Source organism: Mesocricetus auratus, unplaced genomic scaffold, assembly GCF_017639785.1.
Source record: "Mesocricetus auratus isolate SY011 unplaced genomic scaffold, BCM_Maur_2.0 Super-Scaffold_100027, whole genome shotgun sequence".
Taxonomy (NCBI): Eukaryota; Metazoa; Chordata; class Mammalia; order Rodentia; family Cricetidae; genus Mesocricetus; species Mesocricetus auratus.
In genome coordinates, this window is record NW_024429208.1 from 21,318,768 (window position 1) to 21,462,946 (window position 144,179).

General features: G+C 40.4%; 3 protein-coding genes across 12 annotated transcripts in view; 2 read left to right on the forward strand and 1 right to left on the reverse strand.

Annotated features, from left to right (window-relative positions):
- Positions 1–15,086: 15,086 nt before the first annotated feature.
- Positions 15,087–36,035, forward strand: Sirt1 (sirtuin 1). The gene is made up of 9 exons (XM_040732495.1): positions 15,087–15,560; positions 17,040–17,156; positions 18,510–18,751; positions 22,232–22,384; positions 28,147–28,294; positions 28,541–28,620; positions 30,018–30,204; positions 32,449–33,000; positions 34,116–36,035. Exons 1-9 carry the CDS (start codon positions 15,146–15,148, stop codon positions 34,442–34,444), a joined length of 2,223 nt encoding a protein of 740 aa, XP_040588429.1. The 5' UTR covers positions 15,087–15,145; the 3' UTR covers positions 34,445–36,035.
- Positions 36,036–37,194: 1,159 nt separating this feature from the next.
- Positions 37,195–107,043, reverse strand: Herc4 (HECT and RLD domain containing E3 ubiquitin protein ligase 4). Of its 8 annotated transcripts, XM_040732487.1 has the most exons (26): positions 106,904–107,043; positions 105,485–105,515; positions 104,773–105,076; positions 86,950–87,109; positions 83,954–84,030; positions 82,127–82,348; positions 80,775–80,866; positions 77,897–78,027; positions 76,194–76,354; positions 71,717–71,793; positions 71,311–71,435; positions 69,221–69,280; positions 68,691–68,802; positions 67,986–68,175; positions 66,589–66,761; positions 56,526–56,645; positions 51,023–51,046; positions 48,669–48,767; positions 47,151–47,318; positions 46,035–46,178; positions 43,161–43,327; positions 42,891–42,957; positions 40,722–40,804; positions 39,252–39,435; positions 38,511–38,613; positions 37,195–37,811 (listed from the first exon to the last, which is right to left on the reverse strand). In XM_040732487.1, the coding sequence occupies exons 3-26, from the start codon at positions 104,996–104,998 to the stop codon at positions 37,603–37,605; spliced, it is 3,174 nt and encodes a 1,057-aa protein (XP_040588421.1). In that variant the 5' UTR covers positions 104,999–105,076; positions 105,485–105,515; positions 106,904–107,043; the 3' UTR covers positions 37,195–37,602. The 8 variants fall into 8 exon arrangements, 7 of the variants coding, with proteins under 7 accessions (XP_040588421.1, XP_040588422.1, XP_040588424.1 ...); XM_040732488.1 differs by lacking the exon at positions 51,023–51,046; XM_040732490.1 differs by lacking the exons at positions 105,485–105,515; positions 106,904–107,043 and adding an exon at positions 100,739–100,870 and having other exon boundaries at positions 104,773–104,909.
- A 30,807-nt stretch (positions 107,044–137,850) lies between these two features.
- Positions 137,851–144,179, forward strand: part of Mypn (myopalladin) — an 83,831-nt gene continuing 77,502 nt past the window's right edge. The window contains exon 1 of one of the 3 annotated variants that reach the window (XM_040732377.1): positions 137,851–138,074. The gene's annotated coding sequence lies outside the window, so the exon portion shown is untranslated. The remainder of the gene's footprint in view (positions 138,075–144,179) is intronic. The other 2 variants (XM_021227604.2, XM_005070812.4) reach the window with 2 other exon arrangements.

The window sequence follows — 144,179 nt, forward strand, 5'->3', positions numbered from 1 at the left end:
ATACTGCTGTTATGGCCATGGAGGAAGTCTAATGTCTAATGTATTGGGTGAAAGCCTGGAGATTTAAATGAAAGACAAGATGTCCGGCCATTTTGTGCTAAGAGAATGCACATGTGTGCATGTCTTTCTTGCAAGGAGGGAGCAGCCTTATATACAGATTTACAGCACAGTGGAGAAACCCCGGGTGTAAGGGTTCGTGTTTTCATAATTAGAGGTTGATGCCAGTGGGGCAAGGCTGGGGCTGTAAGCCAGGACTAGAAAACAGGATGCTCCTGTGGTTATTGGCTGACAAGCAACTCACAGAGACCCCGTGGGGGCTAGAGCCCAACAATTCTGGAACCAGTGTGAATGGTAACGGTGCTACCATTACTTCTTTTATCCATAGATATCTTAATGTATTTGCTGTCTGTGAAGCATAGTCTGGAAAAAGCTAAGAAAGATTTAACAAGAAATACTGAATAATAGTGTGGTGGTGTATGCTGCAACCCCAGCTCTCAGGAGGTTGAGACCAAGCACTGACACAGGTTGGAGCCAGTCCAGTTACATGGAAATGCTCTATTTAAATAAACCAACTCACCAAACAAGGAGTATTCAAAAGAAGTGTTGCTTTGCATTCAATACAGTGGCTGTACCTTAAGCAATTGCTGTCCCAACCACAGTGGCAATTCTGCAGCTACCAGCTGAGAGAGTTGGCAAAGTCTTCCTCCTAGTCAGAGTGGGAATGTTGATAATTTGTGCAGGTAATGACCACTATAGTTCTCCTCAAACGTTTACCACCCGAAGACTGTTCTCTTACAACTTCTGCTCCTACTGAGAAGAGCTAAACCTGCCTCCTTCTTCAGCTGTATGCAATAACTCCACCCACATATAATAACATACTGAGTGCCTTGAGGTTTCTACTGAGGTAGAGAGAAACCAGAGCCAGGACAACTTTTTTTTTTTTTTTTTTTTTTTGGTTTTTCAAAACAGGGTTGTGTAGCCCTGGCTGTCCTGGAACTTGATTTGTAGACCAGGTTGACCTTGAACTCACATATATCCACCTGCATGGCAACTCTTACAAAGAAAAACATTTAATTGGGGCTGGCTTACAGCTTCTCAGTTTTAGTCCATCCTCACCATGGTGCTGGAGAAGAAGCTGAGAGTTCTACATCTTGAGTGGTAGGCAACAGGAAGTGAACTGTGTGCCACACTGAGCATAGTTTGAGCAAAGGAGACCTCAAAGCCCACCCCAAACAGTGACACACACTTCCTCTAAGAAGGGCACACCTACTCCAACAAGGTCACACTCCTAACAGTACTATACTCTTTGGGGGCATTTTCTTTCAAACAGCTACACTGAGCTCCACAGTTCTGAGGCTTCTCTACCTCAGAGCCTAGGCAACTTGATCTCAGCTTTTCTGTGTTTGTCTTTTCTTCATTCCCTTGTCATTCGTTGTTAGGGTCCTGGAACTCAAGCTACATAAAGACTTGGCACAGCTGTCCTAGCAACACTGGGGAGATGGAAACAGGATTCAGGCTTGGTGTCCAGCTAGTCGAGGTAATTGGCTATTTCTGGGTTCAGTGAGAGATCTGTCTCAGAAAATAAGTGAAAATTGAGGAATGTATCAACTTCTGGCCTCCATGTGTACTGGTGTCTGTGTATATATACATCCCCCTCCACACACACACACACAACACAAAAATCTCGTAAGTGACAATACTAAATCTACAAAGTGTGTCATGTGTCCTTCGCTGAAAGAACCTAACTGAGTGTCGGAAGCGGTAAACATATATAAAGCTCATTTCTGTTTTTCTTTTTGGTTTTTTCGAGACAGGGTTTCTCTGTATTGTTTTTGGAGACTGTCCTGGAACTCACTTTGTAGACCAGGCTGGCCTCGAACTCACAGAGATCCGCCTGCCTCTGCCTCCCCAGTGCTGGGATTAAAGGCGTGCGCCACCACCACCTGGCCATCCGGCTCATTTCTTTAAATGTAACTGGAGGGGCTGGAAAGATGGCTCATCGGGTAAGGGCATTTGCTACTCTTGCAGAGGACCAGAGTTTGGTTCCCAGCACCCATATCAGGCAGCTCACAGCCACCTGGAACTCCAGCTCCAGGTAATTGTCTGGCTTCTTTGCAACCTGCACAAATATGCATGCGCGCGCGCGCGCGCGCGCACACACACACACACACACACTTGCAGACTCACACACTACACATTGATTTTGATTTTTTTTTTTAACTTTAACTAGAAATGTGTAACTGAAAAATATCACCTGGAAACGAAGATTAAAAAAAAACCGACACGCCGGGCGGTGGTGGCGCACGCCTTTAATCCCAGCACTCCAGAGGCAGAGGCAGGGGATCTCTGTGAGTTCGAGACCAAGCCTGGTCTACCGAGCGAGTTCCAGGACAGGCTCCAAAACAATACAGAGAAACCCTGTCTTGAAAAAAGCAAAAAAAAAAAAAAAAAAAAAAAAAAAAAGTGACACTTTATCAGGTTTGATGGCACAAGGCTTTAATTCCAGCAGTTGGGAGGCCAGCCTGGTCTACATAGTGAGTTCCAAGGCAGTCAAAACTACATAATGAGACCCTTTCTCAAAAAACAAATTGAAGCTGGTTTTGAAAAAAAAAGTAGGCAAACATTGAGTCTAATTTCTTTTAAAGCCTGTGTGGGTTCAATATAGCAGTTGGAACATGTTTTATTAAGTCATATCGAAAACATTTATTCCCTTACTACAAGCCATCTGTATTAGTTTTCTATTTTGCTTAGCAAACTACTAGGAACACAATTGCAAAAAAAAAAAAAGAACTGGCCTGAAGGTGGTGGCACATGCCTTTAATCTCACTATTCAGGAGGCAGAGATGTATCTGTGAGTTCAAGTCCAGACTGGTTACAGCAAGTTCTAGGACAGCCAGGGCTACAGGGAGAAACTTTGTCTCACACCCTCCACCCCAAATAGACATCAAACTGCCAAGGCTGTCTCTGGAGAAAGCAAGGAAAGATTTCCAGGGTTAAATGGGAATTGGAAAAAACGGACTTGTGAGCTGGGGTTGAGGGAATCTAGAGGCTGGCGTTGACCTTGACAATAGGCAACATTCATATGTTAATGAGAGCCACAAGAACCACAAGGGAGAATGACTCCCTTTTATAAGTAGGGACATTTCTTCAAGCCCTGAGGAAATGCTGGCTTTTGTCTAAATGCCAGACTTTGGAAAAGGAATTTGTTGGGGGAAACAGCAATATTCACTGTGGTGAAATCCCCCCCCCACTCCCCATAGGGTTTCTCTGTGTAGCTATGCAGCCTGTCCTAGAATTCCACTCTGTAGACCAAGCTGGCTTCAAACTCACAGAGATCCACCTGCTTCTGCCTTCGGAGTGCTGAGATTAAAGGCATGCTCAGCCCGCCGCCACCCAGTCAGTGAAATTGTTTTAATCTCATTTATGGCCTGAGGTTTTATTTTTAGTTTACATGTTCTTGCCAGGATTCTTGCTGTGGTTGGAAACCTAAGGTTCCAGATACCCATTCTCGGCTGCCATAGAGTCCCCTGTGGTTCTTTACAAATCGGGCCTCTTAGAAGTACGGTAACATTACATCAAAATCATCCTAGTTGACTAGGTGTTAGGATACTGTGCAAGAGGGACCCTGGCAGGTTGGAGTCAAGAGGCCCCATGTTGGGTGAGAGACAGAAACACCTTGCAGACAGTGCTCACGTGGACAGTTTTACTGGGGGAAGAGAGAGAGAGAGAGGAGAAAGAAATAAAGGGCACAGAGTAGCCTCTTGGAAAGGGGTAAAAGAGTAAGTGAATGAGAGAGAGAGAGAGAGAGAGAGAGAGAGAGAGAGAGAGAGAGAGAGAGAGAGAGAGAGAGAGAGAGAGGGAAGAGGAAGAGGAAGAGGAAGAGGAAGGGAAAGTAGATGGGGTTTTGCATTTGCGCCGAGACCACACAGCAGGCCAGACCAGGGTACTGCCTGTGTACTGGGCATGCGTGCAGGGGTAAGACACACTGCCAAGTCTCCAAGGGATGGGCCAAGTGTGCTTGAATCTAACACTAGACATGTACCTAGCATGACCTGGGTTCATCCCCAGCACTGCATACAACTTGGGTTGTTGGCCCATGCTTATAATCCCAGACTGGAAGGTAAAGACAAGAGCATTGCCGGGCGTTGGTGGCACACGCCTTTAATCCCAGCACTCGGGAGGCAGAGGCAGGCGGATCTCTGTGAGTTCAAGGCCAGCCTGGTCTACAAAGCGAGTTCCAGGACAGCCTCCAAAACAATACAGAGAAACCCTGTCTCGAATAGCCAAAAAAAAAAAAAAAGACAAGAGCATCAGGAGTTCAAAGTTATCCTTGATTACACAGTGAGTTTGAGGCTAACCTGAGAAAAACAAGGCCATGTCACTAAACAAGAAAAATCGAAAGTAAACACCGCTCCAGTCTATGGGAAAAAACCCTACATAATTCAGTCATCCCCTGATGCCCACGGGATTGGTTCTGAGACCCAGAGACACCAAAATCTTCTCATGCCCCTCAAGCCCCTTGTCTAAGGCTTCAGCCAGCAAACCCTAGCCATCCCCCTGTCCTCACCCCTCTCCCCAGAGTTGGACTTGCAGGCACGCCTGGGATGACTAGCTTAGTCTGTGGGTACTAGGATCTGAACTCTGGTCCTCATGATTCTGCACTAAGTGCTCTCACCCTTCCTCCTTACCCCCATGCTTTTGGTTTTCAGGACTTTCAGATGCAAGTGGCTCACCGGGATAACCTGACAAAGAAGCAGCCATCCATCCCATCATAGTCACAGGTCACAACTGCACTCACGAGAAGGGTTCTTTTAGTCACTTTTCTTGTCACTGACAAAACGTCTGACAGAAGCAACTTCAAGGAGGAAGGGTTTATTGTGATTTGAGTTTCTGGAAAGTTCAGGGCATCCCAGGTGGAGAAGGTGGCGTGGGGTGACTCCATGGCCCAGGCAGCATCAGCCTCTTGCTGCTTACAGAGTGGTCAGGTCAGGGAGCCAGCAGCAAATGAAACTGGGAATAAGACCAGCCAACAACCTTCAACAGTTCTGTTCCTGGGGGAGCGGAGGTTCCCACTTAGGTGTGTGTGTGTGTTTTGTTGATTTTTCTAGACAGGGTTTCTCTGTGTAGCCTTGTCTGTCCTGGGACTCTCTCCGTAAACCAGCTTGCCCTTGAACTCAGAGATCCTCCTGCTTGCCTCCTGAGTCTAGGATTAAAGGCATGCATCACCACTGCTAGGCTCTTAGTCTAATTATTAAAAGAATTTAAGAACAGATTTTGGAGGGAAACTTGAGAACAGTTTTATTAGGTTAAAAAAAAAAAAAGATAACCCGGGTGGTGGTGGTGCATACCTTTTGTCCTAGCACTTGGGAGGCAGAGGCAGGAGGATCTCTGTGAGTTTGAGGCCAGCCTGGTCTGCAGAGCAAGTTCCAGGACAGGCTTCATAGCTGCAGAGAAACCCTGTCTCAAAAAAACAACAAAGACAGAGAGAGAGAGAGAGAGAGAGAGAGAGAGAGAGAGAGAGAGAGAGAGAGAGAGAGAGAGAGAGAGAGAGAGAGAGAGAGAAGCTGGTCAGTGGTGGTGCACACAGGGAAAAGCTGTCTCGAAAGAAAAATAAAATCAAACAAATAAAAGAAAAATCACAGGGAAGACAAACTATACATCTCAGCTGCCTGGAGGAGCAAGAAAGCCATTCCGTTCTGGGTTACACATGGCAAAGGGGACGTAGCCTCACAGAAAGAATGGAAAACAAAAAAATCTCAAATTACCCAGCACACTTACCCCTTGGCCAGCATCTGAAAGAGACAGACTTGAAAGACCGGAAAGAAAAGGAGCTCCTGGGAGAGAGGGCTCAGTGATTGCAGGCACTCATACTCTGTAGAGGAGAGGCCAGTTCCCAGGGCCCACCTAAAGTAGCTTACCTTGGCCTAGAGTGTCAGGTGTGGGTGATCCCCTCTTCTGACCTCCATGGGCACCCAGACACACATACATACACACAAAGAAAAGGAAAAGATAAAGTTATGCCTTCCCGAGGCTGGATCTAACGGAGCCTCATAGCCACTTACAGAGACAATATAATGACTAGCGATTCTGGAAAAGAAAAGTACATTACTCCATTAAAAAGATAATTACTCCTCCCATTTCTTTAGCATGACACAAGGTGACTCAGCCTTCTTGAGCTGTGGTCCCAAAGCCAGGTGACTGACAGGCCCTACTGAATGAACACCTTTGTTTGAGTAGCTTGGAATGTTAAGTCTCTCCCCAAGACCAGAGGTAGCTCCATCTGTTTGACCATGAGGAAACAGCTATCCGTAGTGGGACTCAACAATGCCCTGATCAAAGCAACCTGAAAATCATTTAGGAGATGGGTTGAAACTGGGGAATAGATGCAAGCCCATTTCCACCATTAAAACCCAAAGATTCAACTCTAAAGCTGTTCACCAGAAGAAATCTGTGTGAACTGGAGTTTCAGTCGATAGGTTTCAGCCTCCAGGCAGATGCTCTGCCTTGGCCTGAGCATCAAGGAAAATCCTTCAACTGTGCTGCCTCTGTTAGTTACTTTTTTATTGCTGTGATGAAACACCATGACCAACCAGGTATGGTGACGTGCGTCTTTAATCTTAGCCCTTGGAAGGCAGAGGCAGATGGATCTCTATGAGCTGAAGACCAGCCTGGTCTACATATTCCAGGCTGACCAGTGACAGTAAGACCATGTCTTAAGAAAACAAAACAAAAACCAAAACAGCCAAACAAACAAAAAAACCACACCATGACCAATGCAATTTTTGTTTGTTTGAGACAGGGTTTCTCTGTGTAGCCCTGGCTGTCCCGGAACTCACTCTGTAGACGAAGCTAGCCTCAAATTCAGAGATCCTCCTGCCTCTGCCTCTCATGTTCTGGCATTAAAGGTGTGTGCCATCACTGCTTGGCTGACCAATGCAATTTACAGAAGGAAGGGTTTATTTCTGGGCTTACAGTTCCACAGGGATAAAGTCCATTACCGTCACAGCAAGGATTTGTGGCAGCAAACACCAGGTGTGCTAGGCGGGAAAACTCGCACCTCAAACCTCAGGCAGGAAAGAGATGCTTGAACTAGCAGTCTTTTAAAACCCAAAGCCCGCCTCCAGGACGTACTTCCTCCAGCAAGGCCAGGCCTCCTAAGCCTCCCCTAATTCAGGATCAAGTTTACAGATGCGAGCGCCTACGTGGGACGTCTCATTTAAAACATCACACTGCCTGCGCAGTTTCTATGTCCTGTTCCCATCAGTTCTATTTCAAAGACCCACTTTTGCCTGCCAGGTCCCACGACTTCCCAAAATAGTGGTGTTTAACACATAAGATGCAGGGACATTTCATGTACCAGGAACCAGAGGCAAGAGTTTTCCCAGGCATAGCTGGATTCTGATTAACTCTACTTCATGTTGTGTCCTTTTTGAGAGAGGTGCTGGGCATTGAACCCTGGGGCCTCCTCCATGTTTGGCAAGCCTGCCATGGAGCTGTACCTCAAGTCAATTCCAGTATATATATTTAATTATTTAGAGATCTATTTCTTTTCTATTTACCTGTATGTGTGTATCTGTGTGAATTTATATGCACCATTGTGTGCAAGTGACATTGGAGGCCAGGGGGCATTGGATTCCCTGGAACTGGACTTACAGGCAGGTGTGGGCCACCTGACTTAGGTGCTGGGAACAGAAATCAAAACTCTGGAAGAGGGGCTGGAGAGATGGCTCAGGGGTAAGAGCACTGGCTGGTCTTCCAGAGGTCCTGAGTTCAATTCCCAGCAACCACATGGTGGCTCACAACCATCTGCAATTCAATCTGGTGCCCTCTTCTGGCGTGTAGACAGAACACTGTATATGTAATAAATACATAAATCTTAAAAAATAAAAATAAAAAAGAGAACCAAAAAAAAAAAACTCTGGAAGAACAGCAATAGCTCTTAACCACAAAGCCCCTTTGTGCAGCTCTTTTTTTCCTTTTTTTTTCTTTTTTTTGGTTTTTTGAGACAGGGTTTCTCTGTGGCTTTGGAGGCTGTCCTGGAACTTGCTCTGTAGACCAGGCTGGCCTCGAACTCACAGAGATCCTCCTGCCTCTGCCTCCCGAGTGCTGGGATTAAAGGCGTGCGCCACCAAAGCCTGGCTGTGCAGCTCTAAAAAAATAAAAGGACGGGAGACAGAGGCAGGCGGATCTCTGTGAGTTCGAGACCAGCCTGGACTACCAAGCGAGTTCTAGGACAGCCTCCAAAGCCACAGAGAAACCCTGTCTCGAAAAACCAAAAATAAATAAATAAATAAATAAATAAATAAAATAAAAGGAAATAAATAAAGGAAAATGGGCCAGACATGATGGCCCACGCCTTTAAGCCCTGCACTCAAGAAACAGAGGCAGGTGGATCTCTGTGAATTCCAGATCTCTGTGAGTTCTGGACCCACTAGCAGTACATAGTGAAACCTTGTCTCAAAATAGAAAAGGAGGAGGAGGAGGAAGAAAAAAAATGAAAATTATATATCTATATCTCTATCTATCTATCTATCTATCTATCTATCTATCTATATATATATATATCCACATCCACACACACACACACACACACACACACACACACACACGACACACGGAGGGGGCACTCACGGACAATCCCAACACTTAGAAGGCTGAGAGGAGAGAATGATGAGCTAGTGTGGCTTGTTTCTAGAAACCTCAACTCAAAGCAGACAATGCATTGAATTTCGTGATTGTATACACTGAGTGTACTAAATCTGGAACTTCCCAATTCTTGAGAAAATCATACTCAAGGTACTCCACATGATATACTCTGAGATACTCAGTATTCCCCAAACTTTTCTAACCAGGTGCCTCTAGCAGAAGAAAATAGAATACCATTTGTAATTAGTAGGTTGTAAGTCTAAGTGAATGTCTCATAAAATTAGACTCAGAGTGACTTTGAGGACAAACCTTTCTGAAAGTCAGGTAGTTTCCAGTCTTTTGCCTTCTGTAAAACACAGGAGAAGCCGGGCGTTGGTGGCGCACGCCTTTAATCCCAGCACTCGGGAGGCAGAGGCAGGCGGATCTCTGTGAGTTCGAGGCCAGCCTGGTCTACAGAGCAGAGTTCCAGGACAGCCTCCAAAGCCACAGAGAAACCCTGTCTCGAAAAACCAAAAAAAAAAAAAAAAAAAAAAAAAAAAAACACAGGAGAAACGAATCAATTTCTCAGCTATTAGGTCATTGCATGATGTTTGTGCTGGGTACGGATATGAACCTGAAAGCCCAGCTCTCAGATTTGAGCCTGGACTACACAACAAATTCCATGCCACCTTGGACTATGAAGTGAGATGGGAGGCACTTTTGAAAACAGAAAATTAGGTGATATTTTTTCAGCATAAAATAAGACAGAACTTGAATTTGGTATGATAACAAAACACCTTAAATGTATGTCTATTTATATATTATATGTGTATATATGTCTAATTGATATGCAAAGCATCCAAACAAAATTCATTTACAGATATTTAAACTATTTGTATAAAGATGCTTCTTGCTTTTTTTCTTTTTCTTTTTTGTAGTCCTACTGGCTGGCACATGCTAGGCAAGTTCTTTGCTACGGAGCTGCATCTTCAACAGTGAAGTGTGGGGTGGTGTGTCCACTCAGGAAGCTGAGGCAGAAGGATTTCTTGAACCCACAAGTAGAAGACCCTGCCTAAAAACTTGGGTGGGCCGGGCGGTGGTGGCACGCACCTTTAATTCCAGCACTCGGGAGGCCGAGGCAGGCGATCTCTGTGAGTTCGAGGCCAGGCTGGACCGACCAACAGCCTCCAAACCAATACAAAGAAACCCTGTCTCGTAAAACAAACAAAACAAAACAAAACAAAACAAACAAACAAACAAAAAAACCAAAAAACAAAAAACTTGGGTGGAAGCTGGAGAGGAGAGATGGCTCAGCAGTTAAGAGCACTTGCTGTTTTTCTTGACCACCAGGTTCTGGCCCCGTGGTCACCTGCACTCCAACAAAACAAAAACAAATGCCCCATTCATCTCAGCTCGGCTGTTATATGACAAATTACCATCAAGTGGGCACTTTATCAGAGTCCATTTCTCAGATTCTGGAGGTTGGACATCTGAGACCACTCCCAATGTAGACCAGGCTGGTCTTGCTCTCACAGAGATCTGCCTGTCTCTGCTTCCTAAATGGTTAAAGGAGGGCATCACCATTCTGGAATCGCTCTCTCTCTGCTAATGTAATTTTATTTTATTTTTTTTAAGGGAGTATGGAACTTTTTTTTTTTTTTTTTTTTTTTTGGTTTTTCGAGACAGGATTTCTCTGTGGCTTTGGAGGCTGTCCCAGAACTAGCTTTTGTAGACCAGGCTGGTCTCGAACTTACAGAGATCCGCCTGCCTCTGCCTCCGGAGTGCAGGGATTAAAGGCGTGCAGGGCATATGGAACATACTTATTATGCATGTGTGATGCCTGCGCTGCCAGAAAAGAGCACCATATTTCATTACAGATGGTTGTGAGCCACCATGTGGTTGCTGGGAATTGAACTAAGGTCCTCTGGAAGAACAGCCAGTGCTTTTAAACTCTGAGCCATCTCCCAGCCTCTGGAATCTCTTTTTTTTTTTTTTTTTTTTTTTTTTTTTTTTCCGAGACAGGGTTTCTCTGTGGCTTTGGAGGCTGTCCTGGAACTCGCTCTGTAGACCAGGCTGGCCTCGAACTCACAGAGATCTGCCTGCCTCTGCCTCCCAAGTGCTGGGTGGAATCTCTTTATAGAGGCACTGATTCGCTCCTGAAGATGCCACCTTCATGACCTAACCACTTTCATAACCATTTCTTGTATTTTTGGTTGTGAGCTATTTCTCCAGCCCCATAAACATTTCTTTTAAATTTTATTTTATTTTGTGGGGGAGGTTGCAAGGGCAGGGTGGATTCAAAGGGATGGGGAAAAGAATTGGATCAGGGTGCATAATGTGAAATACAAAAAGAATCAATAAAAAGTTAAAAGAAAAATAAAGTTGTGTTCTGGCAGTACTTAGTCCTTGAAGAAATCACTGTAGGGACTGGAGAGATGGCTCTGTGGTTAAGAGCACTGTCTGCTCTTCCAGAGGACCTGGGTTCAATTCCCAGCACTCACATGTCAGCTCACAACTGTCTGTAGTTCCAGCTCCAGGGGACCTGCCACTCTCACAAATACATGCAGGCAAAACACCAGTGCATACAGAATAAAAATAAATCATTAAAAAATTTTAAAAAGATATCATTCAGCCGGGCGTTGATGGCGCACGCCTTTAATCCCAGCACTCGGGAGGCAGAGGCAGGCGGATCTCTGTGAGTTCGAGGCCAGCCTGGTCTACAGAGTGAGTTCCAGGGCAGCCTCCTAAACAATACAGAGAAACCCTGTCTCGAAAAACCAAAAAAACAAAATATCATTCTAGAAAACAATGATTGTTTTCTGTGGTTTATAGATTTGTTTCTGAAGGAACTTTATAGCCTTTGCATGACTGTAGTCACAAGGCAGTCCTGGGAAACCTAGAATGTCTTGCATTATTGAGTACTGCAAACAGTGCACAATAAGGACTAAAATTGCAGGGGTGTGACGTTTTCCTTCATGAAACATAGATCAGGGGCTTTGGCGTGAGGAACTTGTTTTACCCCCCCATTTTTGTGTCACAAACAATAAGGTTCTACAAGGTTGTTTGGAGTTCAGTCCATCACAAACTGTTCCTCCCTGCTGCCTCAGAGCCTGATTCAATCCTGGAGCAACCCAATGTAATCGCTCAGTTTGACCTTGAATTTGCTTCTTAGACAAGTGTCTTTGCTGTGCCCGATGCGCAGCCTGTGCCTGAGAATGTGTGGAGGGTGTCAGAGATTGACGACACAGAGACTCATTCAACGATGTAAAGAAAACTTTAAGCAGGCCCCAAAAAGGCTCAAGAAAACTTCCCAAGAAAGGCCCCCCTCCAGAAAAGCTTCTGCTCTCTCCTTAGCCCTGGCTGGTTCTGCCCTGACCCCAGAAAACTGACTTGGGTGTGTCAGAAGAGGCGCTTAGTCTTTGGAAAAGGTCGAGGTCAGGGCAGTTCCTGTGGGTCAGCCCCAGGCATTGTATTGTTTTTAGTAAACATGTTTTTAGTAAACATTGTCTTATAGCTGCCTACTCCCAGGCTGATGGGGAAGTGGGTCTCTGCTCAAGGTCTGGTGTCCCCACATTACTTAGAGTTTCTATAGCTGTGATTATAAACAGCTTGAGGAGGAAAGGGGTTGTTTCAGCTTCCAACTCGATGGCCCCATTTTTGTTATTTTAATACAGGGTCTCATTAAGTAGTCCTGGATGGCACAGAGCTATGTAAACCAGGCTGATTTCAAACTCACAGAGGTTCACCTGCTTCTGCTTCCCTAGTGCCGGGATTAAAGGCATGTGCCACCATGCTGGGCCTCAAGATTATTATTACTATTTATTTGTGTTTTTCAGACATGGTCTTACTATATAGCTCTGGCTGGCCTGGAACTCGATATGTAGACTGGGCTGTCCTCAAACTCCCTTTTGCCTCTGCCTGCTGAGTGCTAGGGTTGAAAGCCGGTGCCACCACAACCATCTTGGGCCTAAAGATTTTGAGTTTTTAATTATGTTTGCGTGTGTCTGTATGTGTGGGGCAGTGTCCGTGGAGGTCAGCATCACCTGGAGCTGGAGTTACAAGTGTTTGCCAGCGGCTGGAAAGGGTAACTGGGGACTGAACTGGGATCCTCACAAAGAGCGATGCTTGTGCCTAACCGCTAAGCTACGACTCCAGCCCTCAGGCTTAATTTTTACTTTTAAAGAGTTTTTCCTTGCATTGGTGTTTTTATTATGTCCATGTGAGGCTGCTAGCTCCCTGGAACTGGCATTACAGACAGTTGTGAGCTGCACTGTGGATGCTGGGAATTGAACCCAGGTCCTCTGGAGGAGCAGCCAGAGCTCTTAACTGCTGAGCCATCTCTCCAGCCCCATGGGCCCTTAATTTTTAATTATTTCTCGTAGTCTTTTTTTTTTTTTCTGAGACAGGGTTTCTCTGTATTGTTTTGGAGCATATCCTGGAACTCGCTGGGTAGACCAGGCTTGGTCTTGAACTCACAAAGATCCACCTGCCTCTGCCTCCCGAGTGCTGGGATTAAAGGCGTGCACCACCACGCCCCGCTATTTTAGTCTTTAAGACAGGGTCTATATAGCCCTGCCTAGCCTGAACTCCATGTAGACCAGGCTGGCAAGATTTCTCCTCCCTCTGGCTCCAGAGTGCTGGGATTAAAGGTATGAGCCGCCACAACTATTGTTACAGTTATTGAGACAGGGTGGGCTCAAATTTACTACAGAGTGAAAATACCTTGAATTTCTGATCCTCTTACCTCTAACTTCCAAATTTTCAGATTAGGGGATTACATGCCAATCTCACTGTAATTGAGCCATGTGTAATTGAGTTCTAATGACCCAAATGGATAGAAGGGTTCAGAATTTCAGGGTTAACTGTAAAGTGAAGGAGCTTTAGAGTGGAGAAGTAACTAAGGATTAAAAACAATATTTAAAGATGGTTATATGGTGGCACATGCTTTTAAATCCAACATTCGAGGGGAGGCAGAGGCAGGTGGATCTCTGAGTTCAAGGCCAGCTTGGCCAACCGGAGCTAGTTTCAGGACAGCCAGGGTTACAAAGAGAAAACCTGTCTCGAAAACAAAAACAAAAACCTGTTTTTTATGTGTCTGGGAGTCTTGCCTGCTTGCATGTCTGTGCCTACCAAAAAAGGGTGTCAGATCCACAGGTGTAAGTCACAGGTGTGTGTCAGTCCACAGTGAGAGTCACTCTGCGGATGGTGGGAGTCAAACACAGGGCCTTTGCAAAAGCGAGATGTGCTCTTAACCACTGAGTCACTTCTCCAATTGTAGAACTAAGATTCTGAAATTTAGTATGGGTCATTTACACTTGGCTAGCTGGTTTCTCATCACAACGCTGCAAAAGACATGGCCCATCGTTTTCAAATTTCATCTTTGGAGACAAGGCTTTAGGTATTCCAGGCCTTTTGTGAACTTCCTATGTGGCTGAAGACAGCCTCCTGCCCTCCTCTTCCTAGAGCTTCATGCGTGTGAGACAAGCGTGACTTTACAACTGAGCTACACTCAGTCCTGGTCTTGTCATTTTAGAGATGACTGGGTTTAGAAGCCGGGCGTTGGTGGCGCACACCTTTAAATCCAGCACTCAGGAGGCAGAGGCAGGTGGATCTCTAAGTTGCAGGTCAGCCTGGTCTACAGAGAGAATTCTTGGACAGCCAGGGCTACACAGAGAAACCCTGTCTTGAAAAAAAAAAAAGAACCCAAGACAAAAACAAAAAATTGGGTCTGGAATAGACGAAGCCAACTGGTGAAGTCAAAAGAGCCGGGCCCAGAATTTGACTCCCACACAGAAGAACCAAGTGCTCTCTCTGTCCCATCCTTTCTAGCTGCCCTACCTACCTGAGCCAAGGGGTCCCTTTTACAAATGACAAAAGCGAGGTCCAGAGGACCGAGACTGAACAGGTGGGGGCCAGAGAGCAGATGGGCCCTGGTCCTCCGGGTTCTGGGGTTTGACATTCCATTGCACATGATAAGAAGGGAGGGCGAGAGGAAGCGCAGTCTCCTGAGGAGGCTGGCTACCGGGGGTAAACTGAGGAAGAGCTGTCACAGAGCGCGAGGCAGGTGGGGGAAACTCCTCTCAGGGAGGCCGGCCTCGGCCAGCTCCTCTCGGCTTCTCGGGCTTTTCAAGCGCCCCTGAGGTAAAAGCCGACCGAGGCGGAGGCGGGCAAGGTGCACGCGTGAGGCCCAGGTGGGAAGTCGCGGCGCAATCGCAAACTTGAGCCGCCGAGGCGATCCCAGGCGAGCGTGAGGGAGGCGAGGAGAGGCCGCCGAGGGGAGCCGGGCCGCCTTGGGTGGGGCCGGGGAGGGCCGAGGCCGCGGGCGGCGCCCGGACACGTGACCCGGCGTGTTGTGGTCCGGCCCGCGTGGGTGGCGGGAGCGGCGCGGGGGCGGGGGCGGCGAGGGCCGGGTCACGTGACGGGGTTTAAATCTCCCGCAGCCGAGCCGCGGGGGCGCCAGTGCCGCGCGTCGAGCGGAGCAGAGGAGGCGAGGGCGGAGGGCCAGAGAGGCAGTTGGAAGATGGCGGACGAGGCGGCGCTCGCCCTTCAGGCCGGCGGCTCCCCTTCCGCGGCGGCCGCCATGGAGGCCGCGTCGCAGCCCGCCGACGAGCCGCTCCGCAAGAGGCCGCGCAGAGACGGGCCTGGCCTCGGGCGCAGCCCGGGCGAGCCGAGCGTAGCGGCGGCGGTGGCGGCGGCGGCGGGGTGTGAGGCGGCGAGCGCCGCGGCCCCAGCGGCGCTGTGGCGGGAGGCGGTAGGGGCGGCGGCGGGCGCAGAGCAGGAGGCCCCGGCGACCGCCGCGGCCGGGGACGGAAACAATGGGTCGGGCCTGCGGCGGGAGCCGAGGGCTGAGGACGACTTCGACGACGAGGAGGGCGAGGACGACGACGAGGCGGTAGCGGCGGCGGCGGCGGCAGCGGCAGCGATCGGCTACCGAGGTGAGGCGCGCGCGCCCGCGCGCGGGGCCGGCGCCGCGCAGCCGTGTCCCTCCGCGTCCCCGCCTGTGACCCGGTCCCAGGCTGCCCGGGGCCCCCGAGGGCTCCTCGGGCTCGGCGGCGGCGCAGCTCGGCCCTGGCTCGGCCGCGCGCCGCCGAGCTCGCCGGCCCTGCAGCGGAGCCGCGCGCAGACTCGCCGTTCGCCTGGGCCGCTTTGCGCTGCGCGCAGTCGTCACCCGGGCGGCAGGCTCTCGCAGTTGTCGTCGGAATAAGTTTTCCCTCCTCCGGCTGCTTTTTGCAAGGCGCTTTTATTAAAGTTGTGTTTTCCTCGCAGCACAATTTGGGCTGTCCCGTGGATCGGCCTTCTGCGATTGCATTTGCAAGCTGACACCTGTGTGGTGTTATTTTCTTTTTCTTTTTTCGGACCGATGCCTTTTTTGAAGTTAGGAATTTTTAATAGAAGCTGTTTCGCAAAGCATAGACTTAAAAATGTCAGGAAATGATTGTTCCTAAAAACATTGCTGTTTTGATATTGCATTTAGGACCTAGGTATAGAAGAGTGGTAATTTTACAGTACTTTTTTTTCCTTCTAAAATCATGTGCTCGTAGTATTTTTTTTAGTTACTTACATATCTGTAATTCTTAAACCCACTTGTTTTTGCCATATTTACACCAAAGGTGTAATAGTGTCATCTGAGCTGTTTTTGTCCAGAATTTATCGGAGTCTATCTGAATTTGATGGGGCATTGACCATATATTTTTTAAAAAGGCGTGTTAGGGACTGGAATAGTAAATAGGCCTTGATTTCAGCTATTAAAGAGGAAACATAGTGTGGTGTAAAGTTATGTTTTATGTCTTTAAGGTATAAATTTGCTAGCACCCAGGAGGTTGAGGCAGGAAGATTGCTACTTTAAGGGCTACAGAAAGACTTTGCCTGGAGCAGGGAGGACTAAGGATTTTATTTCAGTGAGATTTTGAAGTGTTGTTGTTTTCTTTCTGGTTTTTCGAGACAGGGTTTCTCTATGTAACCCCTGGCTGTCCTGGAACTCATTCTAGACCAGACTGGCCCCAAACTCAGATCCTCCTGCCTCTGCCTCCTGAGTGCTGTGATTAATGGCAAGCCCCACCACTGCCCAGTTTGAGGTAATTTTTATTTGATACATTTCATGAAGGTGTCGTGGAGCCCATATCCTATTTGAAGATGTGCTTCCTCTGAGCTACACAAATTTTTTTTTTAACTTTATTTTCTGTTTTTGAGGTAGGATCCCACTATAGCCCACTATTTCACTATTTTTATGTAGTTCAGGTTGGTCTCAACTTCTGTGCCTCCCATGTGCTGGAATGGAATCATAGATATAAGTTCTGTGCCTTTCTGGTTTTTGAGGAACCTGAGTCTGGCCTCAAAACACCAGTGATTGCAGGTGTGTATTCCCATGCCCAGATGAAAATTGTTTTAGCAGCAGCCTTTGTTTTCCTTCACAGACAACCTCCTGTTCACTGATGAAATCATCACTAATGGCTTTCATTCCTGTGAAAGTGATGAAGACGATAGAACTTCCCATGCAAGCTCTAGTGACTGGACCCCACGGCCGCGGATAGGTATGCTTCAGACCTGTGTATCCTTGAAGTAAATGCCCCTTTTCCTTCTTTCTTTTTGAGACAAGGTATTTTGTAGCTGAGCCTGGCTGACTTGCTTTGCAGCGTTTTGAACCAGCCTGTCATGTACCATAGCAGATGCTGTCTTTTTCTTCTTCTTCTTTTTTTTTTTTTTTTTTACAAGACAGGGTTTCTCTGTATTGTTTTTGAGGCTGTCTGTCCAGCCTGGCCTCAAACTCAGAGATCCGCCTGCCTCTGCCTCCCGAGTGCTGGAATTAAAGGCGTGCGACACCAACGCCCGGCTTTTTCTTCTCTTTCTTACACCTTGTCTTCTTTCTCCTTCCTTCCTTCCTTTCTTTTTTCTTGATTTCTTTGACAGTTCCATGAATCCAAAGCTGGCTTTAAACTCACGGAGTCTAGGATGTAAGGACGATGTTGAATTTTTCATCTTCCTACCTTTGAGTGCTGGAGTTATAGCTGTGCTACACCATGTCCTTTGTCTGGGTCTGAGGATGGTTCTCATTGCTGTCTTTTTTCTTTTATACCATTGTTTTCTCTTTTGCTCTGTATGTGCCATTATTTTTTAAAACTTTGTCTGCTTGCTTGTTAGACCAGGATCACTTGTAGCCTAGACTGGCATGAACTCACTGTGTAGCCCCCATTGGCCTGGAATTCCTGAGTGTCCTAAGTGTAAATACTGGGGATATAATAGTATATGCCACCACTACCCAAAGCTATTTTGTACCAACTTTAAATTCTCTGTCATGTATGTTTACTATTTAGATTTAGTTTCTCCGGTATTGGTAAGATTTTTTTTCTTGGCCTCTTGCATGCTAATTCCTGAGTTGCTTCCTTCATCTTCCACCCATTTGACCCTTAAAACACAATCAAAACACTATAGATCTGCCAGGCAGCAGTGGCATGTACCTGAGGCAGAGGCATGCGAATCTGAGTTCAAGGCCAGCCTGGTCTACAAAGCCGGTCCATGACAACCAGGGCTACACAGAGAAACTCTGTCTTGAAAAACAAAGCCAAAACCTTAGACCTAAGCATGCCACCCCCTCCTCCCCCAGATCTTTACCTTTAAGTTGTACTTTTTTTCCTTTTTTCTTTTGGAGATTTGGAGATAGAGTTTCTCTGTAGCCCTGACTGACCTGGAACTTACTCAAGACAAGGCTGGCCTTCTAACACAGAGATCCACCTCCATCTGCCTCTGCCTCTACACCCTGACTCTGGCTTTAAATTGTATTTTCTTTGCATAAAAATTTTATATATTGCTAACTCATTTACTTGACAAAATTAATGAGGTTTTGATTAGAGGTGGAATTGACCTAAGTCTTTCTTCCCTTAATATAGGTCCATATACTTTTGTTCAGCAGCATCTTATGATTGGCACCGATCCTCGAACAATTCTTAAAGATTTACTACCCGAAACAATTCCTCCACCTGAGTTGGATGATATGACACTGTGGCAGATTGTTATTAATATCCTTTCAGAACCACCAAAACGGAAAAAAAGAAAAGATATTAATACGATTGAAGATGCTGTGAAGTTACTACAAGAATGCAAAAAGATAATAGTTTTAACTGGAGCTGGGGTATGTAAGAGAGAGCTAATACATGTTTTATTCTTTTTCCAGTTAATTTTTTTGTCCTCTCCTTGTAGACTTTGATCATAATATAGGTGTCTAGAACTGCCAAACTGCAAGGGCAGCAGCAGTTGCTAAGATCAGTGTTTTGAAAAGTCTGACAACCAGCTTTTAATAGTTGTCAATTTGTAGCACAATTGGTAAGTGGAATTACAGCCTTTTTTTCCTTTTTTAGAAAAAGGTCTGTGTGTGTGTGTGTGTGTGTGTGTGGTTGGTTTTGCCTGCATGCCTTATGTGTACCATGTGTGTACTTGGTGCTAGCAGAGGCCAGAGGTGAGCATTGGGTTCCCAGGAACTGGAGTTACAGTCAGTTGTAGACCCCCATGTGGTTGCTAGCAGCCACACCTAGCTTCTCTTCATGGAGCAGCAAGTTGTCTTTAATGGCTAGGCCATCTCTCCAGTTTCTGTAGTTAAGTTTGTTTTTAGTATTATGTATATGGATGTTTTAGCGGCATGAATGTTTTTGTTCTATTGTGTGACTGCGCCTGCCCAAGGAATCCATAAGGCATCAGATCCCCTGATGTGACAAATGGTTGAGTTTCCAGGTCCTCTACAAGAGCATCAGGCTCTCTCCAGCTCCTGGAGTTTTAACACATTACATCCTGGCTCCTAAAGGAGATTTAGATAAATTGGATTCTTTTGTAGTGTTATGGTAGCAAGGCTCTATTAGAGATAATCAGTTTTCATGGAGAAAGCAGAAACTAAATGGTTACAAGAGGTAGTATTGGGAAGGAAACATTCTTACCTTTTTTTTCCATTTTAACTTGATAAGATTATAGAGACTTGGGCATTGGTAGGGCACTCCTTTAATCCCAGCACTCTGGGAGGCAGAGGCAGGCAGATCTTTGAGTTCAAGGCCAGTCTGGTCTACAGAGCGAGTGCCAGGATAGGTTCCAAATCTACACAGAGAAACCCTGTCTCGAAAAACCAAAAAAAAGGCATTATAAAGACTTGGTCTTTTTCATTTGTTTTGGTCTGAGATCGAGTCATATTCTTTGTTGTGTAGTATGTTAGACATTGTGTTAGCAAGAAGCACTTTGAGCAAAGTGGAAAAAGGTATTATTTGACCATTAATAATACTAGTTCTGGAAGACGGCAGAGGGAGGTCAGCACAGCCTTGGCTATCTTGGAACAACTCTGTAGACCAGGGCAACCTCAGATCTGTCTGCCTCTGCCTCCTGATTGCTGGGGTTACAGAACTGCACCACTCACCACCTGTTCTGCTTTTCAAAACAAAACATAATTTGGCTTATGTTTAGTTGTGTGTGGCAGTTTGTATGCTGTGGCACCTGTGGAAGTCAGTACAGCTTTAGTTGTCTCTTTGCTCTGTGTGAGTCTTGGCTTCAGGCTTGGTCAGAAGTACTGTAACTGACTAAGCCTTTTTTCAGGCTCCCAGTTTTTGTTTTTTCTCTATAGCTTGAAGTGAAAAGTTTTAGCTTTTTTTTTTTTCTTTTCTTTTTCGAGACAGGGTTTCTCTGTGGCTTTGGAGGCTGTCCTGGAACTCCCTTGGTAGTCCAGGCTGGTCTTGAATTTACAGAGATCCGCCTGCCTCTGCCTCCCGAGTGCTGGGATTAAAGGCGTGCGCCACAAACGCCCGGCATGGGTTCTATTTTTAATATTAAAAAATGTAGCAGGTTTTCTTTTGGGCCACCAACCAGCTCCCAAATCATGACACAGGAATTCTTTTTTTTTTTTTTTGAGACAGGGTTTTCTGTGTAGTTTTGGAGGCTGTCCTGGAACTCACTCTGTAGACCAGGGTGGCCTCGAACTCACAGAGATCCGCCTGCCTCTGCCTCCCAAGTGCTGGGGACACAGGAACTTATTAGTTCTAAATACTTGGCCTTAGCTTAGGCTTGTCCCACCAGCTCTTACAACTTACTTTGACCTGTTTCTATTAGTCTCCATTCTTGTCTTGGCTTTCTACCTTTCTTTCCTTCTGTATGCTCTGCTTTCACTGCTCCCTCAGCTTCAGCTTGCTGTTGGCTGCCTGGCTGGGCCTTGGGGGGGGGGGGTCTTCCTCTTTCTCCTTGTTCTCTATATACTCCTCTGAAGCCTAGATTCCTCCTCTTATTTATTCTCTGCTCACCAGCCACACCTATCCCTTCTGCCTAGCGATTAACTGTTCAGGTTTTTATTAGCCCAATCCAGGTACCTTAGGCAGGCAAGATAAAACAGCAAGTCATCTGGAGATCCCTCATGGAGGGGCCTCACCCCCCCTAGGGATGGTGTGTGGATTGGGTGGGTGGAAGGCTGGAGGAGGGTTGGGAGAAGGAGCTGGGATTGACATGTGAAGCAAACATGTTTCTAATTTAAATAAAAAAATATAATGGGGAAAAAAAACCTGTACTCCACCAAGATGGAAACCTAAAAAAAGAAAAAACAGCAACACATCTTTACATAATTAAACAAATGTGGAGCATAAACAAATGTAACACATCTTTGTGTGATTTGATTCCTTCTGACTTCAGTACATCAGGTGCTCATGTACAGCACATATATATGTCCATAGAAAACAAAAATAGTAAAGCCTAATAGTTTTTGAAGAAAAATGACTTTCTTTTCTTTTTTTTTGGTTTTTTACGAGACAGGGTTTCTCTGTATTGTTTTTGAGGCTGTCCAGCCTGGCCTCGAACTCACAGAGATCTGCCTGCCTCTGCCTCCCGAGTGCTGGAATTAAAGGCGTGCGCCACCACCGCCCGGCGAAAAATGACTTTCTTGTGGTATGTGTTAGGTAGTTGTACTACTGAATAACAACATACCAAGGACCCACCGTCCCTTTATTGAAAATGTTTTTTTGTTGTGATTGTCCCTAGATAGTCTTAGAAATCTGAGACTCCAGTCATGAACCCATGTGCCCAGTTTACAGTGTAGTAGTAGTAGTAAAGTGTCAGAACGCTAGGTCTTGGTAGTAAAAGCTGGCCATGTGAGAACGGTTCTTAGTGATTATCTGGTAGAAAGTCTTATCTACTTTTTGGTTAAAAGATGGAATTGAGGAGGCTGGAGAGATGGCTCAGAGGTTAAGAGCACTGACTGCTTTTCAGGGGTCCTGAGTTTAATTCCCAGCTACCACATGGTGGCTCATAACCATCTACAATTCAATCTGGTGCCCTCTTCTGGCATGTAGGCAGAACACTTTATATGTAATAAATAAAATCTTTAAAAAAAAGATGGAATTGATTTATTCCAACCATTTGTATTTGCTTCAGTTTTGATGCTTAAAGGTTTTTAAGATTAATCCATGTTACCACCACTAAAAAGTGTGTATCAGATTAGTTATTCTCATTAGTTTACCTTTCATCTGTATTTGAAATTAGAAGGGTTTGTTTCTCCAGACTCACTTTTTGAGTTCTTACCACCAAGTTGCATGTACTAGAGGTACTAATTATGAAGGTAGACAATTGAATGTTAGGAATGTCTTGTATGTTGCAGGTTTCTGTTTCCTGTGGGATACCTGACTTCAGATCAAGAGATGGTATTTATGCTCGCCTTGCGGTGGACTTCCCAGATCTCCCAGATCCTCAAGCTATGTTTGATATTGAGTATTTTAGGAAAGATCCAAGACCATTCTTCAAGTTTGCAAAGGTATCACAGGTTTTTGTTTGTCTTTCATGAAAGTGTTCTCATGTATGGCATCTTAAGTTGACATTCATTGCCCAGTGAGTTGGATGCTACACTGTGATAGGCAGAATTTCTGTTGTCTTAGGACTGATTGTAAATAATGTTTGGTTTTTGCCTGTGTGTGTTTTCTTCTCTCCTTAGGAGGTTTGTATATAGATCATATACAAATGACTTATTTTGATTTTTAATCTATTTTTTCTGAGTCATAAAAGGTGATAGGACCTACTATGTATGTTTTATAGTAGACAAGTTTTAATGTGTGCATCTGTCTGAAAAATGATTTTTAGTTACTACTGAAGATTAAGATTACATTTTTTGGTGAACAGATGACAGGACTCTTGTAGAGTCTGCTGGTCTTTCTAGTTCATAAGTCAAGTCACCAGCTACATGTGGCTGTTGAATATTTGAAGTGTGGTGACATAAGTGAAGGACAATACTTAACTGAATTTTAAAGACTTTGCTAAAGAAAAATGAAATTGTACTCATTGCTCTTATTAAATACCAACAAGCAAACAAATATTTGTAAATAATTTGATAATGTGTTCAGGAGCCTGGCATAGTGGCGTATTCCTGCAATCCTAGGATTCAAGAGGTATCGGGAGACTTGTGACTTCATGATCAGCCAGGGCTGCATTGTGAGACTAAGCTTCAAAAACAAAGCAGTAACAATTTTTTTTTTGAAATCTTCATTTTAATGTGAACTAGAAAATTGAAAATTGCGTATCTGGTTCCATATAGCTGTTGTGTAGTTGTGCTGGAGAGTATAGTGTATATATCATCCCAAGATTTTAGTCACTAGAAAATTAGCTATTTTTCTGCAATTCATTTCAGATTTTTATTTTTGCCCTTTTTTTGTTGTTTGTACAGTCTGATGTAGGCCAGGCTGGTCTTAAACTTTGCATAGTCCAGGATGACTTTTGAGCTTCTTGATTTCCTGTCTCCACCATGCCTCATGTTAATTCATTGTTATGGAACTTGTAAATAAATTGAGAGGCTCTTCTGGAGATGTTTTAGAGACTCCAGAAATTAAATGGGATCTTATTACACGTTTTATTTCAGGAGGGGTGGAGTGGTGAATGGTGATGCACATGCCAAAGTACACCTGTGGAGGTGTGACAGCTTTAGTTTACATATGTACCTGATGTTTTATGACTGTGTAGGTAGACACAGGTTTAGAAAGATCTTATACAAGTATAGTTGGTTAGTGTATCTATGTTAATATCCCCAATATTTTTCCTGTAAATTCTGTTAAGAGTGGGAGAAACTTGCCAGAAGTAGTCTTTTTTTTTTTTTTCATTATCTTACCAGGGTTGTTAAGTGCAGATACATATCTAAAATTAAGGGTTTCATAAATTTTTAAAATTACTTATTTTGTAATGTGGTTTTGTTAGTTTTTAATTGGGTTTATGGCACAGGTGGGGAGCATAAAAATTAGCCTTCATAGAAAGATATAAATGAGGGAATCAAAGAGCCCTCAGTTTACTGATGATAGTCTATATATAGACCTTAAAGGCCTCCACCAGAAAACGCTTTTTTTTTTTTTTTCCCTCCGAGACAGGGTTTCTCTGTGTGGCTTTGGAGGCTGTCCTGGAATTCCCTCTGTAGACCAGGCTGGCCTCGAACTCACAGAGATCCGCCTGCCTCTGCCTCCCGAGTGCTGGGATTAAAGGCATGCGCCACCACCGCCCGGCCAGAAAACTCCTTTCTATATCATTTAACAAACATGACTGGGAAGGAGATCTGCAGAAAAAGCCTTTACATCACCTCGGACAACAAAGCCTGGAGAGAGGAGCCAGTGCTCATGAGTGTGCATATTACTTGCAGAATTCAGAGGTTCGTTTCCAGCATCTATGTCTCTACAACTGCTGGCTATCACCAGTCCCAGTACAAGCCCATGCTGCTGGCCCCACAGGCCTCCACGTCCCTGGCACCAGACATACATATAATTAAAAGTTTAAAAATAGGGATTGGAGAGATGGTTCAGCAGCTCAGAGCGCTTGTTCTTGCACAGAGGACCTGGGTTTGGTTTCTACTGTTCATGTGGTGTCTCATAGCCATCCGTAACTCAAGTTCTGTAGAGGGTCTTAATCCCCTTTTCTGGCATCCTTGGGGACTAGGCAGGCATGTGGTACATACACATATTACTTTCAGGCAAAACACTCATACATATAAAATTTCTTTTTAATACCAAAAATAAAACAGGGTTAGGTCTTTAATCTCAGTACTCAGCAAGTGGATCTCTAGGTTCTAGACCAGCTAGGGTGATAGAATGAGACCCTGTCTTTAATTCAGCCTTATGTATGTGAAATATGTGTAACATGTAAAGTATGTGTAATGTTCTATCCCATTATGATGGGAAATACAAGTATGTGGGTTTTACATGTATATGTTCAAGTTCATTATGGCTTAGTTTTTAGTTTCACTAATTGGAATTCTTTCATTGGGTTACAAAGATTGGCATACTATTAGAAAAACTTGTTCCTTTTCTGATGTGATGATATAATGTGTAATTCCAAGGATAACTGACTAATGAGCTATGAATTTATTTAAATGGACATATAAGTGGATGTTTATATGATACACATGTTGCTGTATATAAATTAAAGGAATGGCTATAGCAAACTATTAACATTCATTACTTCACATACTTATTTGTACTTTTACATTCAAACATTTTAGGTGCATAGTGTTATTGTGATCTCTATGTTGTACAATAGATCATCTAAACACCATTCTCTGTCAGATTGTGTCTGCTCACCAGCTTCTTCCTGTCTTACCCTATCCCATTAGCTGAGAGGTTTTTTTTTTTTTTTTTTTTTTTTTGGTTTTTCGAGACAGGGTTTCTCTGTGGTTTTGGAGGCTGTCCTGGAACGCGCTTGGTAGTCCAGGCTGGTCTCGAACTCACAGAGATCCGCCTGCCTCTGCCTCCCAAGTGCTGGGATTAAAGGCATGCGCCACCAACGCCCGGCTTAGCTGAGAGTTTAAATTGTTTTTGTTTTTTTCGAGACAGATTTTTCTCTGTGGCTTTGGAGGTTGTCCTAGAACTAGCTCTTATAGACCAGGCTGGTCTCGAACTCACAGAGATCCGCCTTCCTCTGCCTCCTGAGTGCTGGGATTAAAGGTGTATGTCACCACGCCTGGCAGAGAGTTTAAATTGTTAATGACTGGGAGTTGTCAGGCTGTTTTCATAATTCATAGTTTCATAATTCCGCTGCACTGTTCCTAGTCAGTTCAGTGACAGGCAAGTCCACTTAATAGGTCATCTCTTACTATTTTTGCTATATGAGACCATATGGCAAAATGTGTAGCCCTTAAAGCCTAAATTACTCACCATGACCACCTTGTGTAGAATGTGTTTATGTGTTCTGTTAAAGTTAGATATCCTCTAAGAGGTAGCTGCCAACAGTTTTGATCAGTAAAAGTCTAATAGAGTTTTGCAAATGAAATGAGGAAGATTCTTACTGGAATTTTTGTTTCATATTTTTCCTTTTATGAGCGTGTGTGATGTTTGTGCACTATCCAGGTATACGTGTGCATGTCCCAAGTGATGTGGAGAAGTTGACTGTTCAGCCAGGCTCCCGTTTCTGCCTCCTTCTGGTCCTCAAGCTTGTGTAGTACAAATGCTTAGCCACTGACCCATCTCCAGCCCTTGACTTTTTTTGTGTGGTGCTAGGAATTGTGTTCTTTGCCTCCCGCATGCTAGGCAAGAGCTGCATCTGCAGTTGCCACCAGCCTTCAGATCTTTACAGAATGGAGAATCTAGGTGGTTTCCTACCAAACTCAACTATCTTTCTCTAGTCTACAAACTCAAAGATTAGGTGAATCTGTTAGTTTTTTTAGGGGCTATAATAATACCCTACTTTTGGGGATTTTTGTTTATACTGTAGAAACTTAGAAGAAGAAAGCAGGTAGTATCACTGGAGGGCAAGCTTTTCTGAGTGTTAGCCTTTTTGTTTCTCTCTGTCCTGGAAGATTTGTAGACCAGGCTAGCCTCAAATTGAGAGATCTTTCTGCCTTTGTCTCCTGAGTTCTGGGATTAAAGGTGTGCACCAATCAGGGCCCATTCTCAGTAGAATGGCCCATGAGTGTTGACTGGTTTTTATTTTTATTTTTTCCTCCTTGAAACTGGGTTTCTCTGTGCTAATAGCTTTGGCTGTCCTGGAATTTAATTTGTAGACTAGGCTGGTGCCTCCCTCTACTTCCCAAGTGCTGGGATCAAAGACATGTATGTTCAGACCTGAGGTGACCTGTCTTTTAAAGATTTGGAAGTTCTGATCAAAAGTTCTTTTTCAATTCTATAATTGACCTCTATGTGCTGGGATTACAGGATGTGGCACTCAGTCCAGCCTTGTGTTTTCTGTGTACATTGGAATGGAAAGCAAAAATCTTGGACTGTTTTTATAGAACTACTTTAACGTTGGGTGTGATGGTGCACACCTTTAATCCCAGCACTCAGGAAGTAAGAGGCAGGTCTCTGAGTTCAAGATCATTGTGGTCTACATAGTGAGTTCCAGGAGAACCAGGCTTATGTAGAGACAAACCCTGCGCACCCCCCCCCCAAAGAAAAACCAAAACCCTAGCTTATTAAGTTTTATGTAACATTGCTGAGTGGAAATTCTAAACAGGTTAAAAGTAAAGTCCTCTAGTCCTATAGCAGCCTCAGCCCTGATTATAGTTGCTGTGTGCTCTTCCCATGTGTATGCATAGAACCATCCATATGTGTACACCATTTCTGTTTTTTGCTTAATAAAACCAAAAAAATTACTCCCTGGTGACTAATTTGCTTTTTTCACATGTGTCATGGACTATTTTTCAGGTCAGTGTATGAGATCCCTCTCATTCTCTTGAGTGGCTTGAATATTCCACTGTATGAATGTACTATACAACCAGTTTCCCTGTTGATGGACATATGGTTGTATTTATTTTTTGCTAACATTTTGATGGGTTAGATAGAACCTATTATGTAAGGAAGTAGAAAGTAGAGCTACTTTAAAGAAAAAAGAAGAAACTTCCTTTGCCATAGTCACTTACTAAATGAAATAGAATAAAAACACTGTCAAAAGTTGGGAGGACCAAAATTGATACTTTTTCTCTGATCTTTTTGCCATGTGTATATCTGAATTCTTTGTTTTTAAAGAAGAAACAGCATTGAAGCATTATTTGGGGGGAAAAACACACACACAATATCCAGCAACTCAGCATTCATGAGCAGCTCTGTTCTATCCCAGTATGCCTGTGCAGTGGAAGGAAAGCAATTTTGGTAAGGAATTAAAACTTCAGCTTTAAACTCCCAGCAGGTTGATATTTATGAATGATGAATCAAAAAGAAAGTTTTTAGTTGTGAAGTCACCATACCTTTGATATCTGTAATTTCAGTGTAAAAGTTCCCCTTTTTTTCCTTAAAGAAAAAAATCTGAATTTACAGCCAACAAAATTTAGATGTACCTAAGGTATGTATTTCTTTTGACTTACATTAAATATCCATGTGTTTATAGGTCATCTTATCTTGTTCTTCGAGGGGCCAAGTTCACTAGTTGCTGAGTTTTCTTATAGTAACAAGCCTTTTTCTAGGTGTGCCATCCATGTAGATGCTTTAAAATGCTTGTATATTTTGTTAAAGTATGTACATGGGGTGTTGTTAGTATTTTTTTTATTAAACATAAACAGGATTTGTTATGCATATCACATTAATTAATGTAAACCTTTCTGCTTTTTGCATTATATAGGAAATATATCCTGGACAGTTCCAGCCATCTCTGTGTCACAAATTCATAGCTTTGTCAGATAAGGAAGGAAAACTACTTCGAAACTATACCCAAAATATAGATACCTTGGAACAGGTTGCAGGAATCCAAAGGATCATTCAGTGTCATGGTTAGTAAACATCAGCTTTGGTGGTTTTCTGTAGTGTGCTTAGTTTAATAGAAACATCAGGCTTGGAAAGAAGCTGTTGTCTAGTATATGCACGGGTTCTCTCTTCCCCCCCCACCCACCCCCCCCTCTATATATATATTATATCACATATTTTCCCTGTAAAACTTCAGAACTTGGGTTAAAGTCTTTATGGTGTATGTATTTCCTTATTAAAGCAGGTTGTGGTTATTTTTTGTTTTGTTTTAGGTTCATTTGCAACAGCATCTTGTCTGATTTGTAAATACAAAGTTGATTGTGAAACTGTTCGAGGAGACATTTTTAATCAGGTAATTTAATTCATCTGCTTATTTTAGGAATTGTGTAAACTTGACTTTTGTTGCTTCTGTCTTCCCTTTTTCCCCCCTTTCTGAGAAAGCTAGAAATTCTGATAAGTCAGTCCTTTTTTCTACCTTAAGTAGCAAATTTCTGTTAAGGTGAGGGTGTTAGAGCACACTAAGGAGGCATGGAGCAGGGTGCCTGTGTGTGCACACTCAAGTGCTTGCCAGGTTAACCTGAGCTGTATAGGAAGTCATTTTAAAAAAATGACAAAGTGGTGGTGGCACACACCTTTAATCCTAGATGTCCAGAGGCAAGTGGATCTTTGAGTTCAAGGCCAGCCTGGTCCACACAGTGAGTTCCAGGACAGTCAGAACTATTATATTACACACAGAAGAAACTCATGACTCAAAAACAAACTAAAGGAGGTTGGAATGTTGTTCGTTGGTAGAATGCCTGCTTACCATTCAGAGTCCTGGGTTTGCTCTCCAGCATCAATAAATCTGGTGTTTGGGCACATGGCTGTAATTCCAGTACTTTGGAGGCTGGAGAATAATAAGCTGAAGGCCATGCTCAGCTACAAACAAGATCCTTTCACAAACAAACCTAAAGTCCTCTACATCTCATCTAAGTACCTCTTTACTATCTAAGTGTAAAATAGGCCTGGTCACAAGTTGGAGGCAATGCGGCTATCTCAGCTTTTGTCAGACTTTGGAGCCTGTCTTACATTTGTTGTGTAAGATTTAAAACATTTTCGCCGGGCGTTGGTGGCGCACGCCTTTAATCCCAGCACTTGGGAGGCAGAGGCAGGCGGATCTCTTGTGAGTTCGAGGCCAGCCTGGTCTACAGAGCGAGTTCCAGGACAGCCTCCGAAACAATGCAGAGAAACCCTGTCTCGAAAAACCAAAAAAAAAAAAAAAAAAAAAAAAAAAATCAAAACGATAGTGATGTATTTACTACAGGAAAGTATAGCAACACACATCCAGAAACACATCCTCTATGTTTAGCTGCTCAATTATGTATTATCAGGAAAAATAGTATATTGAAAGTCATTTTCACATTTTTAAAAGATTAGGTTGTTTGCATGTTTTTCCCCTGTGCTTGTTGTTTGCATAGTTAGTGTTTGTTTGGCACAGGTGGGCATGGGAAAATGGCAGCACGTGTGTGGAGGCAGAGGCTCAGGGTGTTAGGGGTCAGAAGATGAATGGGAAGGGTTAGTCCTCAGTCTACCATGTGAACTCTGGGAGTTGAATTCTGGTGGTGAGACTTGGTGGGATTGTCTTCACCTGCTGAGCTGTCTGTCACCTGGCTGCACAATAGACACTGTCACATTCACTTCTGCACAGCGTTGTCTCCTAGGAATGTTGACTGCTAAGTTGGGCTCCCTTCACTTTCTCATTTTGTGCAGGTAGTTCCTCGGTGTCCTAGATGCCCAGCTGATGAGCCACTTGCTATCATGAAGCCAGAGATTGTCTTCTTTGGTGAAAATTTACCTGAACAGTTTCATAGAGCCATGAAATATGACAAAGATGAAGTTGACCTCCTCATTGTTATTGGGTCTTCTCTGAAAGTAAGACCAGTAGCACTAATTCCAAGTAAGTTGATGGTTTAGGGGGACAGTGCTGCATGCCATGGGATGTGATCTGTATGTTTCTATTTGGAAAATAGTTGAAGGTCTAAGGTTTACTTTTTATAAAAACTGCTTTGTGTATTTAAATGTTTTGTTTGAATCCATGTATATGTACCATGTGTACCTGTTGGATTCCCTGGAACTGGGGGGTTACAGATAGCCGTGAGCTATCATGTGGGTGCTGGGAATTGAACCCAGGTCCTTTGCAAGAACAGTGAGGGTTCTTAACCACTGAGCCTCTAAGTTTTACTTGTTCATTAAATGGCATTTTGATAACGGGAAGGGGGCTGTGAAGACAGAATATCACATTTTAAGTTATGTAAAATCAAAACTGCTTGACTCATACTTTTTAATATGTGTATTTAAAGTTGCAGAGGGTTTGCTTCAATTAATTCCATGTATAGTGTATTATATGTGGGGTGTTTTGCCTGCATGTATGTCTGTGTGCCTACTTTGGCCAGACAAGGGTGTGAGACTGCCTAGAACAGTGGTTCTTAACCTTCCTAATACTGCTACCCTTTAATACAGATCATGTTGACATCCTCAATCAGAAAATAATTTTTGTTGCCACTTTACAACTAATTTTGCTAGTTACATATTATAATGTAAATATCTGTTTTCTGAAGGTCTTAGGTGACCTCTGTGAAAGGGTCCTTATCTCCCAGAGGGGTCACAACCCACACAAATTGAGAACCACTGCCCTAGAATATGGAGTTGATTGTACAATATCCCTCCTGTATGATCAGATATATAGCTTATCTGTTTTCTGTTTGTGTATGATAGAAAAGTGTGTGTGTGCGTGTGCGCACATGCACCTGAGAGTGACTTAAGCAGTGAACCCTATGATGGCGGGGTGTGTGTGTGTGTGTTTAGTTTTCAAAACTTGGTTCCTCTGTGTAGCCCTGGCTGTCCTGGAACTCACTCTGTAGACCAGGCTGGCCTTGAACTCACAGATCCACCTGCCTCTGTGTCTCAGTTGCTGGGACTAAAAGGTGTATGCCACCACGAATAGCAATGGGTACCACTACTCTTCTTGTAGGGGACCCACATTGAGTTCCCTATCACCGGCATGACAACTCACAGGTTTGTAAGCCACCCCCCTTTGGACATAGTGGTCATAAGTACTCACATTGTACACTCCATGTAGGTAGGCATATAACAACCTCGTCCCCTTCTTTGAGATAAGATCTCACCATAGCCTGGGACTGGGATGTGGACCAGGCTGGCCTTAGACTCAGAGGTATGTCTGTCCCAGTCTCCTGAATGCTGGGATCAAAGGCATGTGCTACCACTCCCAGCTAGTAGTCAGGAATGGTGGCACACATTTCTAAACCATGTGGTGGTGGGGTGAAGGCAGGACGATCAAGGATGGCTTCTGCTACATAGCAAATTTCAGGCTAGCCTGGGATAGATTTTATTATTTATTTATTTTGCATACGTTTTAAAAAATCTGTGTACATGCTTATACCCCAGGAGAAGGCACCAGACTTCATTACAGATGGTTGGGAGCCACCATGTGGTTGCTGGGAATTGAACTCAAGAACCTCTGGAAGAACATGCAGCCAGCTCTCCAGCCCTGAGATAGATTTTTAAAAAGTTCAATTCCACAATGGCATTTGCTTATGTCCAGGAGCTGGGCATAGCAACTAACACCATTAATTCCAGCAGGCAGATCTGAGCTTAAGGATAACCTGGTCTAAAGGCATAGTATATTCTAGGACATCCAGAGCTACTTGGTTGATCCCCCTCCCCCCAAAAAAACCAAAACAACTTGTTTCATTTTCTCTTGCCACTTGAACTGTGTGAAGGAGCTAAAGAACAGACATTTCAGTTACATTGGATGTATGTAAGAGATACAGCCTTCCAAATACCTACAGCTACATGTTATTCTAGATTTTTATTTTTAAAGCTAATTCAGTGGAGTTTTGTAATTTAAGTTTAAATTTTCTGAGCTGGAGCTGAGGCTTGGACAGGATTGCCATGAGCTTGAGGCCAGACAGAAGGCACAGACTCAGTGGCAGATATGAAATCGGTTACTTATATAGATTTGTTTAGACAGGTCTCACTGGGGTTCTGGCTGCTGCCCTTGAGCTCTCAGAGATCCTGGTGCTGGGATCATAGGGGTGTGCTAACATGCCTACCCTATACATTTGTTGTGGTTATAATTGTTTTCTCTCCCTTCTAACTCACACACTCTCTCTCTTTTTAGGTTCCATACCCCATGAAGTGCCTCAAATATTAATAAATAGGGAACCTTTGCCTCATCTGCATTTTGATGTAGAGCTTCTTGGAGACTGTGATGTCATAATTAATGAGTTGTGTCATAGGTTAGGTGGTGAATATGCCAAACTTTGTTGTAACCCTGTAAAGCTTTCAGAAATCACTGAAAAACCACCACGAACACAAAAGGAATTGGTTCATATATCAGAGTTGCCACCAACACCTCTTCATATTTCGGAAGACTCAAGTTCACCTGAAAGAACTGTACCACAAGATTCTTCCATGGTTGCTACGTGTGTAGACCAAGCAACAAAGAACAAAGTTGATGATTTAGAAGTATCTGAATCAAAAGGTTGTGTGGTAGAAAAGTCACAAGCACAGACTTGTAGGAGTGTTGAGAGCATTAATGTGGAAAATCCAGATTTCAAGGCTGTTGGTTCCAGTACTGGAGAGAAAAATGAAAGAACTTCAGTTACAGAAGCAGTGCGAAAGTGTTGGCCCAATAGACTTGCAAAGGAGCAGATTAGTAAGCGACTTGATGGTAAGGAATTTTGTTTGTTGAACCATTTTCAAAGTATTGTGATCCAAGAAAGGTGACTCCCAGTGTCAGATTTGGGCTTACACATACATACCATAAAAATTTCATAACTGTTTAGAGGGTAGTGTTATGTGTTTGTGTGTAGTTAAAGGTAATGGTTTACACACATGTTTTCACAAGGTGAGAACCATGTTCTAGGAGGGAAAAGAGAGGAATGAAGACATATGTATGACCCCTTGGAAGGTAATTAGGAAGTGGTACTGCCAGAAAAAAACTCTAGATATGCCTTGAGGCTGAGCCCTCTTCTAGGCTGCCTTGTTTCAGCTTGACATGTTTGTCTTTTCAACTTTTTGGAAAATCCAAGATACTATATATGGGTAAATCCTAACTTAAGCTTAAGTTATGGCACAATACTTTGTAGCAATTGACTTAGGCCCTTTTAAGATAGGGCCTCACATTTAGAGAGTAAGCTAGCTTTTAAATGTGTGCAGCCTTGATCCCTGGTAAGCATCATCCAAACCATAGCAATCTAGACAACAGCAGAGTACTGTTTATAACCCTTAACCCTGGCAGGGCTCTAGAGATCTGCTGCTTTTCTGCCCTGAATGCTGATGCCCAGCTTTGAAATTATAAATTTGTAAATTTCTCTGAAGTTATTTAGCATTGATCCTTTCCCTAAGTGCTAGAACTGTGGGTGTGAGCCATCACAGCCCAGCTAAGAAATTTTAGGTAATTATTAATGGTGAGCTTGTGCTTCCATCTTCCCAGTGTTAGGACTACAAATATGTACCACCATACCTGGCTCTCAAATTTTAGTTTTGCCTTTATAATTGCAGAAACAGGTCATAAAATGTTAATGCTTTTAAAGCATTGAAACTTAGTTTTGAACTAAACACCCCACAAAATACTCTGGTAACATAGCCCAACGTCTTAAGCAATAGTTTATCCTTTTTCCAGGCAAACATTAGGAACATTCTTGTGTGGACATACACAGTTGGAGACTTTGTTGGAAATTTGCAGTTCTGTGTCAAACAGATAGTAAGACAACAAAACCACAAACTAGGAAGTTTGTGAGCCTTTCTAGACACTTACAGAATAACTTTTTACTGTTATTTCAGGTAATCAATACCTTTTTGTACCACCAAACCGTTACATATTCCATGGCGCGGAGGTGTACTCAGACTCTGAAGACGACATCTTATCCTCTAGTTCCTGTGGCAGTAACAGTGACAGTGGCACATGCCAGAGTCCAAGTTTAGAAGAACCCATGGAGGATGAAAGTGAGATTGAAGAGTTCTACAATGGCTTGGAAGATGATACTGATAGACCTGAAGGTACTGGAGGATCTGGACTTGGAGTGGATGGAGGGGATCAGGAGGTAGTTAATGAAGCCACAGCCGTGAGACAGGAAGTGACAGATGTAAACTATCCACCAGACAAATCATAACATCATTACAGTTGTCCAGGTACAGGAATTGGCTCCACCAGCATTGGGAACTTCAGCATGTCAAAATGAATGTTTACTTGTGAACTTGAACAAGGAAATCAGAAAGATGTAATATAGACTGGAAAATAAGATTGTCTTCTAATTTTTAAAGTTCCATCATTTCTGTACTTGTATATTCAACACTAACTTTTTTTTAAAAGGTACTAGGTATCTTTAATCAGCTGTTAGTTGGCTTCAGTTTCCTTTAAAGATTCATTTGTATGATACATCCATGTGTATATATAATTTTGGTTTTGCTTAATGATTTTCAACATTTTAAAAGTTTTCAAAAAGCCATTGGAATGTTAATTAATGTAAAGGGAACAGCTTATCTAGACCAAAGAATGGTATTTCACACTTTTGTTTGTAACATTGAATAGTTTGAAATCCTTAATTTCTGTTCTGCTGCACTTTTATTTTTAGCAGTTACTTTTTTAAACACTGGCATTTTCAATACCTTGTGGCAGCTAACGTTTTAAAATCACAGATGACTTACAACATGAAGGAATTCAGTATGTGTGTGGAGCACTCAGGAGTGGGTGCTCAGAGTTTGAAGCGTGTTTACTGCATAAAACAGCTTTTGTATTTACTGCAGATGTGTGGTAATATCCAAACAAGCCCCTAGAAACAATAGTGCCTGTTTGTAGGCTTCCTTAGTTATTTGCCATTGTTTAACCTATCACTGTGGTAGAGCCTGCATAGATCTTCACCACAAGTATTAAACTGCCAAGATGTGAATATGCAAAGCCTTTTTGAATCTAATAATGGTACTTCTACTGGGGAGAGTGTAATATTTTGGGACTGCTGATTTTCCACTAGTGAGGAAAGCAACAGGTCTCTTAAAAGTTCCAAAGTGATATAAATTGTAACTCAGCCAGAAAAGTACTTTGTTTCCTGTTGAGAGAGAATTTGGTGTAGTATTATGGAGATGAATACAAATTGGATAGTTAATGAAACTAGTTCTTATTTATTTAAAAGCTTAGCTTGCCTTAAAACTAGTTATCAATTTTTTGAACTGTAGAAAGTTTTAGACTTTCAAACAGTTCAAACCTCAAAAAAATTGCAGTCAGTATTAATTTGACACACTTCTTTGGAACACTATCCCCAAATTTAAATATTCATATGTTGGTTTAGTATTTATTAAAAATGTTTTGAAATATAGCTGTTCTTTATGCATATAAAATACCCAGCTAGGACCGTTACTGCCAGAAGAGAAAACTGATTAAATGGCTCATTTCCCTACCTAAAAAAAAAAAAAAACTCAATCTGAATTTGGCTTTCACTAAAGAATGCAGTATATTTTAGTTTTCCTTTTGCATGATGTGTTTGTGCTATAGACAATATTTTAAATTGAAAGATTTGTTTTAAATTATTTTTACAGTGAAGACTGTTTTCAGCTCTTTTTATATTGTACATAGACTTTTATGTAATCTGGCATATGTTTTGTAGACTGTTTAATGACTGGATTATCTTCCTCCGACTTTTGAAATACAAAAGCAGTGTTTTATACTTGTATCTTGTTTTAAAGTCTTATATTAAAACTGTCATTTGACCTTTTTCTCCCTGTTAACTTACCAGCCCAATAAGGCTCACTCTTGCCAGGAACTTAAATAACCTAACTGTCAGTCAGTGTTACCTGTGTTAAGACAGGGTAGTGTTGGTGTGGGATCCTCTTTCTGGTGTCTTGACCTACTATTGAGAGTGAATCTCAAATTGACCTGCAACTTCTGAGTGTGTATGGACCAAATAATCGACAAGCTAAGTATCAAAGTAGAGAAATGGTTTAGTGGCTGGTTTGTGGTTTTTCCCTCTTGCCTCAATTTGGAAAGGATGTCAAATCTGATATGACTCTAGAGCCTCACCATGTAGTGACAGACTTGTGGCATAGAGCAAGAAATGAACTCTGCCTTGACAGTTAAGGATCACTCCATGTTTTGAGGTCCGGAGAAACCGGAGAAAACAATACAAAAAAAAATTTACAAGGAGGGGAGGGAGTTTGTGTACCACCATGCTGAGCTTCAATGGTACTTTTAGCAATAACTATGTTACTACACTCGTAAGATGTTCTTGTTACAGGAAAGAGTGAACTGGATTATCTTCAAGGGAAAAATGACACCCAGGGAGTCCCATAATTCAGAATGTAACAATAGAGAAACCCTGTCTAGTAAAAAAAAAAAAATTCAGAATGTTGCAGTGTTGGCTGCAAAATGAGATGGATTTGTAGACCTACAGGAAAGACTGACTAGCAGCAGTTGACTGCTTGTACACAGTCCAATGCCTGCTTCTGGCATCTATATGGTGCACGTAAAAGATGGAGACACAAACTCCCTAAGCACCACTGGAAGTTGAAATATTAAGCTACCAAAGTCTTTAGCTTTTCATGGCATTTTTTAATTAAAAAAATAAATAGTTGCTAAAAGATAGTTGCATTGTAGTTGCATCAACTTTCAGTTTATTAACATAACTAAGACGTTGTAAAGGAAACACTGCAGTATCAGTAGTTTTGCAGCTGTGGCTTGTGACTGATTCTCACAGTGGCCAAGAGGGAAGAGCAACAAGCTAATACTTATTTGTAGTTTAGGTCTGCATGGACATTTAATGTAGCAAGAAGATTTGTTTCCACCATGCTTTTATAGTCAGACCGAATCATAATTTTTTAACCCTTAAAATTCAGTTCGTTTCAATTATCACAACCATCGAAACTACTGGTATCTGAATGTCACTATTTTATTACAAAACTTTATTTACAAAATGGAAAAATAAATGACTAAAGGCAGGCCATAGTTAAAGGTTTTTACCCAGTGATTGAAGAAACATTAAGCAAGATTTCCATGCATTCACACATCAGGTCATTTTTGAAATATGCAAACTGTTAAAATTCCTGTTAGTAAAACTTTAATGTATTCACAATACTTGTATGTTTATGAGGGTGGGGACAATTAATAGTTATGTACAGTAAGTTTAGTATTAACAGTTGCTCAATTTTTTAATATTTGGCTTTCATCATTACAGCAGTGAACAGTTTGCAAGGAAGAATTACAAGTGTTTCTTACTTTGCTGCATTCACAAGAAAAACAAGTGGTTTGATGCCTTTGCACAGAACAGTCAGAACTCCAAGGCTATATTAAACTGAATCCTTCATTGTGATCTATAGCTTGGATCAGTTTACATCGTAGAGTTTCTTTTTCTGTATATTTTGGGAGATCTAAAAGATTAAAACAGGTATGGGAGACCGGGAGATAGCTCTCACCACCTCCTGTTGACTGGATGACTAGTTTCAGACTCTTCATACCAAGAATGGGAATTCGGTCACTACCTGTCAAAAATACTGCCAAAAAGAAAATGATTTAGACAAATAGTCTAGGCTTTGCATGAACATCCACCCACCCATTGTATGATCTTAATTATTTTTACAGGAAGTACTCACTAAATACTGGGTGAACAGTTGGTATTGACACGCATTTAGAAGTCCTTTTTAGAAGAGCCATTTAGGGAACTTAAATTTTTTTTTTGGTCAAAGTAACTTTTAGACATTATCTCCTGTCATGTGGGACCAGGTTCTGAATTCAGAGAGTCAAGTGTTAATGCTAAGCTGTGTCTACTGCTTCTTTTTACTTTGAAACAGGATCTTGATACCTGTCCAGACCTATTCCAACAGACCTTGAACTTAAGATCCTACCTCAGTATTCTGAGTAGCCAGGGGCCTTTGTAAAAGCAGTGTACACTCTTAACTGGATAAGTGAACAGTCCTGAGAGCAGGGAGAGCTTCAGAGAGGAATACACTACAGCACTTTTATAAAAGGTAACAAATAGGAAAGGAAATCAAGCCATGCCCTGTAGCATAGGATCCAAGTTAGGTAGATCTGACAGGTGATCTGACACCCTCTTTCTGGCCTCTGAGGACACTTGCGTGCATGTAAGTAAAAGTCTTTAACATCAAAAACTAATTTTAAGAATTGAGCTAATAGTTTACAATTTTAATGGTTAGATTCTTGTCTAGATTATGCAGCTGGTCAGAAATACTTACATAGAAATTGTTTCTTCTTTTCTAGTGGTAATTCATGAAATACTTCCCAGAAAATTTTTATCGTGGGATGTTCTGCCCAATACTCCCCTTTGTATTCTGTATTCTAAAAAGAATACAACCTTTTTTTAGCAATAAGGAATACTGACATAGTAAATTGGCTTCCATAATTGTGGTCGACGAGTAAGAACTACTGCAATCCTGCATTTTACAATTTGAAGCTACTGCAGTAGTTCCCAGGAAAAGGGAAGAACAGATCTAAAATCAACAGAAATGCCTGAGCAACACTATCAATAAGGATTTATTAAAATTGTGTAAAAGCGTTATTAAAATAATTGGAGTTAAGTTTCTTTTACTATTTTCAGGAAGAGAAACCAAATCACTACTTTTTTTCTTTTTTAAACAAAGAGCAATGTTCTCTGGTAGTCAGTCTCTAAGATGACCCTCAACAGCCTCCTAGAAGTCTTTCCTTTGTAATCCCCTCCGTAAAGGGATGGGCTTGACATTAGGGCACCAATTTAACATTAGGATATGCTAGAAAAACAGGGAAACAGCTGTTGAAGAGCCATTCGTTTGCACTTTGCAGAGCACCTCACCAGTACTATCAAACAAAACACTCAGTGCAGTGTTGAGTGGGAGGGGCACTGGTACCTATCCATAGCCATGACAATGAAGTGGTATGAAGGGCGACAGCATACAGACAGGCTAGATTTCTGCTGACAAGTAAAGGCTGGTTTTTCCTACCTTCTCCAGTTCTTTCCAGTCATAATTTGTATTCCCAATAACCATAGCTTGTAATTCATTTGGCTGGAAGAGCAGAAGGACTTTTCCTCCACAGACTTTATGAAAGCCTGCATGGAAAGCATCAAATAAAGATGCCACCGATTTATTGAATATGTAATCCACATAGGCATCAACGAACTCTTGCCTAGAAATGAAAGCAAGACATAGATACACAGGTCACACGCACCACCCAATTTTTGCCCCTTCACTTCTTCCTAGCAGAGTTCAAAGGGAAACAAAACCAAACCAAAATCACACCAAACCCAGGACAGCCAGGGATATGTAGAAACCCTGTCTATAAAGCTATTTCTGATGAAAAAAGTACTTTTCTATTCAGTGGCAGGCAACTGGCTATCAAATAATTTCAAAATACACCCAAATCATTGATTTATAAGGTGACTTGCTACAATTCTGGGTGATAAGGGAAAACACCCTGGGAGCAGCAGCTCTATGCTAACAACAGATTTCCATTCCTTTGGTTTCAAGGAATCTACATGTATTCATTCAAATTACAAATACAGTCTCTTTTTTGGATTTTCAAGACAGCATTTCTCTGCATAGCTCTGGCTGTCCTAGAACTGTCTGTAAACCAGGCTGGCCTTAATCCAGCTGCCTCTACCTCCAGAGTGGGATTTAAGGCGTTGTGCTACCACTGCCAGGCTAGTACAGTTTCTTTTCAAATGTTGTGTGTTCTCTCCTGCCTCTCATGATACAATGGAAACTGAGCAGAGATGGTCAGATGCTTACAGGCTAAATGCACTTGCTGCCTAGCTGCATGAAGGAGAGAATTCTCTTGGGTTGTCTTCTGACTACCATACAGGCACTATTGTACATATATTAGTTTTGGAGTTACAGGCAGCCTTACCCCCCCCCCCATGCTGGGTTACTAGACATGGTAAGGAAAGGTTTCTTTTTTTAAAATTATAGCACACGCAATTATTGTAGTGTTCTGCCTGCATATGTGCTTGGACACCAGAAGAGGGCACCAGATTTCATTACAGATGGGCTGTCAGCCACCATGTAGGTGCTGGGAATTGAACTCAGGAGCCAGTGCTCTTAACTCTGAGCCATTCAGCCCAAGGAAAAGTTTTTGTTTGATTCCAGCAACTCAATTCTTTAGCACCTTTGAAGAGTGAGTCTGACTCAGTGTCTGAGCTGCTGTTCTACAAACTGAACTGGTGGTTTCTCGGATTTGCTACTTAGCTGCCACCACTTTCAAAATTTCTCTTATATTCCTTTATTCATGATCTTTTCATTCCTTTACTTGTAGCTTAAAAATCAGAGATCCACCTGTCTTTTGCCTTCTAACGTGCTGGGAATAAAGGTGTTCACCACATATACACAACCTACAATACTGTTTTAAGTTGTGACGTGTTTAGAAAATGCCTATTTAACCCTTACACGTAACTGGGGTCACTGTAATCCACTCACCGATTTTGCTTGTTAACAGCTGTGTCTGCACCATTCACAATCAGCTCTTTCACTTCTGTTGCACCAAAGTTTTCAACTGTGATCTATTAAAAAAAAAAAGTCAGTGTTAAGCTCAGAACATACTTGTTTCTCATGAAATATACAAACATGGGCTGGAGAGATGGCTCAGAGGTTAAGAGCACTAACTGTTCTTCCAGAGGTCCTGAGTTCAATTCCCAGCAACCACATGGTGGCTCACAACCATCTATAATGAGATCTGGTGTCCTCTTCTGCAGACACACATGGAGGCAAGATGTTTCATTCATAATAAATAAATCTTTAAGAAATACAAATTTATGCTAAATAGAGCCTACTAACAAATACTTTAGAGCCACAGTACTTGGTTAGCTAAAAACAGGCAACTTGAGTATTTCTCATAAACAAACCTCTTTAGAATGTAACAATCACAGGAAGGCATCTTCCTCAGGTGACTAAGTAAACCTGACAGATCTCTGCTAACACCAGCACAGTGCACGCTTCCATATGACAACAACTTTCCCATATTCTGTCATGTTCACTTGACAGGTTTTAGTTACACATTAATTTGGTTTAGAAGGTGGTAAATTATTTTAAAACCTTTAATTTCTCCTAATGGTCTATTTTTTGTATCCACAAAGCATTATGGGAATACATTCTTGCTTTCAGTTCACTATCTTGTAAGGGAGAAATCAACACACTTTTTACATGTAATCATCTCAACAAAACTACACTACCACATACATCAACTCAACAAGGGATACATAAAAAAACCCTGTGGGGGCAAGTTATGAAAGTGCATGGCAGATGCTCTAAAAAAGGCAGAGAACTACATGAATAGAGGAATAAGCTGGAAAGGAAGGCAAATTAGCAGCTAAATAAAAGAAATGACTCCAGTGGATAAAGTGCCTGCTTTGCAAGAATGGGGAACTAGAGTTGGACCCTCAACACCAAGGTAGGAGATGTGGAGGAGACATGGGGAGATGAAGCCAGCCAGTCCAGCAAATGCAGTGAGCTAAGGACCCCATCTCAAAAAGCAAACAGCAAATGTCACTCTCCAGCCTTCACATGCACTACATGGAAAAGCAAGTCAGCGTACACACATCCCCCCCCCCATTTTAAAAATTCAGGAGGTGGCTCAGTCCCTACTGTCAAACCTGAAACAAGTACAACCTGCAGAGAACTTACTCCCCTAAGTTGGTCAATGTCAATGTGTATGACTGTGCATGCACACAAAGAATGTAATAATTTTTAAAAAGGAATGTCTTTTATTGTCCAAGCAATACAAGAATCTCTATGACAGGGCAGTTGGAAGAAATGTTTGATTTATCAATTTCCCTACATATATAGGAATATATATACTGTTAAGTACCTGCAGGAACATTTTTCTTGTGAATAAAAAAATATGTGATTTTTACTTCAGCTTAAACATGCATCAGATTTCCTTACAAATACTATTCATATTCCGATCTTATAACAATCTAAGATGTCTGGCAAGATGGCTCAGTGGGTAAAGGAGCTTGCTCTGCAAGCCTGACAGCATGAGTTCAATTCCTGGATCCATAGTGAAAGCACAGAACTGACAAGAGAGTCAAGGATGGACTTCAATGGGAAACAGACATACTGGAGGAATTCAAAGTAGTTTCAGTTCATTAGTAACTCTTTAGCAACAAGTTCAGAAATGAGCAAGTCTCCTGAATTTAACTTCCCTAAAAATTATGATTAGCAAAGTATGTAATTACTGAATCACAGAGCTGGTGAATAATGACTGACATGCAATTATTTCAGTTTTATCTGTATATTACGGATAAAAACAATCACACAGGACTGTTGAGAATAAAATGTAATAATCCATGTATTGTGGCTCAGTGAATGTTAGGTGCAGAGTTAAGAATTCCACTCATAGGCCCGGAGAGATGGCTCAGTGGTTAAAAGCACTGGCTGATCTTCCATAGGAGCTGGGTTCAATTCCCAGCATCTCCATGGCAGCTCATAACCATCTGTAACTCAGTCCCAGGGGACCTCCATGGTCAGTAGGCATTGATGCTGTGCACAGACATACAAGCAGATCTAACATCCATATACACACACTGGAAAAGAGAGATCCTAAAGTGTGGCTGTTAAATAAGGTCACCTGACTTCTGTTCATCTTACCGTGAAATTCAGACAAAACGTTTCCTCTATGTCATCTTCTGGATAGTCTAGCAACTGCTGCATGCTTCTGCAGAGGAAAAGTTTGTTAAAGTAAAACAGGTTATTTTGACAATTCCGTATATGTTAGATTCCCTTTATTGAAACTGTTTTTTTTTTTTACTTAAACAAATGTTAGCAGATCAACAAAACACAATTATTCTTAGAAGGAAGGTTGTCTGTATATCTCTGTTCTCTTAGCCCCAAACCCGCCCTAGTATTTCTAACACTAACCTCCCAACTTCTGGCATCAGCTCTTTGAGATCATCCAGGGAGGGCTTCCGTTTCAGTAGTTTCTTATATAAAGCCAAAGGAAAATGTAGGTCCACAATAGTAAAGTTATAAATTGCTAATCCGCAGATAACTCCAATTAAGTGGAACAAATCACTGTCTTCAAATGTCTAAAAACACAAAGGAAAAAAAGATGTCTATTCCAAGTTAAAAACCCTGATTTTTAGTAGAAAAATTGTGAAGTCACAACAGTAACTGGGCACATTTCCATTCAATACATTTTTTTTTAAAAACTTGCTTATTAGCCATGAGTATGAATGGTGATGCACATCTTTAATTCTAGCATTTGGAAGGCAGAGGCAGGTAAATTTCTAAGTTCAAGGGCATCCTGGTCTCCATAGGCAGACCCACAGACCCACAACAGTCAGGACTACAGACAGATACATGGCTCCACAATTGATGTTTCCTCCCAGAAACATAAGCATCTCCACATCATTAAACATAAAGCATGGGTAGTTAGGCTTGCCCACCCCGAGCATGGCCCTGAGTCCTGATAGACGGATTGGAAGGAACAAGAGGATGCTTGGCAGATAATAAAGGTGTCTGTGGATGCACATGTGTGGTGGCTAGATGACAACCCAATGTGTCACCCGCAAGAAAGCCACAAGCCACCTCCTCTGAGGTTAAGGTCTTTCACTGGGTACAGCTTAATGGCTAGTCTAGCCTGCTTGCCCATTGAGTCCCCAGACTCTCCTGCCTTCCTAGCACTGGGGTCACAGACCATGCCTAGGATTTTTTTTTTAGTTTGAAACATGCTTTTGAGACGGTTTGGCTTAGAACTGGAAGTCTACACAGAGTCTAAGCTGTCCTAAGATTCACATCTCAAGCACTGGATTACAGACAGACCCTGTTTCCTCCAAGCTTATTGATTTTTTTTTTAAAGATTTGCTTTATGTATATGGGTGTTTTGTCTGCATGTACACCTGTACATCAGAAGAGGGTTATAGTTAGATGGTTGTGAGTTGCCATGTGGGAACTGATCTTGGGACCTCTGGAAGAGCACTCACTGCTACTTTCCCACTGAGCCATTCACTCCCTGGCCCTTATGCCAAGCTTTTTAAATGGGTGGGTGTTAGTGATCAAACTCAAGTCTTTATGCTTTCAAGGCATGTGCTTTACCAACTGAGCCATAACCACAGCCCCTAAAACAGTAACTTTTTCTCCTTAAATTCAAGGCTGGTAGTGGTGGAGCATGCCATTACTTCCCGTTGGAGTCCAGTTTGGTCTACAAGGAAGCTTCAGGCTAGTCAGAGATACATAGTGAGACAAAAATAAAACAAATAACAACATGCATTTATAGTTATTGTGGTGCACCCCTGTGATCCTGGCAACTTGGGAGGCTAAACTAAATGTCAGGAACTCAGCTTGGGTGTTGGCACACACTGGCATAGGCAAGCAGATCTAGTTCAAGGCCAGTCTGGTCTACATACTGAGTTCCCAGGACAGCCAGGACTACACAGAGACCCCATTAAATATATAGCAAGAATTATCAGGGAAGGGAGAATGCATTACAAAGAATAGATAGGAAAGAACCCAAACGAGTTATTTACAAGAGGAGAGAGAAAATGACATAAAGCTTGGCTTCTTCCAATATATGTTACTGTTTAATTTGATTATATAATGATACAAACATAGACTTATAAACCCTCAAGATGAAATAAATCATACAATAACTTAATGTATTTTCATTTGCATATTGGTGCTATTGTTTGACTTTTTTAAAGTATAGGACATTTAGCCGAACTACTAGAGACCTAAGGGTGTGTGACAAGGTGCCAAGCCCTCAATAGACAAGACAATATGGGTGAGTATCAGTGAAGAAAACAATGGCAACAAACTTATAAACACAGTATCAAATACTACACTGTAACTACTGCTGGACTCTAGTAACTGAGCTCAGTGGTAGTGCCCCACGCCTTTAATCCCAGCACTTGGGAGGCAGAGGCAGGCGGATCTCTGTGAGTTCCAGGACAGTCTCCAAAACAATACAGAGAAACCCTGTCTCGAAAAACCAAAAAAAAAAAAAAAAAAAAAAAAAATCATCCAAGATAGTTTAATAATTATAGCAGCATTATTTTGTTACCCCAAGAATTATCCTAGGCATTGAATATCAGTAACTGCTACCTTCACACAAGACAGCCAGCCTCCTGCAACAAATAAAGACATACTATGACCAGCTGGTAAATATCTTAATCTTTGTTGCACATATGGTCCTTGTAACTAATGGACTCTGCCTCTAATGAATACACATCAAAAGCAGTTAAGAGCCAAGCTGCTTCCTATATGAAAATGTAGTATGATGTACTGGCCCTTAATTTCAATTGTAAGAGAAATCAATAATCTCTAATGCTAAATGAATTCATCATTACTATCAATTTTATAAACTGAAATACACAGAGGGAAAAGTCAGTTTGTTTCTTTTTCCCAGAGATTGGGTTTCTCTGTGAATCCCTGGCTATCCTGAAACTCAGAAAGATCCACCTACCTTTATCTCCCAAGTGCTGTGATTAAAGGCGTCAGGCACTACCATCCATCAAGATTGTTTTTAAGTTCATTGTTCTTCAACTTAGTTTCTTAATTTTAAATGTATAAAAATCAGGGTTGTGTAGTGGACATTGGTGGTGCACACCTTTAATTCCAGCACTTGGGAGGCAGAGGCAGGTGGATCTCTGAGTTCAAGGCCAGCCTGGTTTATAAAGTGAGCTCTAGGACAGGCTCCAAAACTACAGAGAAAACCTGCCTTGAAAAACCAAAACAAACAAAAACAAGTAACTATGGTACAAACAAACATTTAACTGTGGTAAATGGGCATTTTACCTTATCTGAAAACCAAATAAGCCTGGAATCTTCGTAATATTGAAACATGCCATATTTAGGATCCAATAACTCCCTCATGATGAGCAAGAAAAATTCTTTTCGTACACCTCCTGCATCAACAGCATCTTCTCCAACAAATATAACCTAAAACAGAGTAATATGAACGTTAAAAAGACTATAAAGAAATGGAAGTGCATTTCAGAGACCCTGTTACATGCTGTTCACTGCTAATAAATCTTAGCAATTTTGCTGGGAGGTGGTGGTGCACGCCTTTCATCCCAGCATGGGGGAGGCAAAGACAGGCAGATGTCTGTGAGTTTGAGGCCAGCTTGGTCTACAGAGCGAGTTCCAGGACAGATTCCAAAGCTACACTGAGAAACCCTGTCCAAACAAAAACAAAAAATTAAAAATCTTAGCAATTTATAGTTTCAAAAGTTTTAATTTTTAACTTCCCTGAGGCTAGAGAGCTGGCTCAGTGGTTAAGAGCATTTGTTGCTCTTGCAGAAGACCCAGTTTCGCTTCCCAGCATCCACTTGGTGGTTCACAACCAGTTCCACAGGATCTAACCCTCTCTTCTGACCGCTGCAGGCGTCAGGCCACACACAGTGCACATACAAGGAGGCAGAACATACAAATAAAATGAAATAAATCTATAATAATAAAAAACAATAGCCACAAAAACATTAAAAAACACACTTTGAAAAAGCCTAAAAAGACCTGAAACAGGCCAGATGGTGGTGTCGAACACCTTTAATTCCAGCACTTGAGAGGCAGAGGCAGGCAAATCTCTGTGATTTAAAGACTAGTACAGAGAAGTTCCAGGACAAGCTCCAAAGCTACACAGAGAAACACTGTCGAGAGAGAGAGAGAGGAGAGAGAGAGAGAGAGAGAGAGAGAGAGAGAGAGAGAGAGAGAGAGAGAGAGAGAGAGAGAGAGAGAGAGAGAGAGGAGAGGAGAGGAGAGAGAGAGAGGGGGGGAGGGAGGGAGAGAGAGAGAGAGAGAGAGGAGAGAGAGAGAGAAAGAAAGAAAGAAAGAAAGAAAGAAAGAAAGAAAGAAAAAGACCCGAAGCAGCTTTTAAATAGAAGTCCCAATTTACGTAAAAAGGCGCTTACTTACTTTGAGTGGCTTTTTGTAGTCTATGTTCTTGGTTTTCCTGAGGACCTCCATTGCATCTCCTACAATATTCTCTCTGCGAACCACAAGAATTAAGCAGGGATTCACAGACTCAATCACCGGGAGAAAAAGAGAGGAGACATTCTGCCTGTGGGCCTGGTCAATAGCCATCTAGAAAACAAAATCACGATTTTACTTTCAGACAGTCTCATTTAACCTACCTGGCCTTGAATTTGCTACGTAATTGATGTGGAGGCTTGAATGTGTTTGGCCCCACAGGTTCACATATATGAATATTTAGTTCCCAGCGGTGGACTATTAAGAAGGATTAGGAAGTCTCGCCTTGTTGGAGAATATGTGTCACTAGGGGTCGACTTCCTGCCCGCAGATTAAAAATATAAAACTCAGCTATTGCTTCAGTGTCATGCTTGTCTCTGGCCATAACGAATAACTCTCTAAAACTGTAAGCAAGCCCCTAATTAAAAGCTTTCTTTGGATTCCTTGGTCATGGTGTATTAACAAAGAACACTAGGGTAACCGCACCATGCCAACTATTTTAGTTAGCAAAAAGCAATGTTTCACTGTGATATCCTACACACACACACACACACACACACACACACACACACACACACACACACACACACACAGTTTTTTGAGGCAGGGTCTTACTGTGTGGCCTAGAACTTAGACACTGACCTGCTTCTGCCTCCTAAATGCTAGATTAAAGACATGTGCCACCTTGCCTAGACTCTTCCATTAACTGGATTTTAAAATCTTCATCATGAATGAAACTCATTGTAAAAAGGAAAGAGGAAGGAAAAGAGGCATTCTGGTGGCAGATCTCAGAGACTGAGGGTACCCTGGGCTAGCCAATCAGTGAGAACCTGTCCTCCACCCTCCCCCAAAAAGAGTCACCCCACCAACACCAATAAAAAAGAAAAGAAAAACACTAACAAAAAAAAATATCTATGCTGAAACTCAAGGGAATTTTTTTCTTTCTTCCTTTCTATGTAGTCCTGGCTGTTCTGGACCTGGCTATATAGACCAGGTTGGCCTCTGAATTCAGAAGTGGGTTAAAGGTATGTCACCATGCCAGGCTCCAGGAAATGTCAACCCCCCTTCCCATTTAAGTGATGAAGTGCTTCCAAGTTTGATTTTATCTCACATTTCGTTCCTTGCATCTTTTCTCAAGAAACATGAGTAAAGGCTACATTGCTCTAATTTTATTGTAGTTCCTTCTTGGGGGTGTGGGAAGTTTTATTTTATTCTACAGCTTATAGTCCTACATGAAGGGAAGCCAGGACAGGAGCTCCAGGCAGGGACCTGAAGGCAGAAACTGAACACAGCTCCGTTTTGAGAATAAGCAACTTTCACATCTGTGAGTTTTAGAGTACAATGCAAAGGATAGTCTACAATACTTTTCCCATACATTACTGGTTATGTGTGTTTCAAATATTCAAAAAAAATCACAATTTTTAAAAGCATTCACAAATCAAATTAGCATTGTACAGTATTTACCTGCATCTGTAAGACTGCATCTGTTTGTAATAGAGTAGTTTTTGCCTGGGCATCAAATACAAATGGATATGTACAAATTGTCACAGGGATATCTGCCAACTGAAAAGAAAAAAATTAACTCATTACTTCAAGCTGGTTGTGGTGTGTGGGTGCTGTCAATTTTGGTAAAGATGGTCATCAATCATACTCTTTGTTCCCTCACTGGCATGGTTAGAAATGAACAAAAATGTTTAGGGTTTCTCTGTGTGGCCCTGGTTATCCTGGAATTCACTCTGTAGACTAGGCTCCCTCAAATAGAGGTCAACCTGCCTCTGCCTCCCAAGTGCTGGGTTTAAAGGTGTGCACCGCCACCACCCAATGTCACTCACTTTTTACTATAGGAATTAAAAAAAATTTCTTTATATAGCATTAGAATAGACCAAGAAAGAATTACATACAGTATTAGAATAAACCAAGAGAAAATTGCATACTTTAGAATCCATGAGACTGCAAATAACAGGTGGTTAATAACTCAAGGTGTTGTGAGTGTTCGTAAGTGCACAACCACTGAACTACATCCTTGGCTCTTTGTTTAAGCCCAGGTGGCCTCAAACTCTTGAACTACCCAACTTCACCTCCAAGGTGCTGGGATGATGTTGTGTGCCACAAGTGAACTTAATGTAAACAAGGTACCAAAACAGTAACCCCCAGGGATTTTTGTTTTGGGCTCTTTGAGACAGGGTCTCTCCCTGGAACTCACTATGTAGACCAGGCTGGCCCGGAATTCAGAAATTAACCTGCTTATGCCTTCCAAGTGCTGGGTTAAAGGTGTGCGTACCACACTTGCCTAAAAATTCTTATACGAATATGTATTCGGGCATGCTGATGTCATACATGGCATGCACATGAAGGTTAGAGGTGAATTCTTTCCATTAGGTTGGTTCCATGGACTGATGCCAGGCTGTCAGGCTTGACAACAGGTGCCTTTACCTGCTGAGCCATACTGATGAAACTTTTACAAATATCACATTTTTAAAGTTGTATTTTGTGCTTGTCTATGTGTGCATGCCATAATGTGCATATGGAGGTCAGAGGACTACCTGCAATACTTAGTTCTCTCCTTCTACCATGTGGGCCCATTCATGTTCCCGAGTCTTCCATTTCCATACATCACTATGGTTCTGTTTAGCTCAGTGGTTCTCAACCTTTAATACAGTTCCTCATGTTGTGGTGACTCCCACCCATAAAATTATTTTTGTTGCTACTTCATAAATGTAATTTTGCTAAGCTTAGGAATGGTAATGTAAATACTTGATATTTCTGAAGGTCTTAGGAGAATAGGGTTTAGGTCCTACAGTCTGTGTGCTTGCAATATTTCAAATCCTAATCATGTTTTCAAAACTGTGTTTTCATCTCCCTGCTCCCAACACAAAATCTTATGGTGCTGGGGACTTCGCATGGAGCCTGGTGCATTGACAGGAACAATTCTAACACTGAGCCATACCTGATACCAGTCCTGTCTTTGCGTAATTTTATGTGATATTTGCCCAAGGAAGCAAAAAATCATTTATAATTTAAGCCAACACTTCCTTAGTTCAGAAAACCACACCAAGGAAAGCCTAAAGCAAAGCAAAACAAAACTTAACAACATTGACATAAAAGAAGTAATATATTATCCCCAGTTCTGCAAAGAGAGTTTAGGGTCACTCATTATTCAGCTCAAAGTACTGGAACTCTACATATCAAGGTAACACATGAGACAAGAACAATTTTTGATAGCAATTATTAGTTTAAAAAACCAGATAATTTACTTCTTTAATATTCTGCTCTATTAGGTAAGCATTCATAAAATTTTAAGATAAAACTCATACTGTGTAGACCAGGTTGGTCTCAAACTCAGATATCTATCTGCCTCTTCATCTCAAGTGCTGGGATTGAAAAAGCATGCCATCCACCGGACGGTGGTGGTGCACGCCTTTAATCCCAGCACTTGGGAGGCAGAGGCAGGCGGATCTCTGTGAGTTTGAGGCCAGGCTGGACCGACAGCCTCCAAAACAATACAGAGAAACCCTGTCTTGTAAAAAACCAAAAAAAAAAAAAAAAAAAAAAAAAAAAAAAATCATGCCATCATGCCAAGCAACAGCTTTTTTTTTCTTTTTCAAGCTGCCCTGGAACTTGATTTTTGACCAGGTTGGCTTCAAATTCTGAGATCTGCTGTTTCTGCCTCTTCGGAGATAAAGTGCGCCACCACGCCAGGGCCAGAATTTTATATGAACATTAAAATACAAAAATCACCCTCAACACAAATTTGACTCTTCACAGAGGGAAAAAACAGAAAGTACTTCATAAATGTGACTTTATTACACCAAACTTACCTCAGTTAATCCATGGCTGACATCCTATGACAGCAATGCAGAACACAATGAGGAAAGAGCAATGTTAGTGTGCTATTTCTATTCAAGAAGTAGTTCAAGAAGTAGAAAATAAATTAACAAAAAAGTTCACCGACCCACGTCTATATATATGTAAGATTTTTGGGTGTATCATGAAACTAATAGGTTTGAACATAATGAGATCTGGTTTCAGCAACTAAGTTTCCCCACTTGCAGAATTTACATAGACTAGTAAACTAATTCTTAGCCTGGTATGTCTTCATGGCTGTTTCTTTACCTGGAAAATGGAAGAATTCTCAGACTTGACTGATCTCAATGAAGTAAAAATGCTTTGTATATTAAAATGCTACATGGAAGCAAAAGGAGAGGAAAGCTGCCATGTAAACTGTTATGGGACAGATAACCAGAAAGATGTAAGGTATCTTACAGTGGTTGTGTTTTTCCCCTTAAAATTTCTTTTTGAAATTTTTGAAACGGGTTCGCTGTATGGTTATGGCTGGAATGAAACTTACTATGTAAGCCTAGAGCTCAGAGATCAGCCTGCCTCAATTTCCTGTATTTAAGTTAATTATCATCATACTCAGTGTGTGTCCTTATATTTTTTACTGTTGTTTTGTGAGAGAGAATGCAGGTGTGCCTATGGGGGTCAAGAAACAGTCTGTACAAGTTGGCTTTCTTCCTTGCACTGGGGGTTCTTAGGTTTTGAGAACATTAACTTAAAATAAAAAGTATAACACAGGACATACTGATTATTGAGTTGTAAAAACACAAGATTCTTTTTTTTGGTTTTTCAAGACAGGGTCTCTGTGGCTTTGGAGGTTTTGTTTTTTTAAAGGTTTTTTTGACACAGGGTTTCTTGTGTAGCTTTGGAGCCTCTCCTGGAACTCAATCTGTAGACTAGGCTGGCCTCGAACTACCTCTGCCTCCCAAGTGCTGGGATTAAAGGTGTGTGCCACCACTGCCCCGAATATAAAGGAAGACTTATGAAGGAAAAATAATGAAAGCTTACTTAAGAGGCTAGAAAAGAAATGTATACTTTTTTCCTTCCAAATCTAAGGATCAAATCCAGGGCCCTGTATATACTAAGCCAAGGTTACATACATTCCAGCCCACATATTTAAAACTTTTAGGCAGGGTCTCTTGTATCTCAGGCTGGCCCTGATCTCAGTATGCAATTTAGGATAACCTTTAACTCTAATCTTCCCACCTCTTACTACTGTAGACATGTGCCATCATGCCCAGTTTTGTTTGGTGTTGGGTATCAAATCCAGGGTTTCCAACACGTTAGACAAGCAGTCTACCAACTGAATTACATGCTTTCTTACTGAAAGTTCCCATACCACATATACTCAAGGTTTAGACTTTACTACTGTCTTCAAAAATATGCTCCTAAATTTGTAGCTAGTGACTACTATAGTGAAGAATAAACTTTATCCAAACATAAAGCATTTGTCTTAGGCTATTATGGGTCTTTGGAATGACAAGGATCTTTAGCTGCTGACAATATAAATAATATTTATGAAGCAGACTTCAGCCATTTGATATCAGCTCTGCCTTTAGGAGGTTCAGATATGGAACTAGAGAGAAGGCACTTACTACTCTTACAGAGGACTGGGGTTCAGTTCCCAACACCCACATGAAGCCTCAAAACTGTCTATAACTTAGATCCTGGGGATATGATGCCCCCCTAATCTGACCTCTACAGGCAAGCCCCCTCAACATAACACAGTGCACATACATACATGCAGGCGAAATCTGACCTCTACAGCGACCACATTCATGCGTATATGCGTGTGCACATTTGTGTACAGTGTGTATACATACATGTAGGCAAAACACACATACACAAAAGTACAAAGTTAGTGAGAAGTGATAAAAACACTGGGCACAAGTCAGCTTCAGTGCTTAGCAACCCTCTGAGCACTATCAATGCCAGATATCCACTTATGATGCCTCTCCTAGAGTCTTCATGATGTCTTCACTTGGTCAATTTTAACTTGTTCTCTTATTCTGTAACAAAATGCACTTGGTAGGTAAAGTAGTTCTTTGAGTTCTGTGAAACCTTACAACAAATGATAGAACCTGGGAACAGAGTAGGACATATTCCCTCCCAACTTGGCAAATGTTATCAGAAATAAGGATAGTTCCACATAATTTTTCTCCAATTTTGTAGGTGGCTAAATTTTAACATGCTTTGATAATTGAGTAGAAACTCCCTACCTGGGTAAGTTAAATATCAGTATTACCTCCCAATGCTGATCTATTCTGATGTTACACCGACCCATCTATCATACTAACGAGCATGCCAGGTTGCTATTTCAATCACCATCTAATCTAATTCCTTAGGACAAATTTAGGCACACAGCACAATACTAAATGAATGACATTTAGGACTTAGAAATATATAACATTAAAAAAACAAAACAGGGCTGGAGAGATGGCTCAGAGGTTAATAGCATTGGCTGCTGCTCTTCCAGAGGTTCTGAGTTCAATTCCCAGCAACCATACAGTGGCTCACAACCATCTGTAATGAGATCTGGTGCCCTCTTCTGGCCTGCAGGGATACATGCAGACAGAACACTGTATACATAATAAATAAATCTTAATAAAATTTAAAAAAATTAAAAAAAAAGAAAAACAAACAAACAAAAAATAAACAAAAAAACTAACCATAAACCTCACCCACCCAAAGTCACTTAACTCAAATCTCAATGTAATTCAAACACCACAGATCCAGCATGGATCTTTCTTTCTTTTCTTGTCTTTTTTTTTTTCTGAGACAGGGTTTCTCTGTATTGTTTTGAAGGCCTTCCTGGATCTCGCTCTGTAGACCAGGTTGGCCTTGAACTCACAGAGATCCACCTGCCTCTGCCTCCCCAGTGCTGGGATTAAAGTGCGCCACCAACACCCGGCACCAACATGGATCTTTCTAAGATTTCTTTTGAAATAGATTAGCAGAGTGAACTTCAGATCATTTTGTATTATGTTCTACCATACCCAGGTCATAACTTTAAGTTTTATTTCTAATGCATTCATTAGTGTATGTGGTGGGGTGGGGGTGGGGGAGATATATACATGCATGCCACAGCATGTGTGACGATCAGAGGACAACTTGTAGGAGTCAGTTTCTTCCACCACATGGGTCCCAGGGATTCAAAATCAGGTCATCAGGCTTGGTGGCAAGCCACCTGCTGGGCCAACTTGGTGGCACACATCATAACTTGAAAGAAAGAAAGAGGAGGGAGGAAGGGGGGAGAGAAGGAGGGGTAAGAAAAAGGGGAAGAGATGGTTCAACAGGTAAAAGAGTCCCTCCAGACTCCTGGGTTCAATTTCCAGCATCCACACGATGGCTCACAACCACTTATAACTAGTCCCTGAGGATCCAATGCCATCTTCTGACCTCAGTAGCAGCAGGTACCTAAGTGGAGCCTAGATATACATATAGGCAAAACACCCATGCATATAATAGAAGTATTTTAAAGTTGCATTTTATTATTTTTAAGCTGTGTGTACGAATGCAGAAAAGGCCACTGGATCCTCTGGAGCTGGAGTTATACATGGCTGTGAGTCATTATATGGGTGCTGGGAATTGAACCCAGGTCCTCTGAAAGAGCAGCCTGTGCTCTAACCTGTTAAGCCATCTCTCCATGCCCTCATCATAACTCTTGATTTACACAAGCTGCAATGGTGACACAGGTCTTATTGTCCCAGCACTGGAAAGCTGAAGCAGAAGTTTTCCAAGGTTGAATCTAGCCTGGATATAGCAAGGACTTATCTTCAGAAAAGCACTCCCGACCCCATAAACCAAACTGGCATTCATATGTTTGTGAGTATATAAATACATGTACACACATACATACATAATTGTACTTACACAAAATGCACACATTATCACAAAATAGCAAGAATATCTTTAGGACAGTCTTTAAAACTTTACTAATACTGTGTGAAGATGACACCCAACTCAGCCTTTAACACTAGCAGTGAAATGTGGATCTTATTTTTTGTAACTTCAGAGAGAAGTCTGTTAAAGTTCTATGTAAATGCAGGCTGGATCAGCAGTTAAGAACACTTGGCTACTCTTCCAGAGGACCCAGGTTCAATTCCCAGCACCCATATGATGGCTTGCCACAATTGTCTATAACTCTACTTCCATGGGATCCCAAAATAAAAAAAAGTTCTGTGTAAATATAAAAGTGTGATGAGCGAGAGAGAGAGAGAGAGAGAGAGAGAGAGAGAGAGAGAGAGAGAGAGAGAGAGAAGAGAAAGAGAAAGAGAGAGTGAGAGAGCGTGCTAAGTGTGTGGTGACATAAGCCTTTAATTCTAGAACTCTGGAGACAGAAGGAGGTGATCTCTGCTGAGTTCAAAGTAGCCTGGTCTCCCTGGTAGTAGATAGTCCAAGCAGGGCTATCTAAAAAAGGGTCATATGGTGGTGGTGATCACATTTAATTCCAGCCCTTTAATCCTAGCAGAAGCAGGCAGATCTCTGTGAGTTCAAGGTCTACAAAGCAAGTTCCAAGACAGCCAGAGCTATAGCACAGAGAAACCCTGTCTCGATATCACCCCCCACCCACCCCCCAAAAATGAATAGAAGTTAGCTTCCTGCAATAATATTACTCAATATCACGTTCACTTATAAATGGGAGGCAGGAACTGTATTATAGATCAGAGAGAATGAGAAGTAAAACAAAACAAACCAGAAAACCCCTAAAAAATTACAGTCCTCTATTACCTCATTTTTATAAGAAAACAGTGAACAGCAAAATAGCTCCTTAATGAGATTTAGTTTGATATCATCATGGCTTTGGGAGATGTGCTTGGATGACAAGACTACCAAATTTCATGCAAATATTGAAACAAAGGAAGAGTCGCTAGCTAAAAAGAAATCCTATGGAGATAAAGCGTTTATCCCAGCTTGGTTGGAACACAGGTTGTCTACAGATGGTTTTACTTTTCCATCAAACTGGCTCAGAACTCACTTCCTCCAGGGATAGAGTGCTGAGACAACATGTGCATGCTACCGTGTTTGGTTCTCATGGGACAGTAAGTGTCTGGTTACTAAAGATCTTCAGTTACATGCAAAGAAGCTCATCCATATGTGGACATATATTAATAATCTGAAATAAAATTAAAATACAGATTCAGTGGTCCCAGGGATTTCTCCAGCTTCTGAAGCAGACATGGCATTCCTAAGAGATCCAAATCTATTATTCTGAACATTAGAGAAGAAGTAACTTTATAGGAAATAAAGAATTCAAAGTCCAAGCCATACTTCCATCTTCTCTAAAACAAACACACAAAAAAACCCCAACAATCTGTACTGTTGATTTGGTGTTGGGAAAATATCTGCAGGTATGGAATATATTATTTTAAAATAATGTATTTGGAATATAACTCATAAATATACTTATTTACTTCCAAAATATGTTTCTTTTATATTGTAACAGATGGGATGTAAGTTCAATCTCCAAGAGCAGAGACATACCACTCCATAGGCTTGTTGCTGGACCCAGTTGATATAGTCATTCCTTATGTCTATCAATTCTTGTACTTCATGTATATAAAATTTGTCATATTGTATAAGCTGTCCCGTTTTCTCATTTACCTAAAAGAGAAAAAAAAAAGGAAGAGGTGTAATTAACATTAATTTCAGATAGTACTTAAAGCAGAGAGTCAATAGCTCTTAAATAGAAAAAAGAATTTGGAGAGTTCTTTAGCTAATATTCTATGGATAAAAACAATTACTGGGTGCCTCTATCTATGTAATATACTTATCAAGTGCTATGGGAGACACAAAATATTTATTGGATTCCATATCTACCTGTATTCTAAGTCTAGAAATAAGTAACTTTACAACCACAACATGAATATAAATGCATAAATCAGAAACTATATGGACCTCAAGTTGGCAAACAGGGCCTCAACAGTAATAGCTAATGCCCAATAAATGTTATGTTATTTAATATCTAATTAATCAAGCCTTTTAATTATTTGTTTACTTTCAGTTTTGTTTATGTGATTATACACCACATGTATGGGGTACCTTTGGAGGCTAGAAGAAGGGGTCAGATCCCCTGGAGCTAGAGTAACAGGTAATAGAGAGCAGCCTGACACAGGTGTTGGGAACTGAACTCAGGTCCTTTAGTAGAGCAGTAAATCTTCTTAGGCACTGAGCAATCTCCCCAGTTCCTGATTATGTAAGGTGGTATATGAATAGGATGGAAAAAATAAAAATAAAAAAACTAGGCTGCAGGTTCACTGGAGAGATAAGCAAGTACATAAGAAAAGGTAGTCCCTAATAAAGGGTAGCATCGAAACCAATACTGGGACAGTGACATATATTCTGCTGATGGAATGCAAGGAGTAGACACTATTTTAATCAAGCAAACTAACCTAAATCTAATCAAGTCTTAGAATCTAAATTATGGCTTGCAGAAAACACAAAAGATAGATAAGCACCATAGTAAGGACACAATCACAAAAATCCTCATTGTGGAACTTTTCACAACAGTCACTAAAGTTCTTCAAAAGGACAAGTAAATAGAAATTAAGGAGGCAGAGATTCTAAAGTAAAGAAAATAAAGAGGGGGCGGGGAAGGGACTGGGTCCTGTAAGATGGTTTGAAGGGTAAAGGAGTCTGCTGCTACACCAGACAACCTGGTTTGGGTTTCTGGAACCCATGTGGTGGAAGCAGAGAACCAATTCTTACAAGCTGTTTGCTGAGCATCCCATGATAGTGGAGGCACCTCCCACAAAAACAAGTTTGCTTTTTTAAAGAGACCAGACGTTCTAGAAGTAGGTATAAAAGATGTTTAACAAGTCATCCTCCTGATAGTAACAATGACAAATTCTTGACTATAGATAATAAAACAACTACTTAACAAACACTATAGCTCATTAAGGTGTATGTGTGAGGGGAGGAGCAGGGATGCAATATTAATAAAAAAGAAAGAAAGAAAATAGGTTTCTCCTCAGTGACAGTGACATGAGGAGAACTACAGTTCAAAAGAAGGCGGCGGCCTCAGCAGACAGAGTCCTAACCAGGATGACCAGAGGAAGAAAACCAATGGGTAAAGCCTCAGTCACAAAGACTCCCCTTAAAATAGGAATACACAGACCATCAAGACGGCTCAGTAGCTACAGGCCCTTGCTAATGAGCCTATAAACCTCATCAGCTCCCCAGAAGCACATACACATGGACACACAAATAAATGAATGGAATGTAAAAATCAAACATGTGTATGGATGGGAAGACTAGGGGAGGACGTAACAGCAAATGGCAATCCAAAGGGTAGAGCAATAGGTTTTCTTTCCAGAACAGAATTAAACTAAGTCAGCCACAGAGATGTACAAACACACTCCTAATGACTCCTATAAGAGTCATCAGAATCAATAATTTACCAAAGTCAGGTATAAAAAGTTCAATACATAAAATTTTCAACTCCATTTCTCTACCAAGAAAGTTTCGAAAATAGAGCATTTAAACTATATACCACTAAAAATATGAAAAATTGAGGAACATTTTCAAATTTTTATTTTATTTCTTTGAGTCTGAGTATTCTGCCTACATGTATGTCTGGACCATGTACATGCCTGGTACCCATGGAAATCTAGAAGAGGGTGTTGGGTCACAAATGACTGTGAGCCACCATGTTGGTGCTGGGAACTGAACCAGAGTAACAAGTGCTTTAAGCATTAAACCACCTCTCTAGCTGTACAAGAATCTATGAAAACTATAAAACATTCGAGAATAAAAAGAGAACTAGATAAATCAAGAGAAAGACTATGGCCACAGACTACAAAGAAAAACAGCAAGACTTGACAAACAAATGTAAACAGCACAATTTAACTGGACTCTGTATTTTAAAGAAGTGATTTAAAGAATATCCTGCTATAACTGAGGCAATGTAAATATGCCTGGACACGGTAGGACCATAATTTCCTTTAGACAAATAATGATAGTACTGTTATATAGAACATTAAAGAGTGATATATGCATGGGGTGACAGAGATGGCTCAGTGCTCCTATAGAGGACCTGGGTTCTCTCACTTGGTGGCTAACAATCATCTGTAACTCCAGTTCCAGGAGATCTAAATGCTATCTCTTGGTCTTCAGAGGGCAACAGGCATGCTTGCATGTCTATGTACATGGTACAGAGACATATATGCAGAGAATACACCCCTATACATAAAATTAAAAAGGAAAAGAAAGTAACATGTAGTACAGTCACAAATGTTTCATTGAAATAAACACATACTAACAGATAAAGAACATGACCAGTTAAAAACTGATAAATCTAAGATGGGGAATATAGGTAGCTTTTTTGTATTTGTGTTACAATGTTTCAGTATTGGTGAAAATCGTGAAAATAAAAACTGACGCCCGCTTAGCATGCAGGAGGTCCTGAGTTCAGTAATGTTATTGTCTCTGTCTTTGTCTCTCTGGCACACACACATGCACAAGGAAAACAAAATAAAATTCAGAAGTGGAAAGATTTTTAAAAGTAGGCTGGGTGATGGTGGTGCACACCTTTAGTCCCAACAGTTCGAGGCAGAGCATGTTCCAGGACAGCCAAGGCTAAACAGAGAAACCCTGTCTCAGAAAAAACAAAAAACAACAGGAAGTTTGAGAAAGTCAAGACTCGTAGGCAGAAGAAGAACATGAGTTTAAGGAGACAAAATTCACATTTTTCTGGCTCTAATAGTTGGTCCAACAAGAATGAAAGACATATGAAACAAAATTGGACTAACAGAGACAGGGTTAAACTGTCTAGCTGAGTCAACCTAGGTGGAAACTGCCCACTTCTGAAATTAGAATAAATGCTTACCTCTGTGTGAGAAAAGTTTGGAGGGTTTTATTGAGGAACTGACAACTGATCCATGAGAAAATAATTTGGAGTTAACATGTTTTAAAATCAGTGAAATTTTGAAAATTATTCTGTTTTAGCTCAGTAAGATAAAGGAGAATGAGAGTCTAGTGGCAGGAAAATGAAGCAGAATATCAGTAAGATTCAAAATTTCCCAATAATAAGGCATGCAGAAGTCATAGTAGCTAAATGGACAAAGTTTTTTTTTTTCTCCAATACTTCAAACCTGGTGAACAACAACAACAACAACAAAAATGCCAGTAATAACACCTGTAAGTCAGAAGACCATTCTTGGTATGACAGGAAGAGGGAGTTGGGGAGGATAAGAAGTTTTGTGTTAGTTCTTTGTGAACTCTAAAGTAAGGAGAAGAGCTAGGTATAAAGGGTTACTGTGTGATTACAGCACTCAGGAGGTAGAGGCAGGAGCACCAGATCTTTAAGGCTATCCTTGTGTCTTAAATCCCTAGTGAGGGGAAGCCAATATGGGTTCCTTAAGACCACATGACACCCTCCCATCAACAAATATGTTAAAGCAATGAAAAGACTGAGAATTGTTTTCTTTAAACAAAAATACTAAGCAGTGATAATAGTTAATTCAACATACATACTAAACAAGACCAACTTCCTAAGGGAAACAACAAAAGTAACTTTTTTATTATTATCATTTTGGTTTTTCGAAACAGGGTTTCTCTGTATTGCTTTGGAGTGCCCTGGAACTCGCTCTGTAGACGAGGCCTGCCTCTGTCTTCAGAGTGCTGGGACAAAAGTAACTTTATTAATGGCTCCTCTTTCAACACAGTGAGTAAATCTACATTAAAACCTTTTCTTGAGCTGAGTTATGATGGTGCTCTCTGAGGCAGTTCCAGGTTAATCAGGGGTACACAGTGAGACCGAGTCTCAAAACAAAACATCCCAACAAACAATCCTTTTCTTGGGAAGGTCAGATGGGCTCACCCATCGAGAGCTCTCGCCTCCAAGCCTGACTGGTCACAGGAATTTGATTCTTGGCATCTACAAGGAAAGGAAAGGACTGACTACTGCAAGGCTGTCCTCTGATCTTCACATGTGTGCTGTGCTTCATAGACACAAAACAAATAAATGGAAAAGAAATCATTTAAATAGGAAGGCATGGTGGCCAATGCCTCCTAACTCCAACAAGAAGAATGTCCATAAGTTGAACCCTGGTCTGAATAGTAAGTTCTGGGTCAGCCAGGGCTGCAGAGTGAAACCATGTTGCAAAACAAAAGGCAATCTAACAATGAAACAAACACCTTTTTCTAATAAACCTGAACTTCTGAGAAAGCAAAAGAAGGATATAACACAAACCATCTCATCCACTACATCTTTGGAGGGATGTAATGAACAGAAAGTTGCTATTAATTTTTATAGTAATGAGAAACATTTAGTTTTCATGGATTTCAAACTTCTGCTTTCAAGGAAATTAGAATAAACACTGCATAACACATCTCTAAAGAACAAGATTAGAAATTTTAACTTTTGACATTTGTTTGAAAACCAACTCAAACTCTGCTTCAGCCGGCTAAAAAGTTAGGTTTTTAATCCCTTTATTTTACGACTAAAGCCATCTTAAGCTCTCTTTTCCTGCTTTTTTGGGGTGGGTAGAGGAAGACAGGGTCTGACTAAACAGCCTTGGCTTCCTTGACAATAGTTATGTAATGATTTGTTTAAAATAATTCAGATCCAATTGCTCTTTCAAATTAAGTATTTCTCTTTAAACTATACTTTTAAAACATTAAATCTTTTTTTCCCTTTCTCCACAGTGTTTACAATCTAAATATTTTGTAAATAGAAGATACATAAGTTCTGCAGAGATGGCTCAGCAGGTAGGAGTGCACACTGCTCTTCCAGTAGACACAAATTTGGTTCCCAGACCCTAACATCTGACTGCTCACAAATACTTGTAACTTTGAGCCCAGGAAATCCAATGCCCTCTTCTGGCCTCCATGGGCACTGCACTCATGTATGCATAAACACAATTTTTTTAAAGGTATGCATATTTATCAGGATAAATAACATCAAAATAATAAAAATTTAAAATCAGTAAAATGTCGACTTGGGGGAATTATGACTAGTAGTTAATTCAGATATAATGATTTGATAATTAAGAAGAAAACTAGGTAATATAGCATTTAAAATGAACTTGGCTGGAGCATTTGGTGCTCTTGCAGAAGAGCACAGTTCGGTTCTCAGCACCCATACGATGTCCCACAGGCCTGTGTAGTTCCAGTTCCAAGGGATCCAATACTATCTTCTGACCTCTGTGGACACTGGGCACATATGTGGTGACATATAATTTATGATTTATTAAAGCTTGTCTGAGGGTATAGAAGCAAAGCTAGCCACAAGTCATAGAGCCAGGCAATGGTGATACACACCTTTAAATCTCAGGACTCAAGAGACAAGCAGATGGCCACACTGAGCTACACAAAACTTATCCAGTCCTAAAGAGAAACAACTCACACAACGGTGATCTCAGCACTTGGGAGTTGAGAGGTATAAAAAGAAGAGGCAACAGCCTAGAATTTCAATCTGAGGCTTGGTGGAGACAGGATGATAGTCTGAGATTTGGTGGAGATAAATGCACAGGTAGTACTCATACACATAAAATAAAACAAACAAATCCATACAAAGTGTAAATAAAGAAATTGGTTTGGGTTTTTTGAGGCAGTCTCTGTAAATAGCCTTGACTGTTCTGGAACTCACTAAGTAGACCAGGCTAGCCTCAGACTTACAGCCCACATGCCTTTGCCTCCTGAGTGCTGGAATTAAAAGTGTGCTCACCATGCTTGGCTCAGAAGAATTATAAAGCACACACACATACACCTACCTCTCTGTATGGTATACACATTTACAAGCTATCTTACAAAGCTACCTATTCTCCAAAAAACCTTTAATCCTTCAGTTAGTACATTACATTTTTCCGTATCTAGCATTTATGTTACATAAATGCCCAAAATCTTTCTAGATCACCAGTTCAAAGGTGAGAATCACACAATGTCTATCACTAAATCCCAAGCATACAGTAGGCATGCAATAAATATTTGCAAAATAAAAACAAATCACATGGCTGAATTTCAACAAATCTGTTTATAATTTTTACTAAAAATGTTCAAAATAAAATTAAATTCTGGTCACAATGTTTTTATTTCACATTATAATAAAGTATTTTGGTTAAGAAGTGACTATGCTGAAAAAAATGTATGTTCTATCCATTCAGTTTGAAAGCTCTGTGTCCCCACCCCAAACATTTGAAAACCAGAACAATACATAGCACCTAAGCTAGACATACCAAGTAAGCCTTTTCTTTTGACACACTAAGAATTGCTACAATGCACTCTGTAAGAACTCAAAAACCAACCCAATTACTACCCAATAAACTTATTTATCTCATTATAGATCCATTCCTGACAGCAGGTACCAAAGGTAATTTTCCTCATGATGCCATTTAGAGCACTGGAAATATTTTCAACTTAGAAAGTTTTCCAAAGGACATGACATATGGGAGGAACAACACACCCTGAAATGAACGGTGAACAGAAGATGTTTTCTTGTTTATAATCCTGCTCCTACGTTAGGTCAAGGAGAAACTGAGGAAACTGCCCTTAACTCTTAATCACTGAGCAGGGAGAAGGAATAAACAGCTGTGAGACATATCGTCTTTATTTTTTAGATTAATTTACGTGTGCGCGCATGCTTTCAAGTAAACAACAACTTCAAATGAGAACCTAGTTTCTGTCTAATCCATTAAATCAAAGGTAGTGTTTCTTCCCATCCAATTATTGTGATAATGAAATCTCTGCCTTCTGAGATTTAACAACTTAGGACACCAGGACTGCTTAGCAGGTAATGGCACGTGCCACCAAGCCTGACAGCCAGTGTTCAGTACCCGTGGCCCACATGGTGGGAAGAACTGACTCCTACAAGTTCCCCTCTGACTTCCTCATGTGCACTATAGTACATGCTTGCTGGTACATGTTAAACACACACATACAAAAACAAATATTCAAATGTTATACATTAAAATGTGTTTATTGATTTCTGGTCCAGCAATAGTACTGATGTGGACAAAGGCATAGCTCAGTTCTAAGCATCTGCCTAGCATGAGTGAAGAAGCCCTGGCCTCAATCCTTAGTACCAAACATACATACACATACAGAAACAACACACACAAAGCAGCCTACACACACAAGACAGCATACATAATGTACTCCATAGAGTAAGCTCACTTTAAGCGCGCGCACGCACATGCGTGTGTGCACGTGTGTGTATGTGTGAAACTACAGGTGCCCCAGAAGTTTGGGGTGTTAGAATGAATCCCTTGTACCTGGAGTTGCAGGAGGTTGTGAGCCATCTCTCCAGTCCCTAAGTGTATTTTAGCACATTCATGTGGAAGACAAAAGGGGCTTGAGAAACAGATCTGAACCTCTCCTTCAAATCTACGATTTACTACCCATTAATGCTGAGCTATTTTTTCACTTTCTTTGTTTTTTTTTTTTTCTTTTTTGTAGACAGAGTTTCTCTGTATAGACTTGGCTGCTTTGGAACTCACTCTATAGACCAGGTTGGCTCAAAATCAGAGATTCACCTGCTTCTGCCTCCAGGCAGGCATGCGGCACCACTGCCTGGCAAAACTAACTTTTTTTTTTGTGGTTTTTTTTTTTTTTGGTATGTGTGTGCCTCTTAAAAAAAGGGACAAAATACCAACTATACAAGTCTACCTTTAAAAATCATCTTAAAAATGAATAATATATACACAATGCTCACATATATTATATACTGAGATTTCTAATCTGGATACTGTTGGCAAACAATTTAAGACACCACCACCATCCCAACCTTCAACTACTAAGAAGGTGGATCCTAGTATCTGGCATGGCTCTATCAAAATGGGTTCTGGAACCAAGCTTGGTAGACAATATTAAAATATCAATATCTAGGAGGCTGGGACAGGAGGATCGTGAATTTAAGGCTACCTGGGGCGATACCACAAAATCCAATCCCAAAACCCTAAGAGTTAGACTGTAGCTCAGGTAAAGCATCTGCCTAGCATTTGCAGTTCAATCACAGATCCAGAGAGGGGGGTAAAAAAAAAAAAAAGGACACACACACACACACACACACACACACAAAAACCCAATAATCTTTGAGGTTCTCATTACAGACCTAGGTTTCTGAGCAGGCAAGTCAGTTACTCAAGTCTTAGCTGGGATTGTAAAAGTCTCCCCTCCCCCTTCTTTGAGACAGAGTTGTTCTCTGTAGTTCACAATGGCCTGGAATTTTGATGATCCTCCCGTTTGAGCTCCCAGACTGCTGGAATCACAGACAACCCTTCCTCTTGAGATAAAGACAGGGCTAAGGAAAACCAGTATTCTTTAAGAGGAATAAAGCAGACAATGGAGTCCAAAAGCAATCATGTAGTAATACAGTCCAGCTGAAAAAGGATGGCTCATGAACTATTAGGGAAAAGTTCACAAGAGGAAAGAAAATCAAAAGCAATTAATCATTTGAATCCTAGGCAAAAAGTATATAAAAGGTAGAGACCCATGCTATGATGTTACAGATCTTCATAACTGCAGTATGCTGCACACCCATGCCCTGATATGCTGCAAGTAAGTCTTGTTCTGGGGAAGGACCTGTTTTGCTAGGAAAGAAATGGCTATCAACCCTTTAATTATGACAGTGAGAACAGAAATTAACTGCCTAGGAATCGAGAACATATTAAATACAACAGGGAAAAGAAAAGTTCGGGAAGTTAAGGAGTTGAAAAAAATACCCAGGAGCTTCACTTCACTTAAAAAAAAGGGGGGTAAAAGAAATGATCCACAATGTTCTTTGATAAAGAGAACATGGACCTATCTCCTTTGTCCCCTTTATTATTTCCCTTAGGACTGAGCAAGAATCTGAAAGTATAAAGAAGTTGGTAAGGAAAAGAAACTATCTATATTCATATGGAAGTTTCAGTCTATTAGGGACTATGAACACATGCTTCTCCCTTAGGTCATGTCTCCTCTAAGTAGCAACTCAAGAATACCAAATGGCATAACAGAGATATACCTACCAACTGTCAGGGATGACTCAAATCCATCTTTAATGAGACAGCTGAGACTCTATTTCTTCATGTAACTTTGCACTTCTACAGTGTAAAGTGTACTATTTCTTACACTGGGAAAAAGGGCAGGAAAGAACAATAGGCAAATTAATGAATTATATATGGTTTCATTTTTAAATTAGTCACTTGTTTCAAATGAAACATTCTACTTTGATTGAGGCCATTAGTACCTGATACCAAAAAAATAGAACTTTAAACGTTCATAATTACTAGGGCCCAGTCACTTGTATGTATATGATAACCACTTATAACTAAAAATAATGTATCATTAATTAACACATTAGGTTCCTTACAAGAAAACATAAGAATTCTAATTCATTAATATGCTATTGTTCTGCCCAACTGTAGGCTATGGATGACAATAAGTCAAATAAGTCCAAAGCTACAAATTACAAATATATCACTTGTAAGAAAATTAAATTATGAGAAACTATAACTTCCAAATTTCTTTAATATGTATCTTTTATGCCATTCTAATATTAATGTTAAAATGAACATCAATCTGTTAGTAGGAATGGGGAAAGAGGAAAATAAAGGACTAATGGACATACCCTATGTAATATTTCTAAAACCTTTAATGCAGTATGAAGAAAACTGTTGAAAATTCTTCTTTCAGAAGGGGGAATGCCGATCTTGTAGAGTTTCAAAAGATGTACCACAACTTCCTTAAAAAGTTCTACTATCTTGAGGAATAGTGGAGGTTCAAGTACTGACCACCAGTTTTCTGTTATTAAAGGGTGAACATGCAAATAAAATGAATAAAAAAATCAGAATTAAAAAAACATACTATCTTTTCTTCTAGAGCAGTGGTTCTTAACCCTCTGAACATTTCAGGAAGATGATTATAACAATAATTTATAATAACATCTCTAGGGCTTATAGATAACTTTCCTGACTACCAAGATAATGTTCTTAAAAATCTCTCAAAATTAAAAATAAAGTATGAAAGGCCTACTCAATTCACATTCCTGGTATCCTAAACTATACTTAAATTCATAAACTATAGTTAAAAATCACCACCATAGCTAATATTAAATCAGTTATTAAAATGTTATAGAAATCAGGATTATTTTTCAAACAAAATATACATTAAAATAGTATTATTCAAATATTTTAAAAATCCAGGTTTTACTATTCAACTTAATATAGAAAACTGAAATATTGTGAAGTAATACCTTTATAAGCCCAAGGAACTCTAGGAAATAAAAAACAGGAACTTAATGTAAATTTGTAACCTATACTACCTTATTCGTGTTATTGTTTATAGTTTGTAACTATAAACACTACAATCTTATGGTATGAAGCAAGAAGCATATAAAAAATGGGGAAGCAGTACTTAGCTTTACTTTTCCATACTGGCTCACACCTTTAGATCCCAGCATTCTATTACTTCAATATATTTCAGTTCCACATACCTAGCAAACTCTTAGTAAGCAAAACACTGGATTATCCATAGCAAGTCAAGTATAAAGGCCAGGAGTTAGAGATGAATCCACACCATTAGAAGAATTAAGGTGAGCAAAGTTAAAACAAAGTCCAGAGAAAAATAGAGAACAAATCATGAACTCAGGAATCTTATGCATAAGCAGAGACACAAAATCAAACAAAAAGAAATTAGCAAGGGTAGTAACTAAGAGGAAAAGGCTGATACTGGGACTCAAGGATGACTTAAAACCAATGCTGTTCAGTTTCAAAGGCTCTTCCAGTTCTTTAACAGCAAGATCACTTAAGGCGATGGGAGAGAAAAATAAAGGTTTTTAATTGTTCTTGATACTACAACTCTGTGCTACATTGGATTAAAATTCTATATTTAACATGATTTGCCTTCAACAACTCCAACAATTGGAATCAAATAGGGAAGGGGCAATAAAAGAGCAAACAAAAGAACTCATTAACACTTTCATTTGAAAAGAAAACATTTCAGAAGAAAAAATACTAAAATTCTTACCGAGCACTTTCAGTGGTGCCTTTTCTAGGTTCACAAGAGCTGTACCAAAAGGAATTGCTATTGTGGTGAAATTGTTGGAGTCACTCATCAAGGGACATTCTGGTAGAGTAAGATAAAACCTCAATGCTTCAACATCAGGTAAGGAGCTAGTCAGTTTAGGTATAAGATTCTTTTCCAAACTAGCTGCCACCTATATTTTGACAAAAAAGCAAAACCTATTTCATTTAAAATGAATGCGCTTCACACAGATGCATATATACACATATTACACAGATTTAACAAGAAAAAAAAGAAAATCAAGCACTACAACATGAAAAGACTAAAACAAAAAACATATTTCAATGATATACTCAGAAACCAATGGAAACTACTGCCTAATAAGCATTGTTAAGAAATTTCAAAGAACTTTACTATACTATCAGTTTAAACTCTCCACCACAGTAGCTACTATAGTTATTAACAGACTTAACCAAAACAGTAATATTAAGTATCTAGAATCTGCTACAAACATCTGAAAACATTAATGTACCTTTAACATATAAATTACAAATGCTCTAAAATAAAAACCTTTAATTTAACATGAAATATAATTTAAGTCTATGAAATACAAGGATAATTCTTTCACAGACATAATATATCTGTAGAAATAACATGTAAAACTCTAGCAACTAAATAAAGTAGATGTACAATCATGTAAAAACAAACCTGCTGAGATATCTGAGGATGGTCAGGTTGTATTAGTTTGTGGAATAAAAGTCTAGCAGCATTCATATCAACCCCTGAAAATTTGGTACCTGTTCTATAGTGATCATCATTGCTAAAAAAGAAAAAAGGGAAGGAGAGTCATTTTCTTCAAGATAGTAGCCACTTAGTTGTTCCCAGGCTGCAGTGAGTAAACCCAGATCCGAGCTCATGCCAACGACTCTTAAACTCAGTGGACATCACACGAGCACACAAACGGAGGGGCAGGAAAGTAGATGGGGAACTTTTTAGGAAGAAGATAATGAAAGTAAGTGGGAAGGAGATGAGAGGGCAACAAGGGGTTACAGCATAAAAGCACATTATAAACACATATGAACTTTAAAAAACTTAACTGAAATATTAACAATTTCATTTCTTCAATGTTTAGATTTCTACAAGTATATGAATTTATATTAATAACTCAGTTCTTCTTTACTACATCACTAAATTTAATACATTTCAAAGGTTCAGGCAATCAAGGACTTGCAACTTACCTAATAGCTAAAAAACTTCCATTTAGGCAACCAGATGAAGAAAATGTTCCATCAATCTCACTAAAAATCAAATAAATGAAACACATAATTATTTGCCTTTTGTTGTTAATAAAAATTTAAATGACAATTTAGACCTAGGTATTGTGACACATGGGTAGAATCTAATCATTTGGGAAGCTATGGCAAGAGAATCTACAGCTTGAGGCCACCTAAGGCTACACAATTAAGACTGGCCTATTAAAAAAGAGAGAGGGGGGGAAAAAAAGATGGAGCCAGAAATGAGGAATATGTCAGCAAGAGGGCCCAAGCTCAGTCCTCTAGGACCTGTTTTTGGCAGCGTGTGCTTTTAATACCAGAGCTGGGGAGGCAGAGAAAAAGATTCCCTAAGGCCCACTAGCCACCTAATCTAGCCTAATAATCATAGCAACTACAAGATTCAGTAAAGGAACTGGTCTCAAAACAAAGTAAGGGAGAACAATTCAGGAAGATTTTCAGTGTTGACCTATGGCCTCCATACATACTCCCAAACACGTACCAGTACACATATACATGAACATGTCTCTGTCTCTGTCTCTCTCTGTCTGTCTGTCTTTCTTATACACACTCTGTCTCTGTGTCTCTCTCTCTCTCTTACACACACACATACACAAACACACACACACACAGCAGATGCATATTTAATGCTACAGAACACTTTTTTCACCACTCCAACCGAAATAATAATCAGAATTATGTAAATCATTGAAGATAGATTACATAATACCCAATAAAGAAATTAATGGTTTCTGTTTGACTTAAGCTTAAATGCATTTATCTTCAGCAACCAGAGATAGCTCAGTTGGTCCACTGCACTGGCACAAGACACACCAGCACAAAGATGTGACTTCCTATTCCCTGGTACCCACACAAAAAAAGCTAGGTGTGGCATGTGTCTGTAACTTCATTGGTGGTGGAAGGGTGGAGACAAGGCGACTCCCAGAGCTGACTGAACACCCAGCCTATAAGCACAAGACCATGTCTCAAAAACTAAAGCAGTGAGTGATGGAAAGTGCATTCAACCCAGGCCTACCGCTTTCACATGCCCATGGAAACAAGTGCACACACCCACACACAAAAGATCAAATTCTAGGAAACAGAAACTTTCATCCTATCTATCCACCTATCTAGCACAAGGTCTCACTATGTAGCCTTGGCTGGCCTGGAATCTGCTTTGCAGACCAGATTGGCTCTAACCTCATAGAAAAATCACCTGCCTTTGACTGGGATTAAAGGCATGCACCACCAAACCAGGCCCAATCTTCAAATAATTTTTATGGACATGGAAGAGAACTCACTTTTCCAAGTCACACTCTGACTGCCACATGTATACAACAGTGTGTGTGCACCCACACACATATAAGCAAAATATAGCAATTTAAAAAACAAAACAAAGGGAGCATTAAGGAAATAAAGTGGCAGTTTAAATGGAATCATAAAACAGCTGTTTCACACTGTATATAGGAACTGAAGCTTTTTTTTTTTTTTGGTTCTTAGAGACAGCTCTGGCTGTCCTGGAACTAGCTCCGTAGACCAGGCTGGTCTTGAACTCACGGAGATTCACCTGCCTGTGCCTCCCTAGAGCTGGGATTAAAGCCATGTGCCGCCGCTGCTACCACTACCACCACTACCACCACTTGGAATAACCAAAGCTTTTACATGAGAGCTTAAAAATACCCACTATGGAAACTTTTCTGGGGGGGGGGGCATCCAGACAGAGTTTCTAGGTAGCTTTGAAGCCTGTCCTGGAACTTTCTGTAGACTAGGCAGGCCTTGAATTCACAAAGATCTGCCTGCCTCAGCCTCCCAAGTGCTGAGATTAAAGGCATGTGCCACCACTGTCCGGCTAACACTTAAACTTTTATATACAAACCATGCAGAATACAGCAGTTAATGAAATATCGAAATGAAAATTCTTGGGGGTGAGAGTGCAGCAAAGGACGGGGAGATGAATTGGGATCAAGATGTAGATGTAAAAGACACACAGAATAAAGAAAATTCTCCACAAAGGTTGCTCTCCCACACTGGTTTGGGGCTGTGTGAGTCACCCATACTTGGCTATCTCCACTGGAAACCTTCCAGAAGGATAGCTGAGCCATTTCTGAATTAGAGCTTCATTCACTGTCCAGATCTGCTTTGAAGGGTCAGGGCATCTGAAGTCATCTGCTGGGCCACAGGTCTATGATACAATTAAAGAGATCAGTTGGAGGAAGAGATATCACAACACAAAAGTAAGAACCAATATTTTTGTTTGTGCATTTTTATTAAAAATAGAAGTCAATTTATCCTAATACCAAAACAAAAAACTTAGCAGATATCTTAGGGGAAAAATTCTTTTGTAGATTTGAGGAAAAAACTAAGACAATAATCTGTAACATACAAAAGACATTCGAGGTATGTTTTTAAAATTACTCCAACTTATTTAAAACTAACTAATTAATTATATGATTAAATTAGTACCTGAGGACTGGAGTAATGTGAAAAGCTTTGATCTCCACCTGAGAAAATTCTTTTGACACAGAAATAGTCTTCAGAATCTACAATAAAAATAAAATGTAAAACATTAGATTCCGAGACTTACATTTTCCAGAACATTAAATTTGCAACTGAACTTGTCTTGATCATCTAATTAGGCTTCTCATTCATTCCAGGGGACTCTACAACATGAAATGGCTTGGAATGATCTCCTTACTTGGGATGAGACTGACCAAGTGATGAGCAGGAATGACTTCCACAAGCCTAACTATGCACCATTTGACAAACTGCTAAGATTTTCTTCTGACCTACATTCATGCAAAAAACTGTTTTCTAGTATCTCACATTTTGGTTTAAACATAATATAAAACTGGATAAATTGTTATAAAAGATAGGTTAGAGGAAAATAAAATTAAAGGGGGCACACTTGAAATCTCAGCATTTGGTAGGTAGAAGGAGAAGTGCAAAGTCTGAGACCAGCACAAACAGCCAACAGAAAAAAATTCATTTTTGAAAAGAACATGGGAAAATTTAATTAATTTTGAGTAAATTACTTCATAATGCATAACTATTTCCATTCACTGACCATTAGAACAGAAAGTGGTTTCTCAAACTATGGGTTGAATGACCTAAGAACCATTGAAAAATACAGATAATTACATCACAATCCCAAACAGTAGTAAAGTTACAATTACGAAGTAGCAACAAAAATAATGTTAGGGTTGGGGGTCACCACAGCATTAGGAAGGCTGAGAACCACAGCTCTAAAAGAGGACATGCAGATAATTTGTCAATAAAAACTAAGTAAGGGCTGAGGAGACAGTTCAGCAGTTAAAGTGCTAGCTTTACAAGTGTGATGACCAAGTTGTATTCCTGGAACCTTTAAGACGCTACCAAGTATGGCATATGCCTTTGATCCCAGCACTCAGATTTCTAAGTCTGAAGGCAGCCTAGTGAGATCCAGGAGAGACAGGGTTATACAGAGAAACTCTGTTTCAGAAAAGCAAGGGGAAGGGGGGAGGAAAGGAGGGGAGAGAAAAGGGGAGAGAAAAGCTAGTTCAAGGACAGCCAAAACCACACACTCACACACACTATCTTGAAAAACAAAAAGACCAATCTCTCTCTCTCTCTCTCTCTCTCTCTCTCTCTCTCTCTCTCTCTCTCTCTCTCTCTCTCTCTCTCTCTCTCTCTCTCTCTGAGTATCCTGTTTTAATTAAAGTCTAGCTATTTACAAATCTGCAACATTTCTGTTATCTTCTTCTGGCATCTCATGTAGGACAGGCTGGCCTCAAACTTGTTCATAGGCAAGAATGAATTTCTATTGTTCTGCCTCCACTGTAGTTACTGATGTGTTTAAGTATGCTTGGTTTCGCTTTTTGTTTTTTTAAACTTCGTACTACTATTCACAGCTGCTACAAAAATATAAGCTTTATTCAAGGAAAAGACAATTATCTTAATTTCCTTGATTACTCCCTTGCAACTAGTAAAACATTTGTTTAAAAAGTATCCTCAGTAAAAAAAATAAAATCAACTATGTAAAATACAATTTAAAACATTTCTATTTTAATTTTTTATTTATGTGCGTGCATGCATGTGTGTGTGCATGCATCCGCGCATGTACCCTGTATATCTGTAAAAACCAGAAGAAGGCCATCAGGCTTCTTGGAACTGGAGTTATGGGGCGACAGACATGATGGGTGCTGGGAACTGAACTTGGGTCCCCTAGAAGACCACCAAGTGCTCTTAATTGCTGAGCCATCTCTCTAACTACAGGAAGACAAATTTCATCTGGCTCAGACCACATTGACTGTAAGACTTCAGAAAAGATTTCCCAAAAGTCACAGACTGGAACTCAATAGTAGACCCCTTCTTAGCTAGCACTGGCAGGGCCCTGAGTTTAGTCTTTAGCACCAAAAGAAAACAAACTCCATTCCAGAACTTGGGATGCCAAGGACAGGCGGATGGATCTAGGAGTTGAGCCTGATCTAAATAGTGAGCTCCAGGCCAGCTAGGGCTATATAGTGAGACCTTTTCTTAACAAAATCAGAAGGACAAAAAGTGGAGGGATACATTCAATCGTATGATATCTCGGGTTTTCCATCCATTCACCTGTAGTCAAACACCTGAGTTATTCCTGACTTTTGGCAACAGTGCATTAACAATCTGGGAGGGGTGACAATGCTGGAAATTAAGCTTTTATAGGCAAGTGCTATATGATGCCTGTCAAAACCAGTTCAGGTTTGGCATTCACTGTGGAGCCCAGAGTGGGCTATAGACTTGTGCCACCACACCTGGCAACAATGAAACTAAGAAGAATAACTATAAAACCAAAACAAAGCAAAACTCTTTTTACCACTTCAATGCAAAGAGCCCTAAGAGCTATGGCTTCAAAGGTGACAAATTCATATCTAGGTGAGTAAATTCATAAACAGAAATGAACTTTTTTTTTTTTTGTCTGTGCAATAGCCCTGGCTGGCCTTGAACTCACTGAGATCCACTTGCCTCTGTCTCAAGTACTGGGATTAAAGGCCTGCACCACCACCACCTGGCAGAAATGCCCAACTATTGACAGCATCCATACTGTTTAAAATCACAAAATATCTTTACTAAATTATCAGCAATGAATTCTGCAGAAGGAACTGAAATACTAATTAGTGAAAACACAAGAAAAACAGTAACATGTAAACAAGCAAACAAAAACAAAACAGGGGAAAAATTCTCTAAATAGAATAGTAAATTAATGATGATAAATGTCCATAAATTCTGGCTGTTGGCCAGGTGGTGGTGGCACATGCCTTTAATCACAGCACTCGGGAGGCAGAGGCAGGCGGGTCTCTATGAGTGAGACCAGCCTGGTCTACAAGAGCTAGTTCCAGGACAGCCTCCAAAGCCACAGAGAAACTATGCCTCGAAAAATAAAAAATAAAAAAAATTCTGGCTGTCCTAAAACTCACTATGTAGAATGCTGGGATTAAAGAGGCATGTGCCACTACTGCTATCAAATTTTGTAAAAATAGAAAATGAAACATAAGTCGGGAAGTGGTGGTGCTCACCCTTATCTCAACACTCAGGAGGCAGAGGCAAGTGGATCTGAGTTAGAGGCCAGTCTGGTCTACAGATTAGTTCCAGGACACCCAGGGCTACACAGAGAAACCCTGTTCCTCAAACCCCCCCCCAAAAAAAAGAAAAGAAGAAGAATTTAAAACTCCTATATATACCTAAAACATTGACAGAAGGCTCTCAAACAGGTACATGTACAGGCATGATTAGAGCTGCAGACAAATGGAGGTAGCAACCCAATTATTCAGATAGATGAAAGATACACACACACAAAACAATGGAGCATCATACAGCTTAAGGGGAAGGAGGAAGATGGCAGGAGAGATGGTTCAGCAGTGGCTGATCGTCCAAAGAAAATGGGTTCAGTGGTCTACACCCACATGGCAGCTCACAGCTATCTCTAACTCCAGTTGCAAGGGGGGGTTGGTGGGAGGGGACGAATGACAACACCCGATGCCCTCTTGTGGCCTCCATGGACACTACATATGGTGCAGACCCATGCAGATGCAGACACAGACACACAGTAAATTCTGTCATGTGGTACAACATGGATGAACCTTGAGGACAGAAAGCCAGTCAGAACAGTAGAACTGAGATGCAAAGGGCCTGATGGAAGAGGGAACAAGATATCTGAGATTTGCTTACATGGTTATACAGTTTTGGTTTTGCAAAATGAAAAGAAGCTGTAGAATGGCTATAAAATAATGTGATCATACAAATGCTTAATTTTAAAATAGTTCAATTAGTAAATTTTGTATTATGTACTTAATACAAATCAAACAAGCCCCCCTTTCCACTGGCATCCTAGTTTCTGTACGATCCACTCCCCAAAAGACATTTTATTTGCATACACAAATGTAAACACATGCACGTATGTATGTTGTGGGATAGTTGTACACTGTATAAAGATGTGATTGGTGTGATAAAAGGCTGGACAGCCAATAGCTAGGAAGGAGGTATAGGTGGGATCTCCTGGGAGAGAAATGAAAAGTAGATTCTAGGTAAACAGGAAATGCCAGGAAACTCGTAGAGGAAACAGGACGTGCAAGACGGAAGAGAGATAATGCCACATGATAGTAGATTAATATAAATCGGTTAATTTAACTTATAAGAGCTAGTTGGGAACGAACCTAAGCTTTAATAACTAATAAAGTCTTTGTGTCATTATTTGGGAGCTAGCTGGCAGGACAAAAAAAGACTCCTTTCACATGCATTTTGGGTCTTGCCATGAGCCCAGGATAGACTAAACTCAATGTTCCTCATGTTACCACTTACCACCATACTTGTAATTCGACGTTTTATCTTGGAGTTCCTCTAAACACAGAAGCCTCCATCACAAAAGAGCAACGTTTTATTAAGAACTTTAATATATGTACCAGAGGTTAAACACATTAGCACTTACCAATATCTTGTGGACACTGCCCATTGTAAGAAAACCAATTTCCTTTTACAGTGAAAGGACTTTTTCGGTTGCTTGTTGAACCAGTTCCCAACTGCCCATTACCACCGAGACCAAAGGAGTAAATTCGTCCTGAAGAAGGAACAAATGCAGAGGTATGCTGCCTAGAATAAAATGATAGAAAACCTCTGACTGAAGGGTAAATTCTAAACAATACACTTAGAAAAGTAAAAATTAACCAGCATAATCCTTTTATTAAAAAATAAATTGGGGCTGGGAAGATGGCTCAGTGTGCTTGAGTGTTTGCTCTGCAATCATGGGGAACTGATTAGAATGCTCCCCATCGTGTAAACAGCCAGGCATGAATAGCTGTGTGTGCTTGTAAACTCAGAATGTGGAGGAGGAGGAGGAGGAGGAGGAGGAGGAGGAGGAGGAGGAGGAGGGACTTACCAGTTGGTCCTGATAGCTTACTGACCAGCCAGTTTAGCTAAAATGGTGAACTTCCAGCTCACTGAAAATTCCTGACTCAGGGCAATGCAGCAGGGAGTGACAGAGATGAACACCCAATGCTCTGTTCTGGCCTCAGACTATGTACCACACACACCATTAATAAAAATCACAAATCATCTCAGCAGATACACAAGGAACAGTGTTTTTGTTTGTTTGGTTTGGATTTTGTTATTTGATGAGTATTTTTAGGGTGCTGTACATCTGTAGTAATGCCATTTGTATATAGATACAACTTTCTCCACTTCTAATTTGAATCCATTTTATTTCTTATTCTTGCCAAATTGGTATGGCTAGGACGTGCAGGGCTGTGTGGAATAAAAGCAGTAGAAACAGGACATCTTGCTTTGTTTGTGATCTTAAGAAAATCTTTTTACCAGTGAATGTGTTGTTTATGTTGTTTTTTTCCTGTATGACTTCATTATGTTAGTTTGTCTTTTCAATTTGTCAATTATTAAGTTCATTAGACACTTCTTTTCTGCATCAAGTCAGATGTTCATGTCTTTGGGGGTTTGTCATTTGTTTTTCTTTAATTAGGTGTGTGCAGTAGTAATCAGTTTGTATTGTGGGCCACCCTTGCATTAACAACAAAATCAAAACCAAACCCTGTTAAGGAAAATTATTGAGCAGGGCAGTGGTGATGCATGCCTTTAGTTCCAGCACTTAGGAAGCAGAGGTAGGTGGATCTCTGTGAGTTTGAGACCAGCCTGGTCTACAAGAGCTAGTTCCAGGACAGTAGGAGCTGTCTCAAAAAAAAAAAAAAAAAATGTTACTTTGACTCCTCAGTAGCTAATCACATATTGAGAATAGTTTTACCTCAGACAATTGGAAACCTAAAATAAATGATTACACAATTCTCTAAAGAACATGACTTTTACTGAGTGGTGGTGGCACACACCTTTAATCCCAGTGCTCAGGAGGCAGAGGCAGGCAGATCTCTGAGTTTGAGGTCAGCCTGGTCTAGAAAGAGTTCTAGAACAGTCAGGGCTACACATAAAAGCTCTGCCTTGGAAAAAAAGGGAATGGAGAGGATGTGAATTTTTCTTGGGGTGGGGTCGGGGAGTAGGTTGTATGTTTGAAACAGGGACTCCCTATGTTGCCTCCAAAGTGCTAGAATTACAAGTGTGTGCTGCATGCTTACCAGCTCAATAATCAGGCTATAGACCAAAGTTCTCTCCATATTCGTTACCTTAGCTTACCTTCCACAAGCAACCTGAGTGACAATGCTTCCCATAAGTTCAAAAACTTTCCTTGGGTTTATTTCGTGACTGGTAGAATTATGACCCAACTGGCCATACCCTCCAGCTCCAAAGGTAAACACTCCACCTTCCTGGAAAACAACAAACAACTAACTTTAGAGGCAGCTCAACGAAAGAAAATAAACTAATGTTCAGAAATGAGTTGACCTTTAATATGGACTCAATATTCTCTTTCCTGTCCTTGAAATTAAATAAATGACTGACTCAAAAAGATAAAAATGTCTTAAAACTAACTTGCTGTGTGATAGGAGGGACTAACCCTACAGCTCAGTGCACGTGAGACAAGCATTCTATCATTCAGGCTACATCCTCATACCTTTTTTACTTAAAACATTTTTAAAATGTATTATTAGTGTGGGTATGCAGGCTGCACATGTGTGAACACATGTACTCAGAGGACAGCTTTATGGAGTTGGCTCTCTCTTTCCAGCTTTACTCGAGTTCTGGAGAATCAACTCAGGTTTCTAGGAATGCCTGCAAAGTATCTTTATCTGCTGAGCTACCTCATCAGCCTCTCCCTTTTACTTTGAAATAGAATCTCAGTGAGATGTCAGGATGGTCCTGAACTTGATCTTAGTTTAGGAAGGCTTAGGGACTTCTGCTTTAGTGTCTCAAGTAGTTGTTGACTACAGGTTTGAACCACCAGGCAGGTTTCCTCAGAATTTTACAGTACTAAATGATACACACATTATGCTAAAACAATTTAAGTGTTTGTGGCAGAAGTAATCACTGCTGGGCTCAGCAGTGCACAGCTGCAGTCTCAGCACTTGAGAAGAGGCTAAAAGAGGCCAAAGAGTTTGAAGAGCCAGGGTTACATGAAGCCCCTCACCCACCAAATAATAACTACCATTAAGCCAACCAAAGAGCAAGGAAATACTTAATTGCATTGCTTTTGCATATCATTGTATTCCTTTTTTTTTAATTCAAAGGACACATTTCTAATAATTCATAAAAACTTAATAATGCTACTATCTTTAGTTAGCAAACCAGTGTGCCTTGAATATAAATGCTCTGCCTAAATTGAATGGGGGCAAAAAGAGTTCAAGGCCAGCCTAGGGGATACATCCTGTCAAAAACAAAATATAAGCAGACAAAAAGGCTCTACATAAGAGTAAATGTAAGCAGAATGCACAGATATGATTTTAAGCATACATAGTTGCTATAAGAGATAACTTTTTGTTAGTAATATTCATGAGTCAGAGGCTAGGCTTTTTTTTTTTTTTAAGACAGGGTTTCTCTGTGTAGCCCTGGCTATCCAGGAACTCTTTCTGTAGACCAGGCTGTCCTTGAACTCAGAAGACCTGTCTGTCTCCTGAGTACTGAGATCAAAGCTGTAAACCACCACTGCCCAACTGAGGTTACATGCTTTAAAAAAGAAAAATGACACATGACAACTTAACACAACCACAGTAGTTTTGAATTTGATATTTTTCATAACTGTAGTTATATGTGTACAATTTTACATGTTGCTTTCAACATCTAACAGCATAATTTATTATATATTATAGTATACAGACACACTTAAAGAAACTTTCCATATCAAATACAGAGTAGGGAGCTGGGGACACAGCTTAGCTAGCTGGCAGAGTGCTTACCTAACATGCACAGCTTTGGCTTCCATCTCTAACCCTGTATTAACGAGTGTGCTGATGCACACCTGTGATTCTAGCACTCAGGAGGCGGAAGCAGGAGGATCAGAAATTCAAGGTCATCCTCGGCTACATTTGGAATTCTAAGGGAACCTGGAACCCCAGGAGCAGGGAGCCTGAGACTTATCACAAAGTTGAGGACAGTCTCGGTTATATCACCCACCACCCTACTCAGTGTAAGCACTCTACCAACTACTACATCCCTCGCCCTTCTGAAACATTAACTTTAAATTGGCCAATCAATTTCTCAGACTCTTTATGTTAACATGAATGAACACAATGATATCTTTCCAGTAAAAATTAGCTGTGCTTTGCTTTGTTTTTGTATTGCTGAAGATAAAATTTAGGTCCCTATGTAAGTTTTTATTGAGCTACATCCATTGTCCAATGTGTTCATTTTCAGTTGACATGGAGTCACCATAGAAATACCCCAGAAAATGAAAGGTAAATGTTAAAGCAACTGACAACATTGTACTGAAAACATGGTACTCAGCCTATAGATTAAGGGAAATCCAGCTGCTTCTTTGTTATAAAACAAATGCAAGTTTAATGCAAATCAGGCAGAACGATAAAGTACAAATGGGACTGATACATTAGCACTGCAAGCTTGATGAACTAAAATGAAGTCATTTCATTCAAAAATTTTAATAATCCCAGCTACTCAGGAGGCTAACAGTATTGAAAACCCAAGGTCAGCCTGAGCAATTTGGCAAGCTCCTATCTCAATACAAAGAGGGGCTGGAGATGTGGCTCAGTGGTAGGGACATGACCTAGTATATACAAGGTCTTGGGTTTTAATTTCTGTTATCAACACCACAGACAAACATCCCTCCAAAAAGTGCTAGGCATGGTACTGAATGATGCAACCTCAGCCCCGGAAGACTAAGAAAGGGAAGTGTCTACAGTTTAATGTGAGTTTGGGTTATATAATCATTTTAACACTGCTGCAATCACATGTTGACAATGTATCAAAACGCACTGTTCATCATCCTAAACAAAACTGAACATGAAGACAAACTATTTTCAAGAATAATTTTAGGCCTTTTTTCTTTAAAGATAAATTGTTTCAGAAACACAAACACTGCTCAAGTTTAATGGAAATACCATGAAAGCATTCACTAATTATGAAAAGTTACTGTGAACAATAAAAAGGTTTATAAATACAATACCTTGGTTAATGCAGCAGTATGATCTTCTCCGCAACAAATATAAACTATTTTCTGAGATCTTAGTGACTTTAGTAAATTAGGAACATACCTATCTGAAAATTCCAATAAAAGATGTTAATGATATTTTTAAACTAAAATTCTTCTAAAATGTGCTTGCTTTATAGATTTCCAAACTCAGTAGACATAATACTAATTGTTACAATTAATCAATGACTTTGTAAGAAAAAACGACTATAAAATTGGAGTTCCAGGGCTACCAATCTCTACTCCTAAGATTCAAAGATGAGTGGTAAATCACCCTTATGCCAATGTGTACAGGGCTGAGCAATCCGGGTCAGTGTTTCAGATTTTCTACATATGCGTCATTATTTACCCTGTAATGGCTATGCTCTGAGATCATACTCAACAGGCTGTCCTACTGCTGCTTTTGTGGCAGAACATATACACAGCATAGTATGAATATCATTTTTATGCAGAATAAAATTATCAACTCTGTAAGAGAATTATTTAATTATTATCAGTTATTAGGCTAAAAACTCACTTTGACCATCTCAGTCATTAAAAGTACATTGAACTTTACAAAGTGTGATCTGTATGCCAAATATTAGTATTCAAAATACTGACAGGGATAACATGTCTGATAGAAGACTGTAACTTTTAAGAAATCATTTTTAAAATTCAAAATGCTTATTTTCAAGACTGTCATCAGTGTAAAAAGAAGCTCAACTAAAAATTAATCTGTTTAACAACCCCAGACCATATAAACCCCACTTGAAACATCATGTTACTTTCCTAGAGCAAATTTTTTTCTGTATCAGGCTGAGCCATTGGACACGTGTTCTACCAGGAAGCTATATGTGCAGCTTCTTCACTAGTTTTATAGCTTTTTTCCATTAATGATGGCCAATACTGGAACACTGACTACCAAATTAAAGCATTATTTGTAGCTGACACCCAATAATGTAGATTTAGGCCACATAAACTTTTTCCTTTCTTTCAGTACTGGGGATTAAAACCATAGCCTGTATGGCAGGCAAGCATTCTACCATGGAGCTATCTATAACCTCAGTCCAAAGGATCTAAAGAATATTTTTCTTCTTTGGGGGCAGGTTGTGTATGTGGAAGGTGTTGGGGATCGAATCCAGGGGCCTTGTGCATACTAGGCAAGAGCTTTTCCACTGAGCTATATCTCCAGGCTTCAATAAACTTTCCAATTATTATATGCTGATTTTTAGCCTCCGCATGATCTCAAAACATTACATTAAAATTTTAAATTAACATCCTCAGCTCCACCTCTATTCATCTAGAAGATGATCTTTAAAAAAATACCCTTGAACTATAATGAGACCTACCATTTTCATCATTAAGACCTAGCTGACCAAATTTGTTACGTCCCCATCCAAAGATAGCCCCAGAAAGGGTGAGTACAAAACTATGAGCTCCTCCTGCTGCAACTTGCATGAATGGAATTCCAAGTAAAGACTTAATCAGCTGTGGTGAAGTTTGCTTTTTACAGTCAATGCCTAGACCCAGTTGGCCATATTTATTCTGTCCCCAACAGAAAACTTCACTTGCTGTAAGACAAAAATCATAAAATTATTTTACACATACATATCATCATTTACAGACCAGCTACTTATGTGACATCCTCATTAGATGAAAATACATACTTACCGACAATGACATTTATCTCATTATATAAAAACATACTACTACCTAAAAGAACTTCTCTTACCAGTACACTTTAAATTTCAGCAAAACACTAGGTATACAATCAGTCCCTTATGCTCTACATCAAAGGACTGTCTCTTTTTAACATTTCTTATCTTTCACTCTTATTCTCTAACTTCTCCCCAAGTTATCAACTAACACATACAATTTAAACAGTAAGAACACCTTGTAACCCAGTGCTTATCTGACACGCACATGTGGATGTTTCAAAACCACTTCTAATTCAGTATGCCCCAACTGAATATGGCTTCTACCCTATCTATCTATCTCCAGTTCCCATACTTCTTTTCTTCCCAGTGTCACCCTTCAGCAGGGCTATGACACCCAGCGATGTCATAGCCCTTCTCAGACATCACCCAGCATTACCAAGTTACACAGTTTTCTTTCTCTTAAATAGATCTATTTTTTTTAACATCCTTCCTAGTTCCTTTAATCATTTTCTCTGATAGTCACTATTGATTCATCTGCCAGCCTATTTTACAACTTCAACTTCAGACATTTTTTATTGAAACAACTAGCGATGATCTAATAAACAATATGAATAAATTTAAAGTTCATACTACAAAATAGAACACATTTAAAATAAGCTTCTATGCCAGGGAAATGGCTCAGCTGGTAAATTGGAAAGAAGTTCAATAGGCTCCCAGAACCCAAGTGGGGGATGAGGGAAGCCACATGAGTGATTTTCTAATTCATTTTCCAATCCTCAGATAACATACAATCCTCAGATAACATACAATAAGTTTAATCGGAAAGAAGAATGCAAACAAAACTAACAGACTATCCTCCCTTGTGCTTAATTACTAAAAAGCTTAGATATAAAACTTAATGATATGGGAGGAAGGGCAAGCTTCCTCTACTATGAAGTAATAGCTTTTAAATATTTAGTAATTAAGACACGTAACCCAATTTGGGGCCTATATAGTAAACAAAAATTATGTAATGCACAAAACAAATGCCTAGTGAAAAATATAATGAAGATGTGTAAGGTATTTGCAGATAAGTGAAAATACTAGTGTTGGGCAGGGGTGGCATACTCCTTTAATCCCAGCACTCGGGAGGCAGGCAAATCTCTAAGTTGGTGGCCAGCCTGGTCTACATAGTGAGTTCAACAGCCAGGGATATATAGAGATAGACCCTACCTTAACAAGCAAACAAAACTTGTAAGAAAAACTAAAGAGAGAATTACATGGAGAAGTATCATGTTCATAAGTAAAAACTTAACACTGTAAAGATTACCCTGAAACTGATTTATAGACAACACAATCTCAATATTCTAGCAGTTCTATATGTGTGGAAACTAATAGCTGATTTGATATAGATATAGAAATGAAAGGGATTCAGAATCAGGACAAACCTTGTAAGGAGAAACAAGAAAGCAAACTAGAGGTCTTTTTTGTTCAAAGTACAGAGCAATAATTCTTAGAAAGAAAAGGGTAAATGCTTACCTTTAGAAAGTGCAAGTGAATGATAGTAACCACATGCAACCTGTACTATTTGGATATCCGAAAGGCTTTTAATATTTCTAGAAAAGAAGGAGAGCAGAATCAATTCCCTGTGTGTAACAGGTGGATCTCATATGCTACTTATGTGGTGTTCATTGGCCACTCACTATGTGCAAAATTGTCTTTTCAGGGTGTACTATCTTTTTCAGTTAGGCTAATAATCAACACTTCAGATGAAAATCAGTAATCAGAATGTAAGCATTTAAAAAAATAAATAAAAGATGGCCTGAGAAAATACCCTAAAAGACAAACAGTGAGATGGGGATTTCAGTCAGTGGTAGAGTACCTTCCCAGCAAGCACAAGGCCCAGGCCTCGGCTTTTTTTTTTTGGGGGGGGGACAAAAACAAAACAAAGAAACCAAAAAGAACAGAAGCAAAGTGCACCAAGCTTACAAATAAATACCCCTCAGGATGCTCTCATTCAAGTATTTTCTTCCATTATCCAATACTTTCCTTAATTTTTACAGTGTGAAACCTGGCAGTTTATTTCAAATACTAATTATTCTAAAACTCATGCTTTCCTAATGCAGAACTGTGGACCCTATCCCCTCCTTCTCGCCTACCCTTCTCAATTTACACCCACAGCATTTGCATCTGAGTTTAGACAATGAAAACTTAGTCCACTCACATTTATGACAATCAATGCCATTCTTTGCGATCTTGTAGTCTGTCTTCAAGTCCTAAACAGCAATATATTGTACTTCCCCTTGACCTAATCAATCTTCTACTACTTTTCTGAACAAATGTATGCAAGAAAAGGAAGGAATTATTCTTATTTGCCTTTATCTGATGCTGCCATCTGACCTGATTCTGCCAACTCAAAGTCAGGACCAACTTCTGAACAGAGTTTTGATACTTATGGTTTTCAGGAGGCAGCTTCAGTGAATCAAGCTATGAGCAGGAAAAAGGTGAGTTACTCCTAACTCTGTAGTGTACTTTAACTACTTCTATTTAGTGGATATATGTTCTTTTTTTAATTAATTTTTATTTCACATGCACCAGTGTTTTGCCTGCATGTATGTTTGAGGGTGTCGGATCTTCTGAAACTGGAGTTATATTACAGACAGTTGTGAGCTGCCATGTGGGTGCTGGGGATTGAACCTGGGTCCTCCAGAAGAGCCACAAGGGCTCTTAACCACTGAGCCATCTCTCCAACCCCCTGGATACATGTTTTTAACTACAGAACCCGAGAGCAGTGCTGCTTCAAATCAGCAGGTTCCAATGTACCTTCAGTTTTTAAAATCATGACAGAATGCCATAGCAAAAAGAGCTAGAAACAAAAATACATGGATTGTGTACAATTGTGCTGAAGTTAGTAGTAACTGCTACTGCTTATAGATACCACCCAGATCACACATTGACCTTTTCTCCATATTAAATTATCCTGGGGGGAAAAGCCTATTCCAGTTATTAACTTCAACTTACAAGTTCAAATAAAACATTTCAAAATACTGCATTTTCACAGAACCTATGTTTCCTGTCACTAATACATATTAATTTAATGTTTGTCTCCTGTGCTAAGCAATATATTGTGTAAAGGTGGCATACATCCCAATGCCTAACGCAGTGCTGGGCAAACACTACTTAATTGAATATACCATTTTTAAAGGTCTATAGAGTGAATTTGAAGCCAGCTAGCTAGAGGTACACAATGAGATGCTGTAAAATTAAACAACAACAACAACAACAAAAAACAACCACCTTAAATGACGACACACTAAATTCTCCAATTAAAAGTGAGCAACTAAATACAGTAGGGTGGTGTGGTTCACACCTTTAATCACAGCACTCACTCTGTGAGAGGAAGGTCAGCCCAGTCTACACAGAGAAACCCTGTGGGAGGGGAAGTGGGGGGGGGGGAGGGCAAAAAGCCAAAAGAAATAAAAACAAAAGAGCAACTGAGCTGGGCCTGGTGGGGAAGGCCTTTAATCTCTAGGAAAGAAGCTGGATCTCTGAGTTCCAGGCCAGTTTGGACTACATAGTTCCATGGCAGCCAGAGCTATGCAAGCAAAAACAAATGAGTAACTGAATTACAAAACCCAAATGCATATAGCTGCTACTTCTTTTTGAGTAAGATAGGATCAGTACTAATGTGTCCGTCAAAGAAAGCACAGGACCCAGTGATGGCTTCTCTGCTGAGGTGTGTATGAGTGTAACAAACATCTAAAGAACTGATACTGATTCTCAAATTATTTTAAAAAACTCAAGAGAGCCGGGAAGTGGTGGCACACGTCTTTAATCCCAGCACTAGGGAGGCAGAGGCAGGTGGGTCTCTGTGAGTTCAAGACCAGCCTCATCTACAAGAGCTAGTTCCAGGACAGCCTCCAAAGCCACAGAGAAACCCTGCCTCAAAAAAACAAAACAAAACAAAAAAATAAAACTCTAGAGAAATAAATAATAAATTCATCTGTTCTGATACTACTAACAAATAAGGACACAACATGAAAGACTAGAGGCTAAGAAATAGGTATAAAGGGAGTGTATCTCTACATAATAAAGATGTTATATAAAAAAAAACCAAAACAACCCAGCAACTAGGGGTTGGAGAAATGACTGTGGTTAAGAGCGATTGTTGCTCTGGCAAAGGGGCCATATTTGGTTTTTCCAGCACCCACATATCAGCTCACAACCATCTGCTGCTCTCATTCAGTGGGCCTGGGGGTCAAGTGGCCCTTTCACAGAGGTTGCATATCAGATATCCTGCATATTCCATTATGGAAAAAAAATCAGCTATATAAAAAAGAGCCAACCAAATACTTCAACCCCAATCAGTAACAAGTGCCAACTTAATAAATTGTTAAAAGGTTCAAAGGGAAGAAATAATTAGGCAACAGTACTTACATACTCACAGTAAGCAGGGTGTTCACTGTAAGCAAAATGATTAGATAAACAAATTGATTATAAAAGATTAAGGACCTCTTTGTGGTCACCTTTGTTACCTGGGTACTCTGATACATTCCTCTGATCCTAGGAGGCCAAGCTGTCCATCAGAGTCGAGGCCCCAAGCATACACCTGGCCCTTGTCATTAAGTGCTAATGTATGAGCTTCTCCACATGAAACGGCTATGATATTTTGGGCATCCAGGGCAACAACCTGCTCTAACAGAACAGAAGTCAAGAAGAGAAACATTACATTCTAATTTTGAGCTTGAAATAAGAATATATTCAGTTCTCATTGTCTATCAAAAGTAAGCAGATTCTTAAAATACAATCAGTTGTTTTGAAAAAAATTAACAAATATGTTCCATATACAATTTCATTATGATGACACCATACTCTATATTCAAAACCTACACTGAAAAGGAAGTCAACTTAACAATTAACCTGGGCAACTGGAATTTTAGTAGTATAATTATAATTCAGACTTACTTTATCAAACAGACACTACATTGCAGTGTCCTTTTTTTTGGCGGGGGGGTGTCAAGACAGGGTTTCTCTGTGGCTTTGGAGGCTGTCCTGGAACTAGTTCTTGTAGACCAGGCTGGTCTGGAACTCAGAGATCCGCCTGCCTCTAAGTCCCAAGTGCTGGGATTAAAGGCATGCGCCACCACCTTTTGGCCAGTGTAGTATAATGAAATCATTTCAACTGACTGCTTACAGGTTTTTGTTGTTGTTAGTTTTTTTAGACAGAATCTCACTATTGCAGCCCAGTGTGGCCTGAACGTGGGTGGACTCCTCCAGGCTCTGCTGCCCAACTGCTAGGATTACAGGCATGCACTGTCACTCCAGGCTCAGATTTTAAAATATAAAATCTGTTGGATATGCAGAATAGAGAACTAAAAAGCAGTATGTCCACTATAAATAGGTTTTAGTTTATGGAATTCTACTTTATCAACAACTAAAAACCCCCTCATGTGGTTAAAATATGCTCAAGTTTTAAATCAAATGTAGCCAGTCAGTGACACCCAAAGTTTCCCTTAAGATATGCTGTGTTGGGGCTGCAAAGACAACTCAGTGGGTAAGGGAACTTGCTGTTCTTACAGATAACCAGGTTCAGTTCCCAGCATTCACATATAGGCTTGCTAACACCTGTAGCTCCAGTTCCAAGAGATATATCTGATACACCATTCTGGCTTCCAAAGGCACCCGAATATACATGGTGCACATATAAACATTCAGGAAAAACACATACACATAAAATAAATCTTTAAAAAAAATGCAATGTTTGTTAGTGTTTTACCAGTAAGTTTTTAACAAGCCATTTGAATTAACTTTATAAGCTTAGTATGAATGCTACAATTATTATCTTCAATACAACAGAAGCCTCATGATGAAAGAAATTAAAACTGTCAACCAGGGTTTCTTGGCATACTAATTTGTAAATAATGCTATTCAATAATGAAACTGACTACATCAAGGAAACTGTAAAGCAACTAATATTATATCTGGATTAAGATCTTGCATTTTTTTAAAGTGGAAGGCTAGTGTTATATAACCTCTAGGACTCTATATAACAACAATGAAAAACTAAGCACTTACCTTAAAGTATCTTGACTTGATATATTCTTCAGGCATGTATACTTGGTCTTACTATGTAGATCAAGCCAGTTTAAGTCTGCAGTAACCCTCCCACCTCTACCTCACAAGTTAATATCACAAATGCGCACAATTGTGCCCAGCAAGTTGATAACTCTTCAAGCAAGTGTCCAGTACACAGAGGTTTATTAAACTAATCTCTTACTTTTTGCATTATTTTGTATGTATTTTAACAAAATTATATTACAGAAACACACACACATACAAACAGAATATAACATGACTTTTCTCTAAAATCAAGAAAACTAAGAATCACTAGGTTACACAAATAATTCCATAAATCTTAATTACGAGGGGAATTGAAATCCGTTACCAGTAACAGAAGCTCACTGGTAGTGGCATGGGCCTTTAATCCCAGCACTCAGGAGGCAGAGGCAGGGAGATCCCTCTGAGTCGTATGCCAGCCTGGTCTACACAGAGAAATCCTGCCTTGAAAAGCTAAAACAAAAATAAATAAATAAAAATAGCAGAGGCTCCTCCAAATAAGTTGGTATCTCACTAAAACAATTCTCAGAGAAGTAGTAAAAGAAAACAGATCATGGGAACGAGTTAAGACTCCTTGGTTCTCCAATTAACAAATTATGAACACTTAAATTGGATTCCAATGGCTATGAAATCAAAGGCATCAAAATCTAATGTGTAATATAAACATCTAACGTAAAATGTTACATTAGTATTAAAATATACATTTTTGTGCTACAAGCAATGAAAATACAAAAATAAGTTTAAGAAAGACATTGGAAATAAGGATTGTGATTAAAGGTTAAGCTAAAGATATTTTAAAAATACCATGTGAAAAAGAGATGTTTATTTAGGCTTTGAGATACATCAGGAAGGATTCTGGATGACAGTGATACTTAAGTCATGAGCTTAGGAAAGCAAAGGAGGATCCATGTATCTGTTAGGAAAATTAATCAAAAGTGAAAATGCTGATGGGGAAACATTATTTATGCCTCAGACAAGGAATAACTTCATTCATTCATTCTTGAGGCAGGGTCTCTCTATACATTTAGAATGACCTTAAACTCACAATCTTCCAACCTTAGTCTCATGAGTACTGTGAGTATTACCAAGTCCATTCCAAGTCTTAAAGTCTTCCTAGGGAAAAGATCAATAACACATACGAAAGCTCGAGTAAAAATGTGAACATTTTTAGAAAAACAAATAGCTTTTAATCATATCAAAGATGCTCAACTTTGAGGGGGGGAGGCAAATTCAAACTATACTTCAAAAGAAATAAAACATTTTTAAAGTTTATTTATTATATGTACCATATTTTGTCTCTGTGTGTTCCTGCAGGCCTGAAGAGGGTACCAGATCTCATTATAGATGTCTGTGAACCACCATGTGGTTGCTGGGAATTGAACTCAGGACCTCTGGAAAAGCAGCCAGTGCTCTTAACCTCTGAGCCATCTCTCCAGTCCCCAAAATAAAACATTTTTATGCATGAACTAAGCTTCAACACAAATTTTATCTACTGTGCAGGAGGCATAGGTATGTCAAGGAATGTCAGACTGCCAGTAAACTAACAAAATGGAGCACATGAGGCTATGCTTACATTAGATAAAACAAACCTCAAGCCAAAACTTCTTAGGAGACTAAGATTGACATCACTTAATGATAAAGAGTCAATTGCCACAAAACATAATGAATGTAATTATATGTTCATCTAATACCAAATATAAAGCAAGCATTAAGGGACATAAGTAAGAAAACATACTCCAAAAGAAATAAAGGCCTTAATTCCCCCCCCCCCTTTCAGACCAAAAACTCACAAGGAAATACTAGACTCAACAGTAATCCAGATTAAATGATGCTGATGTGTAATGCACATAGAACAATTTTGTTAAGCAACAGTCTTAATCAAAAAGACAGAACTCTTATCCGGTATAATGTCTGACCATGAGCAGCATGAAACTAGAGATCATCAACAGAGGCAATTTTGATACATGGTCAAATACACCAGTATGGTGAATGGCTTTAATCCCAGCACTCTCTCTGTGAGTCCCAGGCCAATAGAGCATGTCTTAGGCCAGTCAGGGTTACGAAGGGAAACTCTTTTGTAGGGTGGGGGTGGGGGTTAAACCAATGTACTCCTGAATAACTAACAGGTCAAAGAAGACAGTAAAAGGAAAACTGATTGTAAATCTTAAGACAGCAATAAAATATCAAGACAGATGGGAAACAGCACAGTGGCACACCAGAGGCTCCAACAGGAGATTCTCAAAGTCAACCAGCCAAACAATAACAAATAAGACAGTGCTAAACATGCAAGTTTTCAATTTTACAATGGTATGAAAGCCATAGGTTAACGTGTGGAAACTGCACTTGGTGTTCTGATCTTTTCCAGAGCTAGGGATTTGGTATGCTATCATATTCTTGTGATGTTGGGTAGTGACAGAGCTGCAGCTTCCAATTACAAGGTCAAAGAGTAAACAGAGACACACACATACTTGCTGTTAAACTATGATATCCAGCAGGTAGCCTACATCAAACAGATTTTCAATTTAGAAAATGTACTTCATGCTACCAGGAGAAATGTAATCAATATCTCCCAGGTCAAAACTACTAAGAGAGATGAGTTGTTTTGGAGAAAATGAAACAGACTAACTCACATCATAATCACTTCCACTTTTTTAACACTCCCTTCTTGTTCTCCACAGTCACAAGTGTTATAATTCCACACATACCCACCTGATTTTCTTCCTATTCATTTATTTATTTATTCTTTCACTCATTCATTCATTCGTTCATTTATTTGTAGGTAGTCTCTCTTTGCAGCCCGTGATGGCCTCAAACCGAGAGACCCTCCTGCTTCTGTTTCCTTGAGTTCTGAGATTAAGAGCTCTGGTTTTCTTGACATGTAAATCTCTCTTCTACTTAATTGTCAAAATAATGACTGCTTAGAAGTAAAAAATAAATTCAGATTAGTGTGATTTTTTTACAGTTTACAGTCAGTTCATTATTTACAGGTCAGCTCATTATTTTCTTTTTTTGTTTTTAAAGATTTGTTTACTTATTATGTATACAGTGTTCTGTCTGCATGTATGTCTGCATGCCAGAAGAGGGCACCAGATCTCATTACAGATGGTTGTGAGGCACCACTGGCTTGAGCTTATTTCCCAGCAACCACATGGAAATGAGCTCAAGCCAATGCTCTTAACCTCTGAACCATCTCTCCAGGCCAACCTCATCATTTTCAGTTCAGCAACATTTAAAAGCCTGAATAAATAATACTAACTAGAGTATTTATTTTTCAAAATATCAGGATACAATCATACCTTATAATTATTCATTAAATAATTAAAAAAAAAAATCAATGGCTAGAGGCTTTCAAGATACCTCAACGTAAAGGGGCTTGCCACTAAGTGACTGAATTCTCTCCACAGGACCACACAATGGAAAATGGTGAAAGCTACCTACCTACTGTAGGTTGTCCCTGATCCCCACATGCAAAGTGTGCACTCATCTCCACCATACAAACAACTGTTTAAGTAAAAATAAAGATAAACTCAATAGCCAAATTTTAACTTCTGGCATCTCCATGCTTCCCATGAGAGAGGAATCATCACTATTTCCCTGCCACACATCATCTTTTACATCTAAAGATAAAAGAGTCCCATCCATTTTGTCATCAATAGAGCATACCTCCAAACATCACAATTTTTAAAAAATATTTTTGCATAGTTCTTGAATAAAAGTTAACAAGGACTTTAAAGACTGAAGAGAAAAAAGTATTTTTGTGCCTAGTACAGTCAAGACACAATAGAACAACTACTTGTTGAATAAATGCCTAAACTTCAGCTATGATGAAGAGATAAGACACTGGCAATCTGGAGACAAATATGTGAAAAACATATTTTCTAACAAGGTAATATAACAAGTATCAGGTAAATATGAAGAGAGCCTATTCGAGGCGAGCTTGGTCTACAGAGCAAGTTCCAGGACAGCCTCCAAAATAATACAGAGAAACCCTGTCTCAAAAATCAAAAAAACAAGAAAAGGAAAAGAGCCTAATACCCAAATTGATATTAGTCAGACCTATTAATGTACTCCCCAACTCCAATATTAATTAGCAGGCTTTTTTTGGGGGGGAGGCCTTATCTGTGGTTTTGGAAGCTGTCCTGGAACTAGCTTTTGTAGACCAGGTTGGCCTCAAACTCACAGAGATCCGCCTGCCTCTGCCTCCCGAGTGCTGGGATTAGAGGCGTGCGCCACCACAATTAGCAGCTTTTTAAAAACCAAACATCTGCTGAGTACTACTCACCACATGTTAGGCCACTGTTCTTTGCACCCCATGTGTTATCTCACTTAATCCTTACCATCCCCCCAAACCCAAAAGAGCTTACCATGATTATCTTAATTTCATAGTACAGAATACTCAAGATACACAGAGGATAAGCCATGTGCCAAGACAATATACCTACAAGCAACAGATCAGGTCTTATCTAAGTTCTTAAATTCCTACCTTTTAAAAAATATATTTTGCAATTGTGGAGAGACTACATTAAATGCCCCTCCTTGATGGTAAGGTTGATGACTACCTTATATGCCATCCTAGAACCTTCATCCAGTGACTGATGGAAGCAGAGACAGACACCCACAGCTAAACACTGAACTGAACTCCTGGAACCCAGTGACAGAGATGGAAGAGTGATGAGCAAAGGGGTCAAAACCATGATGGTAAAACCCACAAAGACAGCTGACAGGATAAAGGGGAGCTCTTGAACCCCAGACTGATGCCTGAGAGACCAGCAGGGGACTGATCCAGACTCAATGAATGTAGTGCCAGTGAGGAGGCCACAGAAATCACTGGGGCCTTGGGTAGTAGATCAGTGTTTACCATGGTGTATGAATGATCTTTGGGAGCCCATTCCAAATAGAGGGATGCTCTCTCAGCCTGGACACATGGGGAAGGGCCTAGGTCCTGCCCTGGATGAAATGACAGACTTTGGAGATCCCCCAAGGAGGGCCTCACCCTCCCTGAGGAATGACGAGGGGACTGGGTGGGGGGCTGGTTGAGGGACAAGTGATGAGGGGTGGGAGAGGGAGTTGGGATATGACATGTGAAGCATTCATGTTTCTAATTTAAATAAAAACATATAGAAAAATAAATATATTAAAAGTTATATATTGCTGGACACGGTGGCATGTCTTTAACACCAGCAATCACGAGACAGAGATGGGTAGGAGGATCTCTGTGAGTTTGAGTTCAGCCTAGTCTACAAAGTAAGTTCCAGGACAGCCAGAGCTGTTGCATACAGAAACCCTGCCTCCAAAAAAAAAAAAAAAAAAAAAAAAAAAACCAATATATATAGATACACAGAGATAGGTAGGTAGGTAGGTAGATGGGCAATAGACAGATAATATAGGATTGCTCTGTTCAAAAAGATATAAAGTGAAGCCTATCATGCATGTCCTTCATCACCTACTTACTCTCCTCCCACCTCTGCCCCTACAGAAACTACTGTAATTACTTGTCTATATACATATGTGTCAGTAAAAATGGATTTTTCTTTTTTCAAGACAGGGGTTCTCTCTGTAACAACCCTAATTGTCTTGGAACTATCTCTGTAGACCAGGTTGGCCTCGAACTCAGAGATTCCCCTGCTTCCACCTCCCATGTGCTGAGATTAAAGGCATGCACTACCACCACCCAGCAATAAATGGACTTTCTACACTACATTCTCCTATATCTTGCTGTTTTTTTCCTTAGTATATTAGATGTCTTCCCAGTTATCAACCCTACAGCACTGCATTACATTGCAATGGCTGGATAAAACATAAATTTTGCCAGTTTCCACAAGAAACATTAAAGCTATTTCTAATCTTCATAAAATGCTGTTACAATACAAATGTAGCTAATAGGTAGTAGCCCAGAAACTGGACTTTTCAGATAAAAAGCACAGAGCTATCAATTTTTTATCTAGGTCATATAAATTATTTTACACTGACCCTGAGTTACTACTTTTATTGTTATTATAAAGTGTCTTCTAATATTTCATTGATCTTATTTTCACTGTGTTATGTGAGGCAGGGTGGTGGTGATGGTGGCGGTGGTGGTGAATGAATGGATGAATGTGTCACTTGTGTATAGGTACCTGTGGAGACCAGAAGAGGGCAGGGAGAATCTCAGGAGCTTGAGTTACTTTGGAAGAACAACAAACGCTCTTAACTCCAGAGCCATTTCTCAAATCCTATCCTCGAATTCTTATTTTTCTGGCCACAAAAACAAACAGGGCTTAACAAAGTAGCACAAACCTGTGATCCCATCACTAGTTAGTTCAAGGTCAGCCTAAAGCCAAAGAGCAAGACCCAGGCTTAAACAACAATAAAAAAAGGGGGTGAAAGCTAATTTTTAAGACTTTTGGGTAATGCAGAAAGGATTCAACAGTGCCTGGCATATATGGTAGTTGTTATTAATAGTTATGAATACCAGCATTTTTAAATAGTTCATTAAGTTTCCCATTTTTTCCCTCCATATATACTGCCATACCAACTTCTAAATATATACTTTCTTCCTTATTTCTACTCGCAGACGTACTCAATTGCTCACCCAAGTATACATGTGAACATACGCTCAAGCAGAAATAACCAATTAGCTTTTTATATGATTACTCTTCAAAAGACAAGTGTAGAATGGACTGGAGAGATGGATCAGTGGTTGAGAACATGTACCACTCTTCCAGAGTACCTAAGTTTGAGTCCTAGAACCTACACCAGTTGGCCCACAGCCACTTGTAACCCCAGTTCCAGGGGCATCTGACAACTCCAGCCTCTGTGGGCTCTTGCACACTTATGTGCACATCTACAGACAACAATTTATTTTATTAAAAATTAAAGCTATTAAAAAGGTAATCACAGTTTCATGAGGTTTGCTGCTGTTAGGAAGTAATGAATAGCAAACACTTGGATTAGAAACTATTGTATATAGTCTAAGTACTTGGGATGGATTCTGGGCAGCAATCTGAGCTCTGCACCCAACAAGACAGTCTTTCTGTTGTTTTCCAGTCAGGTTTCTCTGCATAGACCTGGTTGTCCTGGAACTCACTCTGTAGACCAGGCTAGCCCGAACTCAGAGATCTGCCTGCCTCTCCCACCCAAGTACTGGGATTAAAGGTGTGAGCCACCAACATCAGGCTTGCATGACAATCTTAAAAAAGAAAACCACAAATTTCTACCAATTAATTAGTAAGCAAAGCAGCCAAATTCTCCTCTAGCTGTTTTCAGATACTCCCAACTCTGTTCATAAAGACCTCTTTTCACCTTACTCCAATTCCTTCCCCATTCTATTTTCATGTCACAAAACAGTGTTACATCAAAGGAACTCTCACCCATTCCAACAATACACAGTTTATAGTTATGAATATTTCAAATACTAGTAACCCAGAAAGAAGCATCAAGTCAAACATGGCAATTAACTTGATAGGGCTGTGTTTATTCGACAATAAGCAAATAAGCCTATTGACAAAACTCAAATGCTCAAGGTATCAAATGGTACCTGACTGTGGTGGTTTGAAAGAAAACGGTCAACAAACGGGAGTGGCACTATTGGGAGATGTGGCCTTGGTCGGAGGAAGTGTGTCACTGTGAAGGTGGGCTTTGAGACCTCAATTATGCTCAAGCCACACCCAGTGAGACAGAAAACTTCCTGTTGCCTATGAGCCAAGACGTAAGAACAAACAGCTCCTTCTTTAGAACTATGTCTGCCTGCATGTTGCCCTGGTTCCCACCATGATGATAACAGACTAAACCTCTGAACTATAAGTGAGCCACCACAATTAAATGTTTTCCTTTGTAGGAGTTTCTGTAGTCATGGTGTCTCTTCATAGTAACAGAAACCCTAACTAAGACAATGATAGACATTTTCATTTTATCACTTTAAAAAAACCAGATAAAACTAGGCCTGTGTAGCAGGGCAGTGGTGGCACACGCCTTTAGTCCCAGCACTCGGGAGGCAGAGACAGGCGGATCTCTGAGTTCTAGACCAGCCTTGTCTACAAGAGCTACTTCCAGGACAGCCTCCGATGTCACAGAGAAACCCTGTCTCAAAACCCTCCCAAAAAAACTAGGCCTGTGGCTCAAACCTGTGATCTCAGAATTTGGTAAACTGAGGCAGAAAGGTAGCCACGAGTACCAGACATCTCAGAACAAATAATAAAATCTAAAACAGATAAAGTGGACAAACATTTATGACACTTTAAATTTACAAGTTACTTTAAATTCACAAGGTACTTTTAACAGTTCAAAGTTTGACTCCCAACTACAAAATAATATCTATGTTATTAATTATTTGATTCACTGGAACAATGGAAAAATGTACAGCCTACTTAATACACCTAAGGGAAAGCAAAACTGGAAATAAACACTTATTGATTTTAGTCATGATTTTCTCCCTTTGATTTTTTTTTAATTCTTTACTGCCCAATGAATATTGCTATCACATTCACAATAAAATTTATCTCATCAGAATCATCTCTCTTCAAACAGAAGAGTTAACAGTCATAATCATGCCACATTCCCTATTTCCAATCAACGACTCCCTCTGGGATCACAGTGGCTCTTTATCATTACTGACATACAATTCACTTCCACCAAGTTAACAGTGTCCACCCATCTGTGGATCTCTCTTCATCTATCTGCTCCTTCCTTGTTTTAAAGAACTATAACCACAGTTTAACTACTTTCCTCTCTTCAATTCCTTCTTTATAAAACCAGTAAAATTTAGTTAGTGCCCACTAACCAAATTAAAATCAAAACATCTAATTTTATAGTTCCACCTGCTGTAAACACAGTTGTAAATCTTACAAGAGCATATGCTCACAAGAATGCTGTCTGTAAATGAAAGTTCTAAAATACATTCATTTGACAAGCGTCTGAACATAGTATATGGAACAGATGAAAGATTGTAAATGATTGTATGGAATTTTTATGTTCCCTACTCTCAGATATTCCAGTTAAATGGATTACCATTCCCAACAAGGCATCAAACTTGCCTATGATCACTTAAACTACTTTGCCTCTAAAGCACTTTCCATTCTTTAAGAGCACTGAATATATTTCCTGTCCATGTGCTATCTATCTCTCCTACACTCACCATTAAGCCATCTTTGTGTTTTGGGAATTTTCTGAGACACAGCTTAATTGTGAACACTTAAGCTCATAGAACATTAATGGCACAGAACATCCAAAACAGATCAGTCTGGACTCAACTTTTCAGTATTCCTCCTAAGCTCTGGGATTACAGATGTGAGCTACCACAATCAGATACTCTAAACAATCATTCACCTGTAAACAACACTCTTGCCTATTTACATGCACTCCTATGATTTGTATCATTTTAGTTTCCTTACTAGACTTTCAAATGATGTTCATTATGTTGTATACAGAAGCCTATCAAATCAATGTATTTTGGAATTTTCATGTACAACCATTCTTGGAACACATGTATTTGTAAAATGATCTTCAACTGTGCTTAACATTTAAAAAATAGAAGTTAGCCGAGCGTTGGTGGCGCACGCCTTTAATCCCAGCACTTGGGAGGCAGAGGCAGGTGGATCTCTGTGAGTTCGAGGCCAGCCTGGTCTACAAGAGCTAGTTCCAGGACAGCCTCCAAAGCCACAGAGAAACCCTGTCTCGAAAAACCAAAAAAAATAAAAATAAAAATAAATAAAATAAATAAAAAATAGAAGTTAGCTGTCTGTTGTAGATATGTCAACATTAAAGGCCCTGGTTTTTTTTCTAAAGAAATAGAGATATAAACAAGGACTGAACTGAAATGTACAGTCATAGCAGATAAATATATATGGAGAGATGGATGTTTTTTTTGTAATCTTGAATGTTAAATTCTCACTAGTTATTATTCTAAATTTTTTTATTGTTTTATTTTGTTTTTATGTATATAAGTGTTTTGCCTACATGCAAGTCTGGGCACCATATGCATGCCATTGTAAGTGATCACCCAAGGAGGCCAGAAGAGGATGTCTGAATTCTTCAGGGAACTGGAGTTACAGATAGTTGCAAGCCACCATATGCAGGTGCTAGAAATAAACCCTGGTGAAGAGCAGCCTCTGAAGAGATACACTTAAAAGGTGAGCTATCACTCCAGCCCCTTGATATTTTTTCTAATATGGAAAACTGATTATTCACTTATCACTGAAAACAGGCTGAAAAAAATACATTCCAGTTTGTAGTCAGAAACACGAGTCAAGAGGACTCAAATGAGAGACTTTTCATGAAGTCATTACACTTGATTTTTTTTACCTTCTCATACTTGCCACATTTTCTACCAAGAATGTATACTACTTTTGTAACCAGAAAAAATATGAAAAACTAAAACTATTTCAGAATTGTATGATAACAAAGAAAAAAACAGTCTAAACCTGTACGTTAATAAAAAAGCAAGGAGTCAGGGTAAAGTACAGTGTAGAGTGCTGGTCTAGTTTTATCCAGTAAAGACCCTGGACTCTATCTCTAGCACTTCAAACAACAAAAAATAAGCATTGGTTTTGAATAATGTGGAAAATGTGTTATTAGAAAGTCTTAAAAATGAGCTGGGCCGTGGTGGTGCACGCTTTTAGTGAGAGCACTCCGGGAAGAAGGGGGGCAGATCTCTCTAAGTTCAAGGCCAGCCTGGTCTACAGAGCGGGTGCCAGGACAGGCTCCAACACAGAGAAACCCTGTCTCGAAACAAAACAAAACAAAATAGGTCTGGGATGGACTGGAAAGATGGCTAAAGGTTAAGAGCATTGACTGTTCCTGAATTCAATTCTCAGCAAACCACTTGGGGGCTCACACTACCTATAATGGGATCTGGTGCCCTCTTCTGGTATGCAGACATGCAAGCAAAGCACTCATGCCAAAAAAAAAAAAAAAAAAAAAAAAAAAAAGAGAGGAGGCAGAAGCAGGAAGGTCTCTACTAAACTGGAAGCCAGCCTGCCTGGTCTATATAGTAAGTCCAGGCCAGTCAGAGCAACATAGTGAGACTCTGTCTCAAAAAACACAGCAAAAATCTCTGAATAGATGACGCAAACTGACTCCCTAGGCTGCCAGCTTACAATATTAATCCCACACCAGCCTGATCCACAGAGTGAGTTTCAGGACAGTCAATGCTACACAGAGAAACCTTATTTCAAAATTCAAAAAAAAAAAAAAAAAAAACACACACAAAAAACAAATGAAAACCAAAATACTGCTTCCATCACCAAAAATCGGGGGGGACGAGAGACATGGTAGTCTTCAATTTTGAGTGCTGGGATTAAAGGTGTTCACCACGCCTGCCCGACTTCATTTTGTATTACTGAAAGAGGATCTTGAAGCCCAAAAAAGCCTCCAACTAATTCCTATCTCAACCTTCTGAATGTTGTATTACAGACCAATCATCTAAGCACAATAATATACCAAATGTAAAGAAAATCCTGAAAGTAGCCAACTACAGTTTTTTTCGCATGAGTTATTTTTATAACACAAGCAAACCAATGCATCCCAGAGACAGACAGCCTTAATATAACATAAATTAAGTAATCTTGTTTTAATGCTAGACACTCAATCAACCCCGCATGACAATTACTACAGACTTCTGATAGATCAGCACAGCAGTCAAGACAATAAAGGATAAATAACACAAAACAGAAACAGGAAAAGTAAGCTTTGTTTGTCTAAATATTCTTGGGCTGGGGAGTGGTTGAGTGTCAAAAGTGTTTGCTTTTCATGCATGAGGCCTATTTTTGATCTACAATATAACAACAACATAAAAAGTTCCTACCACACAGTGGCATAATGCAATCATCTTGGTAAAATATTCATGACTGGTGGTGGTGGCTTACATCTTTGATCCCAGTACTTGGGAAGCAGAGACAGGTGGATCTCTGTGAGTTCAAGGCCAGTCTAGTCTACAGAGCAACTTCCAGGACAGACTCCAAAGCTACAGAGAAACCCTGTCTCAAAAACAAAAAAGTCCACACACACACACAAAAAAATCCCACAAAAATTTATTTCAGTAGGCCATCAAACAGAATGGCAAAGAAACAATCTGTGCATTAGTATTTGTCTGCCTCAAACAGAAGATATTATTTTAAATAACACTAAGCATAAGCACAATTTAGTGAATACAGTAGGAGACTGGTAGCCTTAAGCTTTCAGATTCAATTTACAGCTGCTCACCAGCCACCTGCTGTTTGACAAGTTACTTACCAACTTGTGCTGCCATTTCTCCGAAAATCTATCCCCTAAGATGAGGATAATTCTTGCAATTTGTGTCACAAGCATTTTGAAAGGAACCATGAGTTATTGTGTAATGCTCTTGAGATTCCTCAGATGTGGGTCCTACACAAAGTAAAGTATCATTATACATCTCTCTAACAGCATCTGTTTGCATTATGACGTTTCCCCTACACTTGAAACTGATTCCTGGGCACTGACCTTTCTCATAGTGCTCAAAACCAAGCCTCAAGTCGTGACCTAGGTAATTCTTTTTCCAAGTCGTTTGTCATCTACATCTTTCTCTTCCTTAGAAGATGTTATGAAAATTATGACTTACAAAACCCAGTGAGCTTCAGTCTTGCATGTTTTGGTAAAATAAATGTGTTGGACAATTTGGTATTTCTAATCTGCAAATAATTTACCATATTCCCTGCACTATTTTTAAAAATCCAATTGTAGAAAAAAGGAAATTTCATTTGTAGATTTATGTTTATGAACAGAAGATCAGAAAATGAGGAATCAAGAAAGAGAAGTAGCTACTACTGTGACCAAAATGCTTCACTGCAAAGACTAGTAAGAGACAGTGCTGTGAGGCTCAAATGAGATACCGTTTAAAAGAACTTGGAAAACCACAGAAAGCTACCAAAATAATTTTTAACAGAATTATAACATTATTTACAATCATAAAATACCTTAGTACTACTGCTTCTAACATGAAACAAGTAAAAACAGATATATAAAGTTCCTGTCAACAAGTTATGACCAGATATATTGTCAGTAAAGAAGCCTTTTAGGAAAAGTTTACTTTTAATAAATTACTTTTAAATCTCAGAAGTAAATCTAGAAGTATACAAATAAAACTACCAATTCATTTAAATGAACAGATATGCTGAATAAATGTATTTATTTGTAAGCTAAGAATTAAGAAATTGAGAAACTAGCTTTAAAAAGTAACTGGAAGTTTCTATGTAGGAAAAAAATGCACAAAGGTTGAAGAGACATTCATTTTTCTAGCACTAATTCAGAAAGAGCTAGTAGTGATGCCACACCAATGTAAGAGAAAAGAGATGGATGTGGACTTAACCTATTGCTCTTGATATAATAAAAGTCAGAAAACATTTTATATGATACCGAAAATATCCAGAATGGAAAACTCTCCCAATAGGTTTCATGTCCAAACTACTACACAGCAAGGCCAACCCCCTAAAGTAAGCCATGTGACTCGAGTGACTTATCCTTAAATGATGCCAAGTTCCATTCGTTTGTTACAACATATTTGTTATGGTTATAAAGCCAGTGTACTTAAGGACAGAATTCTTATGTTTTTCTCTACTTTCTTTGTGACTTAAGCAAAGCTCTGATGAAATAGTCTATGACACAGACATAAAATCAGATGGCTCAATTATCAAGACCTTAAAACCAATTAAAAAAGATCTAACAACTCCTTATCTTTAAATTCAGCCCTAAAATTCAACAATTGATAAAAGGAACATGGAAAGGATACATTTAAAAACACTGAAGAAGCCGGGTGTTGGTGGCGCATGCCTTTAATCCCAGCACTTGGGAGGCAGAGGCAGGTGGATCTTTGTGAGTTAAGACCAGCCTGGTCTACAGAGCTAGTCCCAGGATAGCCTCCAAGACAGAGAAACCCTGTCTTGAAAAAAAAAACAAAAACAAAAACAAAAAAACAAAAAACAAAAACAAAACAAAAAAAACACTGAAGAAAGGGCCTGGAGAGATGGCTCAGAGGTTAAGAGCACTGGCTGCTCTTCCAGGTCCTGAGTTCAATTCCCAGCAACCACATGGTAGCTCACAACCATCTATAATGAGATTTGATGCCCTCTTCTGGCCTATAGGTATTAAGGCATAATACCGTGTATATAATAAATAAATAAATCTTTTTAAAAATTGAAGAATCATTCCAAAGAGAAATAATTTTAATTAAAACTAACCACTCCACTGGGGAGGCAGAGGCAGGCGGATCTCTGTGAGTTCAAGGCCGGGCTGAACCGACAGCCTCCAAAACAGTACAGAGAAACCCTGTCTCGTAAAAAAAAAAAAAAAAAAAAAAAAAAAACCACTTACCACTCATATACTTTAAACAAAAAATGAGGTTGAAAGCTGGAACCCTATCATAGCAATCACACCTCATAAGAATTTCTAGGTTTTTCTATCCCTGTAATCAAGTTACACTTCAAAATATCAGAGAACTGGGACTTTTCCTTAGGTTCAAAGCCCCCAGCCCCTTTTAAAAGTAATTCTAGTTCCAGATTTACTTTTTGGCTATTTAGGTGACTACGGACAAAATTTAACTTAAACTTTTTTTTATTTTTAATTCCATCCCACAATATCTTTCTCATCATTTAAGTTCCCTAGACTTGAAATATATAGCAGACAGCTGAATTTCAACTCCCTTTAGTTATTTCATTTATATACATCTGAACTCCCAACTTTAGCTCTAAGTCTCTGGAAAAACAAAGCTCTTTTTTTTTCCCTTTTCTACCGTCTACTTTATATGCCCTGCAACATCAATGAGCTAATCTGAAAGTGGAAGCCCGGTTCTTCAGCTTTGTATTACTAAATGACGTTTCCAGGATGAATTAACAGGAAAACAGAAATGTCACAATACAACCATCACAATGGGAACAAGACCAAAAAGTAGCTGGCTTCCCCCAAACCTCATCTGTGCAGTTTGTTATTCTACTCACTGGTGTATGTGTTCACCCTTGTTCTGAACACCAAACAGTGTATAGGAACATTTAAAATTTCTAAACCTCAGTAAATTACATCAATTATGTAATCCCAGTATCATAGAAATCTCAGCTTGAGGCAGCATTTCCCCAGTAAGCAAAATGTACAGAGAGTAAACTACCTACCACCCACAACCACCTCAATACTCAGGAGATTATCAAATTTGTTAAGATGCTATAAAAGATGCTTTTCTGAAGTGTAATACAAGAAAACTATCGTTTGAGTTCTACAATAATTAGACCTATTGTATTAAGGAATCACTCTCATTCACTAATTAAGATCAAGTTACATATTATGCCTCAAGAGAAGGGATTAAGACCCTACCCTCCAGGATCTACTAACTAAGAGTAAAGTATGGCCATAGTCGTGAGATGATATGAAAGATATTTCAATTTAATGCCTGAGTTTTTATACCTACATTGATCTCTCAAAAGCAGACTACAAAAAACAAAAACAAAGAAAACCCTATACAATGAGCTGATAAAAAGGATTGCCATAGGGGACACCTAAGTACCACTACTGTGACACTAGGTACAGCAGCAGTCTCACCTGAATCTACTACCTTCATGTGGTAGCTTTTGGTTGTCACAACTGAAAGCAAAGTACTTAACAAGACCATCTCAAATGTGTTAATACCAATTAAATACAACATCCAGGAAAACAACATGAAATGTGACCAAATGTCTCCAATTCTCATTACCTGACAAGTATTTACATTTTGCTTAGATACCTCTACATAGTCAGACCACCTCACATTCTTTTAAAAGCTAGCACTGTTGATGTGAAAGCAGAAAACGGGACTAAACAGGATTTCTAGCTAAACAAAACAAAAATTACATATCTAAAGTACAATGGGGATAAATGGAAGAATTAAGACATTATTTAAGCAAGTAACAAAAGTAAAAAGCTTTTATAATATTCCCCCCACACGTACAGAAACATCACAGAGCAAATTAAGACTTAAAAATCTTTTCAAGGTGGCTGAACTTTTATTAAAGATTTTGATACCTTTGTATTTTATATAAAAGAAACATAAAACTGAAAGCTAGTTTTTGTTATTTTTGACCATAATCAATGAGGGGGTCACACTAGAAGTAATAGTAATAATGAAGGAAAAGAAATCACAAACCAAAGTACTAAGAAGGATGTAAAAGTCAAGAATAACTTTTTAAGGCTTGATAAAGACTAAGTTTAGGTTTACAGAGGCCATATAAAACAATCATTTCAAATGCAAAATGATATCGATTATTAGAAATAGAAACATTTTAACTTACCTGGTTTCTTTCTGGACTTTTCATGACCAAGCTGTCCTAGATCATTACATCCACAGGTATACACAGTTCCATCATCCAGGACAAATACAGTATGTCTGAGTCCACATCCTACATCTCGAACCTTTTTATTTGCAAAAAAGTCACATTTTCTGGGCTCTAGTACAATTTCTTCATCAATTCCACCCAAACCTAGCTGTCCATAGGATGCATTTCCCCAGCACAGCATTCTTGTTATGGCTTTGGTCTTCCAGTTTCAATACAAAAGTCCCTTCTGAAACACTGGAAACTTGGAGGTACCCTATGTCTGAGGAAATACACAGAGTTAATATGACTCCAAAGAAAACATGACATATAACTAACTGTTCTTTCAACAAGTGTTAAGCTACAATGAGGATTGTAACTGTTAAATATTTAAAATATGCCTCAGCTATCAGTCAATTCCAAGAACCAATCAGTTCTTTCTCTTTTAAAGCATCATATACAAATGTTTAGGAAATGACATCACTTTCTACTAGTCTTCACAAAACTTAAAACAGTAACTGGTTTTAACTTTGTTATATAACTCAGTAATAAGTCCTCTTATGAAATTAGTTTTTTCTTTAAATAAGTTTAATGAGAACAGCAAATTACGCAAACAAGCAAGCCAGCCAACAGCAGAAACAACACCTTGCAGTTTCCCTCAACTCACAGAATTCAACAATTTGATACCTACCTCCACATCAACAGAAAACTGAAGTTCTTATCTGTAATAGAAATTAAACCAATAACGGAACTTAAAAAATATGTCACAATTTAGACTAGACTTATCATTACTTAAACAGGCAATGCACAAAATTAGAATTTATCACGTCATAATTTGAAAACAATCAATTCCATTTTACAATTAAAACTAAATCGATGTGCTTAAAATACACCTGCCTCTGCCTCCCAAGTGCTGGCATTAAAGAAAGGCATACTCCACCTTTGCCTGGCAAATATTTAGTTTAAATGTCAAGATTCTTCTAATTCAAATTTTTTATGAATGGTTCCTACAAGTAAAATGTTCTCCTTCAGTAATCCATATTTATGCATATCTCTAAGGCAATTACTTGAAGATGAAAAACAAATTGTAAACAATCCCAGAACTGCTGGTTTTTTCCTAAACAGAAATGGGTTGGTGGAGGAGGGAGAGGGGTAAATCACCGATAGTTTGATAGAGAAAGCTATATAACTTCTTCGCTTGAAAGACATACATGAGGGGCTGAGAGGCCTCTCAGGCTGCTCTTTAAAGGATTCGGATTCAACTCCCAGCACCCACATCGCTGCTCGCTACAGTCTGTGTGAGTAATTAGTCCCAGGGAATCCTACTCCCTCTTCTGGCCTCCACCAGCACCAGGCACACACATGGTGCACAAACATTAAAGCAAAGCATCCATAAACATAATTTTAAAAAAAAAGGTCACTGAGTCTTTCTCATCTAAACTTCCACTTTTTTTCCCCCAAATCATGATGCGTTACTAAATAACACCATTCCTGGAAGTCAGTCTTATCGTTGCTGTCCGAAGTCCCCGAAATTCCTTACACCGAATCTGATTTTCCTGCATTTATGTTTATTTAGAAAGTGCCGAAGCTGTCCCACCACACTCGCATGACCAGAAAATTGGATTTCACCCCCCCTGGGATACCAAAACTCCAAAGTTCCAGAGAGTTCTGCATTGTCTTTCAGAAACGTTATCTCCGATTTCAGCGCGCTTCGTTTGGGCACCCTTTCTTTTCCTCCAGAAGCCAGAACGGGTAATTGGAAAGGCGTTCTCTCGCCAGCAACAGGTAGAAGGGGAAGCAGTTTCGTTTCCTTTCCCCGACCATGCACCACCACCAGCTCACGCGGCCCGGGGGAAGGGGGGACACGAATGGTCTGCACACACCCAGCCTCGCGTGCCGACCAGCCAAACCCCATCAGCTACCGGCGCGTCGCCGAGACCGTCCCAGCGGGCTCAGCCCCGGCGACCTCGGCTCCGGGGAGGCCCTTCCCCCGAGGGAGGTGCAACACCCCGGCCCCTGAAAGCGCCGAGGACGCTGGCGCCCTTCGCCAGGGCCCCAGCGGAACCCACCTCCGTCACACTACCCCGAACCCACAGGGACAACGACTCACCCGGTCCCTCAGGGCAGGGAGAGTCCCTGGCGATGGAGGGCGGCCGCTCCCTGGACCTCTCAGGACGGCTCTCCGGCTCCCGAGATGTTCCTCCTTCACCGGCCGCGGCGATGACCACGACTCCTCCTTCAGATCCCAGCCGCCGCTCAGCGGGCTCTGCTGCCCCGGCTCTCTCTTTTCCTGTGAAACTTTCCCGGGTTTCCTCAGAGAAAAGCTGCCGCCAGCACTCTCCGGACCGAGAGACAGCCGTCAGCGACCCGGATGAAGCGGGAGGGGAAGGGCTGCTGGCGAGCAGGGCGGAGACCACGAGGGGTGGAGAGAGGCGAGGGAGAGGCTGGCGACAAGGGAGAGGGGCGGTGGTTTCGCGGGGGATGGGGCAGGGGGGGAGGGGCCTGCCGGAAGTGGGCCGCCGCGCATGCGCGGCCCCGCCCACTGCCCTGCCCGCGCGCCTGCGCGGGAGTCCTCCCAGGGCTCTTGGGACCCAGGCGCCTGCGCAGTGTTTTGCTAGTCCCTGGTCTTAAAAGCGACTAATGGAAGCGGGAGGGCCACAAGTGTCAGTGTGTTTTCCTTTTTTGTCGGTGTGTTTCTAGCAGTGCTTCGGCCTTCACAAGGGCAGCTGAGTGAAGTTTTCTTTTTGGTTTGGCTTTCTGTTTTTTTTTTTCATATTCCTGGATGGACTCTTCAGTAGGTTTTAGCCTTTTCATAAGTTTTATTCTTACCTTTCCTAAGGAGATTTTGAAGTAGCAGACGAAGCAATCACAAATGTTGTTAGAAAGGCGGATGGCTCAGTTTAGACCCTTAAACTCACCTGAACGTAATCCTAGCATGCGAGGTATATTGATAGCAATGGAGCTATGGCTTAATCTTTGTTCCTGGGACAGTGTTGGCTCACATTTTCAGCTAACTCATTGGAAGATAAGGTTAAATTGCCGGGCCTCTTTCACACTCAGAAGAAAAAAAAAAAAAAATAGAGCGTATGCCAGCAGTTGTTGGGGCAAGAAAAAAAGGACAGGTTCCAAAGCTACACAGAGAAACCCTGTCTCAAAAAAAAAAAAAAAAGAGAGAACTTAAAATGAGCTTTAAAATTGTAATTGTATAGGACTTATTTTTAGACAGCATTTAGTTGTGTCTTTTTTTTTTTTCTTTTTGTTTTTCTCGGACTTACAGAAATCTGCCTCCCAAGTGCTAGGACTAAAGGCTTGCACCACCACCTCCCTGCCCTACTTTTAACCAACTAAGCACATCACCAAAACTAAGTTATGTTATTGTTTTCAAACTTATGAATCCTTCCTCTTAAGTAGCTAAAATCACAGGTGTAGAGCACAACACCTAACTTATACCATACTAGAACCTGTTACTTTGTTTGAATGTTAATCATTTATAATCAATTCCACAGTAGGCTGGGGGGGGATTTGTTTGTTTTACTGAAAAATATATTTCAGACTAGGAATTGTCTATAGTTTGGCATATGTGTGTTAGTTTCTTGAACTTTAACCAATTACCACCACAAATCAGGTCCCTAAAACAATAGAAATTTGTTGTATCAGTTCTAGAAGTCAGAGACCAGAAAGGTGGCAGCAAGTTCCCTCTGGCTTCAAGGGGAGAATTGCTTTCAGGCTTCTCGCCTTGCTTCTGGTGACTACCAACAGTTCTTATTAAGCCTTGTGGAAGCCAGACGGTGGTGGCGCACGCCTTTAGTCCCAGCACTCAGAAGATAGAGGCAGGTGAATCTCTGTGAGTTTGAGACCAACCTGGTCTACAAGAGCTAGTTCCAGAGCCACAGAGAAACCCTGTCTCAAAAAAACAAAACAAAACCAAAAAAAAAAGAAGCCGCCTGGAAGCATCACCCTGATTTCTGCTCCCACCTTTACTTGATGTTTTCCCTGGATGTCTATCTTTTTTTTTTTCAGTTTAAAGGATCACATTTATAACTGCAACAACAAAAGCCAGTGAAATTCTAGGTATACATTTAAGGAGATATGTTTAACAAGAAAAAAATAAATGTCACCTACTGTTGCAAGGATCATTTAAAACTGTGGGAAGTTTAATCTTCTTTTGGAATAATAATGCCCAGAATCATAAAGAAGTCTTCTTAATTACGATGCAAATAAATTCTGTTCTCTGTAAACATCAAGCAATATTATATTAAAGCCTAAGCAAGATGATTTTGAAAATTTCATGCTGAAAATTTAAGAATGAAATATGATTAAGAAAAAACTGGAGTTATACGAATAGATACACCAATGGAAGAGGAATGAAATTTCAGAAATTGATCCAAATCTTGTATTTTGGTTGTGAGCCTAGCCTTTACGGGCTGAGCCATTTCTCCATCTCAGAATCCAAATCTTATAAAAATGTTGTCTGCATTAGAGATTAAGTCCATTTAACAATAGAGAAAACATCTTGTTTAATAAACAATAATTCAGTAACATTGCAGAAAATAGTTTTCCCCCTATCTCAAATCAAAAGAAATTTTAGTCAGACCAACCACTAAAATATAATTCATGAAAGCTATAGAAGGAAACAAAATAATTAAATATTTATGATTCAAATAGAGGAGGTTTTTCTAACAAAACATTGGAACCACCAAAATTATAGAAGAATATACTATCTTGCACAGAATTTCAGCCCAGGTCAATAAGAAAATGTAAAGGGTTTGAAAGGCAACTGAATGTCTAAGATAATTCTCACAAACATATGTAAAATGCAAAATTTCATAAATTATAATACCATAAATCATAGGGAATAACTCTCAATGATACAATTCTAGTGACATATTTTCAGCTACATTCCTGCCCCAAACAATAGTCCAGAGGCATGAGAGGCCTAAGTACATGAACAAATGATTCACAAGAAATAATGATCATGGTTCTTAAACATATGAAAAGACACATAGGTATTCCTTTAAAAAAAAGAAAGGAAGGAAGTAAAGAAAGAAGACACACTAAAACTCATAGTGTGTTCCTTCTTGACTTACAATGTTTTTGCATGAACAGTATTATTATATATTTGTGTATATATATATATATATACACACACATATATATATATATAAAATCAGTAATATAGTTACTTCAATATACTCTTGAGTGATTACAAATTGATTCCAGGTCTATGAGTCCAATTTGACAAATATTTATCAAAAGCAAAAATATTAATAATCTTTTTTTTATATATATTTTATTTTCCAGTTTAAATTTAGATAAGAAACGAGGTTGCTTCACACGTCAGTTCCAGGTCCCTCTCCCATTCCCTCCCCTCCTCCCGTGCCCTCCCTTTCTATAAGGATAGCCGTGATTGGATAAGGGCCTACTCTTAATTCCATTATGAACTCACTGTCATAACTTGATGGTATCTACAAAAAATTATTTCCCAATAGGATCACACAGGTTAAGATTTCAGCCTACTGTACCTGCCTTTAATCAGTAGGCAAAGGCATTCAGATCTCTGTGAGTTCAAAGCCTGGTCTACAGAGCCAGTTCCAGGATAGGCTCCAAAGCTACAAAGAGAAACATTGTCTCGAAAAAAAAAAACAAAACAAAAAACAAAACAAAACAAAAAAAGATTTCAGCCTAACACAATATGTTAGCATAGTATAAAATGGCAAAGCATAATTTCAGGGACTGGAGAGATGGCTCATTGGCTAAGAGCACTGACTGCTCTTCAATTCCCAGCCCCACATGGCAGCTCACAACTGACTGTAACTCTAAGATCTGACACCCTCACATAGACATACATGCAGGCCAAACACCAATGTACATAAAAATAAGAATGAAGGCAGAGGCAGGCGGATCTCTGTGAGTTCGAGGCCAGGCTGGACCGACAGCCTCCAAAACAGTACAGAGAAACCCTGTCTCATAAAACCAAAAAAAAAAAAAATGAATTACTTAAAAAAGAAAGCATAATTTCAATGTTGGATGTGAGAGTGGTCACATTCTCATTTTCACTGTTTCATCTTTCATATTGTCATTTTTTTGAGATAAGATCTCATTATTTTGTCAGGACTTGTAATAAAAGATAGAGTTGAGGATAATAGAGTGAATCCTTGAAATACAATGGGCAGTAACAGTCTCCATGGAGGAACTGCCATTAAAAAATGAAAACTAAAGAGAATGGAAAGGTGGCTTAATGGTTAAGAGTACTCTCTTCTCTTGCAGACAACCTGGGTTCAGTTCCTGGCACTCACATGGTGACTAACAGGCATCTTAACTCCAGTTCTAGGGAATCCGGTGCCTTCTTTTGACTACCTTGAGCACCAGGCATGTATGTGTATGGTGTAGATAAAACACACACATAATATGAAAAAGGAAAACAAAAAAAATTAAAAAATGACTTGTGAGGTAGAGCAGTAGGATAAGGAGTTCAGGGTCATCTTCAGCTGCACAGTACATGGGTCCCAGCGTCCCGGGACGTGGGGGAGATGTATAGGTAGGTAGGTAGATAAGTAGATCTCAAGCCCTAGGAAGAAATGAGGAAACATTCACAGCTAGGAGACCAAAATGAAGCCACTAAGGCAGAAAAGAACATGGCATTTTCAAAGAAGTGAAAGAAAATTGGTGTAGACCAAACACAGTAACAGCAGACATGTTTGAAGTAAATAGAGGGTATAATTCAGTCAGAAAGTCAAACAAGCAGGGCATGAACTGAAATTGATACCAAGGAATGGAAGGAGTACAGTGACCATATGGGCTAAGAGAAAGGGCTACCTTTTGGTGTGGGTCAGAACAGGATTGCTGAATTAGTGAAAGGTGGGGGAGGTTAAGTTATCAGGCTTTTGCAATGATCCAGATGGGAGTTAATACTGGCAGAGGCTAGGGTAGTAGTAACAGAGATGATAGGAAGGTTGCTTTCTGCCTGCTCACTTGCTGCCCCATCCACACCAAAGCACCATACCATGAAACATATAACTCCATTAGTAACTGCAGAGCTTGGACCAGAGAGACAGCTTAGTAGTTAAGAGTACTTTCATCCTTCCAGAGGACTGGAGTTCGACTCCCAGCATGCATGTTAGGAGGCCCACAACTACCTGTAACACCAGCTCCAGAGGCTCCCGTGCCATTGGTCTCTGCCAGCACTTACACGCACATAACTTACACTCACACAGAGGCACACATGTAATATGAGTTTAAAACATAAAACTTGCCGGGCATTGGTGGCGCATGCCTTTAATCCCAGCATTGGGAGGCAGAGGCAGGCGGATCTCTGTGAGTTCGAGGCCAGCCTGGTCTACAAGAGCTAGTTCCAGGACAGTCTCCAAAGCCACAGAGAAACCCTGTCTCGAAAAACCAAAATAAATAAATAAATAAAATAAAACTTACAACAGAACTGAGGGCCTCTGAGTCAAGAGATCCAGCTTAAATCCTTCACCTCTTGACTGTTTACTCTTTGAATCCCCTAAAGTATTTCTTCATAAAATGGATATCAAAAGCCAAATAAACGCAAGCAAGCTAAAAACTTACTTTGTGGATAAATTTAACAGGGTTTCACTAGGTGGTTAATAAATTGTGTCCACTGGTAGATTTTTGAGTTAGCAACTGTCTGAGTAACAAGTACCATTTACAAAGATGAAGAGAGCTGAAGGAAGCCTAAGATGAGGCTTTGCTTTGCTTTAGTTTTGTTGTTGTTGTTTTTGTTTTCTGAGACAGGGTTTCTCTGTGTAGTCTCAGCTCTCCTCAAACTGAAGAGATCTGCCTGCCTTTGCTAGGGTCAAAGGTGTGCGCCACCGCCCAGCAGCTTAAGCATTTTTTTGAGTCAGAGTCTCACTATGTAGCCTTGCAGGTCTGGACCTTGCCAGGTAAACTTGCCTGACCTTGAATTTGTAGCAAGCTTGCAGCTTCTGCTGCTGGAGTTCTGAGATTATGGGTGTATGCTACAAAGCTGAGCTGGAAGATTAGTTTTGGCAAGAGAAAATCTTGATGTTTTTGTTTTCTAGAACTGCCATAATACCACAAAGTAACAGACTTTATTCAATAGCTTATGTAACTTATCAATAATTTACATAACAGGGTTTGGGTGTATATAGCTCAGTGTTACAGTGCTTGCTTAGCATGCGGAAGAATTTGGCTTTCATCCCTATTGCCACTAAAGAAAAAAAAAGACATAACCAAAATAACTTATTTTCTCACAGCTTTGGAAGCTGAAAGTCCTTGATGAAGGTGTCAGCAGTTTTTTTAGGTGCTTTTTGTTTGTTTTTTGCTTTTTTTCCTAAGGACTCTTCCCTAAGCTTGCAAATAGCCTCCTCCTTGCTATGTGTTTCCATAGTCTTCAGATTGCTTTCTGCATTCTGACCCTGTCTTTGTTCTTGTAAAGAATCATAATGGGCTAGGATCTAGCCTTGTGACCTCATTGTACTTTAATTACCTCCTCAAAGAACCAATAGCCACTTTCTGGCATATTGAGTGAAAGGATTTCAACATAGGAATTTGTCAGCAAACAGTCGTTTTTTCTTTTTAACTAATTTTTATTTTATGTGTATAGGTGTTTTGCCTGTGTCACATGTGATTGTGTGATGCCTACAGAGGCCAGTTAAACTGTCTGATCCCTTGACAATTGATTTCCAGATGGACGGGAGCCACCTTGTGAGTGCCGGCAACTGAACTCAGATCCTCTCTGCAAGAGCAGTCAGTGCTCTTAACTGCTGTGTCATCGTTCTAGCCCCTTGTTTCATTTTCCCAAGTCAGTGTCTCAGTTACTGTTCTACTGCTGCGAAGAGACACCATGACCATGGCAACTCTTATAAAAGAAAACCAGAAACATTTCATTGTGGACTTGCTTACAGTTTCAGAGATTAGCTCATTATCATCATGGTGGGGGACATGGGGGCATGGGGGCAGACATGGTGCTGAAAAAGTAGTTGAGAGTATATCCTGATTCATAGTTAGAGAGGGAGGGAGGATGGGAGGGAGGAAGGGAAGAAGGGAGAGGGAGGAGAGACTGAACCTGTTGGAGGCTTTTGATTCCTCAAAGTCCACCTGCAGTGACACGTTTCCTCCAACAAGGCCACTTACCTAATTCTTTTCAAATAGAGTCACTCCCTAATGACTAAGCATTTGACTTTGGGGCCATTCTTATTCAACCACCACAGGCAGTCTAACTCTATAGTCATAGCTGTCCTGAGACTTACTGGTAGCCTAGGTTATCCTCTTCCTGGCACTGGACCTGCCCCAGCCTGCAAATTCTGGGATTATAGATGTTAGGAATCATGCCCAGCCTATAATAGTATTTCTTTCTTTTGAATTATTATTAAAAAGTCTTTTGAACTGGGAAGGTAGTGCAACTGGTATGGTCCCTACCTAACATCCATAATTGAATAAACCAGTTATGGTGCCTCATGCCACTATTCCCAGGACTTGAAAAATAGAGGCAGGACAATCAGTTCAAGGTTGTCTTTGGCTACCTACCAAGTTCAGGGCTAGCCTGGTCTACCTAAGAAGGTATGTAAAAAAAAAACCTGAATAAAAAATCCTTTATACAATAGGTGGGTATGGACCTGTTCTGGGAAGCGGGGGATAACTCATACCACACAAAAAGCAATTTTATCGATGATATATGTTATGAAATACTTCAGTCAATAAACTTTAAAAATAACCAGTATTTATTGCAAGAACCTTCTCAGCTTCCACTATCACAATTATCCCAGCCTCCATTATCACTCCAAATTTACTTTGTGACTTCAATATTCTTCTCACTGTCTCTGTGTGAAACAGCAGCAATCTGTCTCTCAGTGTTCTCTTTACAACCGAGTGACTCTCTGTTGCCCATTGTCTAGTTGCCGAAACTCAATTGACAGTCAAACAGATGTAATCCTGAAATGGCATGTAATGTGGCCCTTGACCAGTATGTGGGGATGTGTCCATGCACTTGGAATTAGAGTCATTCCTCCAGCTGCTACTATATTTTCTTATCAGACGACATTCTCAGATTGCATATTTGATTTGGTTTTTTACTTTGTTTTGTTTCTCACAACAGTTAAAAACGATGTTGCTGACAACATTGAAAGGAAAGACAAAACTGTGTGATAAACTCTGTTCTAATATTCGTTTTTATCTCACCATAATCACAAGATGGGAGTTCTGGGAGTTCTGATTAGTAATGAACATCACCAAGTAGTACAAGTGTGGGACCTGGGGTAGGTGTGAGATGGCTCCTTGGCTGAAGGTGCTTTCACCTAAGCCTAAGGACCTGATTTCAGTACCCAGGACCCACATGGTAAGAGAGACCTGACTCCCACATTCATGACTGTCGCTTGTATGCATGCGCAGACATACACACACAAGTACAGATAAGGGATTGGAAATGTCTCATACTTTTTGTTTTTGTAATTGGTGGTGGTAGTTGATTGGTTGGTTGGGTTTATGTTTTGCTTAATTTAATCTTTTAAATATTTTGAGACAAGGTTTTGTATAGCGCAAACTGGACTTGAACTTGCTTTGTAGCTAAGGTTGACCTTAAAGTCCTGAGCCTCCTGCTGTAGCTTCCTGAATGCTGGGGTTATAAACCTGTTCCAGCAGGCCCAGGTTCTTTTGGGAAAATAAAAAGGATTGTTCTAAAGCATGTGTTGTGGGGAGGAGAAGGCATGGTGAAAACAAGAGACAGAGATAGGATACATTTGAGACCTGCTTCATCATAAAGAGTTCTCAGCCAGGGTTACATAATTAGATCCAATCTCAAAAAACAAAAACAACAAACAAAAACAAAAACTGACTGATACCCAGAAAAAAACACATCACTGACATTCTTTTAATTTTAAAACATCTTTATTTAGTGCTAGGAATGGTGGGGTAGTGGGAGGGTACGTACAGAGGGTGTGCACATAGAAATCAGAGGGCAATTTTCAGGAACTGGATCTTTCCTGTTGATGGACGTTTCTGTGGCACCTGGTCCTGTTACCATTAAATCCCAACACACAGAGGCTTATATTAACTATATACTGTTTGGCCAATGGCTCAGGCTTCTTAATGTCTCTCTCTCTCTCTTTCTCTCTCTCTCTCTCTCTTTGGTTTTTTCGAGACAGGGTTTCTCTGTATTGTTTTGGAGCCTGTCCTGGAACTTGCTCAGTAGACCAGGGCTTGGTCTCGAACTCACAGAGATCCACCTGCCTCTGCCTCCCAAATGCTGGGATTAAAGGTGTGCGCCACCACCGTCTGGCTTGTCTAGCTCTCTTAATTATTAACCCATTTCTTTTAATCCGTGTATCTCCACATGGTCTTGGCTTACCGCTGATGCCTGAATCTCTTGTTTTTTCGGCAGCTACATGGCATCTCCCTGGTGACTCACTCTCCACGTCTCTTCCCAGAATTCTCCTAGTCTGGTAGCCCCAGCTATACTTCATGCCTGACTACATCCTGCCTGTCCAGTGGCCAGACAGCTTTATTCATCAGCCAGTAAGAGAAGCACATGTTCACAGCATACAGAAAGACATCCCCCGTGACTTTCCCTCTACCGTGTGGGGCCTGGGGATTGAACCTAGCAGCCAGTGTCTTTCTCCACTGAGCCATCACTCAACACAGCATTGCTATTTTTTTTTTTTTGTTTTTACGAGACAGGGTTTATCTGTATTGTTTTGGAGGCTGTCGGTCCAGCCCAGCCTCGAACTCACAGAGATCCTCCTGCCTCTGCCTCCTGAGTGCTTGGATTAAAGGCGTGCGCCACCACTGCCCGGCTTCAGCATTGCTATTTTATGGACGATATTTATTGGAGTTTGGAAACTGTACTCATAAACCTAACATAACTGATAGGGATTGTGCAGTAGTGACCAGAAGGACACAGTGTTCTAGGAGATAAATCATTGTTGCACTTTCACTTTCTCAATACAGTCTAATGATATTAAAACAACAAAAAGGTTAGACCGAGAAAAACACAATGCTGTCCACATTGTTTTGTAAAAAAATCTATGTACACATTAAGAAATCAAACAAAAATTATTCTGTAAACATGGAAGCAAATCAAGATGCTGTGTGCTCCCCCACAGCCAACTTCATTTGTTCAACCTTTTTGAGGGGAACAGGGGGCAGAGTATCAGTATGTAGCCCTGATGGACTTTGCAACTCCCAGAGATCCAGTTGTATGGGTGTGCACACGTGCCCACGGCCTGCATGTGGAGGGCCAAGGACCACTTTGGGGAGTTGATTTCCTCTTCCCACTGAGAGGGTTCTGAGGATCAAACTTGAGTCATTCAGGCGTGGCAGCAAGCACCTTTAACTGCTGAGCCATCTCAACAACCCAAACAATTTGTCGTTTTAAAAATAAGAAATAAATTGCCAGAAAGCTTTATCAAACGTATTATCTTTAGTGGAAAAGATAAGACCTCAGAGAAGGACTGCACATAATCAGTATATTGTGTGTTTGTCATCTGAGCAGTGTTTCCTGCTTAATTGCAGCCTTTCTAATTGGAGAGCTCGATGGCGGCTACCATTAGTCCTCTAGTGCCGAGCAGAATACTCTAGTCACATCCATTTTCACCAACAAACTGAATAAGAAAACCCTTCTGATATCTAAAATCTGAGTCTAAGCCAGAATTTCTTAGGTTTGCCTTTGGGTCTTTATGAGTTGAAATATCTGTGTGCCTTCTGAGGAAAGGGGCTTCACTTACTGCCATAGGACATAGTAGAGGTTTGATAAATGTCCTGTTACCAAGATTTCAGCAGTAAACACAGGTCAACTTCGTTCATCAGTGTTTCAGTGACCCTCGGCAGTCCAGTAAATATTTGTTTAACAAACATGACTCAGAACCCGGCTACTGGCAGGTACAGCTAAAACCCAGTGTAAAAAGTTTGCTCTAGTCTCTAGGGTTCAGGATTAAATTCAGATCAACATGAACTTAATTCTGAAAGGGCTTTTGCTTGTTTTTTGTTGTTGTTTGTTTTTTATTTATTTATTTTTAATACTGGGTTTGAACCCAGGGCTTTGCATTGGCTAACAAGCTCCAGAAAGACATGTGTTAAGGCATTATACATATTAACATTACAGTGAAATAACTCAGTTCCACAGACATGGGGTGGGGGAGGAGAAGGGAGACAAGTTGGAGACAAACAAGTGAGACTCACAGGAGAAAATAGCTCCTCCGGAGGGGAGCCACATGCTTTGATACCCATGGCAGTTGCATGAGGAAGCAGCCTAAAATTAGCAGGATGGGCAAGCCCAGGAGGGAAAGCCAGGCAGCCTTCTCCACCCTCAACTAGTGAGGAGTTCCCAGAGGAACCCCTGTCAGCCTCTGCAGCCTCTACTGGTGACATGGTGACAGGTAGGGCCCCCACTGGGGGGTAAAGCACCTCTCCCTCCCTCTCCCCCCTCCCCCGCTCCGCCACCTCCTTTCTTCCTTACTGTTGTAGCTTTTTTGCTTTGTTTCTAAGACAGGGTCTCACTATGTAGCTCAGGCTGACCTCAAACTTGCCATCTGCTTGTCTCAGCCTCTTAAGTGGTGGGACTACAGATGTGGGCTATCATACCAAGGGAGGGACAGACAGACAGACAGACAGACAGATGGACCAATGGATGGATAGACAGATAGAGGAGATGGATTTCTTAGGAGGCCATCCAGAGAATTGAAAGATTTGTTATTATCAATGAATGATGCTTCCAATAATGTAGCTATTAAGGGCACCATAGCAGAATTCTCATATCCATCCTTACACAGTATATTCATAAACCACCCATTTCCACTTCACTGAATTGGGGCTCTCTAGCATGTGGTACACTGCTTTCTCAAGTGATGCAAATACCTTAGGAAGTCAGTAAAGCATGTGAAAAGAGGGCTGAGGAAGGTGCCACTGTTAATTTAGAGAAAGGGACGAAATAATGCAGAACCAGAAAGATTAGCGTGATGCCGACAAGACATGGTAGGGGGACACACAACAGGGGGCTTTTTCCATGGTTGAAATACAGAATAGTTGAGCTGATTGAGAACAGATGACAGAATCCTAGAACGAGCCGGGATCTTATGTTATTATTTCATAAAGAATTAGCAGTCATAGCCAAGTGGTGGTAGGTAGCACATGCCTTTAATTCCAGCACTCGGGAGGCAGAGGCAGACATATCTCTGTAAGTTCAAGGGCAGCCTGGTCTACAAAGTGAGTTCCAAGACAGCCTCCACTGTCCACTCACAGTGAGCAGCTACAGCCATGTATCTAAGATTATTCAGTTGTGAAGGCAGTCAAGTGTTGTAAGCTTTTCATCAATGCTATGCAGTTGTGATTACTTTTATTTTACATATAATATAAATAACGTGCGTGTGTGTGTGTGTGTGTGTATGTGTGTGTGTGTGTGTGTGTGTGTGTGTTTTGCCAGCATGGTATGTCTTTGCAGTGCCTGCAGAAGCCGGAAGAGGGTATGGAATCCTTTGGAACTGGAATTACAACTGGTGGTTAACTGCCATGTGGGTGCTAGGAATCAAACCCAGGTCCTCTGGATGAGCGGTCAGTGCTCTTAACCATTGAGCCATCTTCCAGTCCCAATGATGATTTGTATTTAATGATAATCTCAGATAAGACCTCACATAATGACACATATCTATTTAAGGCATCGTGGGAAAGCACATAGGTATATATTTTAAGGTTATGCATTCTGATTGTTTGCTATTTGAGACAGGGTTTCTCTGTGTAGCATCCCTGGCTGTCCTGAAACTCACTCTGTAGGCCAGGCTGGCCTCAAACTGAGATCCTCCTGCCTCTGCCTCCCCAGTGCTGGGGTTAAAGGTGTGCTCCCCTACTTCTGCTGCCACCACCACCACCCAGCTTCTCCTTCTCCTTTCAATGTTAGACATCTAATCATAATAGAAAACCTACAGAGTAGAGGACAGGTTGACATAGCAGGTTGCTTTAAATGGACTCTTCAGTAAGTGTTTTTTAAAACAGGAAAGGGAGATACAGTTGTAGATATGCATATAATACAGCTATGACATTGTTTCATAAAAGCTGTGGAAGTAATTTCATGTCTTGGACCAGCACCAATTGTAATGTCAAGTTTGACCTAACATCAACCACCATCTGGTATAACTGACTTACATTCTTGGGTCTTCAATTTATCTGCAGTTCTACATTAGGAATAGTAATAGCAGAGGGGCTGGATAGATGGCTCCATGGGTAAGAGTGCTTACTGTGTAAGCATGGCGCCATGAGTGTTGACCCCAGCACTTGTAAAAGGTTGTGTAGAAGTGCCTGTAACCCTAGCACTGTGGAGTGGAGACAGGAGGATGGTTGGAACTTGCTGGCCACCAGCCAGCATCCAGTTCATCAAGAGACCCTGTTTCAAAGGACTAAAGCAAAAAGAGGTAGAACAGGACACCCAGTGCCCTCCTCTGGCTTCTACACACATTTGGCACAGTCACACTCACCCACATATGCAGCTGCACATGCAACACACACACACACACAGACACACAGAAGAAATAATAGAGGATTGCAGGCAATATACCATGTCCATTGTTTATATTGTGGAATTATTTTATGGCAAGGTCTCCCAGACACACCTGCCTTGGAGGTGTTTATTTCATGCTAAATATGACATGCTGAATTACAGGGTTGAGTTTAAGGGAAGTCCACTTAGTTGACTGTCATTGATCCTATATCTTATAATTACCTTTATGAAATTAGCAAGTTCCACTGTCTGGCATTGAACTTTCCAAGCTCAGATTCATAAACATTGTTTTTTCCCCAAAAAATGTCAAAGTAATTTTTTTCATTACTGCATCCTACCAGCCAGAATTATGATTTGTTAATTTACTTTTCTGTTTGTTTGCTTTTGGAGACAGGATTTCACTAGGTATCCATGGTTAGCCTAAACTCACTATGTAGAGCAGTCTAGTCTTGAATTCACAAGAGATCCTCCTGCCTCTGTCTCCTGAATGCTAGAATTATAGGCAAGTGTTCCCGCACCCTAATTTGCTGATTTACAAAAAGAAGCAAGAAGGCTTTAAAGTCAACCAAATGTCGTTTTCTTACCAACTTATTTTTTTTTCCTTATAAAGAAGCCCAAAGCCAAGGTGATGCTGGGCAGGCAAAAACAAACAGCTGATTGTGGCCTACGATGCAGTGCTGTTGACTTTGGGCTCTCAGCTCTGCTGTCTGGAGCAGTTCCCTCCTACGATTTAGTAGCACCAAGCTGAGGGTATGTTCACTATTAAATGAACGGATATATATCCCGCCAATCAGGCTGCAAACAAACATTGCTCTTTTCCCTCCTTTTGTCCTTGAGACTTTGGGGAGGGTGTTAGGAAGATTTTTTTTTACTCTTTTCTTTTTTTTTTTGGGTTTTTATGAGACAGGGTTTCTCTGTATTGTTTTGGAGGCTGTCAGTCCAGCCCGGCCTCGAACTCACAGAGATCCGCCTGCCTCTGCCTCCCGAGTGCTGGGATTAAAGGCATGTGCCACCACTGCCTGGCTTTTTTTTTACTCTTTATAAAAATTCTACACCCACAGCTGTGTGTGGTGGCACACACCTTTGGTCCCAGCACTCTGGAGGCAGAGACAGGAGGATCTCTGAGTTCAAGGCTAGCCTGGGCTACAGTTCCAAGAAATCCAGGGCTGTTTCACTGAGAAACTCTGTCTCCAAAAACCCCAAACCGCACCAAAACAAAACAAAAACAAAAATCCTATACCCGAATGAGAAGTACTATTAATAAATAAATAATACAATGCAAATTATATATTTATGATAGGGTCTCACTATATAGCTCAGGCTATCTTGAACTCAAAAATCCTTCTGTCTCAGCTTTCCAAGTTCTGAGATTACAGGCAATTGCCACCACTCCTGGCTTTAGACACTTGAAAAAGTACAGCTGGACCGAGGAGATGGCTTGGTAAAGTGCTTGTTGCACAAGCATGAAGACTAATACACTGCTACGTAAAACAACATAAACAACCACAAAAATGATACAATTACATAAACAGTTAGCTGTAACATAGTCCCTGAAACCTAGTGAGTACAGCGGGAGTTGATGCGGTTGTGGAGACGGGAGAAGCCTTGGGGCTTGCTGCTAGCCATCTAGATAATCAGTGAGCTACAGGTTCAATGAGAGAATATGGTGGACAATAATTCACTTCTGACCTGGCCCCTGAGAACACATCTTAATACAAAAGAACACACACACACACACACACACACACACACACACACAACTACAGCAAATCCTTTAAAATATTAAACCTTAGAATTTTTTTACAATAATTTTTAAATTTAAATTAGAAACAAGCTTATTTCACATGTCAATCCCAGCTTCCTCCCCCTTATTACTGTGTGCAAATGCACACCCTTGTAGAGGTCAGAGGTCAACTCTCAGGCGTCAACATTCTTCCAGCTTTTCCAAGGGTTTCTTTTGTTTCTGCCCTGCTTCAAATCTACTACAGGCTAACTGGCTCATAGGCTTCCAGATGGTTCTCCTGTCTCCACCTCCCACTTTGATGTAGGAGTGCTGGGATTACAGGTTTATGTCAACACACTTGACCTTTCCAAGTGGGCTCTGGGGACTGAGGATGAAACCCGGTGGTCAGACTTGCATTGCAAGTGTTTACCTGCTGTACATCCGTCTTGCTGATCTAGTAATAGTCTTAAAACACTACTGTATTGGATTTGACATGTGTCCCAGTTGACCACCATTGTCTTTGGGGCATCTTGTTCACAGGAGACATTAACATGCACCAACATTAATCTTTGGGACAGTTCAGGACCATGAAAAGATTAAGATTTCCCCCCACTTTCCCAGGTTTCGCCCCTGTACATCATTTAAACTGAAATAAAGTTCTGTGAGCCTGTGTTGACTGCTCCACTTAGACAGACATCCTTTGTTTAGATTAAATGAGAAAAAAGATACTCACTAATACTGTCAGTTATTTTCTTGTCGTAAAGCACATGCCATAGACTGATATACTGCTCTGATATTTGTCACCACTCTGTTTGGTCACACAGGCCTTTTTTGATACCTGGCCTGTGAGATCAAATTATAATTTAAAGGCTTTAGCTATGTTTAGCCCCTTGGCAGTAGGTCAGTTGACAATCCCAAATTCAGAAGCAGATGTTTCTGGAGCACAGTAGCTAGATAGCAGCATTTTTCTGTATGTCTTTGGCATGAGTCTGAGTTCAGTTGATCACGAGTGGTGTCCGGCACGAGCTTCAGGTGACCTGATTCACATCTGTCACGGACGGCTCACCATGCGACAAAACCTCATCGCTCTCAGCACTAATTGGCATTCTTGTTGTCGGCCTCAGGAACGACGCCAAGGCCTGAATCAGTCTGGAAACCCGAGCAGCGGCAGAGTCTGAGTCATCAGTCTAGGTGGCCCATTCAGCCTTTGGCCTTTCTCTAAGTATATGGCTCAGCATAGCTTCGAGAACTTCACTACCAGTGGCTACACAGCAGGACCAGATGATGTTTATCTCACTTTTTGTTCCTATTTTTACTTTAATAATTTTAATGATAGAGTCTTGCTTATAGTCATGGCTAGCCCGGAACTCACGTCGTGGCTCAGACTGCCCCAGGACTTATGACAACCCTCTTGCTTCTGCTTCTGGAGTGCTGGCATTACAGATTTGTGCTGCTGACACCCGGCTTATGATACATTTTTATAGCAGTAATGGTGCTTAACATTTGTTGCTCACGTGTGAGGAACTAGGCATTGATCTGAGTATTAATAATTTCCAGATCTCTGTGAGTCTACAGAGTGAATTCCAGGACAGGCTCCAAAGCTACAAAGAGAAACCCTGTCTCAAAAAACCAGTAATAGGCCGGGCATTTGGCGCATGCTTTTAATCCCAGCACTTGGGAGGCAGAGGCAGGCAGATCTCTGTGAGTTCGAGGACAGCCTGGTCAGGCTCCAAAGCAATACAGAGAAACCATGTCTCAAAAAAACAAAAAACAAAAACAAAACAAAACAAAAAAACAAGACAAAACAAAACCCAGTAATAATAATAGTAACGATTTTCATAGAATTTCTATGGTGATAGTTTCCACTATTTTTCCCCCTTTAAAGTTTATTTATTTATTATGTTTTTAAACTTATTTCTTTACCTAGGGCCTCAATGTATTGCCCAGACTGGTCTCAAACTCTGGGTTCAAATAATCATTTCACTTCAGCCTCCAGAATGTTGGGACTTTAGGAACCCACCACTGTATCTGGCTCCCAATTCTAGAAACGAGCAAATGGATACATGAAGAGACTTTGTAACTTGCTAGGGGGTTTCTCAGACAGTAAGTGATGGGAGCTAAAATCTCACCCTAAATACAATTACATTTTGCCTAAGTATAACTCTGGCTTGATTTCTTCTTTTACCATCTTCCTGTGTACCTGATATCTCAGTGTGTGCACGTGGGATAATTGACCGTGTGCAGGTGTGAGTTGGTGTGTGCGCACTTTCATGTGGTGGCCAGTGGATGACTTCAGGTGGTGTTCCCTGGCATTGCCCACAACCTTATTTTTGAGACAGGTTCTCTCCCTGGCCCGGGACTCACCAAGTAGGCTGTGCTGACCAGGGAGTCCCAGGGATTGTCTTGTCTCTGCCTCGCATCACTGGGATTACAAGCTCACACTGTCACACTCAGTTTTCTGGAGGTTGAACTCAGGTGCTCATGCTTGCAAAGCAAGAGCTTTATCAATGAATCTATCTCCCCAACCCCAACTGATACATTTTTAAGATGCTACACTCAAAGCAGATACAGCCCATGCCAACATCCGAACTTTACATCATCTGCTTTCTGTACTAGTTTTTTAATATTTGTTCCCAAAAGAGGTTATGTATATTTCTTACATTTGATTCATGCTCACCATTCTAGACTTTTAGGTCCATAAAGAACTTTGTTTTAAGCTATGTTTTAAGCACACCTGTAAACCCAGTGCTTAGGGTGTGGAGACAGGAAGATTGATTATTTCACATCAGCCTGGGCTATATAGTGAGACCCTTGTCTCTAAAAAAAGCAGCAAAAAAATTAGAAACAAGCTTGCTTCACATGTCAATCCCAGCTCCCTCTCCCAAATTCTAGATTTTACCACAATGTTTAGCTTATCTATTTTGTTGTTGTGGTGGTAGGTTTTTTTTCTGAGTTAAATATTACCCAGGCTTAGAAATATTCTCTGCTCTTCACTTTCTCCTGGTGAAAAGAAAATAATATTAAATTAAAATAAAAGTCCTTTCTTCTACTCCATTCTGACACAAACACAGTGAGCAGCCGTCAAATGGGCTTCCCAGCCCCTTATTTTTGTTATCATAGTAGTTTAATTCTTCCCACTTATTATCTGATTTCACATTTTTGTTGTCATTTAGTTTATGGCTTGAGGCAAAGTCTTACTATGTAACTCAAGCTGTCCTGGAACCTACTATGTAACCCAGGCTGGCCTTGAAACCTGGGATTGTAGATGTGAGCCACCACAGCTGGCCTCCAGAATGAACAAGCTGGACATGACTCGTCTATATAGTGAGTTCCAAACAAGCAGAGTACACAGCAAGATACTGTCAAAAAAGGGAAGCAAAGAGATTAAAAGTAAATAAACCTGATTCTCTATCTAGAGATGGGACTGTCCCATAGTAGATAGAGAATGTTAAGGCGTGTGCCACCACTGCACGGCAGAATTATATTTTAGATGGAATAAATGAACTTTAAAGTACAGCTCATGATGAAGTTTGATTTATTTCAATGGATAAAATAAATCAGTCTAATTCTCGCAGTTTTCGTAACTCAATAAGATAATGATATAAAATAATCTTTCAGTGTTTATTTTAGTTGCTTGTTCTACTGTGTTGCTCCAGACCTTGTTGGCTCTCACTCACCACTCAGTTCTGCTATGGGTTAGGACCAGGATGTTCTGCTATTGGTATAGACCAGAATGTTCCCTCCCTTACTCCTGGGAGCAGTAACCTCGGGAATCTGGTTTTACAGCTGCTGTGTCCTCATACACAGAGCACTGGTCATCACAAATTTCCTACATACAAAATAATCACAGTGAAGACCAATATCAAGGACAATACACTTCTGTTACCCTTATTTTTGTTTATTTGTTTACAGGATGAACCTTACCATATTATCCAGACTGCTTTCCAACCCTGGCCCCAAGCACTCCTCCTTCCTCAGCCTCCCAAAGAGCTGGGGCTACAAAAGTTTTGAGCATGGCACCCAGCTCCTTGTTTTTCTTGGCATTGAGATTGGAAATGACTTAAGAAGTTGAAATGCTAAGGTTGTGTCTACTTAAAAGACTATAAGTAGAGTAATAGCCTCTCATGCTTGAGTGTCCTGTGCCTCCTAGTCTGCAGACAGATACACAGAACTGTTTATTATTGTTGTTACTTCAATTCCTTTAACTTGTTTCTTTGACCAGAAAGAGTGACTAAAGCATCTGTATTTCAAAGGAAAACTTTGGAGGGAGTTAGTAACTATCATGATCCAACCTTACCAGATGTCTCCTTGCTACTCTATCTCTGCCAAGGTTCCTCCAGTCCCCAACTGGTTCCTAAATGTATTACTAACAAGTGTGAATGCCTCTGAAAGGTGCCTTGCTGGCATAGGGAAGAGCTTGGGCTTTGGCGTCCAACAGACTTGGGTGTGAATCACAGCTCTGAGTGGCTTTGTACAGATTTCTTCTCTGATCTTTAGTTTCTACCTCTATAAAAAGAAGATAATGGCATAGTACATCTTAAGTGATCTTTTTCAGACTCTTGAATCTGCAAAAAAACATAGAAGCATGTAATTTTTTATGACCCGTACTTCCTGAGTTGTATTAAGCCATTATATTAACTAGAGCAGCAAAAACAAAGCTTGGCTGAAGCAATGGGATCACAGCATCACTAACAGAGCTAAGAAACTCATTCTTTTTATCTGCATTTTAGACAGTAAATACAATTGGGAGTCAGAAACAAATAACCGAGGCTGGGCGTTGGTGGCGCACACCTTTAATCCCAGCACTCGGGAGGCAGAGGCAGGCAGATCTCTGTGAGTTCGAGGCCAGCCTGGTCTACAAAGGGAGTTCCAGGACAGCCTCCAAAACAATACAGAGAAACCCTGTCTCGAAAAACAAAACAAAACAAAAAACAACAACAAAAAAAGAAACAAATAACCAAAAAGTTAATGTAAAGTAGTATATGTTATATAAGTTTTAGATATATTCTTTTGTTTTCGTTTTTCCGACAGGGTTTCTCTATGTAGCCCTGGCTGTCCTGGAACTCACCTTGCAGACCAGGCTGGCCTTGAACTCACAGAGATCAGCCTGACTCTGCTTCTCAAGTGCTGGGATTAAATTATGCACCACTGCTGCCCAGCGTTTTAAATATATTCTTTACTTATGGATAAATAAAAAACTTGGCTGGGACCTAGAGCTGGGCTCCCCGAAATCAAGACATGGAAAAGGACAGAGTTGCTCTCTTAGAGTCAGGAAGTGCAAAACCCAAGAGAAACAGACTATGAAATAGAAAAACAAACAAGAAGCCAACAGAAAACCAGGTTTATCCTTGTGGGGTAGAATGAAATGGAGTATAAATATAAAAGAAAGGCTGTGGAAAGGCATTCAGGAGAATTAGTAGTCACTGGAGAAAACTGCGAAGATGTGGGGGACTTCATATGAGGTATCTTTGATTGAATCCTTGAGCATGATGGACATAATAGTGCTAAACCTTTTCCAAAAGAAAGGGTTCTCCTCAAATTATACCAGAACCTGAGCAATCACTGAGCTAATGGCATGTATGGCTCCCCGCTTCGTGACATGTATCCAATCATTTCTAGCTCTCTGCTTCATTTGACTTAATTCTTCATAGCATTTGTGGATTAAATATCATAACCATGAGTGATAACTTAGCCACCATCAAAGAGATTTTAGGCCATAATTTGGTCTCTTGTAACACATAGGAAATGGTAAGCAAATATGTATCAAATTATGAGAATAATTTAGGGCAACTTAATAACGTATACTTCATTTTCATGATGTGCCACGGGCAAATATTTGTCACCTGACTCCTTTGTGCTATGTCGTGGCAATTTAATTGTGTGGCTAAAAATTTTTACAGGGAAGCCAGGCGTAGTGGCACACACCTTTTAATCCCAGTGCTTGGGAGACAGAGCCAGGCAGATCTCTGAATTCCAGGTCACCCTGGTCTTACATAGTGAGTTCCAGGACAGCCCTACATAATGTAGTAAGAACCTTTCTCAAAAGAAAATATATTGGAGGTGGGGAGGGAGCTGGAAATATGGCTCAACCATTAAAAGAGGGTTTATTGTTCTTCTAGAGGACTAGAGGACTGTTCCAAGCACCCACATTGAGTGGCTTAGAATCACAGGTAACTTCAGCTTCAGGGGAATCCAATGCCCTCTTCTGGTCTTTTCAGGCATGTACACACACACACACACACACATACACACACACACACACACACACACACACACCTTTAAAAAACATTTTTTTATAGATCTGATTCTCAAGGAATTTACCTGGATGAATAAATGAAAGTTTAAGTCAGCAATGTAAGAAGAGCAGGGCATGGCAGCACATGTCTGTAATCCTAGTACTTAGGAGGAGGAGGTGGGGAGATGAGGAATTCAAAGAAACGGCAGCCACTGGTTGTTTAACTACATCGTTAGGAAAAGAAACACTGAGCAAAGGAATAGGGGAAGAAGACAGGGTAATGCTGGTGGAGCTTTTGGTTGAAGGCAGGATTTGTGCAGAAGAGTGGTTGGTGAGACCTATTGCCACAGGACTGGGATGATCATGTTTCTAATTATACCAAGGCCTTTCAACACATAGCGATTACACATGCATGTGGGTCACAGTGTGGCTATTTCAACATGGGTTTTTTTTTCTTACACTTGATCAGACATCTAAAATATTGTCAGGCAGGTGACAAATAGACGTGTCTCCAGTTGATTGAACACTGTCCCGAGCTTTTGTGTTTAAAGCTCTCTGCAACTTCACCTGTTTACATGTCCCTGTGGATGACACTAGTGACACTGTCAGTGGTCACATTTTGAACTGAAGTTTACTGCCGAGGTAGAAGATGAAGGGAAGGAGCTCCAAATGACAGAACACACGTGGTGATTACCTCTGACCAGGAGATTGTTTAGACTAGGCTTTAAATAACTCATTCTTGAACTGGAATGAAGAGCAATTTGGAGATGAGCAGGATGGACGAAAAATTAGAACAAAGTGAATTTTTAAGGTCTTCCTCCATCCAGGTATGCTGTCTTTACTTGACAGGGAGTTTACCACATCCAGAAAACACCAAATGGAGTTTGCAGTGGTGGCTCATGCAATCCCAGCACTTGGGAGGCAGAGGCAGGCAGATCTTTGTGAGTTCCAGGACAGCCAGGGCTACACAAAGAAACCCTGTCTCAAAAAACAAAACAAGGGGCTGGAGAGGTGGTTCAGGGTTAAGACCACTGGCTGCTCTTCCAAAGATCCTGAGTTCAATTCCCAGCAGCAACCACATAGTGGCTCACAAACATCTGTAATGAGATCTGGTGTCCTCTCCCGGCCTGCAGGCATCATATATACAGAACACTGTATACATAATAAATACATTTAAAAAATAAACAAAAAGAAAGAAAGAAAACACCAAATGGATAGATCCAGATGTAATTAAAAATGTGAGCTTAGACCAGTAGTTCTCACTCAACCTGTGGGTTGTGACCCTTTGGGGGGGTTGAACAATCCTTTCACCAGTTACATAACAAATATCCTACATATCAAATATTTATGCTATGATTCATAACAGTAGCAAAATCACAATTATGAAGTAGCTACAAAATAATTTTATGGTTGGAGGTCATCACAACATGAGTAACTGTGTTAAAAGGTTGCAGCATCAGGAAGGATGAGAACCACTGGTTATATAAAGGCATAAAATACAGACCCCTTTTGCATCCTTCATAGTTTACATTCTCCACATTCTGTCTTTATACTCTTCCCTTTTTGGCAACCAACTCACCCAATTAGACACATTTACTAATTCCATGACAGGCTACATGTAATAAGATGATAGTTTCTCACAAATGTGTCTGATTCTTTGCTATTTCCATTAATTTTATTAAGGTAGAGGTGTGTGTGTGTTTGTGTGTGTGTGTGTGTGTGTGTCTTAAACTATCTTTCTATTCTCTTCCAACTTCTGTAAAATAAACACCAAGCCCATAAGAACAAATTAATAGTTTTCACAACTTCTTTGCCCATCAAAACATAAAAATCAAGACGAATCTCTTTTGTTTTCGTACTAACCTGAATGATTATCCTCCATGAGCAAACAGTGGGAACCATTGAAAAGAGAACACATTTTAAATTAGAAGACCAATATTCAAATGCTGGCAGCTGTGCACTCCACAGATCAGGTTACTTTGGGAAAGCCACACTTCTTAATTGCCCCAGTATACACAGATAACATTAAGCCTTGGAATTGCTGTAAATTAAAGGAGTTAGAAACATCGGTTCCCATTTCTCCTCTCCTGTTGTTAGTGTTAATGTGATTACTCATATATCCTGAAGAAGAGCACTGAACTTTGATTCTGAGATGACCTTGTAGCCCAAAAATAGCCTGTGAGTGGGATCGCCCAGAGCCTGACATACTAGCACATTCCATGCTAACGTTCTACAGGGAGAACTCAAACCCATTTTCCTACCCCTTTCTTGCAAAAATAGAAAATTATTGACTTGTGTGAATGTGTTCAGAAGTAGCGTTTAAAGCATTTAAATGCCGTTTCAAATAAACAATGCTCTTAAATTGATTCAACAAGTTGCTGTAATGAACAGAAACTCAAAAAAGCCCCGGAAAAGCTCCTGCCTGCCTGTCAGTCAGTCCCTACCTCTGAGCATCCGGTCCGGGCTTGTCTGCAAAGCAAGTCACATTGCAGGCTAAAATCTGGCTGTAGAGAATATTCAAAAGCATCTCCATTCCCTGCCCCCTAAATTTTTCCTTCATTTTGTTGGTCTAATCATACAGAAGGATTCCAGAGTACATGCTAATGAGAAACTACTTAAAGTTTTACATAGAATCTCTGTAGGGTATTTGCTCAAAGAAAAGGCATTCTTCATATTCATTTAACCCTTAGTCTTTTAACAAAAATGTTGGAAATGGGAACATTTAATTATTTGCAGTGGTTATGAGCATATATTTAATTTTGGCTCAAACATTTAGAACAGGCTTTTAGCCTCTTGGAGACCCCAGTTCTCACATGTTGAAAGAATACACCAAGTAAAAAGCACACTTTACATGAAGCTCTCAGCAAAGTTTCTAGTGCATAGCACAGGAATGCTAACTTGTTTTTTTTTTTTTAAACAAAATGGCTAGTTATTATTTTTGAGTTTAAATACCTGATACTAATTATTTTGGAATTTTGTAACTCAGTGTTAGTCACAGAATACTTAATTTTTTTTTTCTGAGACAGGGTTTCTCTGTGTAACAGTCCTGACTGTCCTGGAACTAATTCTGTAGACTCATTGAGATACACCTGCCTCTGCCTACCAAGTGCTGGGATTAAAGGTGGGTGTCACCACTGCCCAGCTTAAAAATATTTTTATTCCGTTGTAATTGCATACAACGTAGTTTGATCATTCACACACACACACACACACACACACACACACACACACACACACACACACACCGCCTAGTTCCTCCTAGATCTACCCTAGCCCCACCTCATCTCCCTACCCACCCAACTTTGAGTTTTCCCTCCTGTGGAGTTCAGTTTGTGTTGCTTGACTAGTCTTAGGCGTGGGGCTTTCCCTGGAGAGTGGTATACCTGTCAGGGGTCTCACGCCATTATAGAAAACTGTCTCTTCCTCTCCAGCAGCTATCTGAGCTTTGTCTGACTTCAGCTTCCACAGATCTCGTGCGTGCTGTCACAACTGCTGTGAGTTCCTATGCGCAACTGCCCTGCTGCATCCAAAACAAACATGGTTTCCTTGATGCTATCTGTGATTCCTTTTTTAAAAATTTATTTTAGCAGGGCGACGGTGGATCTCTGTGAGTTCGAGGCCAGCCTGGTCTACAGAGTGAGTTCCAGGACAGCCTCCAAACAATACAGAGAAACCCTGTCTTGAAAAGCCAAAAAAAATCATTATTACTATTTTTTATTTTATTTGAGATTTTGCCTGTGTAAGGATGTTGGATTTTGGAGTTATAGACAGTAGTTAGCTGCCATGTGGTAACTGAGAAGTGAACCCTGGTCCTTTGGAAGTGCGGTCAGTGCTCTTAACCACTGAGCCATCTCTCCAGTCCCCCACTATCTATGATTTCTGATAACCTCTCTGTCCTCTTTCACAAAGATTCCTGAGGCTTTCGGGGAGGGTATGATATGTATGTTTTCTTTAGGCCTGCTTTCCACTGTCTCTTATTCTCTAGGTATTGACCAGTTGAGAGTCTCTGTGTTAGCTACCATCTACCACAAGGAGAAGCTTCTCTTATGAGGGATGAGAGACGCCCTAATCTGGAGTCTTGAGTTGAACTCCACCATTCTTAGTTTGTTGTGGTTTTAATTTTATGTGTTTTGCCTGCGTGTATGTCTAGGCACCATTTAAATGTCTGGTGCTTGAGGAGTAATGAGCAAAGGGGTCAAGAGCAGGCTGGGGAAACCCACAGAAACAGCTGACCTGAACAAGGGAAAGCTCATGGACCCCAGACTGTTAGCTGGGAAACCAGCATAAGACTGACCCAGACCCCCTGAGTGTGGGTGTCAGTGAGGAAACCTGGGCAATCTATAGGGCCTCCTCTGGCAGTGGATCAGTATTTATCCCTAGTACTCAAATGGACTTTGGGAATCCACTCCACATAGAGGGATACTCTCTCAGCCTAGATACATGGGGGAGGACCTAGGTCCTGCTCCAAATAATATGACAGACTTTGAAGATCCCCCATGGAAGGCCTCCCCTCCCTGGGGAACAAAAAGGGGATGGGATAGGGTGTCGGTGGGGGATAGGGGAGGGGGGAGGGAGAGGGAACTGGGATTACATGTAAAACAAGCTTGTTTCTAATTTAGTTTTTTTTTAATGAAGAAAAAAAAATGTCTGGTGCTTGTGGAGGCCAGAAAAGGACAGCAGATGCCCTGGAACTGGAGTTACAGACAGTTGTGAACCACCATGTGGGTGCTGGGAACTGAACCTAGGCTCTCTGCAAGAGCAGCCAGTGCTCTTAACTGCTGACCCATCTCTCCAGCATCCACTCTGTGTGTGTGTGTGTGTGTGTGTGTGTGTGTGTGTGTGTGTGTGTGTGTGTGTGTGTGTTTTTAACCAGAAAGATTGGCCATGGGTTGAACCCAGGGGCTCATGCTGTTTACCCAGTCTCAGGAAGTACCGTCACAAAGTTCTGTGACAGGGGACTAGAGAGATTGTGCAGCAGCTAACTGCTTACTGCTTACTGCTCTTGCCCAAGGACCTGGGTTCAATTCCCAGAATCCACATGGTTTTGGTTTCCAGCACCCATGTTGGGTGGCTCAAAATTCCTGCCTGTAACTCTAGCTCTAGGACATTTGACACCCTCTCCTGGCCCCCATACATGTGACATACACTCTCACAGACACACACATACACATTAAAAACAAAAAATTTTAAGTTCTAAGAACAGATTTTGCTTCTTGGAAGAAATGCTTGCTATACAATACAAGCTTTGGTATGTTTGGAAATACGCTGTATTTCTAATATTCATACCAACAGCACAATAAAGTAAGCATTGCTATGTGTTAGCTAAAAATCACACTGAAATCTTTTAACTACCCTAAAACGGGGGGCACAAACACAAAGTATGTAATAATAGTAATTGATTGTTCCCCTACATTTACTTAACTAAACACATTACCCACCACGTCTGTTTTGTGCAAATGAAAGTTTCCTATGTCCTATATTTTACAAAGTCCTTAAACTTTGTTTTCCAGAATTTCTTGGTTTTTTTGTTGTTATTGTTGTTGTGTTTTTTTTTAATGCTGTGTTTAGTTAGCATATAAAGCAACAAGTTGTCACTCACACTCTGCTTGGTTGATGTTCTTTAGAATTTCTTTGCAACGTCTCTCATCTTGTCTGAGAGGCAGAGCCTATCTGTGTCCTTAGACATCTCAGTTATTATCCGCCCCCACCATTGCTGCAGACTAAGAACATCATTACAGACGGGGTTATTAAAGTCGATCTGAAAGAGCAGTGTGTTCTAAGCGACTGTCCCTGGATCTGCAGCGGAACCCTGTAAATACCCTTCATTACTTGGGCTGGGCTGTATCACATTTCCTCCATGCCACTTTTGTGGCTAACACAAGTTAGGCAGTGAGAGCCGGGCTTTAGATGATCCTAGTTGATTGATATAGGGATGGCGCCTCTCCTGATACAGGTAATGGCAACTTTCCTTTATAGAATCATGCTTACAAACAGGTGTTCTGTTTAGCTTTGGAAAAGAATTGTTGAAAGCTCTTATAACTAAGTGAGGTTTGAATTGATAATTTTTAGATTTTTTTTTTCAGTTTTCCCAGGTTAATGCTTTTAGGGTGAAAAAGAAACTTAAGACTACCATTTTATTTCTCAGTTACATCAGAGTGTTGCACAACTGTGTACGCTCTACTACTTAGCTTTGGTTTGGAATGGTCAAGAACTTGTCTCTGGGGTGAAAATTGTTTTCATTATAAAAACCTGGAAGGTGAATTTATATCGTTGGTCTTTAAATAAGATACCAGAAGGGGAAACCTCAATATAAAATTATCAACTTTCAGTCAAAGTTGTAAAAACCTTGGTGTGTGGGAGCAGTTCCTTTTAGACAATAAAGTTCATGGCAATATAGAAAATAGTAAACCAAAATATCATGAGTCTTCTAGTACAGAAAGTCATGTCTCTCTTCTGAGTGAAGACAGCTCTGTCGTAGATTCCCAGATTCCTTGGCATCCTTATGGCTCATTTCAGTGTGACTAAAGCTGTGTTAAAGGAACAGCTGAAACAAGCAGAGAACACAGCTTAAAACACAGTAACATGTGTGGCTGGGCCACACTGTGTTATGGGGAAGGCTTAAGACATGTAACCTCATGTTTGCTTGTCACTAAGCTAATCTACGGCTATATTAAGATTTTAAAGGCCTTAAGAATTTTTCCCCATATCAAAAAACTCTGATAAAAACTTAAGAGGTTTGTGGTATAATATTTGTTCAATTATTACTGATAAGCAAGGGAAGGACTAGGACAAAATCTAGAATAAGAGTTTGAGATACTAAAAGCAAAACACTCACCTCATAATTGCTGAGTAATACCTAGATGCCTAATACTTAGTTTTTTAGAAGAGCCTAAAAATGTGTACAGTATTTGTTTTTGAAAATGTCAGAGAGCAGGAATTCTTGGTTCCTTCTGTAATTCTTTATTATTTTAAACAGATTTTAGTATTTGATATGTATTCCTTCTTTCACTGTCCTACCGACTCTGGTCAGTCTTTGAGTGTGGGTCTCCTCCCAACTCAGAATTTTATGCAAATATGAAAAGGTAAGATACAGGCCTGTCACAACAGTTTTCAGGAAGTAAATATCTTTATTATGAAGCCTATAAGCATTTCATTTCCCCTTGGGAGACCAGTTTGCCGTACACCTTTTAGTTCCTCAAAGTAGAAGTTCCACTTTTCTACATCTGCACCCAAGACCCAGCAACATAGATTTAGCCAGGACTCTGGGCGTTGGTGGCATGTGCCTTTAATCCCAGCACTCAGGAGACAGAGGCAGGAGAATCTCTGTGAGTTTGAGGTCAGCCTGGTCTACAGAGCAAGTTCCAGGACAGCCTCCAAAATAATACAGAGAAACCCTGTCTCAAAAACCAAAAAAGAAAAAAAAAAGAAAAAAAAATTTCTAAAAGTAATCTAATCAGATAACGCAACTCTTCCTTAGTTGCTTTTTTTCTTTAATAGTTCTTTATTCCCCCTGTAAGACCTGGTAACAAAAGGTACAGTGGCAAATTTCATCTATCCTATGCACTATCGAAAGTCTCAAGATGACTGAAGGGGAAAAGTTCTCTTAGTAAGTTCCATGAGGGCAGGAAAATGTGTGCATGGAACCTATCCTGGTACTTGCTCTATAGACCAGGCTGGCCTAGAACTCACAGAGATCCGCCTGCCTCTGCCTCCTGAATGCTGGAATTAAAGGCGTGCGCCACCAACACCCGGCTTTCCACACTACTTTATGCACACTGCACGGCACATGATGAGAAATATTGATTGAATGAATGGATGTAAAGAAACTTGTAAAAGTTGTATGATTTAGTGATAAAACTAAAATTTTAACCAGTCTATTTCATGCCACAAGAATTCAAAAACAATCCTTGAGAAAATAATTCCTGCCTTTAATCCCAGCACTTCAGAGACAGAGGCAACAGAGGCAGGCAGATCTCTGACTTCTAGGCCACTGTGGTCTACAGAGTGAGTTCCAGGGCAGCCAAGGCTACGGGGGGGGAGGGAGAAAAATTCCTGGCATTCGAGACTTAGTTTCAGAATGCAGTCTTCCCACCAGACAGCAGTATTAGATGGCCACTTAATCTGTACTAATTACTAATGGAGCCAATGGTTTTCAAAACATAAAACTACTTGAAATTAACAACAAAGAACCTACACTTTCACAGGACTACTATCTGAGCAGATGTGATGTTAAGGATTTTTTTTCTTTTTCTTATTGAATTGTAATGTTTATTAAAGAAGACATTTCTTTTTTCATGAAATATACTAGAAGTTATCTCTGGGTGCTAATAACAAGTTATGTTGTGTTGTGTGAGCAGTCATTTTAACTTAATCAGTTTTGAGTGTGTGTGTGTGTGCACATACATATGAGAGCAGCGTTGGAGGAAGCCAGAGACATCTTCTGAGGGCTGGAGTTACACATGGTTGTGAACTTCCTGATGTGGGTTCTGAGAACCAAATTCAGGTCTTCAATAAAAGCAGTAAGTGCTCTCAACCATGAACCATCCTACTAGTTCCTTTTTTAAAATAACATTTAAAAAATGTTAAAGTTGAGTGGGGTGTGTGTGTGTATGTGTGTGTACAGAAGCTCATTTTCTTTTCCCAATTGGGTCCCAGGCATTGAATTCAGGTCATCGGTTTGGTGGCATCTTATTAACCCTCATTTTAACTTTTAAACTTATCTGATTTGTGGGGTTTTATCTATCTATCTATCTATCTATTTATCTATCTATCTATCTATCTATCTATTGGTAGGGCCTCACTATGTAGCCCTGGCTGGTCTAGAACTTGCTAGGTAGACCAGGTTAGCCTGGAACTCACAAAGATCCACTTGCCTCTGTCTCCCAAGTGCTGGGACTAAAGGTATGTGCCACCACATCTAATCTAATTTGTCTTTTGTGAAGACGATTGTTCAAATGTATTTGTTCCTGTATTTATTCTCGATTAATGGAGTTTCCCTCTGTTTTTTTGTCTGTGCTTTGGAATTAGCTCCCTGTGGACAGACAGTTTTAAAATGCTTTCAACTTCAAGTTGTTAATTTCCTTTCCATAGACAAATTTCCTCAGCATCTTAGCAGTAAATGGGGGTAAGTTTTCTGATGATTAAAATTAAAGAGACTGGACCAGTGCGATGGCTCAGAGGGTAAAGGTGCTGGGGACAAGACTGACAATCTGAATTTGACCCCTGCGTCCCATATGGTGAAGGAAGACAACAGCTCCTGAAGGCTGTCCCTTCACCTCCACTTACCCTCCCGCCACAGACTCACAAAGACAAATACATCTATTTTTTAAAATTAATAACAGTAAAAACGACAAATTCGGATACACTTTTAAAGTAATGGCATTTTCTCCGATAGGTGGAGTTTGATACAGTTCATTTACCATTAACTCAAAACACCAATCAATAAACACCTTGGGCTTCCAGCGGTTAATGGAATTCTGTAGGTAGGAAAATACCACTGACCCCAGCTCCCGTAGGTGCTGTCCTGCAATGGAATCCCTTTGCTCAGTTTTCTCCTGTCCAATCAGGTGGAATGTTTCACAGGCACATGGTTTATACAGCTCAAAATAACTTGGGACCTGTGAGCTGACAAATGCTCTTGGCCGCGGTGGTGACAGGTTGCCCAGCTTCTAACAGCCATCCTCACCGAAACTAAGGTTAACTCGGCACTCTCCATGGACGACTATTCTCTCTTTTCGAGGGCGTGAAGAATATCCCCTTTCTCCCGTGTTTTCATCAAAAACGTCTCCTTGGACAATTGCCATCTCAGAAGAAGCGTGCCTGGGTTGGACATCCTCATCTGGGTCACCTAAAAAAGCAAGGTAATATCCAGATTTAAGTTCGAAAAGTGTGTTCCGGTGGTGGGTTGCTGACAATGGGGAAATGGGGTGTTTCAGGGAGCTGGTTACTTACTGTTCCTTAGCGTGGAAGCTAGGAGAACTTTCTAATCATGTATGATGACATACACAGTTAAATGAAAAATGAGGCTTTCTATTCCCAAGCTTTAGGAATAGGGGATGAGACTCATGGAGATGGTATCCGATTTGAGTCCTTGTTTGAGCTCTAAAGAAAAGTTTTTTAACAGAGGAAGCTGTGACAAATATTACTGACATTTTCAGCATACTCACCGACTATACTAATGTGTGCAATGCCTATTTCCCTCTTAAAGGAAATCAAATCTAAAATAATGTGACTCCATGGTTGAAGACTTTCATTTAAAACTTTTTTTTCCCCTGTAAAAGGATCTGCTTGCTATATTTAGTGTTGGGAGATCTGTTCCCTGGATTAATGTACACAACAGCTGCAGAAGTCCTGCTCAAGAGACACTGCTCTCTCTTTCTCTTCTCTCTCTCTCTCTCTCTCTCTCTCTCTCTCTCTCTCTCTCTCTCTCTCTCTCTCTCTGCAGCTGCAACGGATACTTGACAGTCATTGGCAAATGTTTGGCCCGGTACACTGTACTCTTAGCTCTTAGCAGTAACTAGATGTGCATCTTGCATATTTTTAAAACTATGCCAGCAAAGAGAAAAGGTAGATTATTCAGCGTCTCTAGTCAAATAGAGTGAATGATGTGAAGAAATGGTATCGCCTTATCAACTTATTTTCATGTACTTATTAGAGTTATTCCCATCACTCAGTTTGAGACAGATGAAATAGCTATTTAGATTTTTTTCTCTCTCTCAGATCATTAAGGTAATTCGATCACTTTCATGTTAATAATTTGGTAATGAGAAAATAAATTTTATAGGCTATGAATTAAAATTTTGCCATAACGTAACAATTTCTCTTTAATGATGCTCTCAGATTCATTTAAAATCTATAGTATTTTTCTAGGAAGTCAGGACCGTCTACACTTATAGATACTATCTCTGACATTCTATTTGACCACAAGCAAACTATTTAAAACCAAGGCCACTACAGGAAATCTGAAATGCATGGAGATTACACTTTCAGAAGTTAAGAGAATAAGTGGACTCTGAAGCCAACAGCTCGACACTAAACAAATTCTGGGATGTTGTCTATATCTGCACTAAGGTTTTCCTCGGGCCTCCACACTATGTGGCGCACACATTCTCATTATAACAGCAGCCCTGCTTTTAAGAGGTACCCACTCAGAACTACAATGTGTGAACACAATAAATTTAGAGGGTTATTATGCCAGCCAGTTTAGGAATTCACTGAGGTAGCTTTTACAATTTAAGTTTTGAAAAGAAATGGCCCAGAAAGAGTTTTTGTTTTTGTTTTTTAAACAGCCTTTTCGCCGGGCATTGGTGGCATGTGCCTTTAATCCCAGCACTCGGGAGGCAGAGGCAGGTGGATCTCTGTTAGTTCGAGGCCAGCCTGGTCTACAGAGAGAGCTCCAGGACAGCCTCCAAAACAATACAGAGAAACCCTGTCTCAAAACAACAACAACAACAACAAAAAACCCAAAAAAAACAAAAAACCAGCCTTTTCCCCTTTGTTTGAAGATGAAAAACAAGAGGAGCACTACAGGCATGTTTTCATGAGTTTTTACCATGAAAATTAAAAATGTTCTAGAGTGCACACATTTGCTTCTAGGGAATAATCTAGTGGGTCACATGCATGCCTGTCAGAAGACAGCGCTGGAGCCCCTGAAGCTGGCGCACTAGGAGTTGAACCTGGGTCCACCACAAGAACAACAAGTGCTCTGTTTTCCCCCTCAAGACAGAGTCTCTCTGTGTAGCATCCCTGGCTGTTCTGGAACTCTTCTTGTAGACCAGGCTGGCTTCGAACTCACAGAGACACACCTACCTCTGCCTCCTGAGTGCTTCGATTAAAGGCATGCCCCATCACGCCTGGTGCAACAAACGCTCTTAACCAAAATATGCTCAGTTCAAGAGCGTATTTTGTTTTGTTTTGTTTTGTTTTGTTTTGCTTTTTCGAGACAGGGTTTCTCTGTGGCTTTGGAGGCTGTCCTGGAACTAGCTCTTGCAGACCAGGCCTCTGCCTCCTGAGTGCTGGGATTAAAGGCGTGCACCACCACACGGCTCAAGAGCATATTTTGTATAGATGATGATTTTTGGTGGCAGTGAATGTTGATGAGACTATACCCGTGGACACTAGAGAATTCCCAGGGCTCTCACAGAATGAGTCACCTCTGCACAAGCTGCCTGCCTTCCCCTGGAGCCTCATTGCAGCCCCCCTTCAGCAGAGCAGTCACACTTCATCTAGAACTGGGTCTTGGGACTGCAAACTTATCCAGGGCGCTTACCTCCCAACCTCGTAAACACGTTGTGCCAGTTTAATTAGGAAATTTCTCCTTTTTCAAAGTCTTAATTACCCAAGATACAAAGAAATGATATATAAGTAGAGGTGGAAGAACGTAAGTGCGTCCTTTTTCCTCCTTATTTTCTTATTTAAAAAAAAGAAAATTTGAGTTTATGAGAATGTTTTATGTTTATGTTTCCCTATATCAGTGGTTCTTAACCTGTGGGTTCTGGCTCCTTTGGGAGTTCAATAACCTTTTCTCAGGGGTCATCTAAGACCATCAGAGAGCACATGTATTTACATTATGATTCAAAAGAGTAGCAACTTTACAGTTGTGAAGTAGAAATGAAAACAGCTAATGGTTGGAGGTCACCACAACGTGAGGAACTGTATTAAAGGGTCGCAGTGTCAGGGAGATTGAGAAACCATTGTTCTATATAATAGTTCATTGCTTCACACAGCTTCCAAACCTGTCACTGGGACTACCATCAACCTCTCCAGATTCCCTCCCTCCCCCCCTCCCTATCTATCTATATGAATACATTAAGTAACCAATGCCACTCTCATTACACAAATAGACTAGAAACAACACAAAGGTCAAGATGATCATTGTAGCATTGGGGGATAGGCATTGTAATGGTGCACAAAGTGCATCTCACTTGCAGCCCAGTGATTAAAAGGTGTTCCCTACACAGTTCTCCAAGCAAGGGCATATCCCAAAGAATTCACTTATACTGGGTAATTCTATCTGTAATCTCAGCACTCAAAAAGCTGAAGCAGGAGGATTGAGGGAGACTAGTCTGACCTACACAGGGAAATTTTGTATTAAGGAAAAAAAAGTGGGGCCAGTGAGATGGTTCTATAGGTAAGGGTTTGAGACCTACATGGTAGAAGAGCCAACTCCCACAGCTTGTCCTCTGGCCTCCACATATAATCTCTCTCTCTCTCTCTCTCTCTCTCTCTCTCTCTCTGTCTGTCTTTCTCTCTGTCTGTCTGTCTGTCTGTCTGTCTTTCTCTCTCTCTCTCTCTCTCTCACACACACACACATTTTTCTCTCTCTCTCTCTAAATGAATAAAATGAATAAAATGTAATTTTTTAAAAGGCAGCATTCAGGAGCTGGAGGCAGGAGGATCAGAATTTCAAGGTTATTCTCAACTACAAATCAAATTTGAGAATAGTGTAGGCTACAAGAGAACCTGCCACAAAGCCCCAAAGCCCCAAAGAGAACACTGTCGTGTTGTCCCCCTAATGAAAATTCTAGGCCTGGTAATTACGTATCGGCAGAAAATAGTTATGTTAAATGTGCACATAGCTCTATTTTTAAAGCCCTTTCACAGACAAACCTAGGAAGTAAGCAGGGGATTTGTGTGTTGTGTGTGTGTGCTGCAGTAGAAGGTAAGTTGCTTAAACATAACTAACTTATCCTCTCCCAGCATTCTTCATCAGTAACTATTAAACATTAGACTCTTTCTGTGTCAACCTAGAAACTAGATTTGGGTTTTACGAGTTTGTTTTGTTTTTGTGGTGGTTTTATGAACGTGTTCCCGACACTGTGGTGAATACACAATGGTGTTTAAAGAGCTGTGCATAAAAGATGTTTCCTGTTTTACAACCTTACTAAGGAATTGACAGAAGCTATGATTGTTGATGGGAGCAGCTTAATGTTTTGTTATATATATGCGTTGTACAGTGATTAATCATGTTAATTAGTATGCCTCACATACTTATTTATGTTTTGGCATACACTGCTCTATTGGCTGCAGTTACCATGCTGCACTGAGAATCGCCAAAACATATTTCTTCTGTCTAATTGAGATTATGGACTCTTGAGCAACCTCTCCTCACCTCCAATTAAATCCATAACGATACTAGACATGTTTAGCATGTGTAAGGCTCTAAGTTCAGTCCGTAGCACCAAAATATAATAATAAAGTAATAAACAATTATTGATATTTCATAGCCAGAAAATTCTAGCACTTATGTTTAAATTTGAGTTATTTAATGCTGGGCTTTGCCAACTCTCCAGGCAACAACACAGTTTGTTTGTTTGTTTGCTTTTGTAGTACTAGAGATTCGACCCAGGGCAAATGCTCCAAAGTCCCAATGTAAACAGTCACCTTATAAATGAAAGATGAGTTTATAGTGTCACCTTTCCAACAACAGGGGCCTGGAGAAAGATAGAGTTATAATGAGTCAAGAAATATGCCCCATGGGCTAGGGATAGAGCTTAGTAATAGACACTTGCCCAACATGCCAGAGGTCCTGGGTTCAACCCAAAGCTCCAGAGAGAGGAAGCAAGCAAGAAGAATAGCACACACCTTTAATCCTAGCACTCAGGGCCTTTATGAGTTTGAGTCCATCATCTTCTATATAGTGAATTATAGGTCAGCCAGGACTTCACAGTGAGACCCTGTGCCAAAGGAAAAAGAGACAGAGAGACAGAGAATGACAGAGACAGAGAGAGCACTAAAGGTATTAGCATCAAGTTTTGTTTTTATGAAACAAACAAGTTCTCAGGACAGAATCTCCTAAGGAAAAGTCATAGGGAAAAGAAAACACATAGAAACTCAGCTAAGCAAGTGAGTTCTTTGTGTGGCCACTCTGATGTAGGACAATAGCAACATCTATCCAGACAACTGAGGGGGCTTCTTCATTTCCAGCATGGTGCACTTCGCAAACACCATAATGCTTTCTCAGGAGCTGCTACTTATCTTTTTTTGAAAGTGGCTTAAAACTGCATTTCAATTACCAGGGACAACAATGAGAATGTGGCCTAATGTCCCAGGACCCCCCAGATGAAATATCTAAGAGAACTCAAAGTTTCCCTTCCCCAAATTTGATTCTGCCAGCCACCCAGTTGCTCAGGTCATAAATACTCTGGTCTTTCTCTCATCACTCATTCTCAACCTATGAGCAAATCATTGGCATCTGCTTTCAAAAGAGATCTCAAATCCAACCATTCCTCACCACCTCCAGCTACTATCACTCACTGATCCACACCCCCATAGCTGGCATAGCACATCACAACTGATTCCTATTAATCTTCTCCTTTCATAAGGTAAAAAAAATTTGAAGTCCCTTCCATGATTTGCAAGGCCTAATATGATCTGACCTTCTACCTTTTCCTTCTTCCTTCCTTCCTTTTTCTTGTTTTTATTTTTATTATTATTTGAGACAGGGTCTTACTCCATAGTCCAGGCTGACGTGAAACCCATAACACTGCACCTGCCTCATCTTCCCAAGCACTGGGATCCCAGGCATGAGCCACCACACCCAGTCTATGGCCGCGTATATTTCCAACCTCATGTCTTCCTTTCTTCTGCTTTGCTCACTGGGTATGTAGGGTTTGACCCAACACACCACACACGTATCCTTTCTGACCTTGACATTTCTTCCTGGTAAGGAACATTCTCCCTAGTTGGTCAGACTGCTGATATCTCCAAAATAGATTTTCCTGACTCTCCCAGTTAAAGAAACTCATCCTTCTTGACCACCCTCCCTGCTTTCCAGCTGACCACCATGCCCAACTTCATTCTTTGTTCTCAACATTGCTATCCTCACCCCAGGGAAATCGGCTCCATAAAAACAGAGGTTCTGTCTTTTATTGGCCACTGAATCTTCAATACCTGGAATGGTACCTGGCATAGAGAAGATGCTCAATTACTACTAGTTAATGACACGGCAGAGTTATAGCCAGTGA

What these genes read in the sequence shown, in the direction of transcription:
- Sirt1 (XM_040732495.1), top strand. Translation starts at nt 15,146, where the DNA reads ATGGCGGACGAGGCGGCGCTCGCCCTTCAGGCCGGCGGCTCCCCTTCC. An exon ending in GGCAGCGATCGGCTACCGAG is followed by an intron (nt 15,561 to 17,039) that starts GTGAGGCGCGCG and finishes TTTCCTTCACAG; the next exon opens with ACAACCTCCTGTTCACTGAT. An exon ending in ACCAGTAGCACTAATTCCAA is followed by an intron (nt 30,205 to 32,448) that starts GTAAGTTGATGG and finishes CTCTCTTTTTAG; the next exon opens with GTTCCATACCCCATGAAGTG.
- Herc4 (XM_040732487.1), bottom strand. Translation starts at nt 104,998, where the DNA reads ATGCTGTGCTGGGGAAATGCATCCTATGGACAGCTAGGTTTGGGTGGA. An exon ending in ATACTGCTGCATTAACCAAG is followed by an intron (nt 78,028 to 80,774) that starts GTATTGTATTTA and finishes GTTGTTTTCCAG; the next exon opens with GAAGGTGGAGTGTTTACCTT. An exon ending in TTATTTGGTTTTCAGATAAG is followed by an intron (nt 43,328 to 46,034) that starts GTAAAATGCCCA and finishes TTGTGTTTTTAG; the next exon opens with ACATTTGAAGACAGTGATTT.